This window comes from Castanea sativa, chromosome 3 (genome assembly GCF_040712315.1).
Source record: "Castanea sativa cultivar Marrone di Chiusa Pesio chromosome 3, ASM4071231v1".
Lineage (NCBI taxonomy): Eukaryota > Viridiplantae > Streptophyta > Magnoliopsida > Fagales > Fagaceae > Castanea > Castanea sativa.
This window is the reverse complement of record NC_134015.1, coordinates 9497755-9641933: the sequence shown is the minus strand read 5'-3', so window position 1 is coordinate 9641933 and position 144179 is coordinate 9497755. Positions and strand designations below refer to the sequence as shown.

The 144179-nt window shown below is 34.4% G+C and overlaps 8 protein-coding genes, 3 long non-coding RNA genes and 1 pseudogene across 11 annotated transcripts; 5 read left to right on the top strand and 7 right to left on the bottom strand.

The window, feature by feature from the left end:
• Positions 1 to 1755, bottom strand: part of LOC142628468 (mannosylglycoprotein endo-beta-mannosidase-like) — a 3759-nt pseudogene extending 2004 nt beyond the window's left edge.
• Positions 1756 to 4251: 2496 nt separating this feature from the next.
• Positions 4252 to 6941, bottom strand: LOC142627687 (uncharacterized). Its single transcript, XR_012842924.1, has 2 exons — positions 6847 to 6941; positions 4252 to 4635 (listed from the first exon to the last, which is right to left on the bottom strand). It is a non-coding gene; the product is annotated as an uncharacterized LOC142627687 (long non-coding RNA).
• A 5523-nt stretch (positions 6942 to 12464) lies between these two features.
• LOC142627240 (uncharacterized) lies at positions 12465 to 14982 on the bottom strand. Its single transcript, XR_012842794.1, has 3 exons — positions 14838 to 14982; positions 14720 to 14755; positions 12465 to 12512 (listed from the first exon to the last, which is right to left on the bottom strand). It is a non-coding gene; the product is annotated as an uncharacterized LOC142627240 (long non-coding RNA).
• Positions 14983 to 18981: 3999 nt separating this feature from the next.
• LOC142627553 (uncharacterized) lies at positions 18982 to 21149 on the bottom strand. Its single transcript, XM_075801433.1, has one exon. The coding sequence runs from the start codon at positions 20221 to 20223 to the stop codon at positions 19006 to 19008; it is 1218 nt and encodes a 405-aa protein (XP_075657548.1). The 5' UTR covers positions 20224 to 21149; the 3' UTR covers positions 18982 to 19005.
• Positions 21150 to 29089: 7940 nt separating this feature from the next.
• On the bottom strand, positions 29090 to 44524 carry LOC142627682 (mannosylglycoprotein endo-beta-mannosidase). Its single transcript, XM_075801548.1, has 11 exons — positions 44277 to 44524; positions 40528 to 40666; positions 39719 to 39946; positions 39507 to 39565; positions 37813 to 37861; positions 37268 to 37498; positions 35508 to 35677; positions 35216 to 35420; positions 31080 to 31748; positions 30763 to 30990; positions 29090 to 30334 (listed from the first exon to the last, which is right to left on the bottom strand). Exons 1-11 carry the CDS (start codon positions 44420 to 44422, stop codon positions 29537 to 29539), a joined length of 2922 nt encoding a protein of 973 aa, XP_075657663.1. The 5' UTR covers positions 44423 to 44524; the 3' UTR covers positions 29090 to 29536.
• A 17452-nt stretch (positions 44525 to 61976) lies between these two features.
• On the top strand, positions 61977 to 71053 carry LOC142628235 (long chain acyl-CoA synthetase 7, peroxisomal). Its single transcript, XM_075802295.1, has 23 exons — positions 61977 to 62219; positions 63286 to 63346; positions 63457 to 63534; positions 63676 to 63747; positions 63844 to 63925; positions 64150 to 64255; positions 64337 to 64413; positions 65100 to 65144; positions 65254 to 65340; positions 66001 to 66090; positions 66213 to 66292; positions 66401 to 66494; positions 67393 to 67481; positions 67575 to 67663; positions 67800 to 67929; positions 68012 to 68130; positions 68290 to 68413; positions 68499 to 68585; positions 69513 to 69616; positions 69690 to 69775; positions 70308 to 70394; positions 70465 to 70551; positions 70719 to 71053. Exons 1-23 carry the CDS (start codon positions 62090 to 62092, stop codon positions 70812 to 70814), a joined length of 2100 nt encoding a protein of 699 aa, XP_075658410.1. The 5' UTR covers positions 61977 to 62089; the 3' UTR covers positions 70815 to 71053.
• Positions 71054 to 72801: 1748 nt separating this feature from the next.
• Positions 72802 to 83474, bottom strand: LOC142630041 (aminopeptidase P2). Its single transcript, XM_075804108.1, has 13 exons — positions 83045 to 83474; positions 81301 to 81426; positions 80943 to 81062; positions 80177 to 80452; positions 79716 to 79888; positions 79020 to 79274; positions 77710 to 77861; positions 77016 to 77206; positions 75859 to 75967; positions 75599 to 75753; positions 74823 to 74915; positions 73632 to 73712; positions 72802 to 73145 (listed from the first exon to the last, which is right to left on the bottom strand). The coding sequence occupies exons 1-13, from the start codon at positions 83369 to 83371 to the stop codon at positions 73074 to 73076; spliced, it is 2130 nt and encodes a 709-aa protein (XP_075660223.1). The 5' UTR covers positions 83372 to 83474; the 3' UTR covers positions 72802 to 73073.
• A 1496-nt stretch (positions 83475 to 84970) lies between these two features.
• Positions 84971 to 88930, top strand: LOC142629753 (protein AUXIN RESPONSE 4). The gene is made up of 2 exons (XM_075803790.1): positions 84971 to 86377; positions 88402 to 88930. The coding sequence occupies exons 1-2, from the start codon at positions 85187 to 85189 to the stop codon at positions 88645 to 88647; spliced, it is 1437 nt and encodes a 478-aa protein (XP_075659905.1). The 5' UTR covers positions 84971 to 85186; the 3' UTR covers positions 88648 to 88930.
• A 1425-nt stretch (positions 88931 to 90355) lies between these two features.
• LOC142626831 (F-box protein At1g55000) lies at positions 90356 to 93892 on the top strand. The gene is made up of 2 exons (XM_075800539.1): positions 90356 to 90801; positions 93083 to 93892. The coding sequence occupies exons 1-2, from the start codon at positions 90412 to 90414 to the stop codon at positions 93455 to 93457; spliced, it is 765 nt and encodes a 254-aa protein (XP_075656654.1). The 5' UTR covers positions 90356 to 90411; the 3' UTR covers positions 93458 to 93892.
• Positions 93893 to 99850: 5958 nt separating this feature from the next.
• Positions 99851 to 103387, top strand: LOC142626838 (G-type lectin S-receptor-like serine/threonine-protein kinase RKS1). Its single transcript, XM_075800546.1, has 7 exons — positions 99851 to 101204; positions 101312 to 101449; positions 101649 to 101839; positions 102016 to 102226; positions 102378 to 102615; positions 102741 to 102891; positions 102971 to 103387. The coding sequence occupies exons 1-7, from the start codon at positions 99923 to 99925 to the stop codon at positions 103271 to 103273; spliced, it is 2514 nt and encodes an 837-aa protein (XP_075656661.1). The 5' UTR covers positions 99851 to 99922; the 3' UTR covers positions 103274 to 103387.
• Positions 103388 to 112701: 9314 nt separating this feature from the next.
• LOC142627026 (uncharacterized) lies at positions 112702 to 115346 on the top strand. The gene is made up of 3 exons (XR_012842744.1): positions 112702 to 112797; positions 112908 to 112969; positions 115098 to 115346. It is a non-coding gene; the product is annotated as an uncharacterized LOC142627026 (long non-coding RNA).
• Positions 115347 to 128779: 13433 nt separating this feature from the next.
• LOC142628466 (uncharacterized) lies at positions 128780 to 130039 on the bottom strand. Its single transcript, XM_075802561.1, has 3 exons — positions 129944 to 130039; positions 129445 to 129725; positions 128780 to 129257 (listed from the first exon to the last, which is right to left on the bottom strand). Exons 1-3 carry the CDS (start codon positions 130037 to 130039, stop codon positions 128780 to 128782), a joined length of 855 nt encoding a protein of 284 aa, XP_075658676.1.
• Positions 130040 to 144179: the final 14140 nt, after the last annotated feature.

Genomic DNA, 144179 nt, shown 5'->3' with positions numbered 1-144179 from the left:
CGGAAAACAATTGCAAAGATACATACCATTGTGGATGGGATCGTTTCAAATAGCATTAAGTACGAAGAATGTCTTCTAGTAAAATGCATTATTTTGTATGCGCTCTCTTCTGGAATATATATATTTTTAAGAAACACAAATTTAAGCATTTTAGCCACCCCTGGGTCTTTTCAACCCACACATACAAAAACAAAAAAGGAAATCAGCTATGTGCATATTAGCAAGATTTTTTTACTAACCTTTTATTTAGATCAGTCAAAAAGAAAAATCAGTTTCATTTATTGAATTCAAAAGATTTTTCAGTTTCAATATGTGTTCTATGAAAACACTTCATCAGATATTATATATTCATTGAATTTCAAGATCCAATCCAAACTCATACATTATAACTCTTCCTAGTTAGAAATTACCTCTATAAAATATGTAGCCAGATGCAGCTGGACATGGATTGGTTCTGCAGCACGACAGCCATAGAAACCTGCTGTTTGGTCTAGGAGATGATCATAAAATTGACCTCTAAGCCCAGTCTAAGGGTTCTGTGTCTTCCAAATCAGGATAGCAATGTATATACTCCATATACTGGAAGTCCAGCCGTCCAGCAAAGCTGAATGCAGTTAGCCAGTTGAGCCTGATGATCATTTTGAGATAGGTCACCACACACACACGCACACACACGCACACACACAAAAAGGAAGAAGCAAAAGGCATCTAGAATTGCTAGAGAAAGATTTTGATTCACCTTTAAACAAAAATCATCAAGATCCATTGGGGTTCCACAAACCTCAATCTAATCAACACATTTTTTTGGCTTTGAATAGGGTATGCATTTATGGATTTCCAATAGGGGCTTGGAACTTCTTCAGTGTACCCACTATGAAACCTCTTAAACAATGGAATCTGCCAGCATTCTTGAGGCATTGTTGCTCTGATGGTATCTGTGACAAGCATCCTGATAGATCTAACCACAGGATTGAATCCATAGCTGTAAAAATCATTCTTAAAAAATGTTTCAGGATTCTGGAGTTCACAAGGGCCATCAGTGAAGCCTCCCATTCCATTTGCAAACCCATCCCACAAGGGTCCTTGGATGTAAACACATGTACCATCAAGATAAATATTCAGAATATTTGCAGATTTAATTGGAGTTTTCAAAATAAGGATGGAGTCTCAGGTCATTTTTCAAAGCTTTGTTGATGTCATCTGGTGGAACTTGTTCATTTCCCTCTACCCAAAGAGCAAGACTAGGATGGTTCCTTAGAAGCTTGACAGTGTCTCTTGCACATAGAAAGAAAAGATCATGATCAAGGGGACCATTTGGATTGGATACCAGTTAACCTCGTCCGTCAACATCTCCAGTAATCCAAAACTCTTGCCAGAGCTACAAAAATCAAATCAGCCATATGGATCAAGTTATACTAGAGTAATTTAATAGTGCAATAACTTGGAATAATAAATCCAAAGTAGCACCTTGGAATCCTTGGGTTTGGTTAGCCTCAAGCCTTATTTAACCCCATCCACAGGCTTGGGTCTTAGGAGGATAAATCATTCAAAATAATGCAATGCAGAATTCACTCTGGTAGGAACATTTTAACACTTCATTTACTAAATAACCAAGAGTACAAAAATTAAAAGTACCAAAGAATCCTACTGCAATATACCAAACAGATGACAATGTCAAATAACTTTTTTGACAAAACTGACGCTGAGATAGGTTAATGGCAATTAAAAATATACAATTGAACTCAACAAAGCCATTATCCTAAGTAATTTAGTTGGCTACATTGATCCAATATTTCCATTTAGCTCTATTTGGAGTCCATATCCTCTGTTAAATCATTGATAATGGCAATAAGAAATAGAACACAGAATGAATGCATGCATGCACTAAAATCTAGAGGTTTCTTTGAGGACAAGATATATAAAAATTTGATTTAAACAGTTTTTAATTATGTAAACAAAGACCGCTGAGGTAAGGATTTCTTTATTTAAGTTTCAAAGCATTCAAGAAAACGAGGTGGCCAGAAATACATTAGGTCTAAGGTAGAGGCAGTCAGAAAAGATAAAAATCATAAAACAGACAGTTGTCTAACAGAGCATATAGCCCAAAATAGAGGTCAAGGTCAAATGATAGCAATGGTAGGAATAATCCTGTAGGTGACCCAAGAAATTAGAAATCAAGCAATGAGTTGTACCAAAGAAAATCAAGAATCTTCTCACAAGCATAGGCTTGCTCATGTCTTCACTTGTTCCCACAACATGAGTTATACTTGTTTTAAAATCAACTTCGGACACTTCAAAAAGAGGAAATAGTTTAAGCTTGCCACCCTGTCAATACTCTACAGTTTTAGGTAAACAATTGTGGACAATTTAGGTTGGAGAAAATAAATACCCTAATAATTTCGACAAGCATTATAAAAACCAACAATGCCACTATTTATGGTAGTTTTCATCATTCTGGGACTGAATTCAGTGATTAACTTACAATCAACATATAAAGTTACAAGAATGCAATAATTCTTAAGAAAGAACTGCAGATTATAGTTGTTAGCTTTTTTCATTTATAAAACTTTCTCTACAAAACTGATGCATCAAAATATTCTTGGCTTACTAGCATCTTATGCTGCAAGCATCCCATGACAATACACTCGGTACAAACCAACAATGCCACAATTGTGGACAATTTAGGTTGGAGAAAATAAATACCCTAATAATTTCGACAAGCATTATAAAAACCAACAATGCCACTATTTATGGTAGTTTTCATCATTCTGGGACTGAATTCAGTGATTAACTTACGATCAACATATAAAGTTACAAGAATGCAATAATTCTTAAGAAAGAACTGCAGATTATAGTTGTTAGCTTTTTTCATTTATAAAACTTTCTCTACAAAACTGATGCATCAAAATATTCTTGGCATTACTAGCATCTTATGCTGCAAGCATCCCGTGACAATACACTCGGTACAAACCATACCAATCTTGGTGAATCTGAAAACTTTGATGTTCCAAGATTGGTACCAATTTTAACAACCCCACTTCCCACCATCCCCCCCCCCCCCAAAAAAAAGGAATAAAAAGAAATACACACACACACCCCTGCATAGAAATGCACAAACGCTGACAAGCACACACAGTGATAGTGTAGCTTGAATAAGAGGTGCACCCAATGTGTGCCACATGCATTATAGCCTATTGATAGTCAGTTAGCTAACTTAGCATTGTTGCTTTTAGGTAGACAAACGCCAGAGGGGTCCACCAACCGCCCATATACATATTGGGACATCATTCTAACTCAAAAGCTTAAGCCAATAGGTTTGCAACCAAGTATATATATCAACTCTTCAGTTTCTTTACTTCTTCCCAATATGGGAATCAATCCTCACACATGCACTCACAATAGATCTCCCCTCACATGTGAGCCTCTTACCACATCAACCTAGCTTCCCATTGCGTGAGTCTTTTGCAAATCCAGAGTGTAAGGAATTCAAGATTTGCAAAAAATGCAGCGATCAACAAATTCACACCAACCGCATCAAGAACAAGACAATTGTTCAAACACAAGTTGAACCATAAGTCTAAAACCAATTTCTTGGGTTGAGAAGTGCCCTTGGGGTCCACCAATAGCCTATCGAGATATATATATATATATATATATATATATATTGAGGTACCTATTGATATACATTAGGGTACCACTCTAACCCAAAACCAAAAGCTTAAGCCAAAGGGTTTAAGCCCAACTGCCTAAGTCCATCAACTGCTGACTTCAATTACTTTTTCTCTTGATGTTGAACTCAATCCTCACATCTGCACTAAGAACAGTTGCTGAATTTGGTTTGGTTTGGTTTGGTTTGTTATTCCTCTTCTTGTTCTGTATGAGAGAGCCAACAATACTGCCTAGTCCTATTTGTAGATCTAATCTTTGCTATTTGTGAGAAAGAGCTCTTTGGGTGAATTTGGAGTTGGGTTTTGTGATTGTTTTGGGTCACTATTGCAGTCACCTTTGTTAGTGAAATTTTCTCCTCAATGCCACCCATAGACATATGTCTAAAGCTGAACCATGTAAGGTCTCTATTTCCCTGTGCTGTTGCTTGTTCTACTTTCGTGAACACTCCATAAAATTGATTACATTCACATCACACACACACACACACACACACACACACACAGATCACCAAAAGTCCATAAATATCACAACAATGATAAAATTTTGGCCTCTCAGCCAATCCACCACCCCAACAGCAGATCATATTCAAATTCATATCAGCATAAAACTTGATGTCTGTTTTATAACGTTCCTTTGAAAGACATAGTAACCATCTGACAATATCCAATTACCACCACAGATAAAAATAGGCTGTATGTTGACCTTGAACAAATTGTAAAGCAAAAATTTATAGACTACATGTCATAATATCAATTCTAGTAGGCATATAAAGCAATACTTTCTACCTGTGGCACCATCAATACGGCCCTCAATTTTTTGGAAGCCAAATAGATGGCTCCAAGCATCACATTCTCCATATCCCCTTACATCAACAACAATGTGAACTTTGTACAAGGATTACCCATACCGTTCAGCCAACACAAGTCAGGCTTGTCAAAGAAATGCTGCAAATTCATACCATATCACCTACAACAGAAGTATTGAGCGCCTAAATGAGAAATGGAAAACTGTCCTGAAAAATATCCACTCATATGAGGATCTAAGAAATGGAAAAATGCATGAATTTTGAACGACAAAACCTTTTTTTTTTAACATATATAAGTAAGTAATAAGCAAGTAATAAGGTTTGAACGACAAAACCTTATCTAAATTTGATGAATCCTCTGTATATTTTATGTCTATACTTTGTTCTTCCGGGTCAAACTTAGTTAACAAGCCCTTAAAATTCCTAACTAGTAAGTCATCCCTGTTCACCCAGTAGTTTTCTACTCCATCATGCCACTCACATGGAATCCCAAAATCATAAATGTAATACTAAAACAAAATAATATATAAATTGGACAGTTTTTGATTTAGTTATAAACCTCATCGTCACCACCTTGACCCCCTTGGGAGGAATTCTCGCAGGATGATCAGGTGAGTGAACAAGAACAGCAAGCAAATTTTGACCATCAGGATGCCGAGTATCGGAGACATCAAGTGAATGCCCCTGAAACATCCCTTTTGGAATTACTTTTTTGTGCCCATTTAAATATACTTCTACAGCATAATTGATTCCACCAAAATTCAGATCCAGATGCTGATTTCCTGACTACAAAAGGACAATCAGTTACACCCTTTTTCTCTTTTTTTTTTTTTCTTTTTTGGGGGGGATCAAACACCCAAGGGGATTTGAATCCCCAAGCTCACTTACCAGTCACCACCCATACTTATATCGGTGTAATTAATTTTCCAAACGATTTTCCAAAGCAAGGTTCACCACAGGCAGAGCAACTAGGAAAATCATTATTCATAAAGAAAAAACTAGCAGAATCATTAGCCTTATTTTCAACGATTATCAGTGGATGCTTATGGAAGAAATTTTGACTGATTGTACTTCTTCCCAGGAGCTCTAGACAGGACTGATTCGGGAAGAAGTTGCACAGGAAGCAAACATAGGTAGGCCTGAAGCAACATTTATGGCATAAAGTACAACAAACAACACCAGGGACTTCTCTATCGTAGTAAATGATTACCAATGGATGTTTGTGAAAGGAGTTTAGAATGTGCTTGTAATCTCTATAATGTTCGATGAGATCTAGACTGCATGATTTATGGAGATAGAAATCACAATCAGAGCAATTGAATACTTTACTAGAGGTTGAGAGTTGTTCTCAGCATGAATGGCAGTTAGCATAACCACTGATTAGAATGCTGTTGTGGAGGAACAGGGAATAGGGGTGGCTGAAATGATCAATCTTTTGAAGTTCAGGGAGTTCAATAAGCACAGGGGCGCATAAATAATCAATCTTTGGATGCCATTTGGCCAAAATGGCATTGGCAATGTCCAGAAAAATTAAAATTTTTGTTAAACTCTGACCCAAAAACAGTGACCAACCATCCAAGTGCTAACAAATTACAAGAAAATAGTTCACACAAGGTTGACAGGAAAAGACACAGTCAAGTTAAATTTATAGGGAATGCAACCAAAAGAAAATCTTACAATTTCTTAAAAATTGGCATGAAAATCATTTCCAGAAGTATAAAATCTCAAAGATCATTTTTCATGTCAATCAATAGCATACCAACTTACTCTAAAAAGTTGTAAAAAAAAAAAACCCCAAACGCGAAATACTCTCTCCCAGAATTAGCAATATCAATAATTGCCTCATTTCACAGCCCATAGAAAGGACCAGGAACAACTTTGTTCTCCACCCAAAGTTCCCCAAAACACTGTCAATCAAATCACCATTAGCCCTCACTGATTTAAAAATTAAAAAAAAAAAAATACAACTTTCATTTTCTTTCTCTGCACCCAAAAGTCCCCAAACAGCTATAACATAAGCATGAGTATATAGAGATACAACACTTGCCAAACCTTTGTTTCTATGAATGATAGTGAATATCACACAACAAAAATTTATACAAGTATGATCAACAGAAACATAAATAGTGGATGTTATAAAAACAAAAACTTTCACAATTATAACTATAGTGGGGAAGAGTAAACAAGTGTACACAGGTCATCATTCAACTTCATGCTTTACAGTGCATGTATTGAAAAAACTAATGAAGCTCATTCAATTTCTTAATATCATCTGATTTTTTTTCTAATCGTACAGCAACATGCAAGGCTTCGCATTTCAAAGATTAAAGAAACTAAATAAGATTAACAAATTAAACCCATTATTTACTTACTCGAATACACAAATTTGAGACCTAAATCGCACCCAAACACAAAATGCAGAGAGAGAGAGAGAGAGAGAGGGAGAGAGTTCTCAGTGTGTGTGTGTATTTGTCGGTGGGTGAGTGTGAGAGAAAAGGGAAAGGTGCGAAGGGTATTTTTGGTATTTCAAAAAAAGGGGTTGTGCCACGTGGATTGTGTCTTTTTAAAAAGTTAAAAACTGCTATTGAGGTAAAAAAATAAAAACAACTATATTTAATTATTTATTCAAAATTTACCGAGTCACTATTGGTAGTATATATGCGTTTAGGACCAAACGATGTCGTTTGGAAATCTCAATGCCTTGTCCGTTGAATTGTTTTGAACTATTTTTTCAAGATTCCAAAAGCTTTACCTCTCTTATAAAAAATAAAAAAAAAAACTATACCTCTATTTTTTTAATGTCTCCCAAATCCCAAGTGTTTTGTTAAATTTAATTTAATATATTCTATTAAATAGGTTATATTTTTTTTTGTCAACAAATAATATTTAATTTTATAAGTGAAAGTTAAAAATCTTAAACAAATATATTAGCAACTCAACTCATAATTGAATAAGAATAAAATTGAAATTATTGGAGGATCAAAAATGTAGTTTGTCCTTTTATTATTATTATCATTTTGTAATTTTGTTTTGGATTTGCCTTTTTGGTTTTTATTTTTTTAGTGGGAGTCCTCTTGACTTTAAGTCTTTAATCCCTTGAATTAATTTTTCATATTAGGACTACTATATTTACTATGAAATGAAAAAAAAATTATCTGATGGTGAACATTTAATTTTTCATAAATCTAAATATATACATAAAGTCACACTAATTGCATCTAATAAGAAATGTTTTCTCTTCCCTTCTTCTATGTAGGGCTGTCCACGGGTCGATCCGGGTCGGGTTTGTGCCCAATCCGAAACCGACCCGATCACTTCGGGTTTCTTAAATCTAGACCCGCCGCCGACCCGCTGGAGGTAACGGTTCGGGTGGTCGGAGGTCGGAGGTTTCCGGTCGGGTATCGGGCGGGTTCGAACTGTGTGAATCTCGCCGGATTTTGCAGATATCGTCGCCGGATTTTGCCAAAATCTATGGTTTTTGTAGGATCTGACCGGATCTCAACGAGATTTGGCCGGATCTTGAAGAGATCTCGGCAGATCTCAACGAGATCAGGCTGGATCTCGAAGAGTCCAGCGAGATATCAGTGTAAGGCGAAGAGATCGCGAAGAGATAGGGCGAGATCGTAAAGAGATCAGGCGAGATTGCGACGATATCTCGGCGAATCTTGACAGATCGGACAAAATGAGGCCGACTAACCTCTCCAATCGGCGGAAAACTGACATTTCAATGCGTTTTCCGGTCGGGTCGGTTGAACATCGGGTTTTCATGCTTAAACCCATCAACCGACCCGCCGGTATCGGGTTTTATGGGCGAAGACCTGTTGCCGACCGTCACCAGCGTCGGATCGGCCGGTTTTCGGGTCGAGTCGGCCGGGTTTGCCGGGTTGGGCGGGTGGCGGGTCTTCTCGGACACCCCTACTTCTATGCATGACTGATCAACTCTAGAAAATAAATAAATGAAGTAGAAAGCATTAATGCTATTTAACTCAATAGGATGAGTTAATATTTTCAATTTTCATTCACAGCTCTTTTGGAATTCCATAACAAATTAACTAGTTAATTCTTATTTTTCAAGCCTCATATTCTTTTATTTTTCCGACTCATGGAGCCAGCTTCTATAGTTTTGTTTGTTTTGTATCACATATGTAACTGCTAAGAACCAAAACACATTTGAAAAAAAATTTATTTTCAACTAAGGCTATTAAGGGCCCATTTGTTAACGTTGTTTAAACAACAGTTTCCAGTATTTAAACAACATTACACGTATTTTCACACACACGTATTTTCAAAAAATACAAACAACGTTACTAGAAATCTCTTACCAAACGGGTCCTAATACTGTGTTCAAGTTAAACTTAGGACCTTTCTAATTTTTTTTTTTTTTTAAAACTTGTGTATTTTCAAGTAAGGCTATCAGTACTATCTAAAAAAAAATAGTCCAACATTGAATTGAAGAGGTTCCATGCTATAGAAAAGAAAAAAGTTTCATATATTTTGTTTTTTTGGTATTGATACATTACAACAATGAGTTGTCCAAGTTGCATTACAAATTTAAAATGGAAAACAGTTGGGTCAAGTGTTTTAAGTACAAGTAACGGCTGCCAACCCACATTGCAAGAACATAAAAATAGAGCATCCGTCACATTGGTTTTCTTTTCTTATTTTGGATGGAAATATCATTTACAAAATGTAATACAATCATCCGCACACAAGAAATTTAATGGTACAACTTAATTGACTAGTCTTGGAGATAGGAACAGAGAGTTCTCTAACACAATGTAACCGTCATAAGGAGTATGACATAAATAGCTTGGTCATGGTGCTGAGAAATTCCTTTTCTTTTTTTCTTTTTTTCACTGCAAAATATTAAGAGGCAAATATATAATTTTAATTTAACAAAAAATAACTTTCATATTTTCTCGAAAAAGAATCCTAAAAATTAACAAGGGACACTTCAGTTTCAACAAATACAAATCAGATTTTGAACCAGAATTCTCTTCTTTACAAAGCTGAGTTTTCCCTTCTGGTTTGACCGGATCTCTTCGCTTGTCTTTGCAGATTTAGCTTACACATTTGTAATTCAATCAGTTGCACTTTCATTGTGTCAATCTCTTTCTACATTATCTTTAACTCTTTCGCTTCTTGTGATAGTCTATGGTGTTTCAGGGTTCTACATACATACTTTTTCTTCTTCATTCACGCTAGGGTGTGCCTACATAATTGGTCCCAAAAGAATGGTCATTTGCAACTTAAATTTTACTGCTTCTGTGATTGGTCGAAAGGTGAAGTTGCATGTTCTTAAAGTCCATCAATAAAATGCATGTCATTCAAAAACAACACTAATTGTGCAGAGCAAGGCTTTGAAGTTTATCTAAGGAGATTAATAGCCACTAAGCTTTAATATATTCAATAAAAAAACACAAATATGATATTACAATGATTCTTAGTCAAAGTAAATCCTAAATTTATGATTTTGCATGTATCAAAAGCTCAATTTTCAGATGATGTAATGATCAATAGGAACGAAATATTTTCCATACCTGGAGATAAAATGACAATGGCTCCATAAAGGTTGTTATCACAATACCAAGCATCTATTGGCATTGCTTCAGCAAGTGAATGAGAACTTTTTGCACCAAGGTTTTCATCCCCTGCAACTATCATAAGAAAACCATCTATCAACCATCCAGCTGCAAATATTTTTGGTGCGGGTTTGCTGGAAACATAAGATTCTACACCCCTATAACAACGCTCACATCATAACCACTTTCATTGTCTCCATAGTTCTTAACCAAGAAATCAGGAACATGACATTGCTACTACATGGAAGCAATTCTTCTTTCCAGCATATTTAATAATTTAGAATTGATTTTCATCCTTAAACCAATCTTGAGAAGGTGTAGAGAATTGCAATATACTGATTTTTCCGCCACAGGGAGCACATTAATCAAGCATTCAGTTTCATTTGTTCAATGACACCAAAATAACTGATCCCTATAGTGCTTTGGGAGATGGGTGAGTGGGGTGTTGCTATTTCTAGGTAACTTAACACAAGATTTTTGAAGAAAGGAGCTACAATTCGCACAACCATAAAACATAGGCAGACTGACTCGCATGCACCCATATCACATCTTTAGTTATTCTAAACAAAATAACGTTTTTTGATACCATGAGTAAATTAGAGTACATGATTAGTCTTTTTTTTTTTTTTTGATAGGAATCATTCAATACGTTTATACACTCTTATAACCAGCAAGCATGGATAAAGGCAGACAGCTATTTCATCAAACATCTGGAGAGCAAGACCCAATCCGTCTACCAAATTTGAGTAGCTGGTTGATCCAAACCATGATATAGACCTTTATAGCAATTGGGAATTTGAACTTCTAAGGAAATAATCTCCATATTTTATTTATTACAAGAATATGTTCCCATTATTTTTTGTAACCATTTCCCTGTGCCTAAGTTAAACGTTGTATTGGTGCGAAACACAATAATAATGGAAATAACACGAAGAGAAACTGAATAATACTTATGAACTTTTATTAATTTAAGAAAAAAATATTACACAACACTATTTGGACTGAGGCGCGGCACTCGCTCTCTTTAAGGAGATTCAAGCCCTTAGTTGGCTAAACTTCATAACCGGTGCAGACCGTCTCTAACTTGTCTCTCCCAAGATACAACAGCCCAACAAGTGTCGTATGGCTAGAACAACCTCTGCACAAAGTGTTCAAGCCCAAAGCTCCACCAGAAAGAACACCATTCCTTGTCAAGAATCTCTCTATTTTTTTTTTGTGTATATTGCAGTAACTTGGATTGTGTCTAAATGGGTCTATTTATAGGCTCAATGGGCCTCACGAAATTCCTACCCAAATTAATATGATTAATTAGGTCCATTATTCTGATATAGTGGGTGTTATAAGATTAATTGTTGGATATTATTCTGATGGGCTGGAGTTACACAATTACTGGTGAGATAAAGAGTTTTCTGAATAATGAAAAAACCCAAACAAATAGTCCATTAAGTGGGTTAATGGCTCATTATTTTCCATAATAAAAATGGAATGTTAATTCGGGTCATTTACTCACCAACGAATATGGTAATTACTCTGAATTGGCTGTCAAGTAGGAGGATCTAAGGTGCTGATTCATTTCCAAATTTGACACCTCCACCCTTCACCTCCCCTTGCGCACGTGTCTGGCCCAATATTTAAGACAATTCATGTTAGCCCATTAATCACCACCTAGAAAGCACGAACGCGGCTGGGAGGGTGCCGCACCCAAGTCCGACGCGGTCCAACGCGGGACTGTCCTTCCTCAATTTATTTTGAATATTTGTTACTTCTTTTTGTGTTTTCTTTTTGGTTTTGTGTTTTGTTTTGGGTTTCTTGCCTTCTTCTTTCTTTGTTTTGTGAATCAAGGCATAGTAATATGTTTTTGAAGAATATTTTAATTTTAAAAATATATAGAAAATATAAATAAAAATATTTTTAATAATTTTTTAATTGCCGAGTCCCACCGCACCCGCACCCACCTTTTTCAAAAATTGCCGAGTCCCGCACCCGCACTCGCACTTGCACCCGAGTCTCAAAATGCACCCGTGATTTATAAATCACCACAATTAAAAAAATAAAATAGTCTCTCTCTTTTTCAATGTGAGATTAAACATTTTCAGTAACTCCTCATCTTCCACATTCACTCTCATATCTTTACATTTATGTTATAACACTTATTCATTTTAATTATTTAATATTAATGTACTCCAACACGTTAAACTTGTATTGATTGTGAATAGGAAAGAAAATGAACAAAAAATAACACAATATAGAGATTTAACTTCAAAAGTCAAAACCCCCCCAAAAATTAAAAATAAATAAATAAAAGAGAACAAGATTTCCTAAAGAATGTGAGTGTAAGAATGAAGGTACTGACAATAGGATGTTGAAAACATTGTTTCTCTAAATTTCCACCCATTATATTAAAATGCTGTTAATGAACCCCACTGGAGAATAAAAGACCATCTGCATCCGCATATCTGCGAAAAAAGGAAGAGAGTGTAACCCAAAAAGAAGGAAAATTGACTGGAATATGACCAAAAGGAAATGACAATAAGGAGGCAGAATGAAGTTCAAAATTTGTACAAATGAATAACCCAAAAACCACAACCTAAAGCTCGGTAACATAGGTATGACCAACAGAAAGTTTGTACTGTGATCATATACTATAGCCGGTGCTCCAAATGAAGGCCAGTTGGTTCCGTAACCTCTCCCCATCTCTCAAAGACTATAAATAATGGCTTAAAAATAAAGTAAAGGCTCAGGAGATATAGAATTATCCTGAGCAAACTAACAATTGATCCAAAAAGTAGAATTTCCATGACTAATGATAAATCTGTGTCAACTAATATCTAGAGTAGTGATTCTAGTGACCTACAAGATGGCATGACACAGGAAGCCTTTACACGAATAAGTTTAATTAGATACAAGCAATTGGAAAGAAAACAAAAGGGACAAAGAATGGGTCCCAATATAAATAAGTTTAGCATCTTATAACTCATTGCCAACCACAATGTCCTTTGTCTCATTATGGGAGCATTGAGAAGCAGCCACTAAATTGAGCTATAACTCATTGCCAAGTAAGGGTCTGCACCATTGTTTCTTAAATTGCTATCCAATTCCACCATCTTTGATGTTTCCATCAAAATAAAACCCATCTTCATCACTCTCCCACAAAGCTGACCTTGAATTATCCAGGCTATTATAGCATCCAAACTTGAAGACTCTGTGCCAAGTAGATAGACTTAAGAGAAGCATGGATCTTGTTCTCCATTATTCCTGTGTTGATCAACCACATTAATCAGATTCAGATCTAGTATAAGATTTTTTGGTTCCTTCTTCAAAGCATTCTGCTTCAAGCAATTTTGATCATATTCTATCACATGCTTCAATTGTCCATCTTACTTCTCTATCTTAGGCCTTCCCATCAAATATTAACTCACCCTTCTTGTAAGTACCAACATCTTAGCCAGATAATAGACCGTGAATGACCCATTATTGTTATCCACAAACATCCAACTTGAAAAGCCAAAATTGATTATTGAAGCGCTCCTTAAATTCAACCTTAATTTTATTTTATTTTTTCAATGGAAGGCCGAAAAACTTTTATTCCAAAACAGAAACCAAAACAAACAACAGCTACATATCAATATTAAGGTTCTGCTGAAGAAGAATTACATCAGCAAAAACAGAAAGAGCAGAGCCTAAAATAAAAATACCAGCTAGGCAATTCTTAAGGGACCATTTTGCAAGAACATGAGCAGCTCTATTCAAATCTCTAGGAACCCAGCTGTACTTCAAATTATGTGAAAGAGCTTTCAACCTTAATGTATCTGAAATTATAGTTGAGATCCTCCAAGGAACATGGGAGTCTAGTTCTTGCAGTGCCTCAATGCACACTTTTGAATCGCTCTCAGTTAATGCTTGGCTGATGTTGTGGCTGATCACTTGCTGAGAGGCCCAATTAATTGCTTCTGCTTCTGCTTGGACAGGGATGTTAGTTTCTACCTGCTTGGTATGGGCAAAAACCAATTCCCCTCTACAATCTCTTGTGACAATAGCTATAAAGGATTTGTCTGATCCTACAGCTGCATCACAGTTAATTTTAATGACTCCATGGTTTGGGCATGCCCATTTCCTTGTCTCTTGAGAAATTGGAGACAGGTTAAGTGAAAGAGAAGCTCTCAAATGCTCCCGGAAACGCCTCACATTTTGGTCAACTATATGTCCAACCATAATTGTGCCTCACATTCTGATAAATTTATCAGATCAGTGGCCAACTCTGGCACTTCTACGAATCCAATTTGTTGGGTAAATTTAGATAAATTAGAAGAACTGTTCTAAAATAAACCCAAGGAAAATATTAAAAGAATTTTTTTTTTTTTGAAAATTATATTTAAAAACATAGTTTATATCAAACAATCTCTTTATTTTCCAAAGAACCAAATAGAGTATAACAGTAATGCACAAACAAAAAAGTAGATAAGGAGAGATGTCACTGGTTGGATGATAGGCGATAGCAGTAGTTAGCTCTTATCAGGTTGATTACTATTTAAGCAATGCCATCCCACATGAAGTAGATTAAAACCTATATATATGTTGGGATATGCAGAAGCCTATGTGCTAAAAGATGTCCTAAGAAACAAGAACCTAATCTAAATTAAAATGTGAGGGGAGAAGATGGTACCTCTAAAACAGTATCAGGAAAGTTTGAATAGGAGTCCTGTAAATCATAACTGTTAGTAAAGGACTTTTTGAAAAATGAATATAAGCCATTTAAAAACTATAAGAGGCATGTAGAGAACCTCAAGAGATGCCAAGCACTCTGTCTCATGGTAGAAAATAATGCATGGTATGGTAATTACCAGTCATCAGTAGGCTGAAACAAATATGAACATAATAATTGGGTAGAAATAAAAGGAGACAGAATTAGATGATCAGTATAGGCATATTCCATATAGCATCATTTTTATAATAAAAAAATATTAATAACAAAATTGGACTGTACTGAAACTGAAGCATGGTTTTTTGAACACAAGTACAGAATGGAAAGGCTAAAGAAGATGTAAATTTACTTGGCTCATCAATGGCTAGGTTTCCTGCAAGGAGGATAGATAGTGCAGCACACAGGCCAGGTGAGGAGAGTAGGGATGAGTTTTTAGCAGGTAAAGTTGTTAGGAATGTGGGTGAGAGCGGCATAACTGTCAATTTTGAGCTGGATTTAGACCGGGCAAGAAAGAGCTTAACACTGTAGGGCCTTCAGCACTAGGTGGACCCAAAGAGAATAGTACTGTAAATTTTGCAGCCCAACTGCTGATGTTGCAATTCAAGATTGGAGAATTCTTAGATTGGATTAAGAAAGCTTAGAGCCTTGGAGTATGGATGTTTATGGGGTCCCTATGTTTAGTTTGTATTAAGCCAAAGGCTGTGAAGAAGATATTGAGAAATAAAAATATAGAAATATATGGGAATTTGGCTAAAAAAGTGGAGTATGGTAAATTTTTGATAAGTGGAGTATGGTAAATTGAAATTATATGTTGTGCAGAAGTGTATGTTGCAGTCTCCTGGGAATAGGATCCTCAACGGGTAAAACAATTAGCTGTGGGGTACTATCATAATCTGTTATCCACAAGCATCCAACTTGAAAACCAGAATTGTTGATTGAAGAACTCTGAAAATTCAACCTTGATTGTTACACATAATAGGGTTATAAAATGAATCCTCAAGTTGTACAATTGTTTCAAATTTAATCAGTTTTTGCATCTTCAGAGCTCACCAGTTATGAAGTGGAGAACTAAAAGATTACACAAATACATGCCATCTTCATTTGCAACAATAAAGAAATGCTGAGCTAGATAAATAACAAACCATTATTAAAGGTCATAAAGAAGTTTCTCCATTACAGAATTGTTCACAACTCTTCCCCCCATCTCAGGTTAAAGAAGATAGCTGCTTTCAAATTCTTGTCATAAAAACTGTATGCAATTTAAATAAATAATAGTATATTCTTTTACTTTGATTATAAACTCTTACAATGTTACTCAAGTCAACAAATGGGTGATGGAGCTATCTCTACCTGGATGGTGACATTACATCTCCAATGTTCCAGTGGGTCCACTACCAAACTCAAAAGATGCACACTTCTTTCTACAATGAATCACATTGGGGAAAAAAAATTAAAGCAAGTCAACGAATTGAACAATTCAGGCGAAAACCATAGTTTTTGATTTTGGTGGTTTCACAGCCTGCTTTTCTCAATTCTTATCTTCTTTAAGATTGCATGTTTGCCCTCATTGGCTATTTTGGTCATCACAACTTTCCTCTTCAATCAAGAAGATTTCTTCATACTTAGAATGAAACAAAGTTTACATTTTTGGTATATTGGGATTAAGGAAAATAGTAAACACCTTTTAGAAGAAAGTCCAGCTTTACATTTTCACATACAATTATTTCTAATAAATTTCATATTCCTTCAAAGAATTAATTTAGGCATAACTAATAATTATGATTCCAACAAAATAATAAGCAAAAATACCAGAAAAATAAAGTTGGAACTTTTAAAGTTATGAGCCTTACCTGCTTGTATATATGTAATTTATGCAATTAAAGATGATGTTTCAAAGACCTTGTGCCAAACTGGTACCAGTAGGATACACCCCATACATGACCCAAAACGGTCACATCATTGGCAACTGCCCAATGCCCAACAACCAAACACACATGTGCCAACAACTAGCTAATGTTGTTTAAAACACCCAAATGCACCATCTAAAGCAAATCAGCCACAACCAGACTCATCCAGTTAATTAAGAGCTGCAGTTTGTAACCTCATCCAATTCTAACATGGATCAAACTTAACTGATGCAATTTCCCCAACTCAAATAAAGAAAAAATCCTCAAACATCATAAGCATTCTAAAAGGACATCTAATTAACAAGACCCCTTTATTAGTACCATATCAGACCATACATGATGAGAATCACCAAACAACATACTAAGTGCCAGAAAACTCCCATATAACATGAAATCACATTAAAAATACATATATCTTGGAGAGAAATGCCAGTGCCACCAATAAATATCTGATATATTGTCCATACAATGGAAGGGTTCAATTACAAGTACAGCTACTAAAATCAACTAATCTCTTCTATGCTGCAACAACAGATTGCTCCAAATCAAACAATCACTTGGAACACTACTCAATCAAACTATGAACTTTATCAATAAAATATGAGAAAGATACATCATAAGAGAAGCTTTAGAATATATAAGGAAACCTTATTCAAAGAATCAATTGTAATATAAAACATTAATATACAGAGGATCAAATATAATAGGGAAGTTTAGAATGAAACAATGAATGACTTTATATAGCTTAAATGCTGCATTTTTCTTACTTCTAGAGGTGCAGACTATAGGTGTTTGCAAAAACATATGATCAATCAATCAAATTATAGGTTTAATGATATATTGTAGTAAATTTAAACTCAGTTCTCAAAAAGACTTTGAGATCTCAGTTTAATTTTTTTAATAAAGTTAATGTGGGAAGTAATATCAAGAATAAAATGTCAACTATAAATATTAGTAAAGGACTTCTGAAAAATGAATATAAGTCATTTAGGGCCCGTTTGGTACCACAACTTAAACAACCGTTTTTAGTTTTTAAATAACATTACACGTATTTATACACACTTTTTCCCCCACACATATTTCCAAAAAAGCTTAAAACTGTTGTTTAATTGCATGTACTAAACACCCCCTTAAGAACAAAAAGAGGAGTATAGGAAAGCTTAAGAGATGTCAAGCGCTTAGTCTCATGGTGGCAAATAATGCCAGCTATGGTAATTGAAAAGTCATCAACAGACTGAAACAAATAACATAAGAATTGGGTAGTGAAAAAAGTGGACAGAGTTAGAGGATCAGAACGGGAATATACGCACGGTATCATTTAAAGATAATAATAAGAACAACACAATTAGACAGATATCACAGAACTAGAATGCTTAAAAATTAATTGAGGGAAAAGAAACAAAAGCATGGTTTTTGAACACAAGTACACAGGTAATAGAAAATGTTTCTCCCTTGAAATTTTAGTAGTGCTACATAACAATGACATTGTTCAAAGCAGGAAAGGCCCAACTAACATTTTAAACTAAGCCCAGAACTTATCAAACATAATTTGAAGTAGTCTCTTTGCCTGGCAAAGTTTTGAAGATTACCTTAGAGTACAATTCAACTAGATAACTCAACTAGCCATTTTATTACAATACATATATATTGAGGAGAAATGTCAATGCGATCAATAAATAATTCTTGATCCTAATATGCTGCCCATACGATGGAAGGGTTCAATTTACAAGTACAACTTCTAAAACCAACTAGTCTCTTCTATGTTGCAACAACAGACTGTTCCAAGTCAAACAATCACTTGGAACAGTACTTAGTCAAATTATGAACTCTATTGATAAAAAATAAGAAAGATACATCATAGGAGAAGCTTCAAACAATCATGCGTAAAATATAAGAGCAGATATGAAACACTATTCAAACAATCATGTGTAAAATTAAACATTAAATTATAGAGGATCAAATATAATAGAATCTTTAGAATGTAGCATTTTTCCTACTACTAGACCAGCAGATTTTGACTACAGGTGTTTGCAAAAACATATGACCAGTCAATCAAATTTTAGGCTCAATGATATATTGTAGAAAATTAAACTCAGTTAACAATAAGACTGGGGTCTCAGTTTTATTTTTTAACAAATTTAAAGGGGTAAGTAATATCAAGAATAAAATGAAAATATGACTTGATTTAATAATAATAGAAAATCACATTAACATTCCACTTAATGTTATAAAAGTTAAGCAAGACCCATTTTTTAAAGCTGTAATAGCACATCAGATTAAATAATAAAAACAAAGGCTCAACCCGAGAGGAAAATATAGATATAAAAATTAAAATTACATTTATCCATTCATTAAACATCTATCGTGGATGTAGAAATTACATGGGGCACATTGAAAGATAAACTCACTACAAGGATCACCACAATTGTGGCATTGAGGGTTGTCCTTAGTTTCCTCAATGAAAGTAAGGGGGTGTGGATGAAAATCAGCTTCGTAAGAATTCCCAAACTTCCAATTTGTGTTATCCCCAAAAATGAATCCCCCAAGAATGCAATTAGGATGAGCAGGATAATTACAATCTACACAGTAATAGAACCAATGTTTTGGATCTCGTTCTTCTTCACAGATATCACAATAATACTCATTAGAGTCATCTTCAACAGTATAACAAAGAGAGAAAGGATGCTCGTGTTGTCTGTACCTGGTGGTATATGGTAGCGTAGCGCATTTGAAGTCGAGAGCAAATTCACAAACGGTACAACGAAATATTTGGTTACTTTCAGAATTACAACTAGTGCAATTCTGTTGATATGTTGTGGTAGAGAGGATAAGTTGGTGCTCATGACCTTCGTGGACAAGGATGTCTGAGATCAAACTACACTGAACATCGAGATTAAAGTAGCACCCTTCACATGTATAGGAGAAGCCATTACAATCCCGCTTACAGGCACGACACCTAAAATCCTCACTTGGTTCCATTGGGATGAGGATGAGTGGATGTTGATGAAGTGGATGTCGCTTTTTCTTGGGTAAATTAGCACAAGATTTATGAAGAGAGAAGCTACACTTGGCACAACTATAAAAGGGAGGGACAATGGCTCGTGAGCACCCATTGCATTTTTGGCTATTTTGAACCTCATCAGTAAGATTTAAATCATGCTCGTGACTAAAGTGTGAAATTTTTGTGTCTATTTGAGTTTTGTCATCCCCCACATTGAATTTTTTGACTTCGTAAGGTGCTGCTGAGTCAATGGACTCATCGACCTCTGGATCCTCATCTTCAAATTTTGACCAATCTATATCCTCCCTGTTTTCCTCGGCTATAGCACAATCAAGGTGGGCAACGAAATTGCATCTAGAGCAATAGTAAAGCCCATAGCGTGTGTCCACTTTTCGAACACATATTTGACAAAATCGGGAGTCGGGTTGATGGAATTCAAGAGAAGAATGGGTGAGGTGGAGAAGGTGCTTGTGACGCACAACTTTGACTTTGCGTGGGTATTGATAAGCACATGTTCTATGAATCCAGGAACCACATGTATTACACAAGAAGGGCATACCTTTGTCTTCTTTGCCACAAAGGTCGCAAGTGAACGTGATCCACTTCCAAATGGGGATCAATGGGTGGTCGTGCAATTCAGCTTCAGCTTCCAAAGTGGGCAGTAAAGAAGCGCATGTGATGTGAAGGTTGAAGTCGCAGCGGGAACACTGATAAGTGTATACACCTTCTTTATATTCTTTGCAGAGTTCGCATTTGTAAATTGTTTCTCATCGTCTGAATATGTCCATGGGTCAAAGAGAATAAGAGGATGAATTGGGTGCAAGGGATGGTGCAACCCAAGGGGTAGTTCCGCACATGATTTATGACGAAGGGTGTAGTCTGGGCATTCTGGTTCTTTACAACTGTAGCTAGGTCCATAAACTGATTCTCCGCACCCCCAACAAGGATAGCCCCTTCTGTCGTCGTCTGGATTGAAAAGCAAGGGATGCTTTGGATGGGAAAAATGCTGAATCTTCTGCTGCTGCTGCTCCATCTAATCTAATCTATCTTCTTTATTTATTTAATTGTATGACAAGACATGCAAAGCAACGTGACAGTCACAATCACAATGTCAGACATATCATCATCATCATCATCATCATCATCATCAAATTTCTTTTTTGTTTATATAAATAAATAATAAGAAAAAAGGGCATAAAGAATAATATGTAGAATAGAAAGAAAGAAAGGGCTGGTGCAGTGGTGAATCTATATAAATAAATAAATAAATATCAGAGGGATTTGGAATCGGTGGTAGGGAGAATTTGAGAGATTGATTGACTGGCCTGGGTCGAGCCGTTGAGGAGGCTTGCTGCTTTTTTCTTTAGAGTTGAATATATTATATTATATAGCAGTAATTTTGTTTTTACTTTTTATGGCTGTGTATGAATTAGAATTAGAAATAGAAGGTAAAAAGTATAAAAAATATATATATAAAAAGAGGGTTTTGGGCGTGAATGTCCTTTGAATTAAAGGCCTTGGGCTTGGGTGTGGCCCGTGGCTATTTATTTATTTATTTATTTGTGAGTTTTTTTTATTATTTAACAAATATTAATTCAAACACCCTATTTTATTCTGTTTCTTTTGTTTTTTTGGTTCATACAATTTGGGAGCCTAGAGCAGAGGAGGAGGAGGATGCACTGACTGAATTTGGGCCTAACTCAGCACGTGTTTGTTTCATTTTACTGTGTAATAAATGAGTAGTAACTAAAGAGGTCAGGGTTGGATTCAATGTTTTATGGGCTTTTTGTTTGCCGAATTTTCATACAATTATGGAATTAGATGTGAATGTTTAAAGGGCTTGGGTGTGGCCCGTGGGTATTTTCAATTTTTTTAATGTCAACACTGAAAGGCATAAAAACTATTGTATAGATAATATATTGGAATTCTTTTAATTAATTTTCATTAAAAATTAAAGTGACTTACTTTTTTGGGAAAGAATAAAAGTATTGTATAGATGAGAATTATTTTACTTGATTTCATTCCAAATAAATGTGATTTTTAAAAAAACAAATAGAATGCATCTAAAAAGTTAGGAATAAATACTAAGAGTTCTTGCACAACAAAAATTTAAACTATGTTTTTAATTGATCCTCCATTCATGTTAATAGAAAAATATTATTTGTTTTGTACTTTTTTTTTTGTCTTTTGTTTATGTCAAACGTTATCATTTATTTAAAATCATCTGACACATATCTAAGTTTGCCTCTATTTAATATATAAGTAACTTTCAAAAAAAAAATGTATATATATATATATAAGTAAAGAATGCAACTAAGTTTGCCTTCATCTTGATATGATTAATTCTTTATACAAGCTTTTCATTACCCCAATGTAGCCAATACAACTTTAAAGTCAAAACAACAAAGTTTATCCAACAAAACCTCTAAAAGAAAGTTCAATAGCAACTGCAATTTGGAAATTCAAAAATGAATGAGCAAAGTCTTTTAGAGTTTCACATAAACTCAAGCGAGCTTGATTCAATGTTAATCCATCTTTACAATGAGAAATGCAATAGGGAAATTATTTTATTAATAAAAACATCTTCTGTTTTAATGTTGAGTCCATTACTCCCATAATTTTTATTATTTAGGTTGAAATTCTCTCTTCCCCACATGTGATAAATAAGAAGGAAGAAAAAAAAAAGAAAAAAGCAAAGATTTATGTTTGAGGATGAATGTAAATTATCTAATAAAATGAACATTTGATAGGGATATGTTCAAGTTTGACTTTTGGGTAACTCTTACCGAAATCTTATTTATTTTTCTTTTTTCTTTTTTTGGATAATTAATTTCTATAGAAGTTATATTCCTCAATTCCATTCTTCCATAATAATAGTTTGTAATCCTATTATTGAACTAAATTTCTTTCCTCCAAATATCGTGCTAATTAAATATTAAAGTGATCTATTATTCTTTTTGAATATCAAGGTGATTAGACATTAAAAACTCACTAATCTATGAAGAGTGATTATATTTTATTTTTTTGTATACTTAATTACAATAAATGAAAAACTTTATAAATTAAACAATAAATGGCTACTAATTATTTTGAAATTTTTTGTGTGATTAACCTATAATAAATATTAAATAAAAATGTGATTCAAGAAAAGATTGATTTATGAAAAATAATTGAGTGATATACCATTTATCCAAATTGAATTAAATGTAACATAAACCAAACCATGTAGTAGTAATAAATCTCACAAAAATATAGTGTCAAGTGCAATAAAATCTTATTACATTTAACATCTATATGACAAATTTTAAGTAAGCAAAGTAATCTATTGTTAATTATACCAACAGAAAAACACTTATACGTGTAAACAAATTTACAAAGGCAATTATCAATACTTACATCAAGAAGAATCCAATTTTGGCTTCAAAATACACTTAAGGAAGCTTCCAAATTATCCTCAGTTTCAACTTTCTTTAAGTAACTTCATATGAAATCCCTATATAACATCTACTATATATTGGATTTCATGTCATTGTGTCAAAACAAAGAAAACAAAAGAAAGAAAGAAAGAATAAAGGAAACAAAAGAAAGAAAGAAAGAATAAATGAAGAAATAGGCAAGTAGGCAAGGCATATGCTTGCTTGCCAACTTAGACTTAAATACTTCATAGTAACATTTCTTTTTTCTTTTTTTTTTCTTTTTCTATTTTTCTTTTCCTTTTGTGTTTCCAAACATGTCCATACTATCATTTAATTTCTCATTCATTTATAAGATTTATATATGCATCTCTATCTAGGTTATACACAAATGAAATTTTATCTCGTGTTACATTTAAATGATGAATTTTGAGCTGGAATTTATTCAAAATTTAACTTTTGAAATTACTAATACTAATTTATATTGTTTATGTTAACAAGAAAGGACAATTCAAAAAATTTATAGAATTTTATACTTTTTTTATGGGAAGAATTTTATACTTTTGATTTCAAAGTATGCTTTGGCTTGCTAAACAAACGAAATTCATATGCATGTCTTTCACTCATCCCATTACCTTTTCTTTTTCTTTATTCTTATTACCTTATTGTTTATATTTTGAAAATATTTCTTTGCATCTTTTGTAATTCTTTCTCGATTTGGAAGAAAATAATAAATGACATTAAGAAGTTAAGTGAATTAAATTTTTTTTTTTTTTATCTTTCCTTAATATATATATTCTAAACTTGAAAGTTATCTTTCGTGTGACCCAATCCATTCAAGAATCATCTATATGCTTACATTAAAATAAAATAAAAAAATCTAGTACCTTATTCAATAGTATCCTTATTTTTCAAATAATATATATATATATATATATATATATATATATATATATATATATATTCTATCATAGAATCTATTAACAATTGTGTTCGTGTATGAATTTGCCTAACTATTTTACATTAGACTTGAAAAAGTCCATCCTCAAAACATATGACCTAAATTGTTGGAAGATCATTTTCATTAGTTAGGCGTCATCATCAAGAAAGATCCCTATTGTTGTAGTATTTCTTCTCTTTCTATGTGAGTCATAAATTCAAGCTTGTAAAAGTTATTTATTGTAAGCTTTTATTTTAATTTTTTATCATGTTTTGCCAACCTTCCATTTGCTTTGAGCCACCAAATCTTGACAAAAATATATTTAATTTTTAAACAAATTTTTTTTTTTTTTTGTATTAGCATATGATGCAATAAAACATAGCATAATTTTCATTGGTGTTAATTATGTTGTGCCTTTTGTGCAAGATAACTTGCATTTCCTCTAAAGAAATTGTTTTGCTCCCAATAAGTTTAGTACACCAATGGCATCTTAACATAAAACTCGTAGTACGACAGTCAAATGTTAATTATATCTTATATTCAAAAGGTTATATTAAATTATTTTGTGTGATTCTATTGTGATTACTTAAGAGATATAAAAAATTACTTGACTTTCTTTTATCATCTTTTTATTAATTTATAAATGTCGATAAAGATGTTTATTATTAGTTAATTTAACTAGTTTCTTTTAGAAAGTAGATTAGTAACTATAGTTAATTGGCCACTTGAACATCTAAGTACATTTAAGAACATAGTTTTAACACAATTGGGCTTTCGTTTTTAAAGGCAGAACAAATACTACTTAAGCTTGTTTTCCTTTTTTTGTCTTTTGTTTCCTCTTTCCATTTTCTTTCTTTTCCAAAATTACAAGTATTAGATTGATGTAGAAAAGAGAAGGAAAGTGATTAAATATCATGATACTCTTTCATAAAATTATAATAAGACTATCATTCCTTTATGCAGAAACATTAACTAAAGGAAAAAAAAAATCAAAGGAAAAAAAAGAAGAATAATGCAAGAGATACAAACTATTTTACAAATTTTTTTTACAAACTGCTGATGTGGTGAGTAATTATTAGTAAATGAAAAAGTGATATTAATAATGAAAACCAATAAGAGATTGACCGCATCAACATTTTGTAAAAATGTTATAAAATAGTTTGTGACTGTAACATTACTTAAAAAAGAAAATGAAATCTAGGTCCATAACAACTCTTACCATCTTTTAGATTCTTTCCTAATAACCAAAAATAAATAGATAAATAAGAAACAACATCAATTATTCTTACCATCTCTTGAAATTCTTTTCTAATAACTAAGAAAATATGCCACAACATTAATATGTGTTACCGTCCCTTCAGATTCTTTTCTAATAACCAAGAAAATAAGATTACAATATCAAGACAAAGATACTTTGAAAAAACACACTTGTTTGTTTCTTTGCGTACAATCTACTCAATCATTCTATAATAGAACAAGAAAACGAGATTCCTATTGAAGTTCAAGTTTCATTTTACACATAAAAAAACAAGTTGATATAGTTGATATCAAGTAAAGAGTGTAGCTAAGCTTACTTTAGTGTTTGCTGGTTTTAATTCTTAATGCACATTTTTCACTTCGCCTAGGTAAGCCAATGCAACTCAAAACAACAAATTCAATCCAACAAAACCTCCAGCTGAAAGCCAATCCAGGCAAGGAAGCTTAGTGCAAAGCCAATCCAATTTAATCTGTGAAAGGCAGCTTCTTATTTGTATAGTTTTAACTTTTAATTGAATAAACACCCTTCCTTTCTGTATCTTTCTTTTTCTTTTTCTTTTTTTTCTTTTTTTTTTTATGAACATGAAAACAAAAGAAAGAAAGAAAGAATAAAGGAAACAAAAGAAAGAAAGAAAGAATAAATGAAGAAATAGGCAAGTAGGCAAGGCATATGCTTGCTTGCCAACTTAGACTTAAATACTTCATAGTAACATTTCTTTTTTCTTTTTTTTCTTTTCCTTTTGTGTTTCCAAACATGTCCATACTATCATTTAATTTCTCATTCATTTATAAGATTTATATATGCATCTCTATCTAGGTTATACACAAATGAAATTTTATCTCGTGTTACATTTAAATGATGAATTTTGAGCTGGAATTTATTCAAAATTTAACTTTTGAAATTACTAATACTAATTTCTATTGTTTATGTTAACAAGAAAGGACAATTCAAAAAATCTATAGAATTTTATACTTTTTTTATGGGAAGAATTTTATACTTTTGATTTCAAAGTATGCTTCGGCTTGCTAAACCAACTAAATTCATATGCATGTCTTTCACTCATCCCATTACCTTTTCTTTTTCTTTATTCTTATTACCTTATTGTTTATATTTTGAAAGTATTTCTTTCCATCTTTTGTAATTCTTTCTCGATTTGGAAGAAAATAATAAATGACATTAAGAAGTTAAGTGAATTAAATTTTTTTTTTATCTTTCCTTAATATACATATTCTAAACTTGAAAGTTATCTTTCGTGTGACCCAATCCATTCAAGAATCATCTATATGCTTACATTAAAATAAATAAAAATCTAGTACCTTGTTCAATAGTATCCTTATTTTTCAAATAATATATATATATATATATATATATATTTATATATATATTCTATCATAGAATCTATTAACAGTTGTGTTCGTATATGAATTTGCCTAACTATTTTACATTAGACTTGAAAAAGTCCATCCTCAAAACATATGACCTAAATTGTTGGAAGATCATTTTCATTAGTTAGGCGTCATCATCAAGAAAGATCCCTATTGTTGTAGTATATCTTCTCTTTCTATGTGAGTCATAAATTCAAGCTTGTAAAAGTTATTTATTGTAAGCTTTTATTTTAATTTTTTATCATGTTTTGCCAACCTTCCATTTGCTTTGAGCCACCAAATCTTGACAAAAATATATTTAATTTTTAAACATTTTTTTTTTGTATTAGCATATGATGCAATAAAACATAGCATAATTTTCGTTGGTGTTAATTATGTTGTGCCTTTTGTGCGAGATAACTTGCATTTCCTCTAAAGAAATTGTTTTTGTGAGGACACTAATCGGACTTATCCGCTTTGGGGAGCCAGTCCCTCACGGTTTAATTTCAGGCGACATGGGAACATACGGATCTTCACCCTCTGGGGGCTTTACACCGCAGTCCCACATCGGCAAGAAATCCCTCACACTCATGGTTTATAAGCTTCTGGAGCAACCATGAGTGTACCACTACTATGTGGGGGGCTTTACACCGCAGTCCCACATCGGCAAGAAATCCCTCCCACTCATGGTTTATAAGCTTCTGGAGCGACCATGAGTGTACCACTACTATGTGGGGGGCTTTACACCGCAATCCCACATCGGCAAGAAATCCCTCCCACTCAGAGGGTGAAGATCCGTACGTTCCCATGTCGCCTGAAATTAAACCGTGAGGGGCTGGCTCCCCAAAGCGGATAAGTCCGATTAGTGTCCTCACAGTTTTGCTCCCAATAAGTTTTATACACCAATGGCATCTTAACATAAAACTCGCGAAAGTCAAATGTTAATTATATCTTATATTCAAAAGGTTATATTAAATTATTTTGTGTGATTCTATTGTGATTACTTAAGATCTATACATAATTACTTGACTTTCTTTTATCATCTTTTTATTAATTTATAAATGTCGATAAAGATGTTTATTATTAGTTAATTTAACTAGTTTCTTTTAGAAAGTAGATTAGTAACTATAGTTAATTGGCCACTTGAACATCTAAGTACATTTAAGAACTTAGTTTTAACACAATTGGGCTTTCGTTTTTAAAGGCAGAACAAATACTACTTAAGCTTGTTTTCCCTTTTTTGTCTTTTGTTTCCTCTTTCCATTTTCTTTCTTTTCCAAAATTACAAGTATTAGATTGATGTGGAAAAGAAAAGGAAAGTGATTAAATATCATGATACTCTTTCATAAAATTATAATAAGACTATCATTCCTTTATTCAGAAACATTAACTAAAGGGAAAAAAAAAAAAACAAATGAAAAAAAAGAAGAATAATGCAAGAGATACAAACTATTTTACAAATTTTTTTTACAAACTGCTGATGTGGTAAGTAATTATTAATAAATGAAAAAATGATATTAATGATGAAAACCAATAAGAGATTGACCACATCAACATTTTGTAAAAATGTTATAAAATAGTTTGTGATTGTAACATTACTTAAAAAAGAAAATGAAGTCTAGGTCCATAACAATTCTTACCATCTTTTAGATTCTTTCCTAATAACCAAAAATAAATAAATAAATAAGAAACAACATCAATTATTCTTACCATCTCTTGAAATACTTTTCTAATAACTAAGAAAATATGCCACAACATTAATATGTGTTACCGTCCCTTTAGATTCTTTTCTAATAACCAAGAAAATAAGATTACAATATCAAGACAAAGATACTTTGAAAAAACACACTTGTTTTTTCTTTGCATACAATCTACTCAATCATTTTAATAAATAGAACAAGAAAACGAGATTCCTATTGAAGTTCAAGTTTCATTTTACACATAAAAAAACAAGTTGATATAGTTGATATCAAGTAAAGAGTGTAGCTAAGCTTGCTTTAGTGTTTGCTGGTTTTAATTCTTAATGCACATTTTTCACTTAGCCTAGGTAAGCCAATGCAACTCAAAACAACAAATTCAATCCAACAAAACCTCCAGCTGAAAGCCAATCCAGGCAGGGAAGCTTAGTACAAAGCCAATCCAATTTAATCTGTGAAAGGCAGCTTCTTATTTGTATAGTTTTAACTTTTAATTGAATAAACACCCTTCCTCTCTGTATATTTCTTTTTTTTTTTTTCTTTTTTTTTATGAACATGAAATTTTATTCACAAAACAAAGACAAAATTACAAAGAGGAAACAAGAGCCTCATCCTTAATGATAAGCTCAAAACATGAAGGGCCAAAACCTACATCAAAAGACCCGCAAACATTGTTAAAAAAGGACCCCTTAGCTAGAGAGTGAGCTGCTTCATTTGCCTAGGGATCCAAATAACACGACAGCCAGGAGTAAGCGAAATCAAGTTGAGAATTTCACTCCCTCTGTATCTTTCTTTCATTCCATCACTCCCTCAATCAAGACATATAATGACATAAAGTACTGAGAAAACACATAAAAAGCAAGCAAATGATAAAAAGGTCCATATCTGCAAATTATTTACATATGGAGTTAACACCAACACCATATATTATAAATTTGAAGGTATTTCACCTAAGAAGAACTAGATAACATTGGTAGAAATTTGGAAGGTTCTCTCAATTTGTTTAGCTGCTTCATTCCCGGTATCATTGGTGAAACTTTAAGTGACAAATGTTTCTCAGAGAAAAACAGGACAATTAAGTATATTTCCAGCATTCCAGGAACTTGTGCTAATGATTTCCTCTGTAAAACTTGACCTCAATAGATTTTATACTTCCACAAGGTTGCGAACAAAATTAAAAGAGTATTCTTTACCCAGTTCAATGGACAGTATGCCCACCATGGTAATTCCAACCATGAAGTGTAACTCGTGGCGTGACACCCGGAGGGACCTTAAAAGTGATCTTAATGGGCATAACCTCTCCAGGCACCAGCGAGAAATAGTTGTCCGAGTAATGAACAGGAAGAATTCTTGTGTCCTCTCCTTCCTTGTGGTCTGTCTTCAACGCATGAACAGAAAAGTGAAGGAAGAAAGCAACTCCTACATCGGCCCCGTTTACTTCGGTAACCTTCAAACTACCATTTTCCTTTGTGAAACTTCTGAAAATCCTTTGGAACAAACCAACCTCATTTTTTTCGTCTGTCCCACTAGCTGCAGGTTCCACTGAGGCCATATCCAAATCACCATTACCTTGCTTGGCTGTGAAATTGTTCATATATGTTAAACTTCTAGAGTCAGCTTTCTTGTCCACATTTTCAACATGCATTTCAATTTCATAAGTGGACCCTTTGATGAAAACCTTGGATGCAATCTTGAGGGGTATTTTTTTCCTTCTGTATGGCTCCAGAAGCTTGTAATCTCCACCAGAAAGATGCAACCAGTAAAAGTTCCTAGATAAAATACCAAAGTCTGATGTGCGGTAGAGTTTGAGGAGAAGGAAGAAGACCGGCTTTGGGTTTTTAGACTTTGGATACTTCATCTCAACTATGGGTACTGTTTTTTTGGCTGGAGCAGAGAGATTTTCAAAAACTTTGTAGTACGGACATGTACCTTCTAGATCCCAGACCGAGGCTTCAATAGCTATGTTGGATAGTTCATCAGACGTAGTATTGACAACCTGCTTATGGCAGGATCAGAAAACAATTGTGAAGTTACATCCCATCTGCGGATGGGACTATTTTAAATAGCATCAAGTACGAAGAATGTCTTCTAGTAAAATGCATTAGTTTCATATATGCCCTCTTCTGAAATATTCTTTAGTTTAAGAAACACAAACTTAAGGATTACAGCCACCCCTCTGGTCTTGTCAACCCACACATAAAAAAACAAAAAACAAAATCAGCTACGAGCATATTTGCAAGAATTTTTTTATTAACCTTTTATTTTGCTCTGTCAAAAAGAAAATATCAGTTTCATTGAATTCAAAAGATTATTCAGGCTCAATAAGTGTTCTATGAAAACACTTCATCAGATATTAAATATTCATTGAATTTCAAAATCCAATCCAAACTCATGAATTATAACTCTTACTAGTGTAGAAATTACCTCTATAAAATATGTAGCCAGATTCAGCTGGACATGGATTGGTTCTGCAGCACAGCGACAGCCATAGAAACCTGCCGTTTGGTCTAGCAGATGATCATAAAATTGACCTCTAAGACCAGTCCAAGGGTTCTGTGTCTTCCAAATCAGGACGCCAGTGTATTTACTCCACATACGGGAAGTCCAGCCCTCCAGCAGAGCTCTATATTGAATGTAGTTTGCCAGTTGAGCCTGATGATCATTTCAAGTTAGGTCACCACAAAAAAAGAAAAAAAAAATGCAAAAGGCATCTAGAATTGCTATGGAAAAATTTGATTCACCTTTAAACAAAAATCATCAAGATCCTTTGGGGTTCCATAAAGTTCAATCTGATCAACACATTTTTTTGGCTTTGAATAGGGAATGTATTTATGGTATTCCCATATGGGGTTTGGAACTTCTTCCGTGTAGCCATTTGGAAGCTTCTTAAACAACGGAATCTGCCAGCCTTCTTGAGGCATAGTTGCTCTGATAGTCTCTGCAACAGGCATTCCAACAGAACCAACCTCAGGATTGAATCCATGGCTGTAGAAGTCATTTTTAAAAAATGCTTCAGGATTTTGGATTTCATAAGGGCCATCAGTGAAGCCCCCCTTTCCATCTGCAAACCCATCCCACAAGGATCCTTGGATGTAAACACGTGTACCATCAAGATATTGGCTAGGATCTTTTGACACTGCAGATAAATCTTCAGAAGATTTGCTGATTTCATTGGAGTTTTCAAAATAAGGATGGAGTCTCAGGTCATTGTTCAAAGCTTTGTTGATGTCATCTGGTGGAACTTGCTCATTTCCTCCTACCCAAAGAGCAAGACTTGGATGGTTCCTTAGAAGCTTGACAGTGTCTCTTGCACATATCAAGAAAAGATCATGATCCTGGGGACCATTTGGATTTGATACCGGGTCACCCCGTCCGTCAACATCTCCAGTAATCCAAAACTCTTCCCAAACCTACAAAAATCATATTAGCCATATGGACCAAGTTATACTAGAGTAATTTAATCGTACAATAACTTAGAATATTAAATCCAAAGTAGCATATTAGAATCCTTAGGTTTGGTTAGCCTCAAGCCATATTTAACCTTGTAGACAGGTTTGGGCCTGAAGAGGATGAAACATTCAAAATGATGCAATGCAGAATTCACTCTGGTAGTGACATTTTAAAGCTTCACTTACAAAATTACCAAGTGTGCCAAAATTAAAAGTACCAAGACTCCTACTGCAACATACCAAACAGTAGACAATGTCAACTAAATTTTTTGAGAAAAACAATGCTGAAATAGGTTAATTGCAATTAAAATATACAACTGAACTCAACAAAGCCATTATGCTAAGTAATTTAGTTAAATCATTGATAATGGCAATAAAAGATAGAATACAGAATGAATGCATTCACTAAAATCTAGACATAACTTTGAGGACAAGATATAGAAAATTTGATTAAGACAGTTTTTAATTATGTAAACAAAGACCACTGTGCTGACTAGTAAGGAGTTCTTTATTTAAGTTTTAAAGCATTTGGGAACAAGAGGTGGCTAGAAATACATAAGGTCTAAGGCAGAGGTAGTCAGAAAAGATAAAATAGACAATTGTCTAACACAGTGTGTAGCCTGAAATAGAGGTCAAGGTCAAATGATAATGATAATAAACCAAGTAGCTGACCTGAGAAATTAGAAATCAAGCAGTGTTGAGTTGTACCAAAGAAAATAAAGAATTTTCTCACAAGCATAGTCTTGCTCATGTCTTAAAATTTTCCCACAACATCAATTATGCTTGTTTTTAAATCAACTTTTGACACTTAAGAAAAGGGAAATAAAGTTTGCTTGTGACACACTATTGCCACTTTGTCAGTACTCTACAGTTTAGGTAAAAGCTTTGTGGAGAAGCATTATAAAAATCAACAATACCATAAATTTATGGTAATTTTCATCATGGGACTGATTTCAGTGATTAACATACCATCAACTTATATAGTTACAAGATTACCATCATTCTCGGGAAAGTACTGCAGTTTTTATTTTTTGATAGGCAACAAGAAAAAATATTATTAATAATCATAGCCAACCCAAGTACAGTGGAAATGTACTAAAGGGGAAAAAATCAAGAACCAAAATTACAAAGATCAAGTAAAATAAGTACTGCAGATTATAGTTGTTAGCTTTTTTCAGCTATGAAACTCTCTACAAAACTTTCTTAGCACAGCATCCTACACTGCAAAAATCCTGTGACAATACCCTAAGTATAAAGCCTACAAATTTTGGCGAATCTGAAAACTTTGATGTTCCAGAATTTGTCCCAATCTTACTATATGCGCACACACCTAAATAGATATGTGCGCACGCACACATTCAGTGCTAGTGTAGTTTGAATAAGAGGTCCACATAACATGTGCCACTTGGGACTATATCCCACTGATAGTTAGCTTTTTTCTGTTAAGAAGAGTGGTTCTCGAGAGGTCCAGATTACCTCCCATTGATATACATATTGGGACATCATTCTAACTCAAAAGTTTCATCCAATTGGTTAGCGCCCAACTATATATAACATCTCTTCACTTTCTTTACTTTTTCTCAATACACTCAACCCTCACACATGCACTCACAATAGGAGTCCATTTGGGAACAGTTTATTTAGCTGAAAATGAAAACTTTTTGTTGAAAGTACTGTAAATAAAACTAAAAGTTAGCTGAAATAGTACAGTGGAACGCATGAATAGTATCAAAAAGTGCAATAAAACCCATGAATAGTAGCAAAAATGAACTAAATAGTAAAAAAAATATACATTTTTCAGCCAATGGCAAACGCAACCTAGATCTTTCCCTCCCATGTGATCCTCTACCACATTAACCTAGCTTCCCATTGCGTGTGAATCTTTCACAAATCCAAAGTTTTACAGATACAAGAGTTGCACCAAGTGCAGTAAGAACCAAATTCACTCGAACTGCATCAAAACCAAGCCACTAATTCAAAATTTCAAACTGAAAGTTGAACCTGTTAGGTTCTAAATATTTAGGACTAAATGTTTAGATTCTTATTTTATATATGTTGGCAAACCAAGAACAAAAACATGTCTAAATTAGGTGTTAGACATTGCTCAAGATTGTACAGATCAAAGTTCAATAACATTCAAGCTGCAAAAAGAAGAGTTCAAGTTTTGTGAAGCTCGACTGATCGAAAATTAGATTCGACCGATCGAAAATCACAGAAAGTCAGTTCTACAAAATTTAAATCAAGCCCAAGCCTGCGAAAACGTAAACATTTAGGGTTTCAGTCCAATACTTCTAGGTATAAAAGGATAAACCCTAACTACATTTTCAGTGCCGTCTTGAAGACTTGTGAGTTACTCATGTAAGATTTGTGAGGTTTTGTAACCTTCTAACTCTACAAATGCCTACTGGAACGAGATCTACAATCAAGAACTAGTGGAAACAAGTTGTTGCATAAAGATCAACTACTAATCGTGGTCTGAAACCTTTGAGTGGGATCTCAAAGTCACAAACAAGAGATTCTATGTTCTGAAGATTCAAGATAGAAGAGCCCGTGGAGTCGAAGCTGTACATAGTCGTGTTAGTAAGTTCTACAAGAGGTAGCTTTAGATTTAGGGTTTAAATCTATTGTGAACTTCCATTCTATCATAGTGAATCTTTTTACCTTGAGGATAGCTAAGTCAAATCCCCTCCAGATTTTTACCTTGAAACGGTTAGTTTCATTGGTTTTCCTGAGTCATCATATCATTATGTTATTTACTTTTCGGCGCATGATATGATTTATTATTGTTTAACCTAGATCTGAATTATCAACCTAAGTTTCTACTTGGTCAATTAATTAGGTTAAACTAATATGTTTTAAGGAGTCTAAACAAACAAACAAAACCATAACTCTAATGACAATTTGTTGGGTTGAGAAGTGTTCCTAGGGTCCACCATTCATATTGGGGTACCATTCAAACCCAAAAGCTTAAGCCAAAGGTTTTAGACCCAACTATGTCCATCAACTGCTCACTTTCATTGCTTTTTCTCTTGATGTGGAACTCAACCCTCACACATGCACTAAGAACAGTTGCTGACTTTGGTATGGTTTGTTTTTCCTCTTCCTGTTGTGTGCGAGAAAGAGAATAGTACTGCCTAGTCCTATTTGGTTGGGTAGTCTCCACAACAAGTCACCAAACCAACTTTGTAGTAAGAAAGAGCTCATTAGGTGTATTTGCGTTTGGGTTTGCAAATGCTTTGTGCTATTATTGTAGTTATCCTCAATGCCGCCCATGAACATATGCCTAAAGTTGAACCATGTAAATCTCTATCTCTATGTTCCCTCTGTGGTTGTTTGTTCGATACTTCTATTTCTATTTTTGCATACACCCTCCATAATTGTTCACACATGCATATATATATATAGAGAGAGAGAGAGAGAGAGATCACCAGAAGTCCATAAATATCACAATAATGATAAAATTCTGGCCTCTCAGCCAATCCACCACCCCAACAACGGATCATATTAAAATTCATATCAGCATGAAACTTGATGTCTGTTTCATAACGTTCCTTTGAAAGACGTAGTAACCCATCTGACAATATCCAATTACCACCACGGATAAAAATAGGCTGTCCATTGACCTTGAACAACCTGTAAAGCAAAAATTTATAGACTATATATCATAATATCAAAATAAAAATCTATGTAAAATGTCCTAGAAGGCATATAAAGCAATACCTTCCACCCGTGGCGCTATCAATATGGCTCTCAATTTTTCGGAAGCCAAACAGATGGCTCCAAGCATCAGACTCTCCATATCCCTTTACATCAACAGTAATATGAACATTGTACAAGGATTGTTTTCCCATACCATTCGGCCACCATAAGTCGGGCTTGTAGAAGAAAAGCTGCAAATTCATACCATTATCACCTACAGAAGTATTGGAGAGCCTAAAACTAGATAAAAATGCAACATATTTGAATCCATAATAATCGGATGCTCCAAATGCTAAGTAATCAGAAATTACACATCTCTTGATACCATTTTGGATAATTCCAGGCAGGGATAAGTAACAAGACTATATTCCTTCTATTCTTCAGGCGCAGTATGAAATTTTTTAACTTGGGTGTGGAGGGGGTCTTTTATGCTTTCACCTCTTTTTAATATTGATAAATTACCGATTCTCCCAAAAGTTACGCTTTTAGGAAATGGTGAATTTAATCACTAAAACATAATTCTAACACTCCTTCTCACGTGTAGGCCTAAACTTCCCATTAATAAGAGGAGACTCAACACGTCGGATTTTTAATATATTAAATGGGGGTATAGTAAAGTCAAGGATTGAACTCAGAGTCTCCTGCTCTGATTATATTACTAACTCTCCAAAAGCTTAAGCATCTGGGACAATCAGTAATTTAACACGGTATCAAAGTAGGAAGTCCTTAGTTTAATCCATACTTAGGATATGATTTTTAAATAGGAGGTAGAGTGGAGGAGACAGGTATCATATTCAAAACCTCTTGCTATGATACCATGATAAATTACCGATTCTCCCAAAAGCTAAGCTTTTGTGAAATGGTGAATTTAATCACTTAACCATAATTCTAACAAATGGTAATGTACAATATCAATGAAATGAATTGAGAAGGAAGCCCATTACCTAAATGTACAATACTATTGTATGATTTTGTAAGATATTGAGAAGGAAAAAAAAAAATCTAACTTCAACAACCGAATCATAAGCAGAATATATGAGTGTCAGACAGTCTACACACAGATTAACAAGAAAAACTGCAGAGGCCAACAATAGTTCAGCTTTAAGACGTGCTCTAGCAAAAATCTGGCAGCTGACAGATGTGTGTGTGTGTGTGTGTGTGTGTAAAACAAGGTGAACCACTATCACTACAGTAAATTCTATACATCAAATAGATAAGACCTAAGAGCATATATAATGGGTAGAATCCAAAACAATCCTTTAGCTGACAAAAGAAGAACAAGAACTTGAGTAAAAAAGAGAGGGTATGCCAAGTTTCAGAAGCATGAGGAGGAATGTATTAATAAATAGACTTCAATGATAAGTATTATAGGTTGCATAAGATGCTAGAATAAGTCGATAAGTCTTCTTCACCTCAATTGGGAAGAAGGATGTAGATAGCTCACATAGCCTAGATCCTAAACATTAACTCCAAGCCGGTCTAATTTTTTTTTATAAGTTTGCCAGTCTTATCTTGTTTTTTTATTTTCCATACTTTTTTTTTATAAGTTTGCCGGTCTTATCTTGTTTTTTGATTTTCCATATGGGGGCAATCCAATGGGGCATAGACTTAAAATTGTGCTAAAGATACTATGAATAAAAGAAGTTTGCTCTTAATGGTTGATAACTTTGTAGTAAAACAAGAGTACCTTAAATTTTGAATGGCTTAAGAAAGAGTGGCAAGCTGAAAGATAGAAGACTATTCTATGTAAAATTCACATAAAAATGAATGCTATCACTGACCTCAGGAAATGTATATTGCACTTGTGATCCAGCAGGGATTGACAAGTGTTGAGTCTGAAGATGCTCAACTAAACAAATGTTTCCCTCAACTCCCGTTGTTACTTGGATATTCAAAGAACACTCAGCAACCCAGGCACTTCTATTTTCTAACTCTGTTGTAGCATGCAAATATACCCTCTTGTAATCGTCAAAAAATGATGAAACCAGGTGGGGATCAATTATATTCACTGGCTGCATCAAATAATAAAGCATCAGTATCTGAATTATCTAATTACAAAAGCATAAAACAATTCTCCCGAAGGAACAAAAGCACCATTAAATATTGAAATTCTAATCAGAAAGAATTGCATGACCACAAATAAAAGTTAATAAGGAACTACAGAAGAAATCAACACTACATGTTTCATAACCATGCATAAGTACAGCTTATGAGGGTACTATTAATGTTTACACTACTGCATTGATTTAAAAGTTCCAAATGTCATTAACATGATATTTTATCGCATGTCTATTGTTATGGAAGGAAGTTATGCAATATAACTCACCCCGGTTATTGATACAGACACCTCATCCCATATGCCAGTGTTCCTATCCCTGTAATCGTACAAATGTCAAGTACTTAGAAACAGAATTATTTTGCTTTGATATATTCTATGAATATATGGTTCATTCAACTGGCAATGGAACATATGGATGGGTTACAATAGGACGAAAACACATTCTTTAATGCAAAAGACACAAAAAGAAGTGAATGTACATAGGATTTCCTTTCCTTTATCATGGAAGGATGCATACAGAAGTTCCGGCATCATGTAACTTTCCCTTTCAAAACCCTTTTTTTAATGAGTAAATAATTCATAAATAGCAGAGGTGCAACCCAGTTGTAAGGGAAGTATGCAACAGATACAACAACAATTATTTATGAAAATTACAAAGATCAAGCATCTAAATTAGAAATGGAAAACTGTCCTGAAGTTGATATCCACTCACTTTATACACTATATTATATTTCTATATTTTGTTCTTCCAAGTCAAACTTAGTTAACAAGATTGTGTGTCCCTTAAAATTCCTGACTAGTAAGTCCATCCATGCTCACAGCTAATCTCTAAACTTACCTTCAGCAGTTCACCAGTGCACTGGTCCTTTTTAATACCAAGACACCTTTACATTTGTTCTCATAATTCTTCTTTTTCACTCAAATGCAGAACTGCCATGAATGAGCTGCATAAACTACATAAGAGCGCAGTTATCGGAATGGTCAGTTGTGAATGGCTGCCCCCCAATTTTTGATGTGGTTTATATGGAGGGAGAGGAACAATGGGAGTTTTGAGGACATAGAGAGAACCATAGCTGATCTCAAATTCATTTTCTATAGAACTTTGCTAAATTGGGTGTCAGTTTTGCCTAGTCTGTCTTTATGTTCTGGTATTGATTTGATAGATTCGTGTACTCTGTGTGATTGATTGTATGGTCTTCTATTGTATACTCCGTGTATAGTTGGGTAACTCAATGTTTTATATCAATAAGAATTGCATTACTTCTCAAAAAGAACAAAAAAACTACAGAAGAATTATTCTTATACTTGTGATCCATTTTCAACCGAATAATTCTCCACTGTATAACTGATCTCTCAATGATTTATCACACTGACACTATTCACTAAAAATATGTTTCAAATATCTGTAGACAGTTACCTGTCTCATTTTGGTTCTAACAGGAAATTTCAAATAATTTCTTATCAATATGCATTTACTGTCTCTCATTTTCCAACACGAAACTGGAGATAACAATATCATTGTGGAAAAAAATTAACCACAATCATTGGGTCATGCTATGTGGTGTTGTGGAACTTATAGCAAGTTGGTCAGGCAGGAATTGTAGACTCAAAACTAAGTTCTTTGGAGTATGATCCCTCATTGCCTTATGTAGGTCATATGGATGGAGAGGAATACTCGTACTTTGGAAGGGGATGAAAGGTCGATTCATGAGTTGAAGCTTCATACTTTGTTAGAATGGGCAAATGCTTCGGGTTTTGTTACCTTCATGTCTCTACCTGACATGCTTGATTTTTGTACCTTCATTACTGGTTAGATTTTCTCTTTGTTGTCTCTTAACACACTGCATGTGTGCCCTTTTTTTTCTTTTTTTCTTTTCGTCCTTTTTCAATTTCAATGAAGTCTATTACTTATCAAAAATAAAATAAAAAAAACCACGATCAAAGGTAACAAAAGTAGTCACCTTATAGGAGCCATCCAATCCCAACCCTGAACATATTGTGTGGCAACATCTTTTCCAATCTACAATGAAAACACATTATTGTTAGATCTTCCAAGCATATCAAAATTTAGAATTTTACTTCATCACTCCACTCACATGACATCCAAATCATAAGTGTAATTCTAAAATTAAATAATCTATAAATTAAATAGGTTTTGAATTTAGCTATAAACCTCATGGTCACCACCTTGCCCTCCCTTAGGGGGAATTCTCCCAGGATGATCTGGCGGGTGAACAAGAACAGCAAGCAAGTTTTGACCATCAGGATGCAAAATATCAGTGACATCGAGAGAATGCCTCCGAAACATCCCCTTTGGCATGACCTTTTTGTGCCCATTTAAATAGACTTCTGCAGAATAATTGATTCCACGAAAATTCAGATCCAGGTGCTGATTTCCTGACTGCAAAAGGACAAGCAATTAGGACCTTTTCTCATTTTTCTTTTTCTTTTTTTTGGAGTGTGTGTGTTGGGGGGGGGATCAAATTTGACACTGAGAAGTAGAAAGGCTTAGGAACTGCCAGCTTCAAGACAAGTTTGACAAATTTCAACACAATTTGAAATGTCAAAACCAGATAACAATTTCAAGAATTTTTTATCTTTTTTTTTCTATTACTTTTTTTTTTCTTGGTAAGTTACTCATGTACCCAAGGGGATTTGAAACCCCAACCTCACTCACCACCCATACTTGTGGGTGTTGGAGGTGCCTTTTGGCTCAAACGGCATTGGCAATTTCCAGAAAAATAAAAATTTTCAGACTATCGTTTGGTTAAAATCTGACCCAATAACACTGACCAGCTACCCAAGTACTGACAAATTACAAGAAAATAGTTCACATAAGGTCGGCAGGAATACACACAGTCAAGTTGAATTTATAAGGAATGCAACCAAAGGAAATCTTACAATTTCATAAAAATTGACATGAAAATCATTTCAATAAGTATAAAATCTCAAGAACATATTTCATGTTAATAAATTTCATACCAGCTTACTCTGAAAAGTTGTAAAAAACCAGAACGTGTAATACTCTCTCCCAGAATCAGCAATATCTATGATTGTCTCATTTTGCAGCCCATAGAAAGGATCAGGAACGACTTTGTTCTCCGCCAAAGTTGCCAAAACACTGTCAATCAAATCACCATTAGCCTTGACTGATTTAAAAATACAACTTTCATTTTCTTTTTCTGCCCCCAAAGTCTCCCAACAGCTATAACATAATCATGAGTATATATAGATACAACACTTGCCAACCTTTGTTTCTATGAACAATGTGAATGTTATTGAAAAATAATTTCTACAAGTATGATCAACAGAGGCATAAGTAGCGGATGTTATAGAACAAAAACTTTACAATTATAATTAATAGAGCCATAAATAAACAATAGACCAGCAGGGAGTGCAAGTAAAATATGACCTCCTAATTCCAAAGTAAATGTTTATGAGGCAACTTGAGCAGCTATATCCCATGCTCAACACAGCAAACAGAAGAATAGTACACTGGTCATTTAACTTCATGCTTGACAGTTTGTGTCGAACAACTAATGAACCTCATTCAATTTCTTAACATAATCTGATTTTCTAATTGTAAGGCAATATGCAACGCTTCACATATCAATAATTACCACCATACATGTCGTGTTGTAGGTAACCAAACACAAATGACAAAACTAAATAAGTGTAACCAATTCAACACATTATTTACTTTTTTGTTTCTATTGGCAAGATTTAGATAATTTCATGAATTTTAGTGAAATACAAGACCAATTTTTTGCAATTACAACTATCACTAGAATCCATCACTGTAAAATTTATGCCAAATATGGTACAAAAGAACTCCGTGCAACAAAAAAAAAAAGACCTACTCAAATACACAAATTTGAGACCTAAATCTCATTCAAATTCTTCATATAATTTAATCTTACAAGCACACAAGACTACATTGATACACATGGCTTCACATTTCAAAAATTCCAACAATACATTTGGTTCCTACCCTGGCCAACACATTTTTTACTTCATCAAAAATTGTGATGAGTTGGGTAGAAACCAAAATGTATTGTTAGAATTTTTGAAATGTCAAGCTGAAATGCATTCTTCCTACCCTACCCAACACATAACTTACAATATCCAATAAGTTTAACCAATCCAACCCATTACTTACATCTTGGTTCTTATATGTAAGATTTACATAATTTCATGCATTTCAATGAAACAGTATACATATAGGATTGGGCTCAATTCCTTTAACATAAGTCACACCACTTAATAACTTATTTATCATGCATGCCAAATTCATATCAATCAGATGTCATTTAATATCCAATCCATAAACCCACCCATTTACTAATATACGTCACAAAGACCCCTTAAAAAACTATATCTATGAAGAATTTACACACAAAAAAAAAAACAATTTTTTTAATTTTTTATCCTCTTGATATTTGATGAGCATGACAGTTAAAAGTACACATAACCCAATACTGGGTTTGACAAAATACTCTAACAATAAAAGGACATTAGGTTTTGTAAGTCGTAAGAATAATTACAATTTGGCATATAGAATCAAACATTTTAACCTGGCGATGCTTGCAAAGCTTAGGCTGGATGGTGGCTTTGAACAAAGATAGCCTTTATGTTAAGGTGCTACTCGGTAATTATTCCCATAACTCAGATTGGCTAAAGGGAGGCAAACAAAGAAGAGCCTCGCAGATATGGAAGGAGATTGAAAGCACAAGAGATATTATTAATAATGGGGCTTGTTATATGGTAGGCGATGTTTTAAGCATCAATGTATGGCAGGATCCATGGATCCCATGGATTGAGAATTTTAAGCCAAAACCTACAAATGGTGATGTTCCTAGAATAACCATGGTGGCATCAAATCTTTTTGGAACAAACGGGCAGGGATGGAATGAAGGGCTAATCTCAAGATTGTTTGATGATAAAGCATGTGATGTCATATGGAAAATTCCTAGGAGATTTCCCAAGCCTGACAAAATAATTTAGCTAAATATGTGATAGGACCAGGGAGGGGAGTGATAGGATGAGATGGAAGGTAAAGAGAATGGGGAGTTCACTGTGCGATCATTTTATGAGACTTTACAAGGGTCACCTCCTATGCCTTTCCCTTGGAAAGCCATATGCAGGTCCAAGACTCCTAGGAGAGTTTCCCTTTTTGCATGGACGGCAGTTTTGGAAGCTCAAAATTCACAAGAAATTGAAAATGTTAATGTGGAGAGTTGCTGTGGGGGTATTACCAATGTGGCACAACTTTTTTGGAACTTGAAAACACAACTTGTCCTCTATGCAGTTTAGCTCTGGCTGGAATTTTATAGTTGACTACTTTCAGACTGACTCCCTCTTCATATGTTGAAAACTTAAGTTGACCCTTCTAAAGAACCATTTGATGCATGTATCCCAGGAGAAGATTTCACCTTGTTCACAGCAGTATCTATGGACTTCATATGGAAGCTGCGTAACAGAGTGATCTAATGTAGAATGAATCCACCTGAGAGATATTCCTCATAAAGTGAAGAAGCTATGGGAAACCTATTTAACAATATGTGAAGAGAAACAAGGTCATAACATATCCCACCACGAAAGAAATGGTGCAAGCGAAGAACTGAATCCTATAAACTCAAATGTGATGCTGCGTAGGGGAATGACAGGGCATGCTTAGCTGTGATTATTCAAAATTGGAATGGGGAAGTGTTAAAAGTTATGGTGAAGCAAATAAAAAAGTATAAACCGAAAGTGGCAGAGGCAGAAACAATTAGATGGGCAGCCCAATTAGCTAAGCAAGAAAATCTCAACAAGGTTATAATTGAGAGGGGTGCCAAATTATGCATAGATCCTACAAACAGATTTAAGGCCTATCGTTGAAGATGTGAGAGAGCAATCTGTATGTCTGGGGAATGTGAGATTAGCTGGGTTCAAAAATATTGCAACAACACAGTACCTGCTTTTGCAAATTGGGCTCTAAAGACAAAGGCTTTTAGTATTATCCTCTGTAATAACTTTGCATCTATTTTGTTAAATATCCTCTGCGTAACATCAACTCTGGTATTTTGTTTTCGGTGCAATGATAGTTTCAAATTAGCTATAAAAAAAAACAATAATTAAAAGTTACACCAAGTATAACTTGAACCCAATACATATACAAATACCATACCCCAATCATTTGATTCGATAAACTAATGGCACTCAAGCTAATGACAAATACAGTGATACAAAACTCCAAGAAACCAGTTTGCACACAAAAACCCATATATAAAATCCGCGGCCACTGAGTTCCTACCAAAATTGTTAATGGCCCATGCTTATTTAAAATGTTGATGACTTGGCAAAATCCAATCCATTCATTTCAATTCAAATGGAACTGATAAACATGATTTAGGAACTCAATCATAATGTTACGGCCGGAGAAAAAAAGAGCGCCAGCCACATCTGCGCTATACCAAAAGAACTAGAATTAAGCCTCATTGTGGCAATTAATAAAAGTACATATATGCCCGATGTGAGAATCACCGCACACCACCAACACAACACACACTCAATCAATATCGAATCAATTTTGGGAGCATCACACACAAAAATGCTGAGACCTAAACATTCCAATTTTGTTTTTTTTATTAATAATAGTTTCTAAGAGTGACTCATACTTATTTGGATTCCAAAAAAATAAATATAATTAAAGGAAAATACGATTGAAGAGAGAGAGAGAGAGAATTTACGTTCCGGGAACGACGGCGTTTAACCAAGGGGCGGTGGGGCCGGAGGGAGGGTGAGTCGTGGTGAGCTGGGTTCCACTCAGGCTAACCTCCGTGGACCTCGCCGCGAGCCACCCCGAGTCGAGCCGAGTCTTCCCTATACTCGCCATTGCGTTCCGTACCGAGTCTTGACTCTCTCAGAAATGAGAGAGGCATAGAGAGAGAGAGAGAGAGAGAGAGAGAGAGAGTTCTCAATGTGTTATTAGTCTCTTTTAGTATTTGTGTTGTCGGTGCGTGAGTTTGAGAGAGAAGTGAACGGGAAGGGTATTTTTGGTATTTTGAAAGTTTTGGGTAGGGCCGGGTCCTGATTGCCCCACGCGGACTGTCTGGATTTGTTTCATGGCGGGGATCTCCATGTGAGTTTCTGTTTAAAAGTTAAAACTCGTAGCGTATTAAATATTGGTCCCACATTTTTTACCCGCAAGGATTTGTTGTAACTAAGTTATAGCAATTTGTGGGTTTAAGATAAATTCATTAGTAAAATTTGTAATGGTTAAATAAGAGATTTGGAGTTTAATTACTGTTTATATTAAAAATTGATTAGTGACTTTGTCTGATGATAAAAATTTATCATCAGGAGTATACGATACAAGTTAAAACTCTCTAAAAAAATTGTAATAACTTTTGTAAAATGCACAAATGTGTTAAATGGTGATTTGGTGAAAATTTCAATTTTGACAAAAAAATTTTCATTTAAATATAAGTCTGGATAGTGTCTATCTAAAGCATGAAGACATATATATTTTTGCAGGAATTGCTACAATTTAGCTTGCAGCAAATCCTTTATCTAACCTAGCCCCACCATGAAAAAATGCGAAGACCAATATAAAAAATATTAAGGATTTGTTGCAATCCCCACCTACATCAAAAATTAATTGGTGTTTTGGTTTAATAATAAAGAGTTATTATCGGGAGTGGATACCATAAGTTGAAACTCTCTAAAAAAAAAATTGAAGCAGTTCTTGCAAAAATGCACGTGTCATTTAAATGAAAACTTATTTGTTAAGATTGAATTTTTCACCAAATTACCACTTGACACGTGTACATTTTATAGGAGTTGCTATAACTTAATTTGTAGCAAATCCTTGCCCTAATTCTTATATTTGAGTAGTAGTTAATTTAGTGTATGTTATTTTTAAGTTTTTGTCAATTTAGTTCTTATCATCAAATCACAAATTTACTTGTACAACGGAACACAAAAAATACAAATTAAATTTACCAATTTCACCAAACACAAATTTCAACTTATCAGTTAACAATTAAAATAAAGTCAAATTTGGATTTAGAATGATTGTAAATTTATAATAATATAGATTAAATTGACAACAAGTTGAAAAAAAAAATTAGACTATTATTAAAATACAGTGATCAAATTGACTGTTTACAAAATGTAAGTAAAAAATTGCTAATATCCTAGAATGACCCTAAATTGTAGCATCAAAATAATATTTTTGACTGAAAACAACTATATTTCAAATTTACCGCGTCAATGTTTGAACACGTTTAGGTCCAAACGGTGTCGTTTTATGACTTCCCGACAGTGCTGGTCGCGCCACGTGGGATATGTCCGTTTGTACGAAGGTAGAGATAATGGAGATTTCTAGTTATGTTGAATAACTTCCGGTCAAATCTGTTGGATTCTTACAAAAATTTCAAGCTTGTGTTAAAGCGGTTTTTTTATTTATCTTTTATTTTTTGTTAACAAGTAACCCAACCAGACTACTTAAATTACATTTAATATTCTTTTGAAAGTTTTTTTTTGTCTTGATAATTTTGTAGATGAAAATTAGGAATATTTATCAAATATAGCATGAGAAAGTTGATAGGCACAACAAAATCCGACTATTTTTACAACACCATGTTTATTGTTGTTTTATTGAATAATCCTATGTTTATAATATTTTTACAAATAATTTTTATAATAAATTTTAAGTAATAAAGTGTTATTGATTCTAATATGAATTCACTAATAATATTATTTTTTTACCCGTCAATAACAACTTACTATCTAAGATTTATTATAAAACGTAGCAATAATCTTTCTATTTTATTACATTTTATCTTGATTAATTGTGAATTGATACATTAGTTTGTTGAGAAAATGTTGTAAGATGTTGTTGGATTGAAAACTTATGTATCAATGACTCAACCGATTATCACATATTTGATTTGTAGGGTTAATTTGTCCTTTGACTTTCAAAATTGGACATTATTTCTTTTTAACTACCGGTAATAACTAATAAGTACGTCATCTCCTATTTTTTAGAATTTTCATTAATTTTGACAAAAATATCAAAAAAAAAATCGTGTATATTATATATAATTCAGTGTGTATTAGAAATTTAAATTTTCGTTAAGTTTGACTGAAGTTATAACAACATCTAATGATTAAAAAGTGGCCATTACTATGTTTTGAAGTGCACAGTGCATTGCAAGTTGCAATTACACTCTAAACTTCCATAGGCCATTGATGTTACCTTAATTAGGCTCTCAAACCCAACACAAATTAAACTCAATCACATGGTTTATTAATTAACGCAATACAAATAGTGTTATTTTTCTCAAAAACAATTAAATTTAACTAAATATTTTTATTTTTTTAGGTCAATATATACAACCTCATGATTAAATTTATTAATGAAATTGTACCCAAAATTTGCACAAGCATAAATTGCCAAATATTTATTTGTGTAGAGAGTATGAGACACCCAATTACAAGAGCCATATAGGCGATGTATTAACTCCATACCAATCGTGGGATTGATTGATCAGGATTCAGGTCACCAAAAGCTTTAAATTCTATAGAAAATCAATAAAACCCATTCATTGATTTACCAAAAATGAAATGACAATATACGAGTCCCCAGAACCATGGTGTAATGTCCTATTCCCCTATTGCGTATTCAAGCAAGTCTCACAAACTTGGTGGTCCAAAGCTTTGATCTTTTTGCGAACTGGGACTGGAGGACTCCAAATATTACAAGAATATTATACCAAAATATACCAAAATATTACAAGAATACTATACCAAAATATTCTTGTACAGGCTTATGGATTAAATATACTACTTTTAGATCCTAAAAAAAAAAAAAAACATATATATATATATACACACACACTACTTTTCTTGAAAGCATTCGAGATTCACATAGGTCTTCTTTGTACGTAATAATGATCTACATTACTTTTGCATTGATTGATCAAAAAAGACATAGCATAGGGTGTGATCATCATCAATGCATTTGGTGGGATAATGGAGCAAAAGTCAAATTAATAGCCATAAGAGAGCCACCACACATTGAAGAAAAGGGTGTGAAATCTGTCACCCCCTTTTAATTAAGACAGATGTGTGGAACCTAACCTAATAAAGGGCATTTGAAGTAGTCAAATTTACTTAGAAAGAAACATAGATCAATGACTGTTTCTCTGTGACTATTATTTCGTCCCCTAGCTTCAAATAGGAGATAGGAGTAAGCAAACCATAAATACTAGCACAATATGTTGTTTTGATATCCATATCTATTACATGGAGGTTTTAGAATGTTCTTACTGTTTAGGTCACATTATTTAAATAGATCCGTTTTGTTTAAAAAATACAATTGCATAAAAATGATGTCCATTTTATTCCTTTATTTGAGAGTATAGTAAGAATTAATGAAATATATATATATATATATATATATATATATATATATATATATATATATATGATAGGGGATAAAACCAACATGACGGTACCGTCACGAAATCGCTACGATAGTGTGACGGGTTATATGACCAAGGTGGACGGATGCATAGTGGACGGACGAGTTGAGTGCATGCATATAATTTCTCCCGTCGTTCTCCGGGATACCTCAAATCACACTATATGATTGGAGATGACGTGGCCTTGATTGTAATTCACGCCAACGTGTATACGAAGAATTCTTGCGTTACACGTTAGCCTTGGTTGAAGATTCATATAAGGAAAAGAACTCTAAGAGATACGAAATTCCACGAGTCACTCTCCTAGAAGGAAAGGATTTCTTGACTAAGGCGAGAATTTCGGCCCTACGCTACTATATATACTCCAAAACCCTCACAAAGCAAGGTACGCACAATTATCTCAACTCTGGCACTCTTGGGTTGAAAAATAAAACTCTAACTTAACCTTCGGAGGGTTTTTGGCCGGCACCACACCGGTGCTCTCTTTTAGGTCCTCTTTTTTCCCTCTTTTGCAAGTGTTGCTTTGGCGAGTAGAGTGCTTGCGACTTACTGGTGATTTTTCGGCATCATCAGTTGGCGCCGTCTGTGGGAATAGAAAATCTTTTGATTACTTTAGCCTCGCTCTATTCCTGAGACAAAGAGTTGCATGGTACTCACTCGATCGATGGCAACGAACAACAATCTAGGCGACGAACCGCACGCCACCGCTCTAGAGAGGCAGGTCCAAACGCTTGCGGCGGCAGTTGAGCGCCTCACCAAGCAGAATCATGATCTGGAAGAACAGTTGCGACAAAGGACCGCGCACCCAAGTGCACCAGAGGAAGACTAGAAGGGCGCTAGTCCGGAAGGAAGGAACGCAGAAAGGCCTGAGGGCAGCAACGCTCCAACTAGACCCAAGCGACAAGAAACCAATCGACCATCTGTCTCAGACACTTTGTCGACTCACATAGCCGCCGAAATGCAAGAGATGAGGGAACGCATGGATATGATGATGAACGCCCTTAAAGGACGGGTATCCAGCAACCTAGACGACCTAGTCCATAGAACGGATTCGCCTTTCACAGCGTTGGTGAATTCATGCCCCCTTCCTCCAAAGTTTCGCATGCCCCATGTGGAGAACTACGACGGATCCAAAGACCCGTTGGATCACTTGGAGTCTTTCAGAACCCTAATGCATCTTCAGGGTGTACCGGATGAAATCATGCGCAGGGCTTTTCTCACCACTCTGAAAGGACCTGCGAGGGATTGGTACAGTAGGTTGACACCCAATTCCAGTGGCGCTTTTAAGGAATTAGGCGCACAGTTCGTATCACATTTTATCGGAAGTCATCGGCATAAGAAGTCTACTGCGTGTATACTAAGTATTAAGTAACGAGAAGACGAGACTTTAAGATCATACATAGCCCGTTTTAACAAGGAAGCCCTCTCAATAGACGAGGCAGATGATAAGATACAAGTAGCAGCATTCACAAAAGGGCTGCGAAACGGTAAGTTTTTGTTCTCCCTATGCAAAAATGACTCAAAAACTATGTCCGACGTGTACTACAGGGCAACGAAGTATATGAACGCGGAGAATGTCTTGCTGGCCAGAGACGACTATAAGCCAAGAAAAAGGGAAAGACAGGAAGATACGAAACCAGACAATGGACGAAAAATGGCAAGAACCAGAGACCGACGAGAAGACCGGAGATCCAAACCACCTTCGGGAAGGTTTACAAGTTTCACCCCCCTCACAGCCCCAATTGACCAGGTGTTAATGCAAATCAAAGATGAAGGAACCTTGACGTTCCCGGGCAAGTTGAAGGGAGATCCAAACAAGAGGCCAAGAGATAGATACTGCCATTTTCATCGTGATCACGGCCATGATACGACGGACTGTTATGACCTGAAGCAACAGATCGAGGCCCTTATCAGGCAAGGAAGGTTGCAGAGGTTCGTGAGGAAGGAGAGAACGGATCAACCCCAGGAGCAGAATCCTAGACGGGAAAACGAACGTCTCAGACCACCGGTAGCAGACATACGGATGATAATAGGGGGCAGTACTTCAACGAGGTCGTCTAAAAAGGCTAGAAAAACCTATTTACGGACGGTACAAAGCGTCCAGTCGACTGGCTCTTCACAAGAAGGAACATGACGGAACGGCTCCAGCATCGAGTTTTCGGAAGAGGAGGCCCGACGCCTTCACCACCCCCATGACGACGCGCTCGTGGTTAGTATACAGGCAGGGGACTTCAACATCCATCGAGTTTTGGTGGACAACGGGAGCTCAGCAGATATCCTTTACTACCCCGCGTTCTAGCAGATGGGGATCGCGAAAGAATGCTTGATCCCGGCACCCACGCCCCTCGTTGGCTTTGGAGGTTCCCGAGTCTATCCTCTAGGATCCATCACGTTGGCGGTGACGGTAGGAGACTACCCGCAGCAAATAATCAAGGATGTTTCCTTTCTCGTGGTTGATTGCTCCTCAGCATATAATGTCATACTCGGACGACCCACTCTCAATGCATGGAAGGCTGTCACCTCTACTTACCATCTGATGATCAAGTTTCCCACCAAGTACGGAGTTGGGGAACTGCGCGGAAATCAGGTGGCTACGCGGGAATGTTACGTTGCTATGATGGAAATGGATGACCATGTGCAGGCGATGAACATCGAGGAACAAAGAACAGTAGCAAAACCCGTGGAGGAATTGGAAGAGGTACGACTGGATGATTCAAGGCCCGACCGGACTACCAGGATCGGAACCTCAGTCGACCAAACGGTTCGACATGCGCTCATGTTATTCCTCAAAGAGAACCAAGACGTGTTTGCATGGAGCCATGACGACATGCCAGGAATAGATCCAACAATCATAGTTCACAAATTGAACTTATCACCTTCTTTCCTTCCAGTTCGACAAAAGAAGCGTGTGTTCGCCCCCGAACGGGATCGAGCCATGGCAGAGGAAGTGTAGAAGCTACGAGAAGCAAACTTCATAAGGGAGGTGTATTACCCTGACTGGCTGGCCAATGTGGTAATGGTCAAGAAATCAAACGGGAAGTGGAGAATGTGTGTTGACTTCATGGATCTGAATAGGGCATGCCCTAAAGACAGTTACCCACTCCCTCGCATTGACACCTTAGTAGACTCCACCGCAAGACATGAACTGTTGAGCTTCATGGACTCCTTCTCAGGGTATAATCAGATTAAATTGGATAAAGCTGATCAAGAGAAAACATCATTTGTGACAAGCCAGGGGCTTTTTTGCTACAAGGTGATGCCGTTCAGGCTCAAGAACGTAGGAGCCACGTATCAACGTTTGATGAACAATGTTCGCGCACCAAATCGGCAGAAACGTCCAGGTCTACGTAGATGATATGTTGGTGAAAAGCGCAAAGGTGTCCGATCATTTGAGGGACCTCCAGGAGACTTTCAACACTCTTCGGACGTATAAAATGAAGCTGAATCTAGGCAAATGCGCATTCGGAGTTACCGTTGGAAAATTTTTGGGATTCATGGTGTCCCAACGGGGCATTGAAGTCAACCCAGAGAAAGTAAAAGCAATTTTGGAGCTATCTCCTCCGAGGACGGTGAAGGAAGTGCAAAGCCTGACAGGGAAGATAGCAGCCTTAAATAGGTTCGTATCAAGGGTGACAGACAAGTGTCTCCCTTTCTTCAGAACACTAAAGAGATCTTTCGAGTGGACGGACGAATGCCAAAGGGCATTTGAAGAGTTGAAGGCATATCTCTCGGCCCCGCCATTGCTTAGTCCGTCCATACCAGGGGAGGAATTGTTCCTGTACCTTGCCTTCTCATCAGCAGCGGTAAGTGCAGCTCTCATTAGAGAGGAAGGAAAGATACAAAAACCCGTGTACTTCATCAGCCGGGCGCTAAGAGGGGCAGAGGAAAGATATCCACGCATGGAGAAACTCGCTTTCGTTCTTGTGCGCGCCGAAAGCTCGAAGCCACTATTTTCAAGCACATACCATAAGTCTGACGGATCGGCCCTTGCGACGAGCAATGAGCAACCCAGAGACAGCAGGACGGATGGTTTTATGGGCTATCGAGCTGAGTGAGTACGATATCCAATACCGACCACGAACGGTAAAAGGGCGGTGCGCGGACTTCATTGCGGAATTTACTACACACCGAGGAGCAAAGGGCGAAGAGACGCCCACATGGAGAATTCACACAGACGGATCTTCCAACAAGCATGCGGGAGGAGTCGGGGTCGTACTCCACACCCCGGAAGGAGATACCAGCCACGAACGGCTGTAAAAGGGCAGATACTGGCAGACTTCATTGCGGAATTTACTACACCTGAGGAGCAGGGGGCAGAAGAGACGCCCACATGGAGAATTCACACAGACGGATCTTCCAACAAGCATGCGGGAGGAGTCGGGGTCGTACTCCACACCCCGGAAGGAGATAAGATGGAATGCATGATCCGTCTGGAGTTCACCACTACAAACAACGAAGCAGAGTATGAGGCCCTGGTGGCGGGATTGGAGCTTGCGAAAGCGGCTGGGGCTAGGAAGGCGGTAGTCTACTCCGATTCTCAAATCGTAGCCAGTCAAGTTAATGGGAGCTATGATTGTAGGAATGAACGAATAAAAAGGTACCTCGGGGAAGTAAATGGTCGAATGAATGACCTCCAATTCACAATAGTTCAGATCCTAAGAGAAGAGAACCAAGAGGCAGATCGACTCGCGAAGGCTGCTTCGGCCGAATCTGTGATGGCCCAGAACAGGTATTGTCCTTCGTCCAACATTCATCGCTATTAGATAACGTTGGAATGCAGGAAGTGAGCACCAAAGACGATTGGACGGTTCCAATTGTGACGTACCTCAAAAATGGCAAGCTGCCAGATAGCAAAGAGGACGCGAGGAAATTGAGGGTTAAGGCTGCCCAATTCATCCTGATTAAAGACGTCCTCTACAAAAGAGGATTCTCCCGACCGTACCTAAGATGCCTTGGCCGTGAAGAAGCAGACTACGTGATGAGGGAGATTCACGAAGGAATTTGCGGGAACCACTCTGGATCAAGGTCTCTGGTACACAAGCTGCTCCGAACGGGTTACTACTGGCCAACAATGCAAAAGGATGCCCATATGTACGTTAGAGCCTGCGATAAGTGTCAACGGTTTGGCAATCTCATTAGACGGCCATCGGAGGAACTCACACCTATGACGGCTCCATGGCCGTTCGCACAATGGGGATTGGACATCATGGGTCCATTTCCAATAGCGGTAAGACAGCTAAAGTTCTTGGTGGTTGGTATTGACTACTTCACCAAGTGGGTGGAAGCAGAAGCTCTTGCTATTATCACGGAGAAAAACATTCGCAACTTTGTATGGAGAAGTATTATCTGCCGATATGGGATCCCAAGAGTGCTTGTTTCAGACAATGGGAAGCAATTCGACAACGATGCATTCCGAGACTTCTGTTCTCAGCTGGGAATCAAGAACCATTACTCGTCACCCGCCCACCCACAGGCCAATGGACAAGTTGAAGTCACGAACCGGTCCTTGTTAAAGATTATCAAGACCCGGCTCGAGGAGGCAAAGGGCATATGGCCGGACGAACTACCAAATGTACTATGGGCATACTGGACAATGGCAAGAACGCCGACAGGAGAGACACCGTTTCGATTGGCGTATGGTGCTGAGGCCCTCATACCAGCGGAAGTGGGATTAACGAGCTACCGCGTAGAAAGCTATGACGAGAGCAAGAATAATGAAGCATTGCGCCTAGAACTCGACCTTGTAGATGAGGTCGGGCGGCAGCACAGAGACTGGCGCGGTACCAAGACATGATGGCAAAACACTACAACTCCAAGGTCCGGCATCGGGACTTCAAGGTGGGAGATCTGGTATTACGAAGAGTGCTTGGCGCTACGAAGGATGCATCCCTGGGAAAGCTGGGTCCTAACTGGGAAGGCCTATACAGAATTATCTCATGGCATAGGAAAGAAACGTACTACTTGGAGACGTTAGACGGAAGGAAGTTGGGCCATCCTTGGAACACGGAGCTCCTGAAGAAGTACTACCAGTAGTGCGACAGTCATAAGACAATGTCTACCGCCTTATTTTTAGTTGAATTTTAAACATTCATAGTTTTTACTTATTAAGGCCCAAGTTTTCTTTTCCATAGACAATTTGGTATGCTGAACTGATATAATGAGAGGAATTTTTATTTAGAAAATATGAAATGCATGGCGTTGAAATTCTACAAGTCCACAAGGTGGACGGATCATCCAATGGATGAAATTCTACGAGTCCACAAAGTGGATGGATCATCCAATGGATGAAATTCTACAAGTCCACAAAGTGGACGGATCATCCAAATGATGAAATTCTACAAGTCCACAAAGTGGACGGATCCTCCCAAATGAATAAAATTCTACAAGTCCACAACATGGACGGATCATCCAAAGGATGAAATTCTACAAGTCCACAAAGTGGACGGATCCTCCCAAATGAATGAAATTCTGCAAGCCCACAAAGTGGACGGATCATCCATAGGATGGAAATTCTACAAGTCCACAAGGTGGACGGATCATCCAAAGGATGAAGGTTCTACCAGTCCATAAAATGGACGGATCATCCAAAGGATGAAATTCTACAAGCCCACAAAGTGGACGGATCATCCATAGGATGGAAATTCTACAAGTCCACAAGGTGGACGGATCATCCAAAGGATGAAGATTCTACCAGTCCACAAAGTGGACGGATCATCCCAAAGGATGAAAATTGTACAAGCCCACAAAGTGGACGGATCATCCCAAAGGATGAAAATTCTACGTCCGCAAAGTAGACGGATCAACCAAAGCAGATAGAAATGCACCAAGTAAATACCATGGACGGATCAACTAAGAGCTACATGAATAGGCCGAATAAAAAAATCGAAATTCAATGAAAGTGGACAGATAGTCCGAAATATACTGAACGGACCATGCAAAGTACAAAAAGTCTGGTCCAAATATGGACGGGTTACCCAAGGGGTTTAACTGATACAGTAGAGTTCAATAATAAAAAGTCTAATACTTAGCAAAAAGAGTTGAGTAAACGACAAAAGATAAAATTGTTCCCTATCACTACAATTTACATCAGTCTTGAACTATGACGGTTTCATCAAGGCCGTCGGGCAACGGCTGGTGAGAATCAGCGACGATTGTTTCTTCTGCGGCTTTAGCGACCCCGTCATCACATGGAACCTCGCCAAAAAGTTCCTCCGTCCCTTTAAAGTCGACGGGGTGAGCAGGGGTTTGGGCCTCGGCATCTATAGTTATGTGAGCTAAGTCCAGGTCAGGGAATGATGCCTTCACCTGACGGATGCAGTCATAGAACCCGTCGCTAAAAGAAGAACCAAGCTCTTGCAGAAGCGCGTTGGAGTCACGATACTCTCTGACGGCATCAACTTTAGCTTGACGGACATTGTCGTCATGAGCTTTCACCGTCTTCCTGAGCAGCTCCACCTCCTTTTCTAGGTTCTCGCGAGCCTGCTCGGAGAGTGTCAGCTTCTGCTCATGACGGACCCTCCATAATTTCAACTCGTCCAGTTCTTTTGCCGTCGCCTTCACCTTAGCACGTACTCGTTCAAGGGCTCTTTCCTGGGCTAGGCAACGGTCTGACAAGCCTTTGGCCATTAACACACCCTGCCACAGTTCAGATAGAAATAAGCTCAAGACGGAAAGGAACGAGACGAAGTTAAAATGACGGAATGTGCATATGTCAGACGCTAACCTGAGTTAAGCTGAATAGGCATGTCTCCCCCATGGCCTCAGTGGCATGGTTTCCCAGGTCTTCATAGTCGTCATCGGTTATGATGGAACCAATACGACGGAGAGCGTATTGGGGGTCTTCACGAAGCAGGACGGGGGGCTTCTCCTTCACAGGGTTCGGGTTGGTCATCAGGCCCTTACCCTTGCCAATCCTAAGCTTGGGAGGCGGTTTCACCATGCCGAACCCCTGACCGGCAGGTAGACCCGTCACAAGTTTCTGTTTTTTGGAGTGACGGTCCCATCTTTCAGAAGATGGTCTCTTTGGGGCCGTCTGTGACGGATCCATCTTTGAAGCGTCGCCCCCTTGCTTCTTTGCCGCCCGCTTGTTTTAATGATAGCCCGTCTCTGGCGTCGTCCATTTCTACAAAAGAAGACGGTTAAAAAGGAACTGCATAAAGCCAAAAATCGACGGAAGGATTCCAGAACTTACGTTTGCGTACACCTGCGTCGTATCGGTGGGCGACGGATGTAGGTTCAGGACCGTCACAATACCAATGTAACGTATCCAATGTGACGAGCTTCGACCAGGTCCTTTCAAACAACTTAGTCTTTTGAAAAATTTTCTCCAGAAAGCCGAACTGTTCGGTTGAGATAGGTGGAGGGTCCCTTGCTGCAAAAAAAAAAAAAAAAAAAAAAGTGTTAAGAGTAAACTCATAAAACATGGATGACGGTTGATAAGTTGACGGACTCGTACCAGACGGGGGCATTATCCCCCACGTTTTATCTACCGGCATGTAGTCGTCGTCACCTGGACGACACATCCAGTTATCCCCTCGAAGGAAGAAGTAACGACCCTTCCAGTTACGATTTAAGTCCGGGGTCTCGGACACCAGCCTAAGTATCGAACTCCTCGGCACAAAGCTGTACATGCCCTTTGACTTCGTAATTTCAGACGGACGGTAGCAATGGAAAAATTCCTCCACCGTTAACCGTCTGGCCCCGTCGGACATCACACCGTACAATACTTCGACGCTCAGGAAAACCCTCCATGCGTTCGGAGATATCCGGGGTGACCGGACCCAAGTATTGAAGGAGAAGACGATGCAATGCACTTGTGGGGAAACGGAGACCAGCTTTTAGCATTTGCTCGTAGACCGACGTCTTCGAGACCGTAGTAATAGCATTTTTCGTTTTGAATGGTAGACGGATGGATATGGTGTACGGTATTTGGTACTTTTGCCTCGGCGTGTTGAAGTGCGGCGGCTTGATGGTTGACACAAAGTCATTCACCGTCCACAAAGCGGAGCAGGACGAACTCCCACGAAGCCGTCGGGGCCTATGACGGATTGGACGGGGTCGACACCGTCTAGGTTGTCGGCCGAGTCGTCTTCGACCCGTCCCTATCCTGCCCTTCATCTTCCTCATGGGAAGGAGAGCTAGATGACGGTTCCCTCTCCCCGCTAGAGGTGTCTTGGTCTACTTGACCTGACGGGAACACCTCTTCGTAACCCGTTCCCTCGCGGGCATAAGACTGACTACTCGACGCCTCACTAGACATCTGACATCTACATATGACGGGTAAAGGAAACCTAAGGCTCTAGATTTGTACCGACGACGGGACCAACAAGAAAAGTAAAAAACTTAAGTAAAACGACGGAGAAATGATTAGCACGTTGTCTCTTGGTTTCCCAAAGGAGACGGTTACTCTCTGAAGTAGGTTGACGGTTGCGCTCTGAACAGCATAAAATTTTCTAAAAGGTGTAAAAGTGAATACGGTGGGTGGTATATATAGAGGGAATGGCGCGGTAAACGAAGGGACGCCTCGATTCCAACAAACAACCATTAAAATCCCCCCACGTGTCCCTGAGCATTTATGACAGCATTCCAGGCTGTCTGTCAGAAACTCTAAACCGTCATTCCATGAAACCGCTTGGGAGAAATGACGGTATCATGGAATGAGGGGGCAACTGATAGGGGATAAAACCAACATGACGGTACCGTCACGAAATCGCTACGATAGTGTGACGGGTTATATGACCAAGGTGGACGGATGCATAGTGGACGGACGAGTTGAGTGCATGCATATAATTTCTCCCGTCGTTCTCCGGGATACCTCAAATCACACTATATGATTGGGGCTGACGTTGCCTTGATTGTAATTCACGCCAACGTGTATACGAAGAATTCTTGCGCTACACGTTAGCCTTGGTTGAAGATTCATATAAGGAAAAGAACTCTAAGAGATACGAAATTCCACGAGTCACTCTCCTAGAAGGAAAAGATTTCTTGACCAAGGCGAGAATTTCGGCCTTACGCTACTATATATACTCCAAAACCCTCACAAAGCAAGGTACGCACAATTATCTCAACTCTGGCACTCTTGGGTTGAAAAATAAGACTCTAACTTAACCTTCGGAGGGTTTTTGGCCGGCACCACACCGGTGCTCTCTTTTAGGTCCTCTTTTTTTCCTCTTTTGCAGGTGTTGCTTTGGCGAATAGAGTGCTTGCGACTTACTGGTGATTTTTCGGCATCATCAATATATATATATATATATATATATATATATATATATATATATATATATATATTACTAGGCAAAGCTTTTCTCAAAAAAAAAAAGAAGGCAAAGTTCAGAAAAAGTTCAATTAGAATGTGAAATTAGAATCCAATTTTGTATCATGTGTCTAAATTTATGTGGGGACCATACCATAATTATCCACTTAAGTTTGTGTCATGTATTTACTTAAGTTTTTTAATCTTTATGTCAAGTGAGTTAATGAGTACAAAATACTAAGAATTTAATATTAATGAACTATGGAAAAAAAAATCACGTATACTCAAAAAAAATTACTACACAACAAAGATCACCACACGTTCTATTTTATTAAAAATTAGAAAAAAATGGTCATAAGCAGTAATAAATTTAGGTAATAATTTTAATATGTGAATAATTACGTTTGTTTATTTTTAAATTATTTAACTAATTTTTTTATGATAAAAAATATGTTTAATTTTAAATTTATCTATAGTATGCATGTCTTACATGCTTTTTTTTTTTTTAATTTTAATTTTGACTAATTATTAATATTTTTATAATCAAAATTGTGTTTAATTTTAAATGCATCTATACATTTGCATGTGCTACATGCTAACTTGCGTTATATTATATTTAAAGCTCTTTTATAAGCACTACCAAAAATCATAAAAATTCACATTCCTACACCTTACTTCAATTTGAGATGGTACGCTCTACTTCTAGATGATTTGCTTCACACTGTTTAATTTCGAAATGATGCACTTTGATTCAATTTAATTGGAGTAGATTGGTAACTTTAAGCAAGTAATTTGTAACTTGGTCAACTAGGATTTTTCATTCTCATTTGCAACTAGCACATTTCACAAAAAGTCCTATTAAATTAGCTATTTTTGAATCCCAATCCCCAATATTCACTTTGAGCTAGCAACAAAATATTGAGAAATCATCTCAAGGAACCTGAAAAGGGAATTAAGGGACCTATACTAATGTAAAAGTTGATTCCTAACCAAACATTTGCAAAATAAGTAATGAAAGTGTAAGAAAAAAGAATTACAATACATTTTGCTTTTTATTAGACAAAAGTAGACCCTAATCAAAACAAAATTGCTAGGAAAAGGCAATTATTTTTTAGATTGGTAACTAGTGGAGTAGGCAGGGCTGGCCTTAGGCCTAGGCCTAGGCCACTTAGGCCACGGCCTAGGACCCTCTACTAGAGGAAGACTCCAAAATTTTGAGGAAAAATTGATGTATTTAAAAAAAATAGAGATATAGACAAAAAAAATTAGTTTTATATTTTTCCTCTACTTTTAAGAAGTCCCAAAGAATTGAGTAATGTTAGAGATAATACAACTTTAAATACATGGGTCTTACAAATAGAGTAATGGTACAGTTATAAACTATTTTACAACATTTTTACAAATTGTAAAAATTGGTTCCTAACCAAACATTTGCAAAATAAGTAATGAAAGTGTAAGAAAAAAGAATTACAATACATTTTGCTTTTTATTAGACAAAAGTAGACCCTAATCAAAACAAAATTGCTAGGAAAAGACAATTATTTTTTAGATTGGTAAATAGTGGAGCAGGGGTGGCCCTAGGCCTAGGCCACTTAGGCCACCGCCTAGGGCCTTCTACTAGAGGAAGACTCCAAAATTTGGAGGAAAATTTGATATATTTAAAAAAAATGAAGATATAGAAAAAAAAATAGTTTTATATTTTTCCTCTACTTTTAAAAAGTCTCAAAGAATTGAGTAATGTTAGAGATAATACAACTTTAAATACATGGGTATTACAAATAGAGTAATACTACAGTTACAAACTATTTTACAACAATTTTACAAATTGTTGTTATAGCCAACTTCTTACTGGTTTTCATCTAGACCCATCGATATATAACATCACTTTTTTTATTTATCTATAATCATTTACCACATCATCAGTTTGTAAAAGTTTTTGTAAAAGAATTTGTATCTTTATCATTTTTCCTTACAAATATATGTTTCACTAATCACAATAAATAATTTAGATAGGAAAATGTTAAAAATATTATTAATTTTACTTGAAAACTTTAAAAATTGATGTGACAATTAATATGATATGTGGATATTAATAACCTATTAAATGCATTCTTGAATTATTTTTTGTGATTAGTGATACATATTTGTAAGCCTCATGTTATAAAATTTATAATATTTCTAACATCATTCATTCAAATACTTGTTTATTATCTTCTTAAGGTGTCATTAATTGTATTCATTTCTATATCTTTTGGAATTTTTTTAAGTTAAATTTGTTATAGCTTTAGCATTTCCCCCCAAAAAAAAAGCACATTAAAAAAAATGAAAGGAATAGGTTTTTTTTTATAAAAAAAAATTATGATATTAAATACTAGTTAAATATTATTTAAGTGACAACAAAAATACCTCATTTAATTATATCGCCTTAGGCTTTCAAATTTGTTGGGCCGCCCCTGAGAGGAGGGAATGGAGTTTGAAGAACCGATGATCATGGAATACTACAACAAATACCATTAGAGCAGTAGCATCAAACACCCCAAACACAAAAAATCACCTTAAGGAAATGTATCGATGCTTACTACAACAACATTCTAATAATAGCAACGAATGAGCAAGAATACTATTAATATTTTGGGTATATTTTTTTATTCATACCAAACACAAAAAATCACCTTCATGAGATGTATCAAATGCTTGCTACAACAACATTCTAATAATAGCATCGAAGGAGCAAGAACACTATTAATATTTTGGGTATTTTTTTTTTATACATACTTGTTCTCTCTCTCTCTCTCTCTCTCTCTTATGTCAATTACGTGATGGTTGGGCATTACTCAAACTTTCTCTGTTATATGATTGTGGGGACTTGGGAACTAAAAAAAAAAAAAAAAAGGATAAAAAGAAATAAAGAATAATAAAAAAATAAAATTCAAATAAACTGATAAAAGAATAAAAAATGTGATGTAAAGAATATAATAAAATGATATATTAAAATAGGTAAAGTATACTTTTAATTTGTGATATTTTTTTTTTCAGTGCACTAAATAGTGAGTAGTAAGTATATAGCCTAGAACAAAGAAATGTAGAAAAAAAAAAGCATTTTCATTTTTCGAGAGAACCAATTTTATTAGATTTGTTGATTTTTTGTAGAGTTATTTTAATTTTTTTTTATTATAGAGTTTCAACATATAACATTCTTTTTTTAATGATTTTTTTTTTCCTTATTATCAAACTAAGACAATTTTTTCTATAAGCGTAAATTGAATCCTAAAGCTTCGTTTGGATACTCCTGCGTTTGTATTTTTAGTTTTTTTTTTAAAATTTTTAACCAGCGCAATCAAACATATGAACAGTGCCAAATATGTGATCAATAACTTTTTTATAATTTTTAATTTTCAACAAAATAAGTAGTATCTAAATGCACAATAAATTTCTTATTCAAGACAAAACACAGCACAACCGGTACGTACTAAATTACTAGATTCTCCCTGATGGATAAGCTAATAAATGGTCTTATCTTCAGCAAAAGTCAAGCCTATCTTTATAAATAGTCATTGTCATGGTCATCCATCATCATATGATAAATAATTTTATATATATCACCTAAATAATCACATTAAAAAGCGTGCCTTTTCCACTTTCTCATATTTTTTATTAGTTATTATATATTTTTATTTATTTATTAAATTCTGATAAGTTTTTGTAACGTAAAGCAAACGACACACACACAGACAAGATAGACCAACTTTCCCACCAATATTTTTTTTCTTTCTGTTTCTCTGAGAAAATTCTCTCTCTTGAACATTTTCCCGAGAAAATGTTGGAATCACAAGCCCACCGTCGCCTCCATGCAATTCAATGCCACCTCCTCCCTTCCTCCACCGCCTCCGACGACGACTCTTCCTCTCACGTTCAACCAAACCTCACTGCTGCTGAGTTCTTTCACGGTTCTCTCTCTCTGTCTCTCTCTCTCTCTCTCTCTCTACCTATATGTATGTATGTATGTGTGTGTGTGTAGGAGTTTGATAAGCATAACAAGCAATTGAAGTATGGAAGCTCTGAATATAGATGTTGTAGCTGTGTAAGTTTTGAGTTTTGGAGCTATGTGACTTGTTGTGATGCTTAGGCCACGTTTGGTTCGTAGCTCGAAATTAACGGCTTCTCGTGAAGTTGTTTTTTTTTTTTTCCAAAAAAAAAAAATCCTGAAAAACCGCGAAAGCAATGAAATGCTGTCGTTTTGAGTGTTCTGTTCTTCCATGCGTTTTTGTTTTCTTAATAAAGCGTTAAAATTAAAAAATAAAAATAAAAACTAATTTTTTTTTATTTGGGCTGAAAAATAAAAATAAAAAGATAAAGATAATCTCATTTGCTTCTATGTGATGTATATAAGAAAAAGTTAACGAATGCCCAATGCCCATTTTTAGAAACTTTTTATAGAAGAAGGAAAAATAAAATTGACTTTTTTGACACGGCTTTATATATTTTTATTAAAGTGGTATCAAAACCTTCTTAAAATAGTAAAATGGTCTATTATCAAATATTGCATTCGTTAACAGTACCCAAATATATATATGTTCGCTATTGCATGCTCGCCATACACGCACTGACACAGGGACTGAAATTATATTTTAAGACATGACCAAAGTTGAATTTTAACTATTAACTGAAATCGTGTTTTAAAAAATGATTTTAAAAAAGAGCGCGTATTGGGTGTGCAATAGCAAGTGTGTAATAAGATTATGCACTGCCACATTGACTGAGATTATATTTTAAGACATGACCTAAGTTGAATTTTAACTAATAACTGAAGTCGTGTTTTAAAACACGATTTCAAAAAAAAGAGCGCGAATTGGGTGTGCAGTAGCAAGTGTGTAATAAGATTTATTGATATATAATTACAGTGGATTTGAACCCTGATTGCAATTGGCTTTTAAAATTTTATTTATTTATTTGGTGTTCTTTGTATTAATGCATGCTCTTGTATCAAAATGTTGGGTTTGACCTTTTGAGCAGGCCAGGGGTACAGTGTAGTTCTTCCAGAAAAATTGCAAACAGGAAAATGGAATGTGTATAGGTAATGCTTGTTTCTGTATTTTACTTCCATTAGCTTCATACCATGTAGCTAACTATTTTTACTTTATTTTATTCTGACAATGTGAGGACTTTGTTTTTCATTGGTGGCAGATCAGTGCGTTCTCCTTTGGAGCTTGTAACTAGATTTGCCGACCATCCTGAAATTGGGACTTTGCATGATAACTTTGTGTGAGTGTTCTTCCTCTCTTGCTAGTAAATGCAATGTGCTTGTTGCTGTTTGCTCATTTTGCTTTTGTAATTACAACTGTATGTACGCTTAGAGATTTTCGCCTGAATTTACTGTAAAACAAAAGAACATTGTGAGTACAGGCATGCTGTTGAATCTTTCCGTGATTACAAGTACCTGGGTACACGAATTCGGGAAGATGGTACGGTTGGAGAGTAAGTTATCAATTACTAAAGCATGTAGATCAGTTTGATTGTACATTATTAGTGTTCTCCACATAAGATTGTGTGGCATGTTCCTGGCAAACGAAGGTACAAATGGATGACATATGGAGAAGCGGGGACTGCTTGTGAAGCAATTGGTTCTGGGCTTCAGTTTCATGGGTTTCAAAAGGTGACTAACTTCTAGAGCACTTTAGATTCTTGGTTTTTAAGGACCCCATTTTTATTCAACATATTTTGAATAAGCTCATAACTCCTGTTCTTGTGTCTGGTATTTAGCCTGCATATAAACTTCAATTTATGTTAGGGACCTGCATTCTCAGCTAGAAGTTGTCATATCGTGAAATATTTTATTACTGTAAATATGATTCCATTGTCTGGTCTCTCATGGAACAGGGAGCTTCCATTGGACTTTATTTTATAAACAGACCAGAGTGGCTGATTGTGGATCTTGCCTGTTCATCTTATTCATATATCTCGGTTCCCCTGTATGACACTCTTGGTGAGTATTTATAAGTCCAGATGTATCTTTCCTAATCTATGAGCCCTGTTCTGACTTCTGACTGTATAATTTCTAGTGCAGGCCCAGATGCAGTTCAGTATGTTGTGAATCATGCTGATATACAGGCTATTTTTTGTGTCCCACAGACTTTGAACTCTGTGAGTTTGATATTTTCTTCTTTAAGCTGCATACATTAGGTTATGCTTAGCTAAAGATGAGTGTTTAAATTGGTGTGTATTGCTGCTAGCTGAGAAGGAATTCTAATACATTTCAGAATGTTTCTAGGCTTCACAAGTAAAAAGATAATGATGGGAATGTAACGTGGGGAAGATGTGAATTGTTGTAGATTTTTTCTTATTTGAACCAAATCAATTCCGTATAACATTTCTTTACAATTTTCAGCATAAGGACCTTACCCAAAAAAAATGGAATTCCAGTTGAAAATGCTGAGTCAGTGATTTGGATTTTAGGTTGCTCATTACAAATAGATTGCTTAATGCTTCAGGTTCAGTTTGCATGTGTAATTTTTTTTTCCTCTTTTAAGAAGCATGATGTTTTTTTCTGTTTAAGATCTATTTCAGTATTTCCTGTCAAAGATTTAGCTGCTAGTATACCTTATGACCATACAACAGAGTTGTTCCTCCTATTTTGAAGTTCCATCAGCCAGTCCTTATAAGCTTCAGTGATCTTGTTGAAAGTGGATTCCCTAACCACATTCATGTTGCTTCTTGTCCTTGATTGAATCTCAATTCTACATTTCTTTGACTTTTTTTCAATCACTGATAAAATAAATTTTGATTCCCAATTTGCAAATGTATCTTATCCATTTTCCTGGAACTTGCAGTTGTTGAGCTTCCTTTCTGGGATTCCATCTGTACGTCTTATAGTGGTGTGTACTCCTCAAATCTCTTTGCAGTATTCTTGTTGAAGTCAAAACAGTGCTTGATCCTTGTAACCCAGTTTTCTAATATTTTTTCCCTGCATCCATGATGACATAGGTAGTGGGAGGTGTAGATGAATATTTGCCTTCTCTTCCTTCTGGATCTGGAGTGAAGCTTGTCTCATATTTGAAACTAATCAGTCAGGTAAGATTGGAATTTTCCCTCTTATTTTCTGCTAAGAATGACATTTTGATCATATAAATACACTCATAGCCTGACCAAAGGAAAACATAGATATATAAGGGATTATTGGTAGGGTACTAGACATTCTGATCATATTAATATACTCATAGCCTGGTCATGACGTGCTTAGAATTCATTTGAATCACATAATTTTGGGATTATTGGATTGTGAGCCCAAACCATGGAAAATGCCAATGTAGCCATTTATTCACTTGGATACTCTTCATGTATTAAAAGTTGAACACAAATAAATTGGTAGGGTACTAGCCTTTTTGGTTTTGATTTACCACATTCAAATCTTCTGCTTCATGCATGCAGTGTCTCTTTATATTTTTCAATTCTGTTGTTTCGAATTTGTTGCTATAAATTTTCAGATGTTCTGACTATCCTCTTGATGTTCTTAGAATGATTATATGTAAGCAAAATACTATAACCTGATTAGTTTTTACCTCCATTCACAAACCTGATTAGTTTTCTACTCCATTCACAATCCATAACTGGTCTTGTGGATCATTGATCTCAAATGCAAAATTAATATTTTAATTTCTTTCTTTTTGTGAGAGTGTATTTATGTGAAGGAGTTTATATTTTTCCATCACCTTACAGATGATTTTCTTTTAGGGCCGCAGTAGTCTGCAGCCTTTTTGCCCTCCTAAGCCTGAAGATGTTGCAACCATATGCTACACGAGTGGTACTACTGGCACACCAAAGGTAGTGAACTTGTGTATGAATGTTAACTCTCAACTGTGGCTATTTTTTACTACCTACATTTTTAACCATGTGCTAAATGGTATAGATTTATGTTTCAATTTTTCTTTTCTCCTCTTGGAAAGGGAGTCGTATTGACACATGGAAACCTGATTGCGAGTGCTGCTGGTTTTTGTCGTTCAATCAAGTTCGCTTCCTCTGATGTGTGAGTGCCATAATTTCTTACAGAATATGAAGTCAATTTGAAAGTTGTTTCAATTTTTTTTAATCTTGAAATATTATTTTGAATCAAATAATATCTTACTTTTCACAGTTACTTCTCGTATCTTCCTTTGGCACACATCTATGAACGAACAAACCAATTTATCTTAGCGTACTACGGTGGTGCTGTTGGTTTCTACCAAGGGGTATGTGGTACATTTGAATATCGATCTTTGGTAACTCAGTTTGAAAACCTTGAGCATGAATATCAGTTAAATTACACACTGTATATGTCATACAAATGGAGGAAACTAGGAACTAAATAATGTTCTTATGCTTGTACCTTTTTCCTATAACATGGGTTCAGTGTGTTATTTTGGCATTCTAGTCTGTCAAAACTCAAAAGAGTATATATATGAACTACGTAATACAATATGCGAAATTCTGGCACTTCACAAATGCTATTGCATTTTTTCATATATTCCTGTTTATTGTTTGACTGAACTGTCATATTAAAAGTCTTGCATTTCACAATACATAGTGATAAGTTTTAAGGTTTAATTTTTCTAAACATTGAGTTGACGAGAGTCCTATTGCATTACTTACCAAAAAAAAAGAAGAAAAAAGACTTCAGGATTCTAGTATTCAAGCTAGCATTGGTCCTGGCCATTGACACTCAATTTCTACTGTATTCCATACAACAATAGCTTTAGTTCCTGAGTTAGTATAAAACCTTATTACTCCTGGTGCAGCTTTTAACAAAACTTGCTATTGTGGTTTCAGTTCCTATGAACACACAAGTATTCAATGTTCAATATTCACATTAACCAGACATAATGGCAATTCATTTAGAAATACACTATTTAAATATAGCACAACAGGATAGCTTTGTTCTGCATAGAGTAAGGGAGTGTAATGTGGCTCAGATGGTTATAAAATTTGATTAACTGTATAAACAGCAAGTATTCAGTGCTTTATAAATGTTGATCCACAGTATACAGCAAGTTCCTTGGTGTTGCACGTTTTTGGCTTTTTAACAAGTTTAAAGAATGTTCATGTTATTTCTTTATTCCAGCTCATGTATAACTGTGTCCTTGTTTTCAGGACAATTTGAGATTGATGGATGACTTGGCTGCTCTCAGACCAACAATATTTAGCAGTGTTCCTCGATTGTATAATCGAATATATGATGGGTAATCATGGATAATGGCTGGGTGCTGCTTAAATTTCTCATTTGCTTGCTATTTGCATTGTAACTCCAGGCCTAATTCAGTTTATTGTAATAGAATTACAAATGCTGTAGCAAATTCTGGAAAGCTAAGGGAGGGACTATTTAGAGTTGCCTACAACTCAAAGAAGCAAGCCATAATGAGTGGTATTTGTGCTCATAACTATAACCTTTTCATATTATAGCATAATCTTCTTATTAAGTCCCATGCCCTCCATTATCATAAAATACAAGAACAACATAGAGTTCACATGATGAAACAAATAAATTGTAATGATTTCAGGCCGGAATCCATCACCAATGTGGGACAGATTAGTATTCAATAAAATAAAAGAAAAGCTTGGAGGACGGGTCCGTTTTCTGGGATCGGGTGCCTCACCATTGTCTCCAGATATCATGGACTTTTTGAGGGTGTAAGTTGGAGAATGCACTATAGAATGTAGAATGGTTGTCTATTTGAATGTTAATAAGGACTGATGTCTCCGCAAATAACAGGTGCTTTGGCTGTCAAGTAATTGAAGGATATGGCATGACCGAGACTTCTTGTGTCATAAGCATGATGGATGTGGGTGACAATTTATCTGGTCATGTTGGGTCCCCTAGTCCTGCCTGTGGTAAGTTCTTGACTCATGGCATTGAAGATAATCAAAGAAAATTATGGTGCAATCACGCTTGATTGGATTTTGGTTTCTAATTACAAGATTCAGATTCTCCTTTGTCTGTATGTTTGCGTTTCTTTGTGCTTAGTTGTATTTCCCTCTTTTCGGTTTCAGAAATAAAACTTGTGGATGTTCCTGAAATGAACTACACCTCTGAAGATCAGCCTCATCCTCGAGGTGAGATCTGTGTGAGGGGTCCGATTGTGTTTCAGGGCTACTACAAAGATGAAGTCCAAACGTACTTTTCTTGCATACATTACTATTTTATGGAACTAACATATATTATTATTTGAATCTACCTGACTGTAAAGTTGATTGGACAGGAGTGAAGTCATTGATAATGATGGATGGCTGCATACAGGAGACATTGGGTCATGGTTACCTGGAGGCCGCCTTAAGATTATTGATAGGTAGTGTTTTAATAATTTTAATCATGATATTTAAAAGAATTGATATTGGCACAACTTGGTTTTTTGTTCAAAAATAAATAGCATTGCTTATAGTGCTCTTAAACATCTAAATTGCAATGTAAAGTCAAGAACTATTATCTCTGAGATTTGGAGTTTGCTAGTTGAACTGTCAATCTTCTAAGTTCTAACTACGTTGTGGATCATTTTCCATGAAAGATGAATACGTATAACTTTACGGGGAATGACATGGCATTTGGCTGTACACTTAATTAATTTTGTATGGGATAGTCAAAAGTAATAGTAAAACATTTTATCTTTTTCTTAAATAAAAATCGATCTATTGTCGTGCTCACTGTCAGAAAACACCCTCCTGTGCATGTGATGCATGCTAAATATCACATTATTGGTTCACATTATCCATAAGCTCACAGAATAAATTTTGAAATTTCATGATGAGGATAACCATATGGATAAGCCGGTTTCTCACTCAATAACAATTTGACATATTGGCACTCATGGCAAGCATGGATAAGTCCAACTGCATGCTTGCAAAATGTGCATGATACAAGAGATGTTAAGGGAGAGGGCATTTAAGATTTTTTTTTGGCATCAGTAATAAGCTAATCCTGCCTCTGTATATCCAGTATGTGGTTACAGGACTGTAAATACACACTGGTAGATACGTGAATGTATCTTCTAAGCCTGCTCTATGATGAATAAGATAATTTTTGGGTAGATACAGGGTAACTTATGGATAAATTATTGGGCTGTCTTTGTCCGTCTCATTGCCGCAAGTTTAAACCATCAGAAAAATAATTCCTTTTTTTGGGTGTCTTCTGACTGGAAATCATTTTATTGAAATATGACAATGAATAAAATATGAAATTTGTATGATCTTATTGAATTTCTGTTGTCAACTCATAACAGGAAAAAGAACATATTTAAGTTGGCACAGGGTGAGTACATAGCACCAGAGAAGATTGAGAATGTATATACCAAGTGCAAATTTGTTTCTCAATGTTTCATATATGGTAAGGAAATGGAAGTTATTCTGTATATCGAATTCCCCAGCTAGTCAATGCTGACTGTTTGATTTGTTCTTAGGCGATAGCTTGAACTCGAGTCTAGTAGCTGTAGTTGCAGTGGATCCAGATTTAATGGAAGCTTGGGCTGCGCCTGAAGGCATCAAGGTGGTTGACTCCACAAAATTTAGTCTTTTGCTGTTTTTTGAATCATATAGGTCTTGAATAAGACATTCTTGTTTGAAACGGTTCTCTTTTCAAGGCCATTTAGAAATCAACATATGGTTTCATCTCTTTTTGTCATTAACCATTATGCACAACATAAACCATATTATATTGTTGAACCATAAGTTCTTGTTAGCATCAATTTTTAGTTCTTTTAGAAAACTTGTTTCAAGGTTTGCAAGACCCATTCATACAATTTTGATTAGGAAAAGTTGTCCAATGATTTCAATGGATATTTTTTGCATTTTGTAGTGGAAGGAATTTTTAACTGTCTTTTTATTCTTACAAGAAGCGGAGTTGAGTTGGTGTGAGTGCTTAAATGTGATCGGAGGCCACATTCTTCAATGATTATTATTTACGTACTCTGCCTAGGGTCATTATGGTTCCGTATGAGGCATCAATGGACAATGAAGGAATGTTTCTACTCTTTTCCTTGTCCTTTCTAATGATCTTTTCAAATTCCATATTTCTGCAGTATGAAAATCTAGAACAATTGTGCAATGATCCAAGAGTGAGAGCTGCAGTTCTTGCTGAAATGGATGCTGTTGGAATGGAAGCTCAGGTAATTTTGAAGATAAATTATTTAGCTTCTATAGTAGTCCTTAGTTTTGAAGCTTCTGTTATAACTGCAGTTGAGAGGTTTTGAATTTGCAAAAGCTGTAACTTTAGTGCTTGAACCATTCACCTTGGAGAATGGCCTTCTCACTCCAACATTCAAGGTATGCAGATTATTCTTTTTCCTCTTAGACCATAGGCCCCATTACGCTAATGCACCATTCAAATGTCAAAAGATCAAAGGAAAGTGGATTGGACTGGTTTCTTTGCCACCTGTTTTCACTCAATACAAAGCATTGTTGAGAATGTATTGACTTGAATTATGTTGCAGATCAAGAGGCCTCAGGCAAAAGCGTACTTTGCCAAAGTAATATCAGACATGTATGCTGAGCTTTCTAAATCAGATCCAAAACTGCAGAAAATGTGACGATGGGAAGTTCATGTAAGCAGCATGCAGAGACTTGTGGCATACGTACCTGAGAGAAGTTTACAGTTGCTACAAACTCTTACTAAATAGACCTTACAAAATGATGTATTAATTTTTTAACATAAAAGAAAATAAGTAATCTAGGAATTTATTTATTATATTGTTGATATGACACTTATTATATTCATTGTCATGTCAATTTATGAAGCATTTTTTAATAAAATTGATATTAATAGTAACTTTAGCATTATCCATTTACCTAATAATCGCAAAAGTATTGAGTGTTTGTGGCTTGTATCTTGAATGAATAAGATCTCTATTCTTTGTTTTGTTTTTAACTAGGCTTCAGAGGGCTACTTTCTGCCCAAGATGGGCTCAAACATTTTTGGTCCGGAAAACCTGCAAAATTTCTGTGACGATGTTGATTTATTTATTTGCTTATTTTTTTAGGGTGTGTGTTCTGAAATACTATTCGATAAATAAGAAACCTTGAGTTAAAATGCATTGTTTACTAAGGGGATGGCACGTAGGAAATAAACTTGTATAGAAAATGACTAATTGAAAGAGAGATTCTGACAGAAGAATATAGATAGAACAAGAGCTGCAAAAGGCAATTAGAAACAAGTTATTTGAGAGGAATATAATTAGGGACTTGAGGGTTTTTTCAATGATGCTCTCCTGGCTAAACAGGCTGGTGTTTCCTTGCTTTATTGCATCTTTAAAGCCAAATATTTCCCTTAAAGTCTTTTTTTTTTCTTGGGAGGCCATCCTTTATTCCTTTGTCTGAGAAAGCATTTAATCTAGTGGGTCTTCGAGTATCAAATGAAGTTGTGGTCACAAGATTTGTTGCCAGGAACCAGTGGGCCACAGTGGTTTCTGCAAGAAGTAAAGCAGTGGTGGGGAAAGGTAATAATGAATTCAGAGAGAGTTTGTTTTTGAATGTGGCAAACAATGTCTAGTGCAAGCCATCAAAGCTACTAGGGTCCTACCCCCCAATTATTCTGATCTGGGACTCCTAGTGGACGATATTTTCCTCATTTTGTTCACACTTTGGTGCTTTATCTTTTGCTTTTGTTGATCATGGTGCTAACAGAGCTGCTTTCTGTTATCGCAAATATGGCTAAGGTAGAGGAGGAAGTATGGCTCAAATGCCCTTCTTTCTTTGGTCCATGTCTTACACAATGTAAGCTTTTAAAATTGAGAGAGAGAGAGAGAGAGGACGAATTACAATTGACCCAATTGTGGATTTGTCCATCACAATTCTGTCTACAAAGTTTCAATGTTACATTTGATTTTAAATTCCGTCTGAAGTATCTTTATTGATTTTATTTTAATCCAAACTCCAGGGGTCAAAATATAGTGATTGAAAATTCCTGTAGGCTTATATTGTCATTGAATCAATCCAGTTGGGGAATTTATTTGTCCAACAAATGCAAAGCAAAATTTGTTAATTTGGGCACAACCTTATCAATTTCATTAGAATCCAAATTTTTGAAAGTCAAATGTATCAATTGAAAGTTTGTGGACTAAATTGAGACTGGTCAACTCATGAGGCTAAGCTCTAGTTCTCACACCAATTATGGGACCTGCAATCTCCCTTGTAAAGGGTGAATTCCAAAGAGTGAACAGTGAATCCCTATATTTTTAATCTGAGTTAAAAAATCTTGATGACTATGGGCAAAGTACTTTCCCAACCGGTTTTTAACTTCAGAAAACCTAAGTTAAGAAAGTTGCGCTGCCTCCAGAGAGTCAGAGACAATAAACTGATTTCTATGGGAGCACATTGGACCCATCATGAGTGCTCACATGTTAGAGCCATGAAGGTAAAAACCCACTAGAGCTGATATCACAATGGTGGAGTTGCAGCACAGAAAGCAGTGGAAAATCCTTATTCCCATGACTATAAGGAACACAATGATGAGAAACATTAGACATGAAGATGGGGATAGAATAAAACAGGTCTACTAAATCTTTAATAGGCCCTAACTTTGGCAAGTATAAATTAAAACCTTGAATAACATCAATAGTTCTAAAACAGCAATTGAATGAAATTGCAACTTGAGAATAATCTCAGTAGTTTTTATCAAAAAAAAAAGAAAAAAGAAAAGAAAAAAGAAGCTAATCCCTACAGTGTATGTACTGTACAGGTTATAATCTTTTTAAACAATGTTTGGTTTCTACATTACATGTATAAAGGAAAATATGAAAGAAAACTCTTCAATTATTAAAGAACAACAAAGAACAAAGCTAAGCTTAACATCACTGTTTGACAAGTGGCCGTGTGTTGTTCCAAAGCCATTGACGAGCAGAACCATCCAGCAGTGGTGACACCTGTGACATTTCTAGATTAGTTAACAGAAATTCAACCTATGAAGCAGGTAAGACAGAATGACTGATTATGCATATGTGTGTGCCGAACTCAAGTACTTGTGAGATAAGATAAAACAATGATTCTATTCCACCTTTTGAAATTAAAAAAAATATGGGAGTTCTAAAACATGTTTTCATATTTTCATTCTAACCAGTGACATGATATTCATATGTCTGCAAAATTTGGCTTATATGGTTTTCTCTAGTGACAGAAAAGCAAGGTGTAAAACACCAAATTAAATCCAGTACTCTGAATACAACAGGGTACAATAAAAATAGATGTTTTCTTCATGACTAACACGAAACCTACTTTGAATTTCAAAAGCTATGAGAAACATGGATCTTTATAAAAACATATTTCTGTAGTTTGTCACCATGAGTCCAAACTTCCATATACCAAATAAAAGTACATAGAGATCAAAATAGTTTCTAGATGTGGAATATAACCTTTTCCCACACTTGTGAATGGTAGTGATTCAGCCAATCAACTTCCACAGCAGAGAGCAAAGATAAGTCAATCAATTTACTCTGCATGATGAAAATAGCAAATCAATAAGCATATAAAAAAGAAAAAAAAGAAAATCTCTATTACAATCTTGTTTTAGACAGACAATTCAAGTTGCAACGGAAATCAATAACTCAAAAGTAGATGGTACAAAATAATATAATCCACAGAGGACATTCTTATCCTTGTAGCCACTATTTTTTTTTCCTGCCTCTCATATGTTGAATTAAGAAACACTACAAAGGACTCAGCTTTGGACCTCTTGTAAGATGCAACATGCTTGAACGTTTGAAATGCTTTCTAAATTATTTCATGATCCATGTTTACAATTGACAATTTCGGAAATAACACAGATTGTCAATTCTTTCCGTTTATTTAATTAAGTGCCACTTATCCATTTTGGATGTTGATTAGAATGATGGCAGAATATCATGACCATAGAAACATCACACTCAGTTCTAGCACTCATTCTTTAAATAATATTCTATTTATGCTTTCCTCAAAGGGGAAAGAAGAACATTATAAGGTAGTGGAATTTTAAGAAAATAATCTGAAAGTTTCTATGTGATTGTCAAATATATCGCCCCCCCCCCCCCCAAAAAAAAACACCAAAGATGAAGTTTCCAAGCATAAAGTATTGAGAAGTATGTCTAAAATAGGTTACAGGAATCTCAAAATATGTGTGTGTGTGAAACTCTCTCTCTCTCTCTCTCTATATATATATATATATTAGAGTATCTCTCTTTGATTACTGCATCCATTTAACCATGACTAAGTTCCTCCAATGGCAAAAATATTAGTGTTGCCACCTAACCTATATTGAAGCCCACTAGAGCAACAGAGCTCAGTATGTGTGAGCATGATGTAATGTAAACTGAGTTTCAGCAAAGAGGCTACAGGAAAGTAGAACCCTTAAACAATTAAATGACCACAGCCAATTCTCAAAAAAAAAAGAGGCTACAGCTGATATCCCCCACACGGCAAACATAGCAGATTTTATTCCACTGTAAAATCAAGTTGCCTATTTTGGGCCAAGCAAAGATACAGATGCACTGATATTGATTTCTCACACAACCTTACTAGGATTATGTTAATGGCAAAAGACGTGATGTACCAGGAAAATGTCGGCATACCTGAATGGGGACAAATGTAAGTTTTTCAAACCCCAAGTATCCAACCCCTCCAAATCGATTAGGTGTGTCAGCCTCTTTCACATAAAGGAGATTCTGCAGAAGAAAACTTAAATCACCATCTAAGAAGAGTGCGATTAAATACACATATCATAGTTTTAACAAGCAACCAGCATCAACAATAAAGAAACACATCTCTGTGAGAAAAAAGAGAGAAATAGAATATTCTGTGAATTAAATAAAAAATAAGTGAAATTGTAAGCTAAGCATCACACTATTTTTCTTTTTTAATTTTTTCTTTTAAGTAACAAAATTATTAGAAGGAAAAAATTTGAGCCCAACCTCAACTTCTAGGAAATTTACAAATGAAACTACATATTTTTAAGTGCTACATGTTTCTATAACAACCTGTTAAAGGTTTTAACATCTAAAATCAATCTACACATCCATACAGAAAAATATAGAAAAGAAGAACTTTTATCAAGTGTTACAAAAATTATAGGCAGGCACTGTGGTCACTATCTTTGCACTAAGCAGGTAAAGCAAACCCTTATGCATCTGCTTTGCTCATACATACATTTTCTTCTTCACCACCAACTAAATTGATTTTTGTCTAGCCAATGAACCTTGAAAACATAGCATTCAAGTCAAAGAAGCATACCCATTTTTATCTAACAGGACCTAATAAATGGATTTAGTCATTGATAGTAAACTTTCCAGTGATATTGGAAGCTGAATGAATGTTCAAGGACATAAAAAAGAGCCACTGAAGAGTGTACCTCAATTCGAATACCAAAGGCATGGTCTTCATAATAGCCAGGTTCATTGCTGACAATCATGCCTCTCAATATGGGGGTCATATTTCCATATCTAAAGCTAATACTTTGAGGGCCCTCATGAACATTTAATGCAGCTCCCACACCATGTCCAGTTCCTAAAAATGGAAGGAAAATGAAATCATTTAATTAAGCCAACAGATTCGTTTGTTTACTTCACAATCAAATAATAAAATAACAGACGTTTGGAGTTGGACATGTACCATGCCGGTAATCAAGTCCGATCTTCCAAAGGAAAGAACGAGCAAATACATCCAACACAAAACCTGGGGTAGATTCAGGGAAAACTGCCTGATCAAGAGCTATGTGACCCTGCAATTGGACACTATCTGAAAAATCCTCAAAAAAGAAAAAATCTTAACTGCCAAAATTAGGCATCTGGACTCTCAAGAAGTACAAGAAAAAAAAACCATAGTACACACAAACAATATATATAACCACACTGATTATTTAACCAAGGTATCATTAAGGGATGATACCCAAGATCAAAATGCACAAAATAGCAGATTGCTTTAATGTAAGAAGCAATAATATTCTGAAGTGACAAGAGATTCATACTTCTCTAAGTCCATTTTTTTTTTTTTTGATAGGTAATAGATATTTTCATTAAATAAAAGTACACCATGCTCACGATGATGAACAGATTGTACTAGAAACAAGTACAGACAAATCATACAAAAACAGAAACAGAGTGCAAGAAATCAAAAACGGATATACATTGGGTAAAACCCCAAATACGAGACCACCCAAACATTGTCCTAACTAGCAAAGACTTCAAAATATTAGCAGATTTCTCAACATCCTCAAATGTGTGGGTATTTCATTCCCTCCAAATTAGCCACATCAAACAAGCTGGAACCATATTCCAGACCAAAGAAGAGTGTAACCCCAAATAATTCTCCCATGCAAAAAGAAGAGAAACAACCGTCCTTGGCATCACCCAGTGCAATACAAACATAAAAAAAACTTCACTCCATAAGGCGTGTGCAAACTTACAATGAAGTAAAAGATGATCCATTGTTTCTCCATCGCAACGGCACAAGCAACACCAATAACCCAAAGACAGGTTCCTTTTTACAAGGTTGTAAACAGTAACAGTAAGAATACTACCTCGAGCTGCGGTCCATAAAAAGAAAGACACTCTTCTAGATATCTTCTCCAAATACATTTCCAAGGGAAAGGAAAGCGAGGAGTAGATAAGTAATTATAGAAAGAGCGCACATCAAAAACACCATTCGGGGTTAACTTCCAAAACAAGCTATCAATCCCCTCACCCCTAGGCATTTTGGAATAAATAAGCTCGTAATAATTCTGTGGGCACTATTAATTAAACAAATAACCAAAAAAAAAAAAAAGCTACCTGTAAAACTCGAGTGAAGCATTCTTTTTGTCGTGCAGTAGGTTCACCAAAATGCACCGTCCTGGTTATGTCAGTAGTACCATCAACATATTGAGCTCCACTATCCAATAAGAAGAGTTTCTTTGCATCCACAATAGCACAACTTTCTGTTTCTGGTTTGTAGTGTATGATAGCTCCATTTGCACCAGAAGCTGGAAGAACATCCTAACCGTTAACAGTGAGGTTTAATTACAGATAGCAACAGCTTCTGTATATATTATTAGTTGCAATTTGTGGAGCAACTAATACAATTATCCTTTGAGTAAGTGCAAAAAGGAACTGAACCCTGAAGCTTGTAAGTTGACCAAATCAACTTTAAAAAGTACAAGAAACAAAAACTTCAAGTCACAGGCAAGCATGTTATGAAGATAAATACTTTTCAAATCCTTTTTCCATAGGAGCGAAAAAAAAAAGTATTTTAGAATTATAGAGGGCATAATTTCAGTTCAATTTATTAGTATCCAAGCTGATGTACCATTTAGAATGGCTATATTTTCCCTATGAATTGAGAAATGGTAATCAAAATTACAGAAAGTTTATACCATTTAGAAGTATAATTTGATTTTTTTTTTTTTTGGGTGATAAGTAAAATAAGATCTAAATCCTTAAAATAGGAAGAAAAAAATGGTCATCAGAGTTACAGGAATTGATATACCACTTATTGTGTCAAAGCTTGTATCAATGAAACCAGCCTGCTTGGAACGAAAGTCCAGGAGTTTTTCTGCAACTTCCACCTCTGTTAATTTCACATCCTTATAAATTTCATCTTCCACCCAGACCCAAAATTGTGCTAGAGCAGCCGCATCCCTGTAAAGAAGATATCAGTCACATCTTCCACAAGTTCCTTAGCAAAATTCAACTATGTAATTGAGAAGATAGACTCAAGCTTCCCCAGTAAAGAAATAATAAGTTTGATCCCCAATAAGAGCTCCATCACACAAGCCTACTTAGACTACTAGTATCCTGCTCTTGCTTTACAAGTTCTTTTTCAAAATTCTATCCCAATACGGTGAGAAAATATTATGCTCTTAATTTCCATAGATACCTATATCTATCCACACAATCACAGAAGAGATGATAATTTTTTTTTTCTTTTTTTGACAAGTGCAGTGATTTTTATTAATAAAAGATTTTTTTTTTGATAGTTCAATAGTTGGGGGAGAGGATATTTGAACGATGGATGTCTCCGTTGGAAACACCAAAAGGTGCTAACCAGTTGAGTTACAAGGCTCTTAGCAAATTGTATTTTTTTTTTTTTTGATAAGTAGCTCTTAGAGAATTGTATTAATAAAAAAAAAATACAAGAGATGATGAAGGATATTTAATTAGAGGGTAGTAAATCTGATGGACTAATGACAAATAAACCCTACATGAATAATGACAAATAATTAATTATGAATTAACAGTTTCATAAACCCTATATGAATAACATGATTTGATTATTGACCCAGAGTAATTAAAATCTACCCAGATGACTGAACACTGGCAAAGAAAACTAATTGGCAATTTCAATGAAAAACAAAGAATGAAAGAGAGAAAGATATTACCTGAAATAGAAGACATGTTAATGAAATAATCAATAGGAATAATATGTATTAATGAATGAAGTGATATGCATTCAGGAACTAAATTTCATCTAAGTTCCTTCCAATGAATAATTTGTGGCACTAGAAAAATAGAAATGAGCTAGTGATGAGTCTCCAGCCAAATAATGACAAAAACAATTAATTCCTTCATATTACTTCTAAAAATTTCAAATGACCACTAAAATAACTTGGCAAAAAACAAACATGCCAACCCTATGCTTACATTCTAGATATTTCTATGATCCACATATACAAAACTTATCATAACACTTATTAATAAGGATTATCATTCAAGACATTGAAATTGAAAAAAAAAGGCAAAACGGTCACATAAATTCATCAACTTAGATATCAGGTCTTAGGGGAAACAATTAATTACCTTAAATGAGAATTCCGCATCCCTTCTAGCTCTGCATGATTTTTCACTGCCTTTGCCAGAGAAATAGGGGATAATCCATACACCCCAGTGGGTCCACCAGACTGATCATTGGAGCTATCATAGATCTTACTCTGCCCTTTGGTTTTATTCCCAAGGCTCCCCATATATTTGTCACAGGCAGACTTATAGGTGTTGGCAATGGCCGCATTAACAGAAGATGTATCCAACCAAAGGTGAGTCCCTTGTGCTGCCAAACTGAAGAAGGAAACTCTGTTGTAATTTTACAGCTCGCAGTGCTCATGAAATGAGCTCACCTCAGTATGCATGTAACAATAAACCTAAACCTAAGGCCAGTCTAACCTCAAAATATTGTGGTAACTATGCCAGAAAAAAATGATTATCTGTGTTTTCAGCATTATACACATGAATAAAACTGATCTTTTTTTTATAGGTATGAATAAAACTGATCACAGTTTCACTTCTTTTCACAGCCCATGAGTCAGAACCTCATACCATATAGTATATTGAAATCAAAGCCAGTTCACCAGTATAAAAAAGGACCATGCTTTCCGGTGCAGTGCACCACACACATATTGATAGTTTCCATTTGCACTTGAGCAGCCACACACCCACACCCACACATGCGCACATACACATACACATAAAACATAAAAGAGAGGGAGCTCCAAACTTTACCTTTCTATTTCAGAAAGAATACAATCATATGGCCTCAACTCTATGCCTGCTTTCTTCAAGTGATCCATCACCTCTGGCGTGACTTTAGAATTATCTATAAATAATTTTGCTCCATCAAGTTCAACAATTAAGTATGCATACATAACAGGTGAATGGGGAACATCACTTCCTCTCTGCAAAAAAAAAAAAAAAATCGAAGTATCGATTTAAAGATTAAGAGACATAAGCAGGAAAATTAATTCGAACTAATAAGTTCATCTTTGTATGGGGCAATGTATCCCCCCCTCCCCTTACCCCTATCCTAAAGAAAAAAAACAAAATCTATTAAGGAAGTACCATGCTCTATATATCTTTTCTTTTTCCTATATTTTAAGAGGAGCTAAGAAGCAAGACTTCCAATAAATTCTGAGAAACAACGTCTACATGCAACTCCACTCTAAAAAGCTGTTCAGAAAAATTACCAAGTTCAACAGCCAAGCAACTTCATCAAGCACTGATATAACAATTGCAGATGAACCAGCATCAACAAGTTCAGACCTCAGCGAAGACAATTTTGACGCTACGTCTAAACCAGCATATTTTAGCTCATGTATTCTGATTGGTTTTTTAGGAGGCTTAGGCCGTGATTCTCCCCAAACTTCATCCACTAGATTTAAATCATGTAAGTACACCAGCTCATGATTCCTCATTGCAATTGCCTGCTTCAATTCCTCCGCAGCATCGGAAGAAAAAAGAAACTGCTCCCTTCACAATACCAAAGACACTGGCATCAGAGACAGAATGCTAAAGTGAGCATAAATAAGCAACAACAGATATCTAACCACAGAAAGAAAGGGAAGCCTATCATGGGGAGAAAATAAAAGACTAAAGAAACTATATAGAAAGAAGAAATGAAAATATTTTGACAGAAAGGGAAAGTTACAAAGTAAAACAAGATGTGAATCAATCTCCAACTTGATAATGCCCTATACTTATGAAAATAAAACATAAATCATGATAAGATGAACTTTTTAGAAAATGCTCCATGGTTACAAATAAAAAGGCTAGGTGAAATCCAAAGTTTAATATGAAAGCCCATATGAGAAGTCAAAATCAGCACTTAATGTGATGGAGTATGGATTGCACAGTAAAGAGAAACATGAACAAGAAATTTGGTGAGGCCATTTTAAGAAGCAGAGTATGCTTAGCAAAAAACAATAAATAATAAAGAAGCAGAGAATTGCTCACAGGATCAATGCCAACCCTACCACCAGGAGCCAAAACATCATTAAGCCATTCACTAGTCGTAGGAACTCCAGGATTACCAGCCCGCATGAGAATCCAACACGAATTCAGCTGCTTCTCGGCCTATCATTACAAAGAGGGGAAAAAACTTGTTAGTAAATACTATATGTCTTATTGTAGAGGATATCAAAAAAGATATTTCTCCTCCAAATTTAGTTATTAAAAAAAAAAAAATCTTCCCCAATAATACGATAATGATTTGGCCTGAACAAAGAGGGGAAACTAAAGGTTTTGACTATGCATATAGCACAGAGCTAAAGCTGAAGAGTTGGCACAGGAAACAAGTATCCTTTTCTCAAACCTGGAGAAAATAACGCCCATCTGTCCAAAGAGCTGCTTTATCCTTTGTGATAACAGCAGTACCAGCACTACCAGTAAACCCTGATATGTAGGCCCTCCTCATGTAACATTCAGCAATGAACTCACTCTGTGGGAGAAAAAAAAAAGCAATTAACATTTGCTGGAGGAAACATTTAATGCAGAAATTCTACAATCCCTAGTACACTAGCAAAGCAACATAAACCCTATAATTCCTAACACTCAGTTGGTGCCCAAAGAGTATGAAAAGAACAATGGATGTCTACATTCTATGGATAAGAATAGCAGGGTGTTTTTTTATTTTTTTATTTTTTTTTCTGGTTGCAATTCCTTTCATTTTCATCATGTTTCCTAGAAACCATTGGAACCTTAGATATGGGCCATATGGCACTTTTAAAATCTATAAAGATGTTAATACAGATATTATCTTAGCAAATAAATTTGCTTTGCAACTATGAAACATTCATTCACAGAATTCGTTCATAATCCAAGAATAAATGAACAAAGGTGATTAACACCAAACATAAAAGCTCAACATAACAAAAAACAAAAGCCCAACACTAACACACAAGCTCACATCCAACAACAAAAACCTCAGTAACTTTGTTAAATTCCATTTCTTCCTACTTATACACCTATACTAACCAATTTAATTGCTGATTGCAGGTCCCTAATGCAGTGAGCATGGACAATCTTGCTAAAACATATTTACCGCATGGCTAATGGAGTAGTGGACCGGCTAGTAGATAGAGGAAGCAGTGAAATGCAAAGGGAGATTTTATATGACACGTGCCCCACCTTTTTGATCACTACATACTTTTGTGATATGATGGGAACTAACCATTTGCGTACTACTTAACTTTTTAACAATTTCACTAGCTGGTCTGTATATATATTTCAGAGTGCTGATACTACCTCTAAACTTCTCTGTAATACTTTTTACTTTATCTAATATATATAGCCATTTGCATGCAAAAACAAAAAAAGACCAAAGGCACAATTCCAGACCCCAAAAAACACCAGTTCAAACAAAAGCAAATTAGAAGAACTAAAACCCAAGAATTCAGCCTGAACATTCTAAACCCAGTTGCATTTTCTCCTCTAAAACACCAGCACAAAGCACCAGAAACTTGCAACTTCAGTCAAAAACTGAACCAAGAAGCTCAAAATTTTCAACACAATCACTTAAAACTCCCAGACCCCAAAAGCCACAATTTCAAAAAGAAAATTATAAAATTACGACCAAAAACCCAAGAATTCAGCCTAAACATTCTAAAACCAGTAAGCATTTTCTCAACTTCAGTCAAAAACTCAACCAAAAAGCTCAAAAAAATCACACACTCAACAACCACAAGTTTAACTGTTTAAGCAAAAGCAAGTTATAAAATTTAAACCAAAGACCATGAAATTAGCCTAAAGATTCCAAAACCAAGTTCCATTTTGTCCTCTATAACACAACACAAGCACCAATTATCCCCCCCCCCCCCAAAAAAAAACCAACTTCAACCAAAAACCAATAATTCAGCCTAAATATCCCAAAACCCAGTTCCATTTACTCCTCTACAACACAAAACAAGCACCAAACATTGAAGAAAAATTCAACTTCAACCAAAAACTGAACCAAAAAATCACAAATTTCCATAGCAAACATGCAAAACTCAGAAAACCCAAATGAATTCAAACCACAAAAGCCACAAATTCACTCAAAACCAATGAAAAAACCCAACCTGGTGAGCGTCCTGAGAGGGAACAATATAGGCGTCGATGTCAATCCCAGGCTTCACAAAGAGCTCCCGAAGCCTCCGTAGCTTCTCGTCCGGTTCCGACCCGGTACCGTTCTTTCTTCTGATATCGGAGGATGGCTTGGCTGTGATGGAACCGCAGTTTCGAACAGTGAGGATTTGTGGGTTCGGTGATTTGGTGAAGAGTTTGGGGCTGGTTTTGAATTTGTGGAAAATTGGGAGTGAGAGTGAGACTGATGAGAGGAAGCGAAAGCAGCGAGCGTGTGAGTGAGAATACGTTAGCGGTGATGGTAGTGAGCTCATGGTCACCATTTTCTAGAGAGAGAGAGAGAGAGTGAAGGCAACAAGAGTCACCGATTGAGAGGACGAAGAAGATGAAGATGGGACTTTGGAAATGTGAGGAAATGGTGTCGTTTTAAGGAAAATAATTTAAAATTTTGCTTTGTATGATTATATGGAAAATGTGACAAGATTTTCCTTACTTATTATGATCTATAAAAGTGTGTAAAATAATAATATTTTATTTTCTTTTATTTTTTTTAATTTGTTCTTCAAAAAGAATTTCTGTTTTATTTTTTTTTAGATTGAATTTTTTATTATTTTGATTTTGTTTTTAAGTGGTATCTACTTTTACTTATCTATACGGAATACTTTAAGCCAAAAAATTTTAAAAAATTCAATTAGATTTCAATCATGAGTTAATTTTGTGCCATGTATCTATTAAAGTTTTTTTAAAAAAATGTTTGTGCTAAAAAAGTATAGGTCCAAAATACTAAGAGTCAAATTTTAATAACATATAAAAATAAAAAACCAACAAATCTCACCACATTTTATATCTTGTTAAAAATTAGAATAAAAATAATTATAAGTAGTATTAAATTTAGGCAAAATTTTTAATATTCATCCAATTATGTTTTTTTTTTAATAATTCAATTCATATTATATATACTTTTATGATTAAAAGAATGTGTCCATTTTTAAACATATCAATGCTAATGCATGAGTTTACATGCTAGTATTTATAAAGTGCATAATTGATTAAGTTTAATTTTATTGAATAATAGATTGGTAACGGCATAAGTTGTTATCTATTTTTACTTATTTTCTATAAATTGTGTATTGATTATATTTGATTTCCTTTCATTTTTTGTTTGTTCTTTCAAAAAGGAATTTGAAAAAAAAAATGTTTTGGGTGTATCTATTCTTACTTATTGTCTATAAAGTGTGTAAAATAATTATATTTGATTTCCCTTTATTATAATTAGAAAAAAAATAAATTAATTGAAAGAAAAACCCAAAAGTCTAACTGATTTGAAAGAGAGTTATATTGTGTTTAAATGAATTAAATTTGATTTCCTTTTATTTTTTATTTGTTCTTCAAAGAGGAATGTTTTTTTAGAAATAATGTTTTTAGGTGTATCTATTCTTGCTTACTGTCAATAAAGTGTATAAAATAATTATATTTTATTTCCTTTTTATTAAAACTAGAAAGATTAAATTAATTAGAAGAAAAACTCAAAAGTCAAAAAAGATTTGAAAAAGAATCATATTTTATTATTTCTTTTTATTTTTTTAAAAAAGAATGTTAATACTTTAAATTAAATTAATTGGTTGGAAATACTCAAAAGTATTGTTTGACGGGTTGAAAAATACAAATATTTAATTTCTTTTAATACTTTATTTGTTCTTCAAAAAGAATTGGTTGAAAATTGAAATACTAAAAGTATGGTGGTGCTTTTCATTAACAAAGTCGGTCTTTTAAATTATTATGACGAATCTTAAAAGTGCAAAAGCCGCTTTTGAAATCATTACCTAGTCTGAATAAAGTGAAAAAGAGTTGTGTAATAAAAAGCTCGTTACTAAAAAAAAATACTTATAAACGCGACCATTTTAGCCGTAACAAGCCTCGACATAATTTCATTCCCCACTCATGACTCTCTGTAGCCATTTTGAACCTCTCTTCGATTTGGGAAAAAGCTCGAACACTGCAAAAAAACTGAGCTGGGTGTGTTTTTCACTTTGTCACTACCAAGAGCACCGGCCACGTCAGCAACTCCGGTGAGTCACTATTTGCTGTAGCTCTATATAAAAACCCAAAGCTCCAAAAACCTCACAGATCCATCATCAATGGCGATCATAACCGAAGAGCAAGAGCAACAACAACCCAAATCCCCCAAAAAATCAAACTCCCAAACCCAAAAACCCAAACCCCACAAACCCATTTCACCTCCAGCTGCCACTAACCCCTTCACTTTTTGGTTTTACTTCACTCTCTTTGTCTCGCTCGCAACCTTCTTCTTTATCTCAGTCTCTTATCTAACCCCTCATCAAGACGCCAAGTCTTGGTTTTTGAGTCTACCCAGTGATCTTCGTCAGCATTACTCTAAAGGTCGCATTGTTAAGGTCCAAACGAGTCCATACCAAGCACCTATTGAGGTATTCACTGTTGAACATGGTCCTGTAGCGTCTGAAAATGTTGTTTTAGTTCATGGTTTGGGTCTTAGTTCTTACTCATTTCGTGAAGTTATTAGGATTTTGGGCTCAAAAGGGGTTCATGTTGTTGCTATTGATTTCCCAGGAAATGGGTTTTCGGATAAGTCTGTGGAAGAGGTTGTTGAGGGAGGGAATGGGATTTTAGGGAGGTTTATGGATGTGTATGATGAAATTCAAGAAAAGGGTCTGTTTTTTGCGTTTGATAGGATGATTGAGACTGGTCAGATTCCTTATGAGGAGATTGGGAACCGGGTTTCGAAGAGGAAGGTTGTTAGGCCAATTGAATTGGGTCCTGTGGAGATGGGGAGGGTGTTGGGGCAAGTGGTGCAGACAATGGGGTTGGCTCCTGTGCATTTGGTTTTGCACGATTCGGGTTTGGGGTTGGGATCAAATTGGGTTCTGGAGAATCCAAGCTTGGTGAGGAGTGTGACACTTGTTGATACTAATTCTAGAGGGGTAGGGGCGTTGCCTTTGTGTGTTTTGGAATTCCCAGTGCTTAGAGAAGTCATGTTGGGGGTTTCATTTGTATATAGAAGTTTGATTAAGATGTGTTGTTCGAAGGGGATTGGAGCTTCGGATGTGGAGGCCAATAGAATTCTTTTGAGGGGAAGGGATGGCAGGAGAGCAGTTGTGGGAACGGGGAAGAAGATGAATTTTAGCTTTGATATTGCTGAGTGGGGTGGTTCTGAGGGTTTAAAAGATATGCCAATGCAAGTGCTCTGGTCTGGTGGTTGGTCCAAGGAATGGAGTGAAGAGGGACGTCGTGTTGCTGATGCACTTCCCCAGGCAGCTTTTGTCACGCATTCTGGTGGGCGGTGGGCTCAGGTAAGAATCTTGTTATGGTTGTTTTGTTGTGTGTGATTGAGAGCAGTGGTTTCAGAATCCTGGTTGCATTTGCTTCGGTTTCAAATTTCAGAAGAATTGATTTGATCAATTTTTTGAAATGATATTGAGTTTAGTTAAGCAATATGAATATCTAGCACATCAAGTGGAGAATTGTGACTATATATTGATTTCAAGCTATAGTTATTCAACTACTTACAATAAACCTGAAATTTTTTCTTTTGACTAGAGTCTGTTTGATTAATGAGAATGGCTAACTTTGAAGTGTCGCTCATCTAGAATCAGATGCAGACAATGCCTGCAATAACATGTAGATGGTAGACCATATGAAGTAGGTTCAAGGTTGTGAAGTATTTGTACACACCTTATCACTTATCAGTGGTGTACTCTACAGTCAATGAATGAGCTGGTGACTACTATTTTACCTTGCAAGAAGTCTGTTGTTAGAATTTGATACTATATGTATAGCTTTCTTCAAATATTTACATATAACTCATCAAAGGAAAGATAAAACATATATGTTTAAGTGTAGAATAGTTTAGTTCCAGTTTCTGGATGCCGCTAGCCGAAAACAAAAATAATAAGTGTTGACAGATGGTGCAAGCCAAGGCCATGTCAGGAAAGCGGGTGGCCATGGCTTGGCACAAGGGCTTGGCCGTGCCTTGGCTTGCATTTTAGATGGTGTGCCTAAATCACTATGTTGTTTCCATGCCTTCATAAAATATTGAAAACTTGAGATAGTTTGGAAGAGACACAGGCTTAGAAAGTACAAGTACAAGCTGCAAGGAAGATAGATTTAGCCTTAACTTTTTACAATTTAATAAAATGTTTGCTGTTCAAAAACGAAAAAGAGATGTTAACTCAAATAGACTTTTGTCTGTTTATTGGTTTCTCTCTCTCTCTCTCTCTCTCTCTCTCTCTCCTCTCTCCACCCCCATTAAAAAATGGGTACATCTCAGTTTCTTGAGCCATTCATGAGAATTGACTCAGTTTTATGCTGGCTAACAACCTACTGCAACTCTCTCCTCCTTTCCCATAGGCACACAATTGGCTGTGTGCAAAATTTAGGACAGCATGAAGAGATGCATGTTTCCAGCAATAAAAGAAGCCTTGGATTACCATGGCTGTTACAAGCTTCAAGTTTGTGACATGTATTACAATCTATTGGAAGTCATATGCATAGAGCTTGCTAGATAATGTAGGCTTTGGGGGAAAAAAAGAACTCTACTCTGAATATTATTTTCCCAATTTGACTTTTGTCTTTGGTGGAGTTCTTGATGGAGTTGAATTTATATAAAACTAATATTAATACACTTTAGTTGTGCTTTCCTTGTCATATTCAAGACTCGTGCTGCCTTCATTGTAGCCATGAATCAAGACATTTATTCCCTCTACAAGTTTCTGTTCTCTCTCATTTGATGGACCTAAGGCAGAGCCTTCACAAAAATACAATCCTCTGAGTACGTATGCGAATCAGAATTAATGATTCAGGATGCTGTAGACATGCTTCTGGTATTAGAATTATTTAATTTAGGGGCCATTGTCGAAAAGAGAAAGATGTTTGGAAATCTGCCTGAATAAAGCTTGTACAATTTATAGATAGAATCAGTCAATTAAAGTTCCTAGTTGGAAATGATTGCTCGTTGTTTAATGATTACATATACTGAATTTCCATCGAGTATATAAGAAAGGATATAGAAATAGAATTCTCCTCTTCCCCTCCCCAAAAAAAAAGAGAAAGAAAGAAAATAAAACCCATCATTTGTTGCAGTACTTTGAATTGGGGGTAAGGTTGCCTTAGTTGGAGCCTTGTGCACTGACATGGCCTTTTAATTTGTTTTAGGACTTTGACTTACACTCATTTTTCCAAAGATGGTTACTATATATTTACACTATATGGTGCATGGTTCACTCAATTACTTAATTCAAATGGCTTGGTGGTGTAGTGATTGTAATGTTTTGTTGCTTTCAAAATACTAATAAGCTCATTGTTTTGGTAAAATCAGGAGGATGCAGCTGATGAACTATCTGAGAATATTGTTCGGTTTGTATCGTCATTACCCAAATCTGTGAGAAAAGTTGAGGAAGAGCCTATCCCAGAGCATATTCAAAAGATGTTAGATGAAGCAAAAAACAGTGATCATCACCATCACCATCATCATGGTCATGGTGGCCATGAACATCATGATGATCATGCTCATGTTCATGGGGCTGGTTATACGGATGCATATGGGCTTGGTCAGGGATGGTGAAGTTGGTGTTTTGCTTTCTGGATCCAGAATGGAAAGGTTTGCATTTGGGCTAGAAGTTAGACCTGGGTCATGGGATTACCCTTTTCATGGCATAGATGCTTTTTTTTTTTTTTTGGGAGAAGATTGTATTTCTATATTGTTGTGTTGCAAGATACCACCGAAGAAGCTTGAAATCATATAGGTTTTTATTGTGAACTTTTCAAGCTGTAATGTTGTAAGCTATTTATCAAGTGAACTGGATTTAAGATAGTCAAATATAATGTTTCTGATTACTTTTTCTAAACTTCTCATTTTGTGTTGATGATTAAGCTAGCTACTAATCCCAACTCATGAAATCATATAATGCATGACAAAACTTTACAGAATCCAAGTACAATCATTCAAATTTGAAAGAACAACCTTACTTTCCTTCAATGATATTCGTATATAATTCAATGTAGCAAAAAAATATATAGATTTACATATTTTTCCTAAGCTGAAGATGGTTAAGATATTTTCAGCCACATCTTCAAACTTGGGATATGGTGTCACCAATGGATTCTATACATTTATGCTATCTGATGATGATGCTATCTGAGACAACCACGCTAGTCAAGCTGCCTTGTTCTGTAACCTGAACCTCTAAGACAAAATTCTCTTCACATGGACTTCTTTTGACCTTACAGGAGAAGCAATAAGGGCTAAATCAAAGGGTGCTCTTCTAGCTGTCAATAAAGCTAAAAACTTGGGCTTCAAAAGTTTATTTTTCAAGGGGATGCTTCTTGTGCAATTGTACCAATTCAGAGCTCCACTAAGCGTCCACATTAGCTCATTGCACCGTTGATTGAAGAATTCAAAATTAGTTTCTCAATTTTCAGAAAATATTTGTTTCATGTGTTTGGTTGGACGGAAATTGATTTCTGAAAAATACTTTCCGCATTTTCATGTATTTGGGACAACTAAAAATGTCAGCCACCCTTTCCTATTGTTAGTCACCCAACCACCACTTCTACTAACATTCTTAATCTCCAATTGCCAACCACTACCATCAGCCACCACCTATCACAGTTCAAGTGAAAATATTTTCCGGGGCATTTTTAGAAACACAATTAAACATTTGAAAATATTTTCTTTTTCAGAAATTTATTTATTTAAGATCAAAAAATATTTTCTATCCAACCAAACATAGTCTTTGTGAGCCCCACTCTGAAGCACACTTGCTGAGTAGTTGGGCTTGGGCCTCCTCATGTAATCGAGAAAGAATCATCACCATCTCTTCTATTTTCCTCTATGTTTTGGGCTCTGAGAGAAGTAGATAAAATAGATTCTTCTCCTACTTTGCCTCATTTCTCTTAATATAATATTTGTTTCATTATTAAAAAATAAAAATCAATAATTTAACAAAAATTATTTATAGAAAATAATTATTTAATTAATATAAAATTAAATTAAAGAATTAGTAGAAATATCAAATATAATTTAATCAAAATCTGTTTAATACTATTTTTTATAATTTTATGTATAGAAAGTGTACAAACTGTACATCTATAATTTTTTGTTTTTTTAATTTTTATTTTTGAGAAAAAAAAAGGTTCTTGATTTAGATAAATAAAAAGTAATAATTGAAGCCCTTCTAATTCCATATCCAATGTTATCCACCACCAACCATTCCAAACTCTGAAAAAAAATAAAATAAAATAAAATCACATTTTATATTTTTGTTACGGCGACAATTCAAAAGCCACCAGCTTCAAAAACCCAATCTCTCTTTCTCTCTCTAAAAAAATGGGTTGTTGTGGCGACAAAGACGAAATCCTCACCGCAACAACCACCGCGGAATCCGCAACGGCAATAATAACTACCTCTTCCAACCTCCCTTCGGTCCTTGCGTACCGCGACACTCTCCGCCTGATCCTCGAGAGGCTCTTCGGCGGCGGCGACGACGGCGGCGTCTCAGAGCTCGCTCGAGCGAGTTGCGTGTGCCGAGTCTGGAACTCGGTCGCCTACGAGCTCGTCGTCGAGGCCTTCAAGGCGAAGTGGAAACTCGGAGACGTGATCGGAAAGCCTGTCTCTGGAAGCTTCTGGAGAGACAGTGGGATTTGGAAGTTCGCGATTTCGCATCGGATTGTTAAAGGAGATAGTGTCGCTAGTCTCGCTGTCAAGTACTCTGTTCAGGTTTATTATTATGATTTTTTTTTTAAATTTTCAATTGCTGTTTGGTTATCGAGAAAGTGTGGGAAAGGACAGGAAATTGTTTTTTAAATTTGTTAGGTTTTTAGTTAATGCATATAGTATAGCTTAGTTGTTGATGTTGGTAAATTTTTATTAAATTAAATAATAAATATGACCGTTGATGAGGCTTTTATACATACATATGTTATCTGTATGAAGTATGAACTATACATTTATGTGGGGTAGGTGCTGTTTGTTTGCCTAGAAACTGTGGGAAAGAGAAAGGAAAATTAGGTTTTTTTTTTATGGGGTATACTTCTTATGAGGAAGGAATAAATTTTCAATGTGCACATAAAAGAAAATGTTGAGTAGCTATTTGAGAGAGAGAGTTAAGAACAATTTTAGTTCATGAGTTAGGAGTTTTTTCTAGGATACTGGATTATGTATGATGGATCAATATGCATGCAATTGTGATTATTGTTTGGTTGGCATGATTGGCACTAGTGTTGCAAAGCCATGTGATCAGTGATCACCAAGTTTGGATGCAAGTTTCCCAATTTCTTTTCTTGTCGTTTAATTGCTAAAAAGGCTTATTGTTTCTTATTGTTTCATTTTGGGTGTTCAAAATTTTAAGAATTGCTTACTTATCAAAAAAGAAAAAAGAAAAAAGAATTGCAATATAAAGTAGGAGTTCTCAAGGGTGGGCAATACAAGGAAAAATGCTGGTGGAGAAACTAAAAAGAAGAGAAAGGATTTTGAGATTGATTTCTCTGTTTTGATATAGGCATTTCCCTTTAGAAAATGCAAAAGGTCCTACAATATGTTCAACATTTTGCATTGATGATTGTAAATATGGTGAATGTCTGCAAATTGACTCAACTAGTAAATAATTGTGTCAAGCAGCTAGCTATTGTTTGTATTGTGGAACCCTCACTTGGTAATCTTTGCTGTTAGTGATTCCTGGTGTCTTGTTCAGAAAATATACCTCTTCAAAAGGTTTTAGGTTGAATTACTCTATAGAGGTTTTAGTTTTGCACAAACTTATGTCATTACTATTATGGACATTGGAAAAAGAAGGTGTGCAGAGGGTATTATGTATGGGTATTGTGTGAAGAAAGTAGTTTATGGGAAAATGGTTGAGAACACCTCTGTCATTGCTTTTAGGAAATCATAAAGTGGTTTAGCTTTGTGCATACACATGGCTGACCCTAACTAATTTATTGAGGATCCATAGCCGATCCCAAAATTTTGGGACTAAGGTTTTGTTTGTTATTGTTGTTGTTGTCGCGTTATTAGAGAGTAGAAGAAGATGGGTAATGAATATTTTGTAATGGTTGTTTCGTGAAAATATTTTATGCAGAATGATTGAGAACAGGTGAAATCAAATTATGAATGAATATATATGTAACTACTCTAGAGTCATGGCACCCGGGTATTATATGGTAATGGAATGTTAGTGTAGGAAACCCACAAAAATAGAATATTCATTTTATTGTAATTATTTTTTCAGGGTTTATTTTTATTTTTATTTTTATTTTTACATACAAATGAGTCATTTTCCAATCTTTTCAACTTAAAAAATCCACTTATGAATGAAAGGATTTTTTAGTACCTAGACAGACTCAAAAATATTCTTTACATGAATTTCCATTATGTTGGTTAATATAAACTTAAAATGTTCAAATTGTGATACTGTGAGCATTTGTGCACTTAAAATGTCAGAGTTTGACATGAAAATATTATCAGACTCTAGATTTTTTTTAATGTGATTATCCCCATATTTGTTTGCTTATACACAAATTTATACGAATGTGAATAAGATATTACATTAAGAATATGGGATGCTACATTTTTTAATTTTTGAAAGGTAATTATAATGTTCTTTTTATTATTTTTTCTCTTTGATTACAACTCTTGCTTCTGTATTTCCCCTTCTTTTTTATGTACCTTGTTTCCCTTTTATAAGTTTTGAATCTTAAAAGATAATAAGACATTGATAAATTAGGTAAAATTTTCTTTCCATTTTTAAATGAATGTTTGATATAGAAAAGAGATAATATTCCATAAATTTTGATATATAAGAAAAATATATCAACACGATATACCGAACAGAAATTTTTTTACCCTTTTGGTTATTGAGGCCTAGATTGTACTTAAAAGAAAAAAATTTGAACTTTTCTCCTGCATGCAAATTGTTAGTCCAAGTTGCTTTGCTCTTCCTGTCCTGTACATAGTCTGTGTACTTGTGTGTACATTCTTAATTTTCTGTTTTTGGTGTTAGCAGGTTATGGACATAAAACGTTTAAACAACATGATGAGTGACCATGGCATATACTCAAGGGAGAGGTTGTTAATCCCTGTAAGCAATCCTGACATTCTTGTAAATGGTGCATGCTACATTGAGCTAGATACCTATGCAAAAAGGGAAGTGGCAGTGTTGTATCTTGAAGGTGGTCCGAATGGAAACTCTAGCCATATGTTGAATAAGATGACTACTGAAGAAGGCAAGAGAAAGGTTCTTGACTCATTGAAGAGAAGCATGCAAGTTGATGATGGGACTGCTCAATATTACTTATCGATATCAAATGGTAATCCTCGAGCTGCACTTTCTGAATTCGCTGAGGACCTTAAGTGGGAGAGACAAGTGAGCTTGGCCTAGTTTCTGAAATAAAATGTTGATCGCAGCTGCTCGTAAGTTGGAACCTTGAGGTATACATAATATATGTTGATTGCAGCTGCTTGGAACCTGGGATTATGATCTATATAGGGCTATGTATGATTTATTTGGTTTACATAACTACTTCTAGGATTTCTTTTACTTTATTATATCTATATGAGAAAGTAAGAAGGAAGGGAGGTTGGGTAGTCGGGTGAGCAGTAAAATTGTTCCTATCAAGCGAATGTTGGCTTAGAAGAGGAGGAAAATTACAAAAGGAATCTTTGTTGCTTGCTTCTTAGAAAGCTTTCATATACATGCAAATTAAAGCTGAAGGTTAAAAGCAAAAAAAGAGGAGAGAAAAGCAAAAGAGGGTTGTGATACTAGCTTAATTGGTTGTTCTCAAAGAATAAAGGAAAGGAAAATTAAAATTGTATTTATTTAGAAAAAAACACATAGTTTAGTTAACATAGCCTCTTTATCAAAAAATAAAAAAAAGTGTACATAGCTGCTTATGCATGATGTTAAAAATGATTATGCTAGAAAATTCTCCCCAATAAAGAAGAAACTGTACTTACATGTGAAGATTAATCAACTAGAATAGGCATCAGATAATTTAGTAAGTAAAGTCTATTATAGTTTACTATGGACTTTGTAAATTTTCTTTGTTTAGACTAGAAAAATGAGGTTTAAAGGAAAGTAGAGTGTTATCTTATGTTGTGTAGCGCCCATGATCCAACTGAGAGGTATTTTTATGTATTCGCCATATATAACATCAATCTGTTATTATTGACAGATTGATGTTACTTATCAAAAAAAAAAAAAAACATCAATCTTATAATTTGGGGGGTCTAAAATTGTACAAAGCCCTTATGTTATGAAATTGGTAATAGATATATCTGATGCATAAAATAATTATTGGATCTAATTATAATATTATTTTATATTATTGTATGTAAAATTATGATATTTATTTATTTATTTTTATTTTCTGAGAGGGAAGTGTTACATCCAAAACATTTTCACAATACTTCTATAACAAATCTTAGGTGGTAGGTTGTAAAAATGTTGTGAAAGTGCTGATATACTTTAATTGTCGTGAAAGTGTTGTAAAAATGTTATGAACGTGATATTTCTCTTTCTGAAACAATTGTGAAAAGGAAGAGAAATTAATTTCATTGAATATAATTATTGGATTTAATGGAATTTCAATATATTAAAAAGAAAATCCAATTACAAAGTTTAAGGTCGCATTTTATATTATTGTATGAATAAAATTATGACATTTTCTGAAACAATTGGGAAAAAGAAAAGAAATTTAATTTTCATTTTTTTTTTTCTTCATTTGGTTTCTGTGTTGGCAGGTTTGTGGGCATAAAAAAGATTATAGAGCCATAGTGTGATTAGCCATATATTCAAGGCATAGACTGCAATTAAATCGCTATAACCAATAATCTTGACATTCTTATAAATAAGTAGACATGGCAAAACGGGTCAGAATTTTCTGACCCGACCAAAAAAATACTTAACCCGAATCTCTTTTTTTGACCCAAAGCAAAAACGGGTTGGTTCGTGACCTGACTCGTATTTTTGGGAGGTCAACCCGACCAGCGACCCGACCCGAACTATTTTTTAAAACTTTTTTTTTTGGTAAAAAAATTAATAAAATTAAGACAATATTAGTTTAATTTTTTGTTGTGAGCTTTAAGTAAACAATTGAGATATTTATATAACTGCATGCAAATTAATTGAAAGATGAATGGTTGAGCATTCTGTAATGAGTAAATATTTTTGGATATCAAATAGTAAAGTACATGTCAAGATAATCTAGTTACAGTAAAGTTAATAATATAGATTTAAAATGGTTGACACGTGTGAGAAACATTCACAAGTGTGAAAATAGTGAAGCTAAAGTATCAAATTAGCATAAATTATGATTGCTTAGACTTATTTTTTAACAATTTATGTCCAAAATAAACAGTTTTTTAAAATAAATTATGATATTTCTTAGAGTGTGCGTTGCTTAACAATGATATGATATTAATAAAAGAGACCATGTATAAATAAGTAAACAATTAAACTTTAATATATATCTCAAATTGAAATAGAGTGCCAACCACAATTGATAATAGATTATAAAATTAATTTTCAAGATTGTAATTTTCTTATATGTTTTTATTCTTTGTCAAATGAGTTATCCAATAAGTCATTTGTAATTTTGTTTTATATATTAGGATGTTGATATTGTGTAGAAATAAAACTTGTGTATTTGATTTACTTATCTTTGTGTTATTTTGTTTTAGATAGCAATGTTAAGATTTGTATAATTTTAAAATTATTGAATAAGTATTAATAAGTATAACTGAGTTCATTCTTGAAATAAGTGGTGAATTCAAAGTAATGCATTTTACATCAAGTAATTTGTTGCATAACTTTCTAAATGGCAAATGCATGTTGTTTTCTTTATTAAAAAAAAATTCATGTGAAAATACGGGTCAACCCGACCCGACACCCGATTGACTTGAACTTGCTTTTTAACCCGTTTAAAATGACCCGTTTTGACCCGCAACTTAATTGACTCGACCCGAATCCAAATCTGAACCGATCGCCATTTTACCATGTCTAAAATAAGGCATATTACATCGAACAATGTAATAATAATACCCATGGGAGAAGCGGCAGCATTGTTGTATTTGATAGCTCCACCAAATGTATCTATAAAAAAAAATAAAAATCTAAAAGCAGGAGAAGAAAGGTTTTGGTACATGTCCCCAACGGGCCAGCATCGCCTTTTTGGCTAGAACTACTGTAGTTGGTTAGCTATAATAAAATATGTTCTCTAACTTTGACACGAAGCTTTTGGTGTGTATTAATTTAAGCTTTAATCATAAATATTTCCAATTTATTGTTTTCTCTCTTTATATGCAGCAAAGCATTAATACACATTCGTCATTCATTTCATCACTATTTCAAATTCGGTTATAACAATAAAAATGAAATAAGAAAGAAACGGATAATTACTAAATAATTACTTGAAAAAGATACTTCTTTGTTCATAATAAGAACGATTTTCAATATGGATGCAAAGAAAAGAAGTTAAATACATACATACATAGATAGTGTCATATTAATACAACTCTTAAGGTAGTGTCCATCCTTGATATATAGGAGTTGGATGCCTATTATGTAATTATTTCACTTCTACCACACACTTCACGTCAAAACTGATATTACATGTGGCACATGCATAGAATATATAATGGCAAGGTTCATCACACGCATTACAATGAGGGCCGTCCTTAGTCTCTAGAACAAGAGTAAGGGGATGTTGGTGGATGGTGGATGTGTAGATGCTCCCCAACTTAATATTTCGGAAGTCCACATCTTCCTTATCGAAGAATTCTTTAAAAATACATTTGGAATGAGTAGGATAACTACATTCTTCACAATAGTAAAACCAATGTTTTGAGTGGTCTCGTTCTTCCTCACAAATATCGCAATAATATTCACTTGAGTCATCTTCAGCAATATAACTAAGGGTAAATGGGTGCTCGTGTTGTTTGTACTTTATGGTGTGTGGTAATGTAGCACATCCAAAATCCAAAGTGCATTCACATTTAGTACAACAAAAGATTCTTCCTTTAGAATCACAAGCACTACAATACTCCTCATCATTAGTTGCGCTAGAGAAGATTAGGGGGTGCTTGTGACCTTCATGAGTTAACATGTCTAACTCTGAGATTAAACTACATGATACATCAAAGGCAAAATTGCATTTATCACATCTGTAGCTAAGGCCATTACTTGGACACCCACACGCATCACAAAGGAAAAAGAAAGGTCTCCGAAGGGTGAGGGGGTGTTGGTGAAGTGAGTGTCGCTTTTTACGTGATAATTTTGCACAAGATTTGTGAAGAAAGAAGTTACACTCAGTACAACTATAAAATAGATGGAAGATAGGCCGTACACACCCGTCACATATTTTGTAGTTCTTAAGCTCATCAATAAGTTTTAAGTCATGCTCATGACAAAAATGTTTGATTTCTATGGGTATTTTAATTTCACCCTCACCCACCTTGGTTTTTTGGACACTATAAGATGATTCATTGGCGAATTCATCAAGCTCCAAATCTTCAAATTTCAGCATATATGTTAACTCAGCAGGTTCCTTGCCTTTAGATTCCCGCATAAAATTTTCATCCATGCCATTCTCGTCTGTAGCGCAATCAAGGTGGGCAACGTAATCAGAACTTGAGCAATAATAAACCCCATGGTTTGTGTCTATATGTTTCATGCAAAGTTGTCAAACTCGCTCAGAATGATCGTCCTTAATAGAGTTAGTGAGGATGAGAGGGTGCGTATGGCGCATACGTTTGACCATGCGAGGTAAGGAAGCACACTTATGGTGGGCCCAAAATCCACAAGTGCTACCACATAGATTGGGCATGCTTTTGCCTTCTTTACCACAAAAATCACAAATGAATGTGATGAACTTCCCGAATAAGGTCAATGTGGTTGTGAATTTCACTTTCAATGGAGAGCGGTAATGAAAGACACTTGAAATGAACGTAAATTTTGCAAAGGGGACAGTGGTAAACAATAAACCTCATGCAAGGTTCACCGCATATATTGCATGTGCAAGTCTCCTTATCATACGGTGGTGTTTTGCAAATGATCAGAGGGTGCTTGTTGTGTATGGGGTGTTGCACCTCGTGGGAGTGGGATACTTCGAAACATGACTTGTGAAGGTGAAAAGAGGGATAACAAGTATTGCAACCGTAGCATAAACCATGTAGGCCTTTACCGCACCCGATACATACAAAAGAACTATTACATCCTGAACCGTCAAAGGAGAGCAAAGGATGCTCATGGCTGATGTGTTTAAGTTCCCCTGTCAATCAGATACACAACTAATTTGTTTAAAGAAATTGAAAGTGGTGAATGCTTTGCTTTTGTGTATTATTAGACTTGATACTCGTGAGTGTAATTTGCTTTTAACTGAATAGGGAGTTCTATATACTTGAAAAATATTGCAGTGACATATGTCACCGGAGTATGCAGTATTCGGGAAATTTTCAACAAAATCAGATTTTTTTAGTTTTGGTGTCATATTGTTGGAGATCATTAGTGGCAAAAAGAATAACAGTTCTTATCAAACACACCATTCCTTAACTCTGATAGGGCATGTATGTAACAAAAAAACAACCACCTTTTCCATTTGTATATATAATACAACCCCTTTTAGATAATGCTATAAACCGTACAGGTCTGGGAACTATGGAGAGAAGATAGAGCCTGAGATATAGTTGATTCATCGATTACTGAGTCATCTGTTTCTCATGAAGTTTTGAGATGCATTCAAATTGGGCTCTTATGTGTGCTAGAAAAGGCAACGGATCGACCAACTATGTTGGCTATTCTTCTCATGCTATGTTGTGAAACAATTCTTTCTTCTCCGAAACAACCTGCTTTCATTTTTAGAAGACCAACAAATGATTTGGAATCAATCACTGAAAAAAAGTTTTATTCTATAAATGATGTGACAATAACTATGTTTGAAGCTCGCTAAAAGGTAAAGATTACTGCATCTAAATTGTTTTTATAAGGATTTATGGGAACAATTAACATTTTACTCTATTTATGAAATAAAATATAATTCTTATTTTTTTTCCTTCTTTATTTCCTTTTGTACCAGGTGATCCAAAAGTAAAATATAAGTTTTGTTGAATACTTCCTACTTCAGCGGACTGTACTTCCCCTAACCTTTGAAGATATATAATTAAGTGCCGTGCAAGCTTCATATGGTAATAAGTAAAAAATGAAGCATATTAGAGAATGATGTAACCTATAGAAAATTTTCTGAGCTCCACGCAATAAGTCGTAGCCAAACATAAGAACTTTTAGGAAAGCTAAAAGGCAAACATGCAGTCTGTGATGGATAGTGCTGTAGGAACAATGTTCTAAGAGATTGTTCAATTAGGTAAACGAAAATGACCACAAGGAAATATCTCATTTTGCGGACAAAAGTTACCAACAGTTACCAACACTAAAAATTTACCAACACTAAATATCCTAAATAGTTTTTACATCCCAAAAAGTTACCAATAAGTCATTTTCCTTGCGGTCATTTTCGTTTACATATATTTTGGTTTGCTTTAATTTAAAGTGCGGTGGGGAATAGATGAATAGTTGGGAGCACGTCGGGGATTTAAAAATAAAATATCTGCCAGTCGGTGAAAATTGATGCCTAGGATGCCTACAGTCCCTCGACGCCATTCTGGACTTCTGACTTATTGGCTTGACCCGGCATCCATTTTCTTTTCAGAATACTCAATCAAACCGCACACCATATTAATATATTTTTCAATATATCAATATCAATATCAATAAGTTCTATCCACAAATATCAATATATTTTTCCCACCCCATATTAAAAAAAAAAAAAAAAGAAGACCCCTGCACACAAACATGGATGCTGAAACCATGGTCATGTCGTTGATTCTGATCATGCTTTTCTTCCCATTTTGTACTTCCGTTGACACCTTAACACCAGACCAATCCATCAAGGATGGCCAGTCTTTGATTTCCAACAAAAATAATTTCGCCTTAGGCTTCTTCAGTCCCGGCAATTCTAGCTACCGGTATCTTGGTATTTGGTTTGTCAAAGTGGCAAAACAAACTCTTGTGTGGGTGGCAAACAGGAATGATCCTATTTTTGATTCCTCCGGAGTTCTCTCCATCAACCAGTATGGAAACCTTGTCCTCCATGACAGTTCTAACCGTCTTCTTTGGTCTACGAATGTGTCTGTCCAAGGGACAACCTCCTCTGTTGCACAGCTTCAAGACTCAGGAAATCTGGTATTGGTCCAAGGCAATAACAATAAGTTGATATGGCAAAGCTTTGATCATCCTACAGACACTTTGCTTCCAGGCATGAGGCTTGGGTTGAATCGGATAACTGGGCTAGACAGGTTCTTGACATCTTGGAAATCGCAAGATGACCCCGGAACTGGGGACTACTTCTTTAAGATGAATCCTACTGGCTCTCCACAAGGCGTCTTTTATAAGGGTTCGACTTTATATTGGCGGTCAGCTCCATGGCCGTGGCCAACATCATCATCATCAGCAACTGTCTCATGGGGTTTTAATTACGATTCTGTTAACAATGAAGATGAGGTATCATACGCCTACTCTATTGATGACCCCTCCATCATTTCTAGACTAGTGGTTGGCAACTCTGGATTACTCCAGAAACTTATGTGGAATGATGGTGACCTTCAATGGAAGGAATTCTGGTCAGTACCTAAATACCGGTGTGACAACTATAGACACTGTGGTGCCTACGGTAAATGTGGTCCTGAGTCTGATAACAATGTTTATAAGTTTGAGTGTACGTGTTTGCCAGGGTATGAACCCAAGTCTCGGAAGAATTGGGATCTCAGAGATGGTTCTGGGGGGTGTGTGAGGAAGCAGTTGGGGTTGTCGATGTGTGGGAATGGAGAAGGGTTTGTGAAGGTGGAGCGTTTGAAGGCTCCTGATACATTTAATGCAGTTTGGATGGACATGAGTATGAGTAGCTCAGAGTGCGAGCAGGCATGCTTGAGAAATTGCTCTTGCACAGCTTTTATCAGCATGAATATTGATGGGAAGGGGACCCGTTGCTTGGCATGGTATGGTGAATTGGTTGACGTTTCGGAAACTTCATATGATAGGTGGGGTCTAAATGTACGTGTAGATGCAACTGAGTTAGGTGCCTTCTCCACTTGCTTGCATTTCTCGTAAATTTTCATTTCTGCCTATTTCAACATACAGATCGTGGACTGATTTTTTTTTTCTTTTTTTTTTTTTGTTCTTCAGCTACTTACACAAGGAAGTCCAATGGTTTTCTTGGCCACAAGAGGCAGCTGGCTATTACAATAATTTCTGTTATGGTGACATTGTTTATGGTATGCTTGATGGCCTATATTTGCCTAATGAAGAAGAGGAAAACAAAAGGTAACAAACTCACTTCCATTGTATTGGTCACACGAACACAGACAAATATAGATATATATATATATATATATATATATATATATATATATATATATATATGTACATATAAATCAAGAGTCATTTTAGTAGTCTACATGAGTTATATAAATGCTCAATCGCAAAATTATAGTGAGCAATTTATCAATATGTTTTTTGACAGTAAAAAGAAAATTGCACAATCAATCATTATATTTTACCGGTACTAAAGGCTATTTGGAGGGACATGGGCTAGAGGAGAGTAGTAGTCATCCAGATTTATTAATCTTTGATCTAGGCTGCATAGTTGCTGCCACTGACAATTTCTCTCCAATCAACAAACTAGGGCAAGGTGGCTTTGGTTCTGTTTTTAAGGTACATTTACAATTCATAATGACATCATTTAACGTAAATATCTTGCATATTTTCCTTTCTTTTTCAAATTCCATTATTGTGTGAGTGTGAATGTAGGAAAATGATTTACATAAGCTAAGACATATGTTATTGAATTAATTGTTGTGACTGAGCTTAATTTTGGATCATGGATTTAGGGTCAATTATCTAATGGACAGGAAGTAGCTATTAAAAGGCTATCCTACAGTTCAGCACAAGGAATAGAGGAATTCAAAAATGAAGTTTTGTTGATTGCAAAACTTCAGCATAGGAATCTTGTCAAGCTTTTTGGTTGTTGCATTCAGGGGGAAGAAAAGATGTTGATTTATGAGTACATGCCCAACAAAAGCTTGGACTTTTTCATTTTTGGTATGTCTTATTTCTATAAATCGATTGCATTCATCTGTTTTATTTTTTTCTATTATTTATGTTCAAAGAAAATATTGGGACTACATACAACCAAATATTTTTACACTAATTAATCACATTTTGAGTATACTAGAGTTAAATTTTATTGTAGATCATACAAGAAGTTCATTGCTTAATTGGGGGAAACGCTTTGAAATCATCATTGGGATCGCTCGTGGGATTTTGTATCTTCATCAAGACTCAAGATTAAAAATCATACATAGGGATCTTAAAACTAGTAATGTTCTCTTAGATGGTGAGATGAATCCTAAAATTTCGGATTTCGGGATAGCTCGTATATCCAATGGGGACCAAATTCAAGACACGACAACTAGAGTTGTCGGAACATAGTAAGTATCACCCAAACACATGCATGCTTGCGTGCACAAAGCCTTGCACAATTGCCACCCTTACGAAAAATGAAGGCCTATGCAAGCTTAACTTTAACTTTATTTTTAATATTGTTCACATGCAGTGGTTATATGTCACCAGAGTATGCAATATTTGGGAAATTTTTAACAAAATCTGATGTTTTTAGTTTTGGTGTCATATTATTGGAGATCGTTAGTGGCAAGAAGAATAATAGTTCTTATCAAAGGCACGATTCCCTAACTTTGATAGGGCATGTAAGTAATAAAAAACAACAATCTTTACCATTTACATTTATAATACAGCCCCTTATGGGTAATGCTATGAACCATATAGGTTTGGGAACTATGGAGAGAAGATAGAGTCTTGGATATAGTTGATTCATCGATAAATGACTCATTTGTTTCCCATGAAGTCTTGAGATGCATTCGAATTGGGCTCTTATGTGTGCAAGAAGATGCAATGGACCGACCAACAATGTTGGCAGTTCTTCTCATGCTAAGTTGTGAAACAACTCTTCCTTCTCCAAAACAACCTGCTTTCATTTTTAGAAGACCTACCAATAATTTGCGATCAATCACAGGTGAGCTGTTTTATTCTATAAATGACGTGACAATCACCAAAGTCGAAGCTCGCTAAAGGTAAAGATTCTAGTTAGCTACATCTAAAATGCTTCTATAAGGATTTCTAGGACAAATTAAAATTTTGCTCTTTTTGTATTTATGAAAAAAATGTAATTTTTTATTCGTTTTATTCTTAAGTGTTAAATTTCCCCCCTTTTTTTTTTTTTTTCAGTTGTTACTACTACTTATATTGTTACTAATAATCTGCTTTTCTTAACTTAGTCAGTGGCATTGCCTGTAGGGTTTGAAATTCCACTCTCATTTTTGTAACTATTAAATTATTTAAAAATAAATACACATTAACTTGGTTTTTTATCCTATGATTCAATAATTGAGAACACCCGCTACCTTTCTAGTTTGATTTTTCAATTAATTCTCCAAGTTTGTTCAGCTCCATTGTGAAGTAACAATAATATTCTTTAATTTCTAAATAAGATGAAATATAAAAATAAATTGACTCTCCTTTTACTCCAAGTGATCCAAAAGTAAATAGAATTGTTGGTGAATATGACCTACTTAGGTGGACTGCACTCTCCCTTGACCTTTCAAGATCATTCTTTTTTTTTTTTGGCCGAGACGTTGATCTTTCAAGATCTATAGATTATAACGCAGTGCAAGCCTCAACATAAATCTCAATATATATATGTATGTATGTATGTATTTAAAGCCAAAGCTGAAAGAAAATTAAACTAAATCTCAAATTTGAGTCTAATTTTATGGTATGTGTGTCTCATCCATTTAAAAAAAAACAAAAAATTTGGTGCAACTTCTTACTACACTACAAAAATCAAGCAATCTAATTTAAATTTCTTATTTTTTTTTGGTGTTATATGAGTTATTAAGTGTGAAAAATATAGAATCAAAATTAATAAACCTTAAAAAAAGTCACCATCATTGATTCATTTTTCTTATGGTATTATTATTATATAAATAACGGTTAGACAAACTAAAATTAAGAATTTCATGGATAACAATTCAAATGATTTTTTTTTTCATTTGTTTCAAATAAACTTATATTTATTTTATTAGTAGCTATTTTATATTTTCAAATATACAAACATTATATATATATATATATATATATATATATATATATATATATATATATATATATTATATGCATTCGTGGTAAAATTTTAATACACATTTAGTTATGCTTATCTATAAATGTATCTCATGTATATTTACGAAGTTGCAAGCTAAACATATTGGAAACTTACATAACCTATTGACAAATTTATGAGTTCCAAGAAAGCTAAAGCCAAACATGCAGTTTGTGATGGATAGCACTCTGGGAACAAAATAGTTAGATAATGGTTAGTACTTATGTACCATTAGGTCGTTACAACAAGACTTATAAATAAATAATATATATTTATTCTTTTTCTTTATGAGAATAATTTATATTTCTAAACATAAACATTAAAATCCATATATTTTATAAGCTCAAATACATTAGCGCAAAATATTAGTCCAAATATTTTGTTTTATAACCCCCATTTTTTTTTTCGGATTTCTTGTATAAGTAGAAATATTAAAACCAATTGAAACACTTCTGCCGTTTATCCTCCAAAAAAAAAAATACCAATTGAAACACTTGAGAAATCCACAGTACAACTCGATAATTTATTTAGTACATTTTGAGGGTATTTGAAATTCGTACAAAATTTACAACCTTGGAAGAGAGAGAGATAGAGAGACTTAGGGTCTATTTGGAATGAGAGGGAGGGACGGGGAGTGGAAGAGATTAGAATTGAGTTGGCTAAAAAATAACCTATTTTTCGGCTAACTCTACTCTACTCCCTTTCATTCTCCCTACCCCCCTAAATCCAAATGAACCATTAGAGAGGGGATTAGTGTAAAAGGTTTGAACGTATGAAAATTGATGGTGAGGCTTGAGACAGTGATGTCAGCTTGGGTTAGCCTCTTGCATGGGTTTTTGGGTTGAAAATATGGAACAAATCTTCTCCATTTCGCTTGAAATAAAGAGAATCTATTTTTTGGTTAAGATATTATTTTTTTAGATCAAACAATGTTCAGGCGGTTGTGGGGTGTAAAGGAACCCAAGTTGGCATTTGGGCCTTTTGGGCTGTAGCAAGGAGGGCCGATCTGCTCTTGATCTAAGAATTTGTTAGTACTACGAATCGGCCCATACGTCGAGGGTCCGAGGATACAGCCGATGGTGAGTTTTCTCCTCGGACAGATCCAAGAGAACTTGGAGATTCACTACGAAGGGCAAGGCAGAATTCTGGAAGGACTGTTGGTTAAAAGGGGGAAACCCTGAGCCTTCGAGGTACACCGGTGTTAGAAAAATACCAAAAGCAAAGGCTGCCACCTCCACATTAAAGACTCTGCACCTACCTCCCTGGCCGCATTAATGGGGAAGTGACTCATAAACAGTAGAACTGAAACTTCTGGTCACTATTCAAAGGCACTAAGAAAAGAAATATCTAGGGGGGAAGAGGTTTGAGCAATACGTGGATAAAGTATCAGGAAAAGAAGTATTTAAGGGGGATGAACGCCAAAGAAAAAAGGGGGGCCAAGAAACAAAGAAAGAAATTAAGAATTGTAATCTTTGAGAAAGAAAGAGAAATAATACAGAGAGGGTCCTCGGCTTACGTCCGAGGAGGTCTATTTGCAATTATCGTTTATTATTTACAAGTGTTTGCAACTTTTAGCCTGTTATCAAATTCTCAGTACTTCTAACCTAGGTTTCAAGCCCACACTCTACAAATTTCATTGTTTAAGGCTCATTGGGCCTGAGCCCGTAGTTGTCTTTGGGTTCAGGTGCAATTGTGCACTTATAGCGGTCATTAAATGAGATGACAATCACTACACCTTTGAATATGTAATTTTTAAATTTTATAATTTTTTTTTATCTTAATCATGAAATGAATCCATTTCAAATAGAGAAGTGTCCAAGAGGGTAGTTACATTCAATTGTGGCAAGGTAAGTTATTCATATTGGCTTTGCCTCGGTTTTTTTTTTTTTTGGATAAATAAACGAGTCATTAAATAGGTAAAGATAAATAGGGAAAAGTTTTGCTGCATAATAGGTTATATGGCAGCAAAAAGAAAGTAACATGTATTTAAGAGTCATGATCAAGTGGACTCTTGGACATATGCTGCTTTTATTTTTTGCTACCTCATAACCCATTATGCAGCAGTTGTTGCATATTAATATGCAGCAGTTGTTGCATATTAATATGCAGCAAAGCTTTTACCATAACATTTATATTGTAAAAGACTAGAGGCTGGTCTAGTAAATTAATATTCACTTATTTTTCTTCTTTTATGAGGAGAAAATTAATGTTCAATTTTGTGGCGAAAGAATGGGCCTTTTAATAATGGTCAATTGGCTTAATCATTGTAATATATTTAATGAAGTGGAAATGGAATCTGCAAGTGTTTTAGAGTTATTAAGAAAACATTATAATAGATTTTTAAAGGGTAAATTGCAAATTATACCCTAAAAGTTTGAAAGTGTTTCGATTTTACGCTCTGAAATTTCAGAATTTAGATTTTAACCCCTAAAATTTAGGGGTATTTGGGTTTTACATTCTAACGTTTCAAAATTTGGATTTTACTTTGTAAATTTTAAGGGTGTTTGGATTTTACCACCTAAAATTTGGAGGTATTTGAGTTTTACATCTTGAAATTTCAAAATTTGGAGGCGTAAAATCCAAACACCCCAAAGCTTTAGGGGGTAAAATCCAAATTCTGAAACATCAGAGTGTAAAATCCAAACATACTCGAATTTCAAGGAGTAAAATTCAAATTAAAAAACCTTAGAGTGTAAAATCTAAACATCCCCAAACTTTAGGAGTGTAATTTGAAATTTACCCATTTTTAAAAGTCTAATATTTTATAGTTATATAAAGGCCAAAATGGGCGTTTGCTCATTTCTCCCAAAAGATATAGCAAAATGCTCATGTTATGAAACTATTAAGCAAAATGACCCTGTTTTAAACTCAATTTTTAGAAAATCGAGTTTCAATGTAAAACTCGATTGGATGAAAATTGAGTTATTTGGAAAAATTCACATGGAGCTCGAGTTCCATAAAATTTTTTTTTTTTTTTTAAATTTGATTGCCTATAACTCGATTTTTAGAAAATCGAGTTTCAAAACAGGGGTATTTTGCTAGATAGTTTTAGAATAGGGGTATTTTACTACATCTTTTGGGCGAAGGGGGCAAAAGCCCATTTTTGCTATTATATAAATGATTTAGATTTTACTACGTTATCAATATCATAAATGCATATCAAAATAGTGCAAGCCAATGTTTGTTTAAATATTGACAAAATTTGAATTAACGAAGGATTATCTTAAATATACTCACTTTCCATATTCATTTGTATTATAAATAGCAAAATCCAATTTCCGTGCTCTTCAACAGAATGCGCCCTTTTGTCACTCCAAGTCCCTACACTAAAAAGGGATGATGATCATCTTCAAATGGAATAGCAAAATATATAGCAACAAAATCTTATTGCATTTCACTTCTATAATACTGTATTATTAATACAACATAAGCTACATTATATATATATATATATATATATATATATAAGAACAAGTAATTCTCACGTAGGAACAAGAACTTGTGCTTGGCTTCAAAACTTCGTTGGTCAAGTACCACGTTACCTCTCTTAAGTATATAAGGTACGGTCCGTTTTGTTGCATAAATTTAGGTTGGATAGATATGTATTTAAACCTCGACTTCTGTCAGACCTTTTATTTAGATTTCTAAAATAGAATTTAGAGAGCTTAAAAGAGTGGGAAGAAATGAATGATTAATGTATATGAAATAAGAAATAAAGGAATCAGATAATTTTTTTCTTTAGAACTTAATCATTTATATTTATTTACTATTTGTCGGCACCTTGAACTGAATGGGGGGTAAAAATCTAGTTTTAACTCAATTAACAAGTAATGTTTTGCCTAAAAGCCGGCGATACAAAATGAAAATCAATGATTCTTGGAGTATATTATATTTATTATTAAAATCTTACAAACTAATGTATTAATTTTAAAACAAAAAACAAAAAAATTAGTTAAGAATATTTTTTAATATGTTGTTGATAAAAATTATTGAGCTATTAAAGAGGATTAACCAGCTCATGAATTTGAACTTCAAAAAGATGAGTGGTAGCGAGGCACATTTGATACCAAAGTCAAGTTTACAGAGGGGGCAATGATAAACAAACCGTTTGCAAGGTAAACTGTAGAAATTGCAGGTGCAACTGTGCAAGTCCCCTCATCATATGGTTGAAAGTGGTGGATGCTTTGCTTTTGTCTATTGCACTTGATAGTTGTGTGTGTTTTGCTTCTAATTGATTAGGTGGTGTTCTATATGTATGTGAATAAGTAAGTATTAATGGATTATCTTGGATACTCACCTGGAAAATGAACTCTACGAACAAGTACAACTTTTTGTACACTTCAACAAAATGCTACCTTCACTTAAAAAAGACGATCATCTTCAAATGAAACTGGGCTTGGATCTCTCAATTTAGGGAAACAAATTGGAGAATAAGCTAAGAAAAATGGCCTCTAACTCATCATAAATTTTAATTTCAAAATAGCAATGAAACCTTATTGTATGTCACTTCTATAATACAGAACAAGCTATTGTTTTATTTACAATAATAACAGCAAGCAAGAACTTGGATTTGGCTTCAAAGCTTCGTTGGTCAAGCTATCAATTGTTGGCTCTCCTAAAATATATAACCATTGATCCGTTTGGTTGCATGAATAATTTATGTTGGGTAGATCAATATTTATAGCACCATTGATTCCTCTTTTTTTTTTTTTTTTTCAAATTTCAAAATAAAATTTAGATAGTGTAAAGAAGTGGAAATGAATGAAAAACTTTACGTGCAAATTTCGTGATTTCTTTCTTTCTTTGGATGTTAGATGTAAAGGAGAGAGAGAGAGAGAGAGAGAGAGAGAGAAGGAATTTAATGTCATCTTTGTTCTTTATTTTTTATTTGTGCTTTAGTTTTTTTTTTTATTTTTTTTTTATAATAATGATCTGTGCTTTAGTTGAAAGGGGGTAAACATCTAATTTTGATTTAATTAATAAGAATGTACCATTTTGCCCACACGCAATACAAAATTACTGATTAAAGGCGCAATGCAAATTTTACTACCTATATGTCAAATACATATCCAAGAAAAAAAAAAATTTAATCAGAACACAGTTACGTGATAAATTGATGTGTCATTTTTGTAATATATGTCTTAATTATGTTGTTAATGTGTTATCTAGGATATCCATTGTTATTGTAAGGGCACAATTGCACCTGGACCCAAAGACAACTGTGGGCTCAGGCCCAATGAGCCTTAAACAATAAGATTTATAGAGTGTGGATCTGAAATCTAGCTAGGGGTACTGGAAATTTAATAAACAGGCTAAGGTGTAAAAATACTTGCAAATAGTAACTGATTATTGCAAAGGAGCTTCCTCAGACATAAGCCGAGGACAATCTCTGTATTATTTCTCTTTCTTTCTTGAAGGTTACAATTCTTATTTTCTTTCTTGGGTGTTTGATCGATCCCCCTTTTCTTTGGCCTTTACTCCCCTTAAATACTTCTTCTCTTGGTGCTTTATCCACGTGTTGCTTAAATCTTCTCCCCCTAGATACTTCTTCTCTTAGTGCTTTAAATAGTAACCAGAAGTTTCAGTTCTACTGTTCAGGGGTCACTTCTCCATTAATGCGGCCAGGGAGGTAGGTGCAGAGTCTTTAATGTGGAGGGGGCAGCCTTCGCCTAAGATATTTCTCTAACACCGGTGCATCTAGAGGGTTCAGGGATCCCCCTTTTAACCAAGAGTCTTTCTAGAACTCTGCCCTGATCTTTATAGCGAATCTCCGAGTTCTCTTGGGTCTATCCGAGGAGAAATTCATTTTCGGATGTATCCTCGGACCCTCGGCGTATGGGCCGATTTGCAGTACTAACAGGCTTTTAATCAAGAACGGATTGGCCCTTCTTGTCAGAGCCCAAAGGCCCAAATACCTGCTCGGGTTCTTTTACTCCCCACAGTTATGTTAATATGTAAAACTTTTATAATGAAATTTGTTGTGCCTTTAGTATTTATCATAAAAATTTGTGGGTGGAAGTGGAACAAATTTAACCATTCCATTCCTTTTGCTATTATAAGTTTATGACTTTCAAAATAAATAAACAATAAATCATTTCTTTCTAATTTCTTTCATCCGAACACTATGCAAAGAGTTGATAGCTGTGACTTTATAAGGATCAACAATGTCCTTTGCAAATTCATTTAATTATGATTATACTATTATGTCTACAAATTTACAAATAATATGACTCAATAAATAGTAAAGAAAATATATTAAGCTTTTCCTATACGATGATGAACACCAATATAAGTTGACATAAATTTGAGCTTGAGAGGGGTGAAAGCAAGGAATCCTTCTTTTGTTTGAAAAAAAAAAAAAACAAAACAACAAATGGAATTGAACACCTCCTTCACTTGATCAATTGAGACAAAGTTATTCTTTTTATTTTTTTCTTATTTCTTATTCATGTTCATCAATATAAGATGAGATAAATTTATGCTAGAGAGGAGTGAAAGCAAGGAATTCTTCTTTTGTTTGAAACAAAAACAACAAAGGAACAAATGGAAGAATACCTCCTTCACTTGATTAATGGAGACAAAGTTACTTTTTTTCCTTATTTTTTATTCATTATTATTTTCCTAAAATCTGAATATGGAGATTATCTTAAGCCTTTTTATTCCAATCTATCCCATTCCATTTCAATTTAATATTTCCTTTCCTCTCTAAACTTCAAAACAAATTTAAAAGAAGGAAAGAGAAAAAGAAAATTATGGTGGGGTCTTGGGTTTGTGAGAGGTATCCTAGTTTTATATTCTTTTCTTTCCTTCAATTTTTGGCATTTTATTTTTTCCATTTCTTTTCTTTATACTATTATCTCTCTAATTCTCAACCCTATGAGGGGAGGGGGGGTGTTACTTTTTTATTTCTTTTGATCCCTTGATTTTATGGTTTCGGGTATCACAAAAGTACGTACTTCTAGGAATTCTCAAGTAAGACCATCTAACCGTGAAACACACATACGGTGACAACAATTTAATAAAAAGTACTAGTAAAAATCATCAACCATAAAGATAAAATTGCACAAAAATTGGTGACATGCATGGAAATGATACTGGGATAAAAAAAGAAAATTGCCGCCATAGGCCACATTTGAAGCCACATTTTGCGCAAAGTCCCTAAAATTTTCATTTTTGTCATTTTTTTGTAATATTTATTTCCTTTATAACTTTTAATTTAAAATTCAGAATCATGTCTCGTTATTTTGGGACGTCTGTTGGAGAAAATAATTTTTAATTCTGTAATTATCTCAATTTTGTTGTTCTCGGTAAAATTTACTATTTTGCCACCTCATCTTGTGAGATTAGCGCAAATTACGATTTGGTGGGTTTTCCTAGCTGCCCTAGATTTTTATTTTACTATTTAAACATGTTCTAGGCTCTAAGACATTTAGTTATCAAATTAATAAAATTTAGAGTTTATTCTCAATTTCTTTGGTGGATTTTAGACATGATCACATTCTCAGGTTTTACACTTTCACTACAAATGAGAGAGAGAGAGAGAGAGAGAGAGAGAGAGAGAGCAAAATAAATCTGGCCCAATTGAACTAAAATTGCTAACCAAATTTCTCATGTCCCAAGAGATGATCTAGCCTGGAACACAAAATACAAGGCGTTGCAATTTACAATAACTAGCAAATTTTGTCAGCAGATTTGATAATACAGCATCAACGAGTAGTAGAAAAATAAAATTCACAAGCTACAGACTTCAAAACAGTTGTAAACCCGAGTATATGCCTCTTTACTTTGACAAATGAAGCTCCAGTTGCTGCCATTTCTCTTATATACTTCTTCTTTACTGGTTTTTCCAGGTGCTATACAAATCTTTCCCTTAGATACTTGTCCCATCCGCCACCTTCTTCAAGTCTTCGAACAACAGCAAGAAGGCTGAATTCTACTGTTCAGAGGTCATTTCCCCATTAATGTAGCCACACAGGCAGATGCAGGGTCTTTAATGTGGTGGTAGCAGCTTTTTCCTCAAATATTTCTCATACGTTTTTGCTTCAAAAGGATGCTTGGATTGCCCTTTTACCCATCAGTTTTTCCAGGAGCTTGCCTCTAACCCCTTTAGCAAATCCTAGGATCTTTGTCGAGCCCGTCGGAGGAGATGTTCATCCTCGGATAACTCCTCGGACCTTTGCAATCTAAGTTGACTCGTGAGCTTAGAAGCCCCCTGACAAAAACAAACTGGTACCAGGCTCAAAGCCCAATTGTTTATTCAATATCTTTTACACCCCCCACCCCCCCCAAATTGATATTTGACAGGTACATGTTATTACCTTTTAACTTTTGCTATTCAGCTAGCAATTATGGACTGTGGCTATGTTTTGTTCAGCTTCTTTGAGTTGTGAAACTGAAGCTCTCTCTTTCCAAAGACTACCGATCACACATACAGCAGGTAAATCTCTTTGTAACTTTTTTTTCCCACTTTGACTCATTCATTCCTTCTATTTGATTGTGTTTTTTGATAAACTTTTTCCAGTTTCCTGTTCTATTTTTTCTTAATAGAACAACATCCTGATGAGGTCAGATTTTCAAGGTTCGAGGACATGAAAGCAAATGTCCATAAGGTTCTTTTCCTCTCTTCTTCTTTTGATTTTATGATGTGAGAAGATAATATTGAATTGCATATGATTGAGTTAGTAAATAGGATTTGGGATGGGCAAATTTTTTGCATTCAAAGTTTCAGTTTTTATAAGAGTGCTTATGCATATACATGTTTGTGAAAACGCCAAAAAGGGCTATTTTATATTTTTTGTTCTCTGTGCATAATTTTTCCTTTCCTTACCTTAGTTATTTAATAGGTCATGGTAATGTTTTTGATGTGTTTGGATTTGGTTAGCTTCTTGTCATGGCAAGAGCTATGCTTTGCCATGCTTGGCTGAGCTTTGCATTTTGAGGATAATGTCTTAATTCTTCAAGAAAAGTAAGAACAAAAAAAAGGTAAATTGTTGATATTGGTCTATATGCATGTTAGTCATGTTTGTGAAACTTAGGCCGTGTCATTGGAGTTCATGACAGCTTGTCCACAATGTATTCATGGGTTGTTTGTCCAACAATTCTTTAAGTACTTTAGCTTTCTTGCTTAAGCTCCCTTTGTTAGATCATATCTTCAACCATGATGAACAACATGATGGCCACTAAAAGTCATAAAATTTTCGAACATATTGAATTGCCAAGTCTTGTCAATTTTTTTTTTTTTTTTTTAACATAAATGATAGATACGTAAATTTTATCAATTTGGAAATAGAATTATTACACTTTAGAATACACTGCATTTACAATAAAGAACAAACTAACTCTATGCCGCTTTACCAGACCAGAAACATAATGCTTATCAAGTATCAACCAAAAGAAACTTTCAGAGTTTCTATGACAGACCTGATAGAACAAAAGGGCCCAAGCATTGATAGTAAAAAAAGAATGCAATGAAATGTAGTGGAAAAGAGCAACAAACCCTTATTTTCCTTAAGCTTGGTAGATTTCGCGTGGTCAGAACAGCTAGAGTTGTACATGAGCGAAATTGAGAGTCACTCATGCACAATGGTTAGAACAAGATACAACTAATTTACACTTCGGCAAATAATATAATACATAATAATACAGCTTGTAGAGTTGTCGTGCCTCCCAGTTGTTATGAAGAATCATTAGTTCAAGTTTGTTTTCTTGCGTATCTTCTAGAAAGACTTGTTATATGAATTGGCATTTGGTGGAGTGTTAAATGATAAAGGTGATTGTTTTCTCACTATCTCATTTATTCAGTATTCATGGTCACTGCTTTGACAAAATGTTCCCTTTTATATTTTCTTTATCACCTTATTGACATTTTGATGTAATTTTAAGGAAAATTCAAAGCTGGTATTAGTTCTAAGAATATGGACTGATGCGTACAACAGATACTCTAAGCCATTGGTAGACATCATAAAAGCAACCATAGTGATTTCAAAAAAAATTTCTTTGTATTTGCTAGCTTATTAAAATGTGCATACTCCTGATCCTCTCTTCTCAAAGTAACTAAGAAAAAGGTAAGAAAAAAGGATTAGGGATATGAATTTTGAAGGTCTTGGATATCTAATCTTTCTCAAATAGAAAGAAATTATTCTAATTTGGTCTTTTGTATATATGGAAGTTATTTTGGACTTTGGTTGCTTCAATGATGGTATATATGTAATCTCTCAGTTTTGATTTTCAAAAATGCAAATATGCATAACTTCAAACTTCCTCCTCTAAATCTTCATGCACCCTGCACTCCAAGTTATCGATTCTACTGCTTTTGCTTAATTGAATTTAATTTTATATGTTTTTTCAATTTAAGCATATCATATTTTTGCAAGTGTTATTACAGGTTCACTATGTGATTGTGTCAGTTAATTTAGCTTCATTATGTTATTTCAACATATCTAAACTGGGTGTTTTTTGTTTCAATTTTTATTTTTATTTAGAATTTTATTTGGCAGTCATGCTTGGAAAGTTGGAATGGTGATATAGGGTGTTTTATTTGTTACCTAACATTGATTTACTAGTTTTTAATGTTCTCGACCTATAGTCTCATCTAATGACAAATATACCTTTTGTATCATGTTCTCTTTTATTTTTTTTCTTGCTTAAAAGGGTGTTCACTAAAATGAAGTAAGCTAAAATGTAAGATGATACAGAAGGTAGTATGAATAACAAAAATTTTGTTATGGATGGTTGCAGGTATTTGATGAAGAGCTTTTATTACAACATATGACAACATTAATTGTGAAAAATTAAATATTGTTACAATGTTGTAGCAAAACTTGGTTATTGTTGAAGAATGATATTTGTAAGCATTCTTAGAAGTTTTTATTGAATGGATATTGCTTTTAACAAATATGTTCTAAAAAAACTATCGTACTATAATAGATATTCATATTTGAATATTTAATCTAAATTTGTGTAATTATAATTCATATACGAATGAGATTAGCATTGTATGACATACAATTTTTTTTTTCTTACATAGTTTCATATTTCTTTAAATAAAAACTCTATATTGATTTTGTTACTCAAGTCAAGGGACAGGGTAGCATGTGCCTTGCATGTGCCACCCAACCTTGTAAATTTAAAAAATATATATTTAATAACCCTTGTTGAATAGGTCAAAATTCTGAATAGTAAAATTTATTTTTGAATGACCATCATCTTCCATTTTATTGATCACAAAGAACTCAAAATTATTTGTTTATCAGTGAAACAACGACAACAACAACAATAACAACAACAACAATAATAATAATTTTAGAAAACCACTTAAATAATAATAATAATAATAATAAGAATAATAATAATAATTTTAGAAAACCACTTAAGAACAAGACTCAACTTCTTTTTTACGAGCAATAAAAAAAATTATTTTTATAAATTGATTACCAAAAATAGATTGAACTTAAGACCAAGGAGGGAAAGTACCACACAAAGCTACTAGGCTATTAGAAAATAATGGACATAATTTCTTCTTTTAAAAAAAAAAAATAAATATACATCTTAAATCCACTTTAAAAATTAAAGTGTTCAAAGCTTTCATGCAATTGTAATTTTTAGTTGAACACAGCCAAAATGCCCAAAACAAATATTGCGCCGAAGCAGTCCCAAGACAACAACACACACTTATGGGAGTTTGTAAGACTGTAAAGCCCAAACAAAGTTGTTCTAAGTTTATTGCTAGCCCAAGCCCATTACAAACAAAAATAGTTTATTGCCACCGCCCATCCAGCTTTTAGATTCGGCTTTTGGGTTTCCGCAACAAAGCCCTTTTTTTTTTCTTCGAGGCCAGAGGAGTGAGTGAATGAAGAATGGAAAAACTTTAAATGATTTTGTGAGAAATTTTGATGGACAATTGACACTTCAATATGAAATTGTAATAAAATGATGAATTGGGCCAAAATCTATAATGCTGAGGCCTGTCTTGAAAGACTGACGAGCTGAAAAAGTCTCTTTGAGCTCAACTTGTTTGATGTACAAATATGCATGAAACTAATTGGTTTATCAAGAAAAGAAAAAAAGAAGAAGAAAAAAGCATGAAACCAATTGGATATGAGTGGATAAGAATGATTCTTTTTCCATCAAAATACTTGGGCACAAATATATGAAGAAAATAGCATCACGTTATTTTGCATCTATACTAGCCATGAAAAGCAAAGACATGCATGCATAATGGAATAGTCCACATTACATAATCCTGTGTTCCTTGCAAAACAGATAAAGACGATTTATAGCTCCCACTTTGCAGCTGCTGCCTGGTCTTCTCTCCAACAATTTCTTACTGTTAGGTTCTAGCTTTAGGTTGGTAAACAGTCGACAGTGAGCAAGTTTAGTCTTGTATTTAGTTTAGAATTGTATTTTGTTTGGACAAAGATTGCATCCTAGGTTCTGCAAGTCGCTGTGCAAGTTTGAGCTTATTGACACCTTTCAATAGTTGTTCGATAGATCAAAAATGTTAATTTTCTATAAATCGAGCCGAAGTACATAATCAAAGCTCATTGACACATCTTTCATCCAGACTAGTAAATTGGTAAATAAAAATGTCTGTATAGATAAGGAGTGCACTACCGTGTTCCCTTTTAACAAAGAACTTTTTAATGACAATAATCGTTAGTCTGCTTTAATTTTTTAAGGTTTACTGACTTCAAACATTTCCATATGTTCTTTGGCTTTTTTGCTCAGTGTTCTATTCCTTTTGCTAATGATTGGTCGTTGACATTTATTTACAGAGGTGTAAACATTTTGAAATTTGGGGGCCATAAAAAAGTAAAGGGAACTTCTCTTTTTTAAGTGAAGTACTTTCGTTTATATATGTTGGAATTATTTGTTTAATTTGTTGACTTAGAGAAGCATGAAAGTGATCTTTGATGCAATTGTAGTATCCATTTGTTTTGAAGTTTTTATTATGATCCTCTTTGCATGTTAAACCGTGTTTACTGATTGTTCTTGTTCTCAAGGGTCAAACTTGTTTTGATGACTCCGCGTGAATTTGGACCTTGGAGAAGAGAAGTCTCAAGAGTTGCCCAAGAATCTCCTAGGAGGCTAGGATACGTTAACCTGACAGTTTGTTGCTCCAATATTATACTCCATTATTAACGAGTAAAGAAAACTTGCATAAGTATATTCTGGCATCGTCGACAATGTGGTTATCACACAAACCAGAAATCAGAGATGGAGAAAATATAAAACAAAAGGTCTCTGACTTCATTGACAGGGATACTTGGCAGTGGGACAGACCAAAGCTCTATGAAAGATTTGCACCAAGGAACAGGAGGGAGATTCTAGCTATCCTATTGAATCGGACTCGCACTAGGGACATGCTGATATGGAAAGAAAACGGAAAACACGAGTTTACAGTTAAATCTGCTTACCAGGTGGCTCTTCGACTAAGGCAGAAGGTAGATGCTGAACACTCCAGGGCTCAAGAAGACGGATGAAGGTGGAAAATGATATGGAAAATGAATGTGCCCCCAAAGATTTATACTTCTATATGGAGAGCTTGCTCCAATATCGTCCCTACTCGGGATAATCTTCACCAACGGAAAATACAGGTGGACCGTGGATGCGAGTTATGCCAACAACAACCAGAAACTTGTGCTCACCTGTTATGGGAATGTCCCTTTGCTTGAAATGTTTGGGCATTGGTGAAGGGGGAAGTGCAGAAAAGCAGCAATGAAGTCCAGGATTTCTTTCATCTGTTCGGTGTGATGGCAGATCTGTCTTGGGCAATTTGGAATGCAAGAAACAAGTTCTATTTTGAGAAAACTCAAGCACAGCCAAAGGGGATCCCGGAAGGGGCTTTGGCAGTTTTGGAGACATATCAGCGTGTTTCAGCCACTCAAGAGAGCTCTTAGGCCTTGTATTTTTTTTTTATGCTTGGAATTTTTATCTTTTATTGTGTTCCTGCTTTTACGGAGACATGCACAGTTTGATGCAAGTCTTTGTTTGTATACGCGTTTTCTTTACATCAATCAAGTTTCTATCTTCAATCTCAAAAAAAAAAAAAAAAAAACTATGCAATATAAATGAAGAAAATTTATTCAATTACCCGTGTTAGCTCAAACAGGCATATAAACACAGGCCGATAGAATAATTCCTAAATCAACTTGGGAAATATGAGCATCAGAATCTCTTCCATTAATTAAACCTTGGCTGAGCTTTCCAAATAATAGAACTTGATTTTACTGCATCAAGACCACATATATTACAAAAGCTTCAAATACAAAAGCAAATTGCGAAGGCAAAGTAGTTTTTCACCCCCACCAAAAACTTACACCTTGAAACATAATTATTACAAAAGTGAGACTATAAAATATGTAAAGCAGTGGTATGTATCACATCTTAGCCTTCGTAGCCATAATGTCTTCCCCTGAGGACCTCTCTTCAGCAATGTTAATCACCTTATGCTGCCTCTTCTTCTCCTCAGAAAACTTTGGCACCGTGATCTTCAAAACACCACCTTGAAGATGTGCCTTTACAATATCGTCACTTTAAGTTACAATTTTAGTTCATTTTCTGCATGTACGTGCATACGGATGTGTGGATTAGTGTGTGTAATAAACACTACTGTCAAATAATATCTGGTGGTTTTGCTTTTGTGAGATTGTTTCTTGCTTTATTTTATGGGTTGGGTTGGCTTTTTATAGGTTTGTGTGTTTGATTTTTTGGATTGTTCTTGTATTGACATGAAAAGGAGTGATGGAGAAAGAGCGGTACGTTTTTAAAATGTGATGGAAAACATATCTGAATTGGAGAAAGACAAACGACACTTTCAAATAAAGGAATGGCACTGCCTCTGTTTAAAGAAGATACTTTCTTCTCCTTTTATTTTCTAAATTAAGGAATGGCACTGCCTCTTGTCAGGCTCTATTGGCGCTTTCGATTCGAATGCACGGATAATTTTGTAATATTTTATGTAAAACAGTTTTGAATAATATTGTATATAAATTATAAAGAAAAAGTAAACTAAATTAGAGTAAAGAAACATATACATTTTGAGATATCAAAAATTAGTTTAGTAGCTTCACTGCATATTTGTAGCATTCTTGAGGTAAGATTATTATTATTTTAAATCATGAAACCAAAAATAAATGCAAAAGAGTAACAGGACCATGAAATAAACTAATTTGTATTGTGTTCACATATTTCATACTATGAAATAAAGGTATACCCAACTCTCTAACTATCTTCCACTCATCTATAGTGCGACATTAAGACATGGTGTAGGGAAGTGTGTATGCATGTGTCTTATAGATGAATTAAAATTAAACCATGGTAGAATATGACTTTACATTGCACACCAAATATTCTCTCTACTTATATAGCCAAAACAAAAACCAACTAACCAAATTACCTAACCTAAATCATATTTAAGCCTCTAATTTAAAAAGAAAAAAAAAATTACCCATAGGTGTTTATAACGGAGGTGGTGACCCCTCAAATTCCTCTTTCTCTCTCTTTCAAATGTTTTGTTAATCTCAAATCTTTTATTTTGGTAATATATAGTGAAATAGTGTATTTTATTTAACAATCCACAGCATTTTTGTGTCTCTCTATCTCTCTCTAGAGTCTTATCTCGTTAGTTATTACTATTAGCCCTTACTCTTTTTTTTTTTTTTAAAAATACTAAAACAGTGGGTATGCTAAAAGACATGAAGAATAATGAAATGTGTGGTGTAAACTTAGGCAATTAATGAGATATTAATGAGATAACAGTAAAATAATATAATGTGAACTTTTGGGTAACAATAAAAAAAATAAAAAACTTAATGAAAGAGATCAAAAAAAGGCTAAATGCAAAATTAGAGTGCCACTTGGTAGGACCTCATGCACTCTCGCATGAGGTCTCTAAGAGAGAGACATTTTGTAACAACTTTTATTCTACAATATTCCTCCAAAAAAAAAAAATTCTACTCATTCCTTGAACTGAATAATTATAATTATAATGATTATGCGTGTGCAATTTATAACTGTTGTTTCACTTTATATTTATAGTCTTCTCAAGATAAGATTAATTTTTCACCCTAAAAAAAGAAGAAGGTGAGATTATTATTATTTTTTTTAAATCATGAAAAAAAAATAAACGCAAAAGAGTAACATGACTGTGAAAATCAAATAATTTGTGTTGTGTTCACATATTTATTATTTAATACTATGAAATAAAAGTATGTCCAACTCTCTCACTGTCTTCCACTCATTGATAGTGTGACATTAAAACATGGTGTGGGCAAGTGTGTATGCACGTATCTTATAGATGATTTAAAACCATGGTAGAATATGGTTTTACATTACATACCAATATTCTCTCTACTTATATACTCTAAACAAAAACTATCCAACCAAATTACCCAAACCTAAATCATATTTAATCCCCTAATTTAAAAAGGAAAAAAAATACCCGTAGGGGTTTCGGCGTCTTGATGGTGGTGGGAGGCCAATACGATGGAGGCGACGTCTCTTCAGATTTCTCTTTCTCTCTCTTTCAAATGTTTTGTCAATCTTGGGTCTTTTATAGTGAAACAATGCATTTTGATTTTGTAGTGAAACAATACATTTTATTTAACAATTCACAACATTTTTATGTCTCTCTATCTCTCTCCAAAGCCTTATCTGGTTAGTTATTATTATTAGTCCTTAATTATTATTATTTTTTTTTAAAATATTAAAATGGTGGGTATGCTAAAAGACATGAAAAAGAGAGAAATGTGTGATGTAAGATTAGGCAATTAATAAGAGACTAATGAGATAACAGTAAAATAAATTAATGTAAACTTTTGGGTAACTGTATAAAAAACTTAATGAAGAGGTAAAAAAAATGCTAAATGCAAAATTAGAGCATCGCTTGGCAAGACCTCACACACTCCCGTATGAGATCCCTGCTTATATATATATATATTGATGATTATTCCTTTATAACTTCTAATCACTAATCAACATGAGCCTCAAAAAAATTTGTGATAGGACTTTATCATTCGTACAAAATAAGTATAGATTTTTTTATCTTTATTTTATTTTTTTTAAAAGGATATTGCTATTGTGCTCATCCTTATAAGAATTTAAGCATAGATTAAATTTTCATTATTTTTGACAATTTTTCTTTGATTCCTTTATAATTTATATATCATGTTAGTTTAAATGAATTTTTTCTCAAGCTTTCAGAGGATGGACTTTAGATAAGATGTTCAACTTTTATAAGTCAAGTATTGACTATAAATCTTGTACATGGAACAAATAGAAGTAAGAAATTAAGAATATGGTCCATTTTAGTCGGCCTTAGCTTGATTTGTCTAGACTTCAATTTTTTCTCTTGCCAAAAATCTGACTTATTTTAGGTGGAATTTTCCTTGATTATTACTTGTATATAAAATTTCAAGATCATTAAATTGGATTAGGTCCCTTACTAACCTAACCAATTGGAGTATGATGAAATTTCTTCTCATCCACACTAAACGTTGTGTACACTCCAAATTCTTTTTCTACATCTCATAATGATACGTTGTCGATAGGTGTCATCCAAGTCCAACATGATTGAGAGTTGTAATTAAGACTATGGCCCAGAAGCTTTACTATTTAATGCTTTGCGAAAAAAAATTAAATACTCATTTGATGTAACAGGAAATTATGGAATTTGACATTGTATACACTAGGTTTGTTCTTGATGTTTTGAAATTGTTGTAGGTACTCAAACTCTAATTTGATTAGTTGGCAAGTCGTGTTCTTTAATCGTGAAATGTCTACAATGGAAGTTTCCTTGATTATTACTTGTATACAAAATTTCAAGATCATTAAATTGGAATAGGTCCCTTACTAACCTAACCAATTGGAATAGGATGAAATTTCTTCCCATCCACACTTAACGTTGTGTACACTCCAAATTTTTTTTTTCTGTATCTTATAATGATACGTTGTTGATAGGTGTCATCCAAGTCCAATATGATTGAGAGTTGTAATTAAGACTATGGCCTAGAAGCTTTACTATTTAATACTTTGCGAGAAAAATTAAACACTCATTTGATGTAACAAGAGACTACGGAATTTGACATTGTATACACTAGGGTTTGTTCTTGATGTTGTGAAATTGCAGTAGGTACTAAAAACTCTAGTTTGATTAGTTGGCAAGTCATGTTCTTTAATCGTGAAAAGTCTACAATAGAAAATTTTTGTGTTCTTATAATAAATGTTTTAGAGCGAAAATTGTTAGCCCCCTCATCACATTGGAACCCCCTATTTATACAAAGGAAAAATGGTCCAATATTCCTAAGTGTGAGTTAGTTACATGGAATTTTTGTGTAAATGTGCCTAGATTTCTTTTAAAAATTTAATTATAATTTTAAACTCTAATTTGGTGATTTTTATATGATTTTTGTGGTTTAATTTTGATTCAATAAAGACATATTAGACAAAAGAAACGAATGTAGAGCTATTAAAGAAATCTATACTTTCAGATTAGCAATTACAGATAGCTAATGCTGCATTGTCAATATTTGTGGTTGTGGTATGAATAAGCGGTATGTTGTTTGGGTGACTGATTGAGATAAAAAAATTAACCATATTAAAAGGGATTAGCAAATTTTTCTTTCTCCTTTACCATTTGTGGTATGTATATGCCTTTTTCACATATGCTCAATTGAAGTATCCATTAGGATTTGCCTTAATTATGATAAACATATTAATTTTTTAAAAAAGAACTTTTATATTTATTAAATGAAATATATATATATATATATATATATATATGTTGAGAGCCATGTAGCTGAATTGACACCTCCCCATACATAAAGTGTCTAGGGTTTAAGGGAGAAAAAATTCAAATTGCGAGAGTCAGGGAAAAAAGGTTCAAGTTGCGAGGTTAGCAGTATATTGTAATTATTTCTAAAAAAAAGAAAGATATAGAGATATATATTGTTTTCCTTGAGCTAAAGCAATTACGAAGTTGTGATAATAGTGGATTCTCGAGAGTGGTAACCTTAAAATCACCCGGTGAGGTTTTTGCCTTGGAGGTTTTCCCCATTTGTAAAAAAATCACCGTGTCAACTTTATTTTCCGCTGCATATTAACTTAGTTGGTGATTTGTTTGTGTTACCACACGTATTGCATGTTAATTGAATTAATTAATTAACTTGGCTAATTAATTGGTTAATTTATCACAAGGGGTCAATATATTCTTGGGCTATCAAATAGAAAAGTTATCATTGACTCTATCTAAAGAATTTAAAGTAATAAAGGCATATTAAAGATTTAAGTTGATTGGCTAATATAAAACATCAGCCCATTGTTTTGAATTCAATGGGAAGAGCATAATTTTTGTTATACTCTTGATTGCATGTGTATTAATTGTTGCCGAAAAAACTAAATATGAGTAAGCTAATATCATAATTCAGATCAATAGTAAAAAAAAAAAATGAATAAAAACATTTTTGAATATGGCTTAATGCATTCTCACATTCATGGAATGACAAATCAATAGATACTAATTTAATTAATTACACTAATTATATTTTTAATCTATTAGAGTATGTTGCAAACTTTCAATAATATAAGCACTTGTTGAATAAATTCTCTCTAATAAAACAACTTACATATCTCAAGATATGACACTACCAAGCTGCCCTTGATGGTTCTTCCTGGCCAAAATCGATCTTGAGCACAAAAACTTCAAAACTACAAATTAAAAGTATTAGTTACAATGTAAAAAGATTAGACTACATGCATTTTCATATTTTTAAGAAATTCTTTTTTAAATTGTTTTTGGCCATTTAGTAACTTTAGCTCAATGAAGTAAATGTCAGCATTCTTAATTTATTTATAGTAGATATATGTTTGTGTGGTTTCTCCTCAAACATGTATCTTTTTGCAATCATCTAAGTATTCATTATGGCTAAAACTTTTTAAACCTAAAATGAAAATGAAGCACATAACATCCTCAATTTTAATATATCTTTATGAAAGTTACTCTTTTGAATGTATAAGATCAACCAACAAACACAATAGAATCAAATTGTGTATAATGAAATTGAAGCTTCAGCTTAACACCTATACTAACTTGAAAAACCAAAAGGAAAAAGGATCAAGAAAACAACAGTTAAGCTCATTCCATTGAAGTTGAAATTGAAATGATAGATCCTTCTACACATTGAGCAATACATTGATGAGTTTAGAAAGTTTTATATCTATCAAAAACAAAATGTAGAAACACAAATAATTTTTTTTTTAAACCCATAAGTAACAAAAAAAATCATAATTATATGACTATATCAGAACTTGACAATCTTAATCTATTAACAAAACTTGATAAAAATCATAATTAGCTAATAAAAAATGGCATAAAGAGCATCCTATTATATGACTATATCACTTTATAAAGCCCCAAATGCCCATAAGAATGATAATTAGCAAACAAAAAGTATAAGTAAAAGAGCATATTAGGCTACGTTTGGTTGGGTGTAAAATATCTTTCGGGTGTAAAATATTTTTCGGTGAAAATATTTTCGGGAAAGGAGAATAATTTCTAATGTTTGGTTGCAATTTTAAAATTATATTGGAAAATAATTTGAAGTGTTTGGTAACATTCAGAAAATGCAAAATTTTCACTAATTTCTCACATTTTCTCAACCATTTTCTCAGCTTCCAAACAAGTTTTATATCAAAAAATCCAACAGCACCCACAGAAAAATCCACCAGCACCCACACACCAGCACCACACAACACAATAACCACCAAAACACCACCACCCACACCACCGCAACAACAACAACAAAATCAGAGATCAAAAGCCACCAAAACACCCAAAAAATCAGAGATCAAAAGCCATCAAAAGCCACCAAAACGCCACTACCCACGCCACCACAACAGCAACAATAAAATCAGAGATCAAAGAGAGAAAGATTGAGAGATTGAGAGATTGAGGGAAAGAGATCAGTAACGGCGGCTAGATTGAGGGAAAGAGATCGGTAACGGCGACCAGATTGGTAACGACGGGGGTGGGTTTGGGCTTGGGATGGTGGTCTCGCAGCTCGATCTCGCCAGCGTGGTAGAGATCTTGCGGCTCGATCTCGCCGATGCGAGCTCGTCGGCTCGTCGGCTCGTCGACACTTCTCTCTTCGTTCTCTGTCTCCCTCTCTTCGTGCTCTCTCTCCCTCTGTTTTCAGTCGAAAATGTGATTTGAAGGTAAAATAGGAACATATTTGATTTTCCATCGTATAAGGGCTATTTTACGGTCAAACTGTAAAATAATTTTAGTTGACCAAATTTTCTGTGCCTACCAAACACACGCAAATGCGGAAAATAATTTCTGAAATTGATTTACCGTTGAACCAAACGCAGCCTTAGTATCAATTTAAAAAAAAAAAAAAAACAATTTACCATATTGAACCATGACCATTATGACATGAAGCAAGTGGAAGATGAGCATTATTGTTGTTTATTATCCCAGGTGAATAAACATATGCTTTTTTGGAAGATTCATGTGTTCTTAAATAATCTGAATGCTATTTTAGTTTGTGCAAATTATAGAACAAAGAATTGGTAATTTAGCAACATAGGCATAAGAGAAGGCATGTAGTGGCTTAGGAAGAGTAGGCATTTAGTTATAAGGGAATAGGAGTAGGCATAGGCATAAACATAAGAAAACCTTTGGATGGAGGAATAAGGAAAACATAGAGTTTTTGATGATTAAAATCCCTCTATCTTATCCATTAATCTTATTTATTATTAATTAAAATCTATTGAGTTTAGTAAATAACTGATGTGGCATCTAATAAGTGTAACAAATTAAGAATGATCTATTTTATTTCAAAAAAAAAAAATTCAATTATCTTTTTAAAGAGAGTGCCACTTGGTAAAACCTCATGCTCTCCCGCATTAAGTCTCTGCTTTTATATATATATTGATTAGACCTTTTATACAAGTCCTTTCCGTTAAATACTAACGATTGAATCATATGATTTATAAAATAATTTTTTATCATCATCAATAATTTCGGAATGCTATTATTATTATTATTTTTTTTGAAAGTCAGAATGCTATTATTAATTTATACATATTACGTGATTAATCCTTTAGGCTTTAATAGAAAATATTAATAGAAGGTGATTTGTCAAAATCAAATGTCGTATAGGGTTAATTCTTTAAATCCATAATCTAAGGACTAAATTAACACGTCAAAAGTGCAAGGATGATATTTGTAAAATACTCTTAAATTTAATCCAAATGGGAGTTATATTTAACTGGCATAATAGTTAATTATAAGAGAAGTCTGATACAAAAAACTGAGACAATTAAAGTAAACTTGTTTCAGCAGGAGAAGGATTCCACCCATGGATAACGAACTTCTAATTTACAAAGCTTGTGAGATGTTAATTGCAAATATGGTGAAACATGATTTGGACGTTGTACCACTTGAGTATACATGCACAGTAAGCTATGCTGAATTCTCGCAAGTTTATGAAAAGCTGGAAACAAAAAAGGTTTCTTTATTGGTGATCCAATTTTCACCAATAGTCTTGTGGATTCATAACCTCAACATGTATATGTGCATCAATTTGTGATGGGTATCATAGTCGCACTTGAAAAACATATGATATAATCAATGGACACAGGAAAAGCATTAATTGAAAATATCACTTTCCAGTCGAATTTGGGATGTGTAAGATGTAGATAAGATATGGTTACTGCAGTCTCAATGTCTCATCTTCAGCCTCCTAAGAAAACATGTACAGATGTACTGCATGGAGTCATGGGCGGCACCATGTATAGCTCAGGGTTCAAATGACCATATAAAAAAAAAAGGGTTCAAATGAAGCCCCTGAGCTAGCAATTTTTTTTATTTTTTATTTTATATATAATATATTTTGTTTTTTTTTTTTAAATTTGACCATCCTAAATAAAAATTTGAACACTTTGATTCTAAATTTTTTTAAAACCCACTTGAAATAAGTTTAATTATGATCATCTAAACAATATTTTAATCTTTTTAAATACAAAAAAATGCCTAACAACAATCCAATTTTATCTAAAATCAGGGAGAAATAGTAAGCCTAACAACAAAGTAAATTTTTTTTTTTCATTTAATTTTAAAAAAAAAAGCCCATTTAGATATTAATAAATTTGAAAAAGAATGAAAAATTATAGTTTACATTGTAGCATCATTGTAATATTTACATTTTTTCTAAACAAAAGTGTACAATATTGTATAGTTTTTGCAAATGTGTATAGTATAATTATCTATAATATAAATCTTACATTGATAGTACAATGTAAACATATAATTGTCATAAACTAATAAATAAAAATATTTTAAGCAGTAATAATTAAAATTCACTTAACAATAATAATTAACATGTTCATTATATTGAGAAAAAATATGTCGAATGAACTTATAGTTTATTTTTTTATTTTATTATCAGTACATACTGTAGACAAATTTGTAATAAGGAAACCATGTAGATCATAAGATTCATATTTTATCTAAGATGTATCCTCTTATTGACTCCCCTTAGAAAAAAATCCTGGAACCGCCACTGCATGGAGTCCTATTGATTGAAGCATTGCAAACTTGCAGTTTAGCTGTTTGAAATGCTACTTCTTCATCAATGGAACACTCCATTTTTAAATTTCAATTTTAACTATGAATATGGCGGCTGGACGATATATAGGCACTGACATGCTTCATTATCTGCAGCACACAGATGCTACAGGGCCATGTACAGAGAATGCTTATAATATTTATGATAATTGATTTCTCATAAGTACAGCAGGGAAATTGAGAAGAGTGGTCTTATAAACCACCTCAGCCAATAAAATAAGAACAAGACTGGTATAATTTTCATGTAGACAAGGAAAAATTTAGATGCTGAGAAAGAAGTCAAATAGAAAGTGCATATAGCACTAGCCATGTGGCAGTATCCGTCCTTAAGGGTGAAAGTCAATCATATCATTCTCCCACCTCGTAAAACAATTTTGGTGAATATTGAAGTCGCACGAGGTGCATTGATAAGCCAATGCATCACAAGGTTTACCACATTCATCACATAGAGGTTGGTCCATAGTCTCACGAACAAGAGTGAGGGGATGCTGATGGATGTAATATGTGCAAGTGACCCCAAACTTGATATTTCGAAAGTCTTCTTTATCAATTTTGGCATATCCAAAAATACAATGGGAATGAGCAGGATAATCGCAATCTACACAATAGTAGAACCAATTCTTTCATCTCGTTCTTCTTCACAAATATCACAATAATATTCACCTGAGTTATCTTCAACGATATAATGAAAAGTAAAGAGGTGCTCATGTTGTTCATACTTCACGGTGTGTGGTAATAGAGCACGTTTAAAATTTAGGGTAAACTCACATCTACTACAACGAAAGATTTTACTCTAAAAATTACAAGCACTGCACTTTTCAGTAGATGTTGAGCTAGAGAAGATAAGGGGATGCTTGTGACCATCATGAGTAAGCCTCTCAGGTATCAAACTATATGAGACGTCAAGTGAAAAATTGCATGCATTGCACACATAGGTAAGGCCATTACTTAAACATGAACAAGCATTACACATACCAAGCTTTGGTCTTCTTAGCCTTAAGATGAGAGGGTGCTGGTGAAGTGGGTGTCGCATTTTAGTAGGTAATTCTACACAAGATTTGTGAAGAAAGAAGTTAAACTGAGCACAACTATAAAATAGATGGAAGATAGGTCGTATACACCCGTCACATATTTCATAATTCTCAAGCTCTTTAGTAAGTTTTAAGTCATGCTCATGACCGAAATGTTTGATTTCTATGGCCATTTCAATTTTGTCCTCTCCCTCGGTTCTTTTAACAATATAAGATATTTCTTTGGTAAATCCATCAAAACTTAAATAAGATATTTCTATGGCCATATTCCAGCATAATTATTGACTCAATAGGATCCTTACCTTTAAATTTCTGCATAAATGTTTCATCCATGCCTTCTTTGTTCGTAGCACAATCAAGGTGGGCAACTATTAGCAGGAGTAGAAACTGCCGCGGTTAAGCATAATTGCATCTTGGACAATAATACACCCCGTGGTTTGTGTCCACCATCTTAACACAAAGTTGGCAAAGTCTCTGCTCAGAATCATCAGCCTCAATAGAGTTGGTGAAGTTGAGAGGGTGCTTATGCCGTATACTCTTGACCATGCGTGGCAAGGAAGCACAATTATGGTGGACCCAAAATCCACAGTTTCTGCCACATAAGTATGGCATGCTATTGCCTTCTTTACCACAACAATCACAAGTGAACGAGATCAACTTCCCAAAGAGGGTTAACGGGTGGTCATGAATTTCACTTTTAATGATGGGCTGTAGCAAAGCACATTTGATATCAAGGTTAAATTTGCAGCAGAGGGAACAATGGTAAACAAAAAATTTGCAAGTTATATTGCAGCAACTACATCTGCAAGTCCCCCCCTAACATGGAGGTTTTTGTTGAAGTTTGAGAGGGTGTTCGCTGTGTACAACATGCTGCAACTCGAGGGGTAATTCGAAACATGACTGATGAAGGTGGAAGTTACATTTACCGCAACTGTAGCGTGGTGAACGCCATAAGCGTTCACCGCATCCCTTACACATGCGAGCGTAATTAGAGCCATTATGGAAGGTAAGAGGATGGTCATGGCTGAAGTGTGGAAGCTGCCGCTTACTGAATAATCTAAACATAACTATAATATTCAAAATTTAGGGGTCAAATCCATATTTTTATATGCATAAACATTAAATAATTGAAAATATATATATGATATTAAAAAAAAAATTCAAAATTTCGGGATCCATGCTTTTGTCTATTGTGTTTCATTATCATAGGTGTGGGTGTTTTTGTTGGATTAAGATCTTCTAAAGTTCCTGGTAGTCTACGTTTTAGAATAAAAGCTAAGATTTTGCCAAATGAAAACATAAAGTAATGCTTAAAAAAAATCTCTAACAGTAACCAAACCCATCACCATTAAGGCATTAACCCAGATTTTTTTTTTTTTGGGTCAATAAACGTTGACCTGATTAAACCCAGCAACCACCGAGCATGGATATTTTACAGATTATGGATGTTTCCATATTGATTAGTGATTAGATCAAATACTTACGGTTCCAAGAGTTGGTTGAGTTTTCGAAAATATTGCTCCCTAGATCTGATACTAAATTGGACATTTTATATTTTATTTTGCAATTACTTTGGTCATTCCCTTGGTGGCGTTATCATTTGGACACAAATTCTTGTAGCCAGTCATGCTAGATTGTGGATTGGTACTGCATTTGCTAATTACCCTGTTCAAGCGGAAATAGGAGATGGGTTTAGTACGGCAAATGCTTTCCATGACTTTGTTCTTGGGTTTGATTGGTTTGGTAGCAACTTTGATTGAAGTTGGCCGCCGGTGATGGGTTTTTTCCGATATCTTGAGTTCGGTGGATTCTTGATTGTTGAGTGTGGTAGGATGACGCTGGAGGCGGAGATGGATAGTGAGAGAAGGGGATGGTTTTTGATTTACAAGAGTTGGAGGCGGTAAAATCTTAGCCTATTATTTTAAAAAGAATGTGAGGATTTAAAGGACTCACCAGAGTAGAGTATTTTAGTCTTGAAACTTTAAAAGGATCTTCATCTAGTTTTGGTTTTAATTGAAGGAAAAATATTTTTTCAAACTTCACGTTCATGTGACGTTTGGTACGGAGAATTTACATTATTCTTCGCATCTAGATTTTCATGAATCACATTCTTAAAAATATAGTTATTCCTATGTTTGGTTTCATTAGGAATATCTTAAGATTTTTAAGAATGTGAGATAATAATGTTTGGTTTATTCTCAGGAATCTTAAAAGAATTATTTATTTTTCCCATTCTATCCTTAGATTGAATGTGAACTACCAAGTCCTTTACAAAAATCTTCCTCTAAATAAATAATGAAAAACCAAATATAAATTATTAATTATGACAAATTCATTAAAATTATAGTCTAACATTTCAAAATGATAGGTATAATACAAAAATAATTATTTAAATTCTCAAATACTTATATTCTTAATAATAATTTTTAAAAGAGTTTAATCCATAATTAATTTTTTTAATTTTATCTTAATTGCTTAAATGATAAGAAAAAATAGTTAAAATTATTAATTTATAAAAAATACAATTTCCTTTAAGCTTGGGAATTTGGATTCTCACCTGTTTTAAAGGGAATCCACATTCCTACTGAGAGGGGTTTAAGGGGGGAATCCAGATTCCCATGGCATCTGATTTCCTAGCATAATTTACAACTAAATATGAAAATCTTTAAACATTCTTGAGAATCCTAAAACATTACCCCATACCAAACGCCACATCACTATTTCACACATATCTATAATTAATATGAAAATGTTTATATTTGGTTTGCAAACTGATATGTCATTAATCATAAAGAAATAATTTAAATATTTATTTATAAGATAGTTATTAAAACTTATCATACTTTTAACATTTTTCCTTCAAAAATATTTACATTTTAACACATAAAAATAGATGTGAAAATGAGAGGTGAAGTGAATATGTGAGAATCAAAATCCTTAATTGAATAGGTGTATATACTATTTATGTAAGTTTCTTTAAAGGATTATCTTAGATACTCACCTCGAGATCTTTCTCTTTAATAAAATGCAATCTTCAGTCACTCCCTACACCAAAAAAGGATGACCATTTTGAAATGGAAATTCGTTTGGATCCTTCAATTTAGTGGAAAAAAATTGGAGTAGAAGCAAAGTAAAAAATGCTCGCTAACTCATCATATATTCAAATTTCAAGATAGCAATAGAATCCTATAGCATTTATTTGAGAGAACACAAGCTATAGAATCCTATAGCGTAACTTCAGCAATAGTATCACAGAGTAAATCCTTATTGGAACACCACTTTCTTTTTGAAGCCGAACACCACGTAATTAAATAATAGGTACTAATGCTTTACCTTTACATTCTTTTATGAGGTTTATAGAACAAGTTATTCTTGAAATATCACCTTAATCCAGAATTTGAAGCTGATAAGTTGACGCTCTATAACAGGGTTTCAATCTGTAAAAAGGTAAAGGCTCTCTCTAAATAAAACTCTGTATTTTATTGAAGAGTACTGAGCAATACAACCACTCAACTGAATAAAATACAATTGCCTAGCTACTTATATACAGGAGCTATCTAATAAAAACGAAGAGAGACTGATTTCCACTTTTGAAGGAAAAGTGTTACAAGCTTATACTACAACTACCTATGATTACAAGAATTTATATCACAGCCTTATCTCCCCAAGCCACGTGGCAGCAATTCCTCATAACTGTGTATAAACAAGTCATGGTAAGGTATGACTTCTATTGTCTCCATTAAGTAGCCCATGTCCATTACCTCATGCTCTGCCCTTGGGATCGTGGTCTTGCCTTTCACTGTACTGGTATCAATTTCTAGACTTATCTTCCACAGCACTTGCATTAGTCCTAGCATCACCAGCATTGAGATTGATCTCATCAAGTTTAACACAATCATTAACTTTTCTTCTTGCCACTTAATTTAATTTAATTTTGGGATAGCATTGCACCTGAAAGCCAACACTTTACTACCTCTCCTTCATGTAAGAGTTGTAGTTAACTATCACTGATCATGATTAATTCTTGTAAAAAAAGAAACGGACCAAACTAGAGTCATATGATCTATCCATATATAATTCATCATGAACAAAAAGTTGATCTTGCATAGAAGCCTTCTTTTACCATACTAGTTTTTATACATGCATGTTTATATACGATTCATGAAAAGGTATGATAATTTTTTTCATTTATATTTTTAATTTTAAATCATCAAAACCAAAAGTTTGCATTTATCTAAGTATTAATAGGAAAAACTACAAATTCCACCCTTTAGGTCAATTGTCATTTTAGTACTATAAGTTTCGTTCCGGTCATTTTGGTCATGTAAGTTTACATTTGTTGTCATTGTTAGTCTTTCTGTCCATACCTCTTGTTAACTATTTTAAAAAAATTAGTATTAAAAAGTTATTAAAAAAAATTTCTCAAAAAAAGCAAAATTACAAATTACATCCTTTAAGTTTGCTCAATTGTCATTTTGGTTTTACTAGTTTCATTTTTGTTATTTTGGTCATCTAAGTTTGCATTTTTTGTCACGGATAGTCCTTCTTTGCAAAAAATTTTAATAGAATGGAGGAAGAACTAATGGTGACAAAAAATTATAAACATACATGACCATGAAAACAAAAATGAAACTTAAAGAATTAGAATGACAACTAACCAAATTTAAAAGGTGTAATTTGTATTTTTGCCTGTTGTTAGGGTCAAATTTTTATTTAGTTGTCATGTCCTTTGACAAAATTCACTTTGCTTTTATTTGAGTAGTTCTAAGTGGATTCAAGAATATCATAAAGCATTTTGAAAAGACTTTACAAGTGGTAGTATTGAAGACATGAAGACTGCACAAAGAAACAAGCGTGAAAAGCTAAAAACTGGTGACTCGACACTTGCTTCTATCGAGATTTAATGAACCTCAATACCTTTCAATCTATGGAGTTTCGCAGATCTAGAATTCTCAAATCTAATTTTCGGCATGATGATGTGTCTTTTTAGGCTTTTGCTCTCTAACCTACTCGATGATATAAAAGTAAAATTTTATAGCTGTCATCATACATAGAGATTCACATAATGAATTTAGATACTTCTTATAAAGCTATTGTGTTTTTATGCGTCTAGGGTTTTGTAGCCGAATTGCTTTATATTCTACAAGTGTGTAGTGAAGAACTTTGCATCCAACAACAAGCTTTAAGTTGCTGGGAGTTAGTTATAAATTGGAGATTTGTGCAATTGAAGAAGTCTCTACAAGATCAAGTCTAACTGGAGATTAGCATTATGGTTTTACTGTTTGTAGGTACTTCAAATAGGCCAACAACATAAGATTCCTTGTACTTGTAACTGCTTATTCTTGATTAGTGGATTCTTGAGAGTAATGACTTGAAATTCACCCGTTGGAGTTTTTGCATTGTGAAGGTTTACAAATAATTGTGCCAAATTTAATTTCCACTGCACTCTAGATTAGAATTGTGATTTGTCGGTGCCTTTATGATTTTTGCATTAAATCTGAACAATTAATTAACTTGAGTAATTGAATTAATTAACTAAGGTCAATTTATAACCCAACACCTATTAATTAATTGTTATGTGTTATTGAGGAAAATGCATTTATTATCATGTATTAATTATCTATAGATGTTGCACTAATTATTATATAATAGGAATTTATATAGTTATTTAAAAAAAATAAGAATACTCATTTATAAAAATTTAAAAAAAATATTTTTTTGTTATGTGAAAGAAAAAAAAATGATATAAAATATGACATTCTTTCTTATGTTAAGTTGCTTTGATAACAATCAAAACATAAAACGATCTAACGTAAAAGAAAACTAATAACACATGCAATAAAAAATACAAAAATTAATTGTATTCTTTTTTTTTAAGCTAAACTTTATTCTTAAATAATTTAAATTAGTTGAAATAAGTAAATATTTGTTAACGCATTAAAGTAATATGTTCATATTTTTAATTATATTGATCTTAATAATTTACTTTTTCCTAATCTTTAAGTGACATGTAATACATATATGGACTTTTATGATTACTTTTAAAAGATTTATATAAAGAAATGATTGATTTGGAATATGATATGAAAATCGGAACACAAATTTTGCATTTAATAAAAAAAAAAATTCAAAATTTTATTGTACTTGGTTTCAATTAATAAATACTGGTTTTGAGCATCTTTGTGTTACACATTGGGCCCATCAAAACGATGTTGTTTTGTTTAAAATATTCAATATACATAATACATTCTGCTTCAAGTATGCGTGTTGATATCACGTAACCGTCGATGATTTTTGCTGGTTCAACTCTGATCACACTATCTTAAAAATAAAAAAAAAAACTCCGATCACAATTTTGCTTTATTTCCCTTTCTTTTTACCCCTTCAATATAAGATGGAGTGGTGTGCAAGATAGCATCAACGATAGAATAGAGATGTGGTAGTGTTCCCTTTGTTTCCCTTTTGCTTTATTTATGTCGGGTTTTGTTAAACTCATAGAAATTAGAATGATTAAATTATAGAAAAATACTTCATTTTGTCGACAATTGGCTTTTCATAATGCACTGACACTACTCCGGCTCACCTTTTAACTTTAGCTTAGCATCACATTCACACACAAATTATAAATGTTTTGTAAACCAATGCTCTTGTGGTATTTTGTAATGGACTATTTTAGAAAAACTTCAATACCACTTTCATGAGAAGTATAAAAAACCGTAAAAATAATTCATAAACAAATACTTTTAAAAACACCTGTTAACAATAAAGTTTAAAACCTGTTAACAATAAAAATGAAATAAGAAAGAAAAGGATAATTACTGAATAATAACGTGAAAAAGATAATTCTTTGTTAATAACAAGAACAATTTTCCATATGGATGCAAAGGAAAGAAGTTAAATACATAGATAGATAGTGTCTTATTAACACAACTCTTAAGGCAGTGTCCATCCTTTATAGGAGTTGGATGCCAGTTATGTCATTTTCACATTTAATACTCAGGCATGCACACACTGCCAATCAAAACTGATATTACATGTGGTACATGCATAGACTATATCCTTGCAAGGCTGACCACACTTGTTACAATGAGAGACGTCCTTAGTCTCCTGATCTCCTGAACAAGAGTAAGGGGATGTTTGTAGACGGTGGATATACAAGTGCTCCCAAATTTCATATTTCGGTAGTCTCCCAAGTACATATCTAAGAATCCTCCAAAAATACATTTAGGATGTGCAGGATAACTACATTCTTCACAATAGTAGAACTAATGTTTTGAATGTTGTTTTTCTTTACAAATATCGCAATAATATTCATCTGAGTCATCTCCAGCAATATAACTAAAGGTAAATAGGTGCTCATGTTGTTTGTATTTTACGATATGTGGTAATGTAGCACATCCAAAATTCAAAATGAATTCACATTAAGTATAACAAAAGATTCTTCCTTTAGAAGTACAAGCACTACACTCCTCATCGTTAGTTGTGCTAGAGAAGATTAGGGGATGCTTGTGACCTGAGTTAATGTTTCTAATTATGATATCAGACTGCAAGCGACATCAAGGTCAAAATCGCATTCGTTGCAGTTGTAGATAAAGCCATTACTTATACACCTACAAGCATCTCAACAAACAAGGGAAGGTCTCTTAAGCTTAAGGGTGAGGGGGTGTTGGTGAAGTGGGTGTCGCTTTATATGGGGTAATTCTGTGCAAGATTTGTGAAGAATGAAGTTACAACAAGTACAATTGTAAAATGGAGGGAAAATAGACTGTATATACCTGTCACATATTTCGTAGTTCTCAAGCTCATCGGTAAGTTTTAAGTCATGCTCATGATAGGAACGTTTGATTTCCAATTGGTATTTTAATTTTGTCCTCTCCCACCTTGGTTTTTTTGACAATATAAGATAGTTCGTTGGTGAGTTCATCAAATTCTGGATCTTCGTACTTGGGCATATTTATTGACTCAGTAGTCTCTTTGCCTTTAGATTTCCAAGTAAAATTTTCATCTATGCCTTTCTTGTCTGTAGCGCAATCAAGGTGGGCAACGTAATCGCAACTTGAGCAATAATAAACCCCACGGTTTTTGTCTACATGTTTGACGCAAAGTTGGCAAACTCGGTGCTCATAATGATCTTCCATAATAGAGTTAGTGAGGATGAGAGGGTGCTTATGGCGCATATGTTTTACCATACGTGGTAAGGAAGCACAATTAAGGTGGGCCCAAAATCCACAAGTGCTACCACATAGGTAGGGCATGCTTTTGCCTTCTTTACCACAAAAATCACAAATGAACGTGATGAACTTCCCGAATAAGGTCAATGGGTGGTTTTGAATTTTAGTTTCAATGTAGAGTGATGTTGAAAGACACTTGAAATGAACGTAAATTTTGCAAAGATGACAGTGGTAAAAAATTTTTACTATTATGTCAAAAAATTTACTAAAAGCATGATTCAATAAATAGTAAAGCAAACATATTAAACTTTTCCTATATGATAATGAACACAAATATAAGTTGAGAAAAATTTATGCTTGAGAGGGGTGAAAGCAAGGAATTCTTCTTTTGTTTGATTAAAAAAAAAATAACAGAGGAACAAATGGAATTAAACACTTCTTTCACTTGATCAATTGAGACAAAGTTATTCTTTTTTTCTTATTTTTTATTCATGCTCAACAATATAAGATGAGATAAATTTATGCTTGAGAGGAGTGAAAGCAAGGAATCCTTCTTTTATTTGAAACAAAACAACAAAGGAACAAATGGAATTGAACACTTCCTTCACTTGATTAATTGAGACAAAGTTATTCTTTTTTCCTTATTTTTTTATTCATTATTATTTTTATTAAACTCTGAATATGGAGATTATCTTAAGCCTTTTAATTCCAATCTATTCCATTTTAATTTAATATTTTCTTTCCTCTCTCTAAATTTCCAAACAAATTTAAAACAAGGAAAGAGAAAAAGAAAATTATGGTGGGGTCTTGGGTTTGTGAGCAAGTACTCTACTTTTTTATTCTTTTCTTTCCTTCAATTTTTGGCATTTTACTTTTTCCATTTCTTTACTTTATACTATTATCTCTCTAATTCTTAGACCTGGGAGGGGGGAGGTGTTTCTTTTTATATTTATTTAGATCCCTTGATTTTATGGTTCGGGTATCAAAAAAGTACATTCTTCTAGGAATTCTCAAGTAAAACCATTTGACCATGAAACATACACACGATGACAATAACTTAATAAAAAGTACTAGTAAAAATCATCGACGAGAAAGACAAAATCGCGTAAAAATTGGTGACATGTAGGGAAATGACACTGGGATAAAAAAATCATCGCCTTAGGCCACAACTAAAGCCACTTTGTGGGCATAGTCCCTAAAATTTCCGTTTTTGCCATTTTTTTGTGATATTTATTTACTTTATAACTTTTAATTTAAAATTCAGAATAAGGTCCCATTTATTTTGGGAATTCTCTTAGAGACAGTAATTTTTAATTATGCAATAATCTCAATTTTGTTGTTCTTGGTAAAATTTACTATGTTGCCACCTCATCTTGTGATTAGACCAAATTAGGATTTGGTGGGCGTTTTCCTAGTCGCCCTAGGTTTTTATTTTACTATTTAAACATGTTCTAGCCTCTAAGACATTTAGATATTAGATTAATAAAATTTAGAGTTTATTCTTAGTTTCTCTGGTGGATTTTAGACATTATCACATTGTGAATTCAAGGTTATTTTTCTTGAAGTAGACATATTCTGATTCTCATAGGTTTTCCACTACATTAGTTCTTTAATTTACATTCAAAAATTTTCATTTTAACCCTTCATATTTGATTTGTTTTTATATTGGTTCTTTATTTTTCAAAATCTTTATTTGACCCTTCATGTTTGATTTAGTTTTTTGTTTGGTCTCTTACGTTTCACAATTTTAATATTCATGAAGGGCTAAAATGAAGGACCATAATAAAAATTTTGAAATGGAAAAAGCCAAATAAAAAATTGAATCAAACATGAAAAGAAAATTTTAAAATGTAGAGGGCTAAAATGATAATAACCATGAACTTTAAGGGTCTAAAATATATTTCAGTCTTTTTATTTTATTGACAATTTATGAAAGTTAAGATAAATCATTTTAAAGTTTTGCAATAATTCTCCTAAAAAAAAAACTTTTGCATTAATTTTCTCCTCACTCCAAATAGCCCGAGACCACAAAATAACAATGATCAAATTAACTGTTACTAAAATGTAGAGACTAGATCGACCGTGACTCCAAAATCTAAGGACCAAAATAGTGTTTTCGCCAAAATATTATGCTGAGGTTGCAATCCCAAGGATGTAACTAAGCATGTGTCACAACACCCAGTTAATTAAGGTTTAGTGACTTAAACACCAATGATTGGTTATTGATTTGTATTTTGCAAAGGTGCAAACATTTTGCGATAGGTGGTCACTAAAAGGGAAGGGGACTTCTCTTTTATAAGGGAATTTCTTTTTTATTTTTATGTTGCCTTTACTTTCATTTATGTTGGAGTCATTTGTTTTGTTGGCTTAGGGAAACATGAAAGTGATTTTTGATACAATTTGTAGCATCCAATTGTATTAATTTTTCAATAATTTTAATTATGATCCTTCTGTCATGTTAAATTGTGTTTTGAATTTTGAGTAATCTTGTGCTCATGGGTCAAAATCGTTTTGATGTGAGCGTGAGTTTGGACTTTTGGACCATCGCGCACTCTTAGCATGATGGCTACTCTACAAGTATAAGTGTTTGTCGGGTGAGGGGGTAAGGGTTGAGGTTCAAGTCTCTAGGATGGAGCTTCACGCACATATATATACTTAGATTAGGTTAGAATATAATTTATGTCTTATATATAAAAAAAAAACTAAATTATAAATATATTTTTTTTTTGAGAAAGAACTAAATTATAAATAGTGAAGGAAACTTAGATGACTATATTTATGGTATCAAAAAAGAGACATGAAATCTCATCATGTAAGAAAATAAAAAAGAACCTTAATGCAATTGATTTCATTAAATAAATCAGAAGCAAATATTTATTTCTAAAAGGGTTTATTTATTTATTTTTGCTCTAAGATAAAATTATACTCTAGCTTAATCTAAGTATCTATGTGTGTGAAGCTGTCTTTTGGAGACTTGAATCCATGGCTCTTGCCCCTATAAAAACTTATACTTGTAGAGTAACTATCATACTAAGGGTCCGTTTGGATAGAACTTATTGTTGAAAACTGAAAACACTGTAGCAAAATAATTTTAAAATGTGTGAATAGTACTGCGGGACCCATTTTTAATAAAAAAGTTGCTGAAAAGTGAAATTTGTAGGACCCGTGAACAATATATTTGTGCACTGTTCATTGCTGAAAAGTCAATACATGCGGCTGAGTTAAAAAAAAAAAAAAAAGCAAAAACGCGGACGTAGACGCACAAACGCGGATCCAAACGCCCTCGTAGAGTAACTATCATACTAAAGGTTCCCGGTGGTATTTTTAAATGAATTAATTTAGCCTTCAAGGGTTATATTTCAAAGCCAATACATCATTTAAAAGTTTTTTTTTTTTTTGGCAATATAAATTGAGAAAATTTATTTATAACTCTTGGTAAAAAGCTCAAAATTGTGAGTAATAAAATTTATTTCTGAATGACCCATATCTTCCATGTTACATATCACAAAGAACTCAAAATTATTTTTCTAAATGAAGGGATTTTCACTTTTTCTACAACTTTGTTCTAGATTGACTAGGTCTACATATCACAAAGAACTCAAAATTAGAAAACCCCTTAAGAACAAGAACTAATTTCTTCTTTACGAACTGTAAAAAAAAAAAAAAAAAATTACTATTATAAATTGATTACCAAAAATAGATTGAGCTCAAGACCAAGGAGGGGAAGTACTATAAAACTACTAGCCACTAGGGTATTAGAAAGAAAAGCACAAAATAATGGACATAATTTCTTCTTTTTATTTTCAAGTCTACATCTTAAATCCATTTAAAAAATAAAATGTTCAGAGCACTCATGCAATTGTAATTTTTAGTTGAACCCTGCCAAAATGCCCCAAACAAAGATTGTGCCAAAGCTGAAAAGCACCCCCAAGTCAACAACACAATCTACATATGGGAGTTTGTAACACTTCAAAGCCCAAGCCCAAGCCCATTACAAACAAAAAAACAAAACTTTATTTCCACCGAGCCCAATAATTTCTCAAATCCTATTTCTGATTCCTCTGTTACTAGCCCATCCAGCTTTTAGGTCGGCTTTTGGGTTTCCGCAACTGAGCCCTGTTATTATTATTTTTTTTTATTTGGGACCAGAGGAGTAAGGGAAAAAAGAATGGAAAAACTTTTCCGTGTAATGATTTGGTGAGAAATTTTGATGGACAATTGATTGACACTTCAAAATGTGATTGTTAAAAAATGATGAAATGGGCCAAAATCTATAATGCTCAAGCCTGGTTTGAAATACTGATTAGCTGAAAAAGACACTTTGAGATGGACTTGTTTGATGTAGGAAATGAGTGGATAAGAATGATTCTTTTTCCATCAAAATACATGGGCACTAATAAAAACGAGGAAAATAGCGTCACGTTATTTTGCATCTATACCAGCTATGGCAAGCAAGACAAGTAAAATAATGGAATAGTCGACACTCCTACAGTCCTTGCAAAGCAGATAAACACAATTTATAATTATAGCTCCCACTTAACTGCCTAAGTCTTGTATTTAATTTAAAATTGTATTTTGTATGAACAAGATTGCATCCTAGCTAGGTTCTGCATGTCACTGTGCAAGTTTACAGCTTTTCGACCACTTTCGATAATTGTTAGATAGATCAAAAATGCAATTTTTTGATAGATCGAGCTTTATTTGAATTGATGGAGCTACGTTTAGCAACGGTGGTTAGTTTTACTAAGAATAGAGTTATTTAGCATTGTAAAACTTGTTTTTAGTTAGTAGATTTTGTTTTAAACTTGTGACCCCCTAGTGGTTTTTATTTTGAAATATCTATTTCTTTTGTTTTTCTTGAATTATCAAATTGTTGTGTTCTCTATTTCCACTGCTTTTACTTTTGTACAATATTTGGAAATTTTTTTTATGATGTGTTTATTTCAGCTGATCACAATTTTTATTGTATAAAATTGATAGGTAAATAATATAACATAATAAATGTGACGTATTCATCTCTACTAATTTAACCGATATAACAAAAATTATTTTTATATACTACTTGTAGGGGTATTGGGTCCAGTAATTTATGAAGGACGGCCCAACGAGGTCTTTTGGGCTAGAAACCCAAATCCGAAAACATCAAAATGATCGTGGAGTATTTAAGTGTCCCATACCGTCCGAGGAGTAGATTCGTCCTCGGAATGTTAAGCCGAGGATACACAGTATACGTGGAGGACAGTAGAAAGAGCGGTGGAATGTCTAAAGTAAAGTTGCTACCACCGCCCATATATTAAAGACTCTGTAATTGATACGCTGACAGTATAGATGGAAGGATGGGACCTGAGCATAGAGCTTGGAACTTGGTCCCAAATCCCAGCGGGCTTTAGGGAAGAATGGATGGGACAAGTATCCAGAAATCAGGATTGCAGCCATAAGGTGGAAGATGATGAGTAGAAGAGAAAGATTATAAATAGAAGGGAAGGCATACGAAGCAATAAAAGGCTTTTTGAGAAAGAAAAAGTGTATGATGATCAATATTTGTATCCAAACTTGAGAAATACTATTAGAAACTATCCTCGGAAACAGTCCGAGGAGGAATTCTCAGTCTTACTCTTTGCAAACGATTCTTTGTTTTGTTCCATTGAGCCCAAAGCCCGTTCTTTTTGTAATTGTCTAAGCCATCCTTGAAATCTAAATTACAAACCCATCCTCTACAAATTCATTGTGAAGAAAGGTCTTTCAAGCCCATTTTCCTCCCAGTCGTGGTTTGGGAATTTGAATTGTGTCCTTACACTACTAATAAAAAAATTGCTTCAAATTTAATTAGGCAAGAATAATAAATTTATGCAAATTACATTTTCAATCTTTTTATTTCACTTAATCTCCCTAGTCCCTAGTCCCTACTATACACGTAAGAGAAATTGAAACATTTTTCATACTTCCATATTTCCATCATTCTTACATTTTCTATATTTTCATTTGTTTCACCATCTCAACCAAGATAATAACTAGAGTCGTTTTGGGTGGCTAATCGTACATATTGAACCATGATCCGCAACTTATAAAAGCAAAACCAAACCAAATTCTCTTCTAACAAGTAGTCTAAAAGCTACCACAAGACTTTTCTCATGCGTAATTATAAAGACAAAAGAAAACTACATTGGAAAAATGTTTTTATTTCTCTAACCCTATTGTCAGCCCTTCCCTTATCTTTTTCCTTTTCTTGGGGCTAAGGTCACGTGATCTGAACTATAGACAATTCTATACAAATACTACTATTGGTCACATGGTTGTCAACCATTCTCCTTGAGGACCTTGACTAATAGATATCATCACAGTTGTTATGGGTATGTCATTTTCAATATCTTATATTTGTGGCCCATCACCGTCCCTTTCAATGAATAAACATCGATCCAAAACAATGACCCAAATCAATTAGTTTAAGATCTCATCTTCTTATGGGCTATGAGACATGCGGCACAACAGAACGTAGGATCAAAATTTTCATTAAAAAAAGAAAGAAAGAAAGTAGGGTCAAATTTGATTTGTAATCAACCAAACGCAAGGTATTTAAGAATTGCTAATTGTTATTTGGTTTTTAAATTAGATTTTATGAAGAAGCAGAATCACAAAGGAAACTTTTTAAGTGTCAAGCATAAGTTTGATCACTAATCCAAAAAAAAAGAAAAGAATATATATATATATATATATATATATATATATATATATATTTAAACCATTACGCAGGAATGAGAAAACGGTAGCTTTTTTCTTCGGTGTGCACCGAAACAGCAGAGGATCATCCAAGAAGGTTTGCCGGCGTCGGACTGGGTTCTTTTTAAGGCTGTACAGGCACCGCCCGCCACCGACGAAACCGGCCGGAGTTGAACCGATCCGCCCACCTCAAACCTCCACCGCAAATGTTAGGCACGGTGGTTGGCAGCGATTTTCAAGCACCAAAGTCGGTCGGTACGGTTGTCGGCAAAGG

Bases quoted from the DNA above. Each gene is read 5' to 3' on its own strand.
- LOC142626831 (XM_075800539.1), top strand. From the start codon at position 90,412: ATGGGTTGTTGTGGCGACAAAGACGAAATCCTCACCGCAACAACCACC. The intron at 90,802-93,082 runs GTTTATTATTAT...TGGTGTTAGCAG, and splicing joins CTGTCAAGTACTCTGTTCAG to GTTATGGACATAAAACGTTT.
- LOC142629753 (XM_075803790.1), top strand. From the start codon at position 85,187: ATGGCGATCATAACCGAAGAGCAAGAGCAACAACAACCCAAATCCCCC. The intron at 86,378-88,401 runs GTAAGAATCTTG...TGGTAAAATCAG, and splicing joins CTGGTGGGCGGTGGGCTCAG to GAGGATGCAGCTGATGAACT.
- LOC142627682 (XM_075801548.1), bottom strand. From the start codon at position 44,422: ATGGCGAGTATAGGGAAGACTCGGCTCGACTCGGGGTGGCTCGCGGCG. The intron at 37,499-37,812 runs GTGAGTTATATT...TATTTGATGCAG, and splicing joins TGTCTGTATCAATAACCGGG to CCAGTGAATATAATTGATCC. The intron at 35,421-35,507 runs GTATTGCTTTAT...TTTGCTTTACAG, and splicing joins GATAGCGCCACGGGTGGAAG to GTTGTTCAAGGTCAATGGAC.
- LOC142628235 (XM_075802295.1), top strand. From the start codon at position 62,090: ATGTTGGAATCACAAGCCCACCGTCGCCTCCATGCAATTCAATGCCAC. The intron at 65,145-65,253 runs GTGTGTACTCCT...ATGATGACATAG, and splicing joins CATCTGTACGTCTTATAGTG to GTAGTGGGAGGTGTAGATGA. The intron at 68,586-69,512 runs GTAGTGTTTTAA...AACTCATAACAG, and splicing joins CGCCTTAAGATTATTGATAG to GAAAAAGAACATATTTAAGT.
- LOC142627553 (XM_075801433.1), bottom strand. From the start codon at position 20,223: ATGCCCTTCTTGTGTAATACATGTGGTTCCTGGATTCATAGAACATGT.
- LOC142630041 (XM_075804108.1), bottom strand. From the start codon at position 83,371: ATGGTGACCATGAGCTCACTACCATCACCGCTAACGTATTCTCACTCA. The intron at 81,427-83,044 runs GTTGGGTTTTTT...TTTCTCCCACAG, and splicing joins CCTCTCAGGACGCTCACCAG to AGTGAGTTCATTGCTGAATG. The intron at 73,146-73,631 runs GTTATATTCCAC...GAAATGTCACAG, and splicing joins ATTCACAAGTGTGGGAAAAG to GTGTCACCACTGCTGGATGG.
- LOC142626838 (XM_075800546.1), top strand. From the start codon at position 99,923: ATGGATGCTGAAACCATGGTCATGTCGTTGATTCTGATCATGCTTTTC. The intron at 101,840-102,015 runs GTACATTTACAA...TCATGGATTTAG, and splicing joins GCTTTGGTTCTGTTTTTAAG to GGTCAATTATCTAATGGACA. The intron at 102,892-102,970 runs GTAAGTAATAAA...TGAACCATATAG, and splicing joins CCCTAACTTTGATAGGGCAT to GTTTGGGAACTATGGAGAGA.
- LOC142628466 (XM_075802561.1), bottom strand. From the start codon at position 130,039: ATGACCATCCTCTTACCTTCCATAATGGCTCTAATTACGCTCGCATGT. The intron at 129,726-129,943 runs GTAAATGTAACT...GCTTTGCTACAG, and splicing joins TTCACCACGCTACAGTTGCG to CCCATCATTAAAAGTGAAAT. The intron at 129,258-129,444 runs GTATTATTGTCC...ATCTTATTTAAG, and splicing joins GTGGACACAAACCACGGGGT to TTTTGATGGATTTACCAAAG.